Source organism: Gasterosteus aculeatus, chromosome 6, assembly GCF_964276395.1.
Source record: "Gasterosteus aculeatus chromosome 6, fGasAcu3.hap1.1, whole genome shotgun sequence".
Taxonomy (NCBI): Eukaryota; Metazoa; Chordata; class Actinopteri; order Perciformes; family Gasterosteidae; genus Gasterosteus; species Gasterosteus aculeatus.
The window spans coordinates 3,770,735-3,913,595 of NC_135693.1; the positions used below are offsets into that span (position 1 = coordinate 3,770,735).

At 46.0% G+C, this 142,861-nt stretch overlaps 5 protein-coding genes and 1 long non-coding RNA gene across 41 annotated transcripts; 4 read left to right on the forward strand and 2 right to left on the reverse strand.

Moving 5' to 3' along the window:
* Window positions 1-4,207: 4,207 nt before the first annotated feature.
* On the forward strand, window positions 4,208-22,748 carry LOC120820794 (serum response factor). 14 transcript variants are annotated; one of them, XM_040178951.2, is made up of 8 exons: window positions 4,208-6,195; window positions 9,516-9,782; window positions 17,151-17,391; window positions 18,808-18,966; window positions 19,208-19,318; window positions 19,842-20,039; window positions 20,123-20,248; window positions 20,748-22,748. In XM_040178951.2, exons 1-8 carry the CDS (start codon window positions 5,560-5,562, stop codon window positions 20,783-20,785), a joined length of 1,776 nt encoding a protein of 591 aa, XP_040034885.1. In that variant the 5' UTR covers window positions 4,208-5,559; the 3' UTR covers window positions 20,786-22,748. The 14 variants fall into 14 exon arrangements, with proteins under 14 accessions (XP_040034885.1, XP_040034881.1, XP_040034887.1 ...); XM_040178947.2 differs by having other exon boundaries at window positions 20,123-20,223; XM_040178953.2 differs by having other exon boundaries at window positions 20,147-20,248.
* A 5-nt stretch (window positions 22,749-22,753) lies between these two features.
* fhip2a (FHF complex subunit HOOK interacting protein 2) lies at window positions 22,754-33,724 on the reverse strand. Of its 2 annotated transcripts, XM_040179437.2 has the most exons (18): window positions 33,463-33,724; window positions 32,333-32,487; window positions 31,456-31,534; window positions 30,565-30,734; window positions 30,062-30,166; window positions 29,821-29,943; window positions 29,509-29,718; window positions 29,228-29,424; window positions 28,629-28,743; window positions 28,413-28,489; window positions 28,111-28,303; window positions 27,568-27,731; window positions 26,785-26,931; window positions 26,614-26,704; window positions 26,338-26,481; window positions 25,796-25,936; window positions 25,214-25,317; window positions 22,754-25,126 (listed from the first exon to the last, which is right to left on the reverse strand). In XM_040179437.2, exons 1-18 carry the CDS (start codon window positions 33,467-33,469, stop codon window positions 25,015-25,017), a joined length of 2,334 nt encoding a protein of 777 aa, XP_040035371.1. In that variant the 5' UTR covers window positions 33,470-33,724; the 3' UTR covers window positions 22,754-25,014. The 2 variants fall into 2 exon arrangements, with proteins under 2 accessions (XP_040035371.1, XP_040035372.1); XM_040179438.2 differs by lacking the exon at window positions 33,463-33,724 and having other exon boundaries at window positions 30,546-30,734; window positions 32,333-32,715.
* Window positions 32,681-77,239, forward strand: ablim1a (actin binding LIM protein 1a). 22 transcript variants are annotated; one of them, XM_040179425.2, is made up of 25 exons: window positions 47,450-47,745; window positions 56,407-56,544; window positions 59,300-59,483; window positions 59,601-59,710; window positions 61,218-61,344; window positions 61,441-61,534; window positions 63,374-63,461; window positions 64,004-64,068; window positions 64,998-65,075; window positions 65,242-65,400; window positions 65,547-65,591; window positions 65,746-65,781; window positions 65,899-66,028; window positions 66,520-66,639; window positions 67,365-67,469; window positions 70,736-70,783; window positions 71,924-72,064; window positions 73,224-73,309; window positions 73,405-73,528; window positions 73,679-73,740; window positions 73,963-74,023; window positions 74,276-74,283; window positions 74,807-74,881; window positions 75,895-75,975; window positions 76,194-77,239. In XM_040179425.2, the coding sequence occupies exons 1-25, from the start codon at window positions 47,724-47,726 to the stop codon at window positions 76,305-76,307; spliced, it is 2,301 nt and encodes a 766-aa protein (XP_040035359.1). In that variant the 5' UTR covers window positions 47,450-47,723; the 3' UTR covers window positions 76,308-77,239. The 22 variants fall into 22 exon arrangements, 5 of the variants coding, with proteins under 5 accessions (XP_077961063.1, XP_077961060.1, XP_077961062.1 ...); XR_013467990.1 differs by lacking the exons at window positions 47,450-47,745; window positions 74,276-74,283 and adding an exon at window positions 41,984-42,610; XR_013467997.1 differs by lacking the exons at window positions 47,450-47,745; window positions 71,924-72,064; window positions 74,276-74,283 and adding an exon at window positions 38,958-39,124.
* LOC144409515 (uncharacterized) lies at window positions 58,296-60,630 on the reverse strand. The gene is made up of 3 exons (XR_013468006.1): window positions 60,468-60,630; window positions 59,574-59,721; window positions 58,296-59,477 (listed from the first exon to the last, which is right to left on the reverse strand). It is a non-coding gene; the product is annotated as an uncharacterized LOC144409515 (long non-coding RNA).
* Window positions 77,240-80,778: 3,539 nt separating the features above from the next.
* On the forward strand, window positions 80,779-82,674 carry LOC120821058 (zinc-binding protein A33). The gene is made up of 4 exons (XM_040179440.2): window positions 80,779-81,041; window positions 81,193-81,212; window positions 81,292-81,434; window positions 81,532-82,674. The coding sequence occupies exons 1-4, from the start codon at window positions 80,907-80,909 to the stop codon at window positions 82,092-82,094; spliced, it is 861 nt and encodes a 286-aa protein (XP_040035374.1). The 5' UTR covers window positions 80,779-80,906; the 3' UTR covers window positions 82,095-82,674.
* Window positions 82,675-83,529: 855 nt separating this feature from the next.
* Window positions 83,530-87,475, forward strand: LOC120821057 (factor VII-activating protease). The gene is made up of 13 exons (XM_040179439.2): window positions 83,530-83,684; window positions 83,824-83,890; window positions 84,473-84,562; window positions 84,666-84,776; window positions 84,866-84,982; window positions 85,066-85,176; window positions 85,274-85,445; window positions 85,538-85,632; window positions 85,721-86,096; window positions 86,192-86,334; window positions 86,601-86,735; window positions 86,829-86,974; window positions 87,070-87,475. Exons 1-13 carry the CDS (start codon window positions 83,625-83,627, stop codon window positions 87,235-87,237), a joined length of 1,791 nt encoding a protein of 596 aa, XP_040035373.1. The 5' UTR covers window positions 83,530-83,624; the 3' UTR covers window positions 87,238-87,475.
* Window positions 87,476-142,861: the final 55,386 nt, after the last annotated feature.

Genomic DNA, 142,861 nt, shown 5'->3' on the forward strand with positions numbered 1-142,861 from the left:
ATGATGCTGAAGACAGGGAGGATGAGCCTCCATGTGAGCACCAGGCAGAAAAGCCTACCAGTCCCCCTCAGAACTGAGCCAAGCCGAACCTGGTCGGGATTTTGGTGGGGGTCGTTACTAGGAGGGGCAAGTCCAAGCTTAACCAGTTTGGCAATATCCTTACGAGGAGGGCAAGGGCAGGTTTGGCGAAGTCCCTAACAAGCAGAGAACTGCCCCAAGCGAAAAAGGAAAGCGAGAAGAGGAGATTGGCCAGCTGGTACAAAGACGAAGACAACTCCGTGGGAACTGAAGGAAAGCAACTCAGGCAGCAAAAGAGTGGCATAAGGCACTGTAGGAGGAGATTACGAGCTGTAAAAGAACTTCCCCAAGGTGGTAGGGCTGCTGTGGTACCCCATGAGAAGTGTTTGGAAAAAACAATGCAATAACGTCTGAGAGGCAACACATGGTAGCAGTTTTAATCCCCAAGGAAGAGAACTCAAAAAACATCAACCAATTCAGGAGCATCACCCTGTTAAACGTTGAAGGGAAGATCTTCTTCTCTGGACCGGCTGATGGATAACAGCTACATCAACACCAGCAGCCAGAAAGAAAGAGTCCCAGGCTGTGTAGAACACGCCATGATTGGGGAACAGATTCAGAAGGCCAATGCTAACAGTATTCACACTGTGGGTGTGAATATTATAGATATAGTTATATTATATAGATTATTATAAGTTAGATGTTCATGTGCATGAATACAGGTTTACTGAAAGCTGTAATGAAAAAGGATTCACATTGGTTTGGAAAATAAAGTGTGTTCATGGCAATTGGTGTGACTTTCAATTGCAGTGAAATGTTAGTTAGGAGTTGTATTTTGTTCTGGTGTAAATTCATAAAGCAGAGGAGTAGGAAAATTGAGTCTATGCAGGATGTAGTTTCATATTTCAACAGAAATGAAATATGTTGCACTAGCGGGAGCTCCTTGTCATTCTTGGCCCGGTAACATACGGTGTGTTGAAAACACTTATGAGTTGGAAAAAAACAACAGTTTGCTTAAAATTGTCATAACAAGTTAGTAGTATTTTGGAAGAAGTGTTAAAGAGCATATTCTTCTGCTCAGAAAATCCACCAACGTTGCTTGCTGAGCAGGTGGACGTAAACACCAGGCTCTCCTGGGTGCGGATGGCCCAACATCCGCTCCCTGCTTGTCCTGTAGTACCAACGAATCCCGGTAAGGATGATTACTGTCACGAGGGCGAAGGATTCAGATTCTGTGGAACCTGGAATGTAAATGTGTCAGAATCTTTCGTTTCCCTTTTTGATCAGTAGTTCCAGTGCTGCCTGGTTATTATGCAGCATGAAATCTATATCTTTTCTTATTCAGCATGCACCAAAGAGACCGTAGTCGATGTATTCTCTGTTGGAGTCTCTGCAAAATGGCAATGGGGAAATCCAACTGTTTGTGTAGTCTTTAATGAAGCCTTCTTCCATCTCCTGCAAGAACATCACGTCTTTAATAAATAACTGGTTGCCCCTGTCAATCTGGTAAAAGACAGTTTTTTGAAAATTGTGCTAGTAGATTACTCACGTCATGCATCTCTGCATTGACTTTGTATGTAAACGCAAATTCACATTGGGAATTACACATTGCACATGTGTTGGGACAAAACACACTTTTAGCACAAATACAAAAACATTTGTTTATTTGTGCAAGTTGAAGTTTTCCAACTGAAAAAAGATGTGAAACTTTGTTTGCGAAAGCCCACAAATGCCTGCAAATGTTCTTCCTGTGCACTGATGTCCTGCTGTATAGTCAATCCGAGCTCCATTGAGAAGACAAGTATAAGTGTCCAGGACTTAAAAGTGTAAAAAAATTAATTCTGTAGCAGGTTGGAAAATAATAGTATATCGAGAATAAAATGTAGAAAAGTCTAATATGTTGAATACTATTAGACTGTGTTGGTCAACAGTTTCCTGGTAGAATTGTTTGAAAGCAGGGCCTATAAAGACAAAAATAGAATTAGTTTGGCTATCTATGCTAAATCGATAATTGAGAGTATGAACTATTGATTGTTTGTATGGTCAAATAACATGTAGTAGTGCGTTGATACCACCAATGTGTCTCTTCTCTAGGGTGTTTGGCCTAAAGGTTACCTGAAAACCAACATACAGTTCTGGGGCCTCGTTTATAAAACCTTGCGTAGGATTTGCGCCAGAAGTGGCGTACGGATGAAACATAGGACGTGCGTACGCACAGAAATATTCAGACTTATAAAACCGTGCGCACACACGTCCTACACAATTTTCCCTTAATAAATCACAATCGATTCTAAATGCAGCGCAGCTTTTGCGGCTTCATGTCACACCCATAGTTGCCCTTATATAGTCTGTGGAACGCCCACAAATTTAATATCCATCGATTGCAAAATCATGACAAACACTGAAAGGAAAACAAAGAAACGTAACTTCACTCAGTGTGAAGTCGAAATGATCATTGGCGAGGTGGAAAAAGAGAAGTAAAATGCATTTTGGAGTGCACTGTATGGGCATTACTAATGCCAAAAAGGCACTTGAGTGGCAAAAGGTTGCAGAGGCCGCGAACGCTGCAGCCTCACAAAACTCGGACCGTGGCCAAAATAAAGAAAAAATGGTCTGACATCAAAGTGGATGGGGAAAGGGAAAAATCTTGATGAGAGACTGGCGGCAATGACTGGGGATTGGGGACAGGGTCTGGGCCAACATCGGCGTCAGGGGGGTCGAGGCACGTTTGGAAGCTGTGCCACATTATGTAGCACAGCACATGCCAGCACGATATTGCACACCTTTTCAGGAGTAGACAATAACCTCCCTCCAGTGCAGTCGAGGCAACACCATTCTGCCCTTAAACAGGCCGATGGTGCGCTGCACTACAGCGCGAATCCTTCCATGTGCCACATCTTCTAAGAGCGCAAGATCAGCCATTTCGCGTCATTACGCATTGTGATGGCATCATGGCATTTTATTACCGTCCATTTGATTGCATCTGACAAGCAACAGCTGTGTTTTGAGGATGAATTGCATAACATGCCAATATTATTGCAGAACATATTTCACTTGAAAACAGTCTAGTTTTACACACTTTCACACACGTTTGCGTGTTTCTTGCATTTGCCGACGGTTCTCATTTCACCCGTTTTTGTGCGTACGCATGGGTCCGAGCTTGCGTGAAAGACCGCACATTTTTCCCTCAAGTTTGCTTTTAATAAATACCAATTATTGCGTAGATGGCGGCGTACGCCTTCTTTTGTGCGTACGCAACGTTTATAAATGAGGCCCCTGGGCGGTACCATGTATGAAGGGTATTATAGAAGTTGAATTTGAGCTTGTTTTGCTCTACTGGGATAGAGATCATGCAGACAACAGGCATTAACGTGATAGGAATGTATTCCAATGGGTTTTGGGGTTGTAGGTAACTGTGCTGTCAGGTAAGGTGCAGAGTTACATATGCTGTGTTGAGGTCCTCGTTAGTGGCCGGCTGTAAAATACTGCCAGACTAAATAAAGTGCTGCTGCTGCCTGGACCACATGTGGCCAGTCCACTTTAGAATAAGATGACTGCCATGTTTTGTGATCATTATTGGTGAAGTAAACAGCTGCTTTGTTTGCACCTAACCTGTGTGGTCCTGCTTCTAAACATCCAGCTGCTGCGCCACTCTTTTACCAGTAAAAGGTCACACTGGGGTGTGTCAATGAGACCCTAGATGAGTTCAACGTGATAAACAAGCATATATTTAAAGAATACATGATCTAAACAGTAATCCGTAGCGGTATATCTAAAACAATCAATATATCAAATATCTACTACTGTCATAGCAGGCCGAAGAGGAGCGTGGTGACTGGGGACAGAGAGCCTGAGCGGCTGCTGTTTCCACGTGGTCCTAATGCGTGGGCCCTCATGATTTGTTTTTTTGTAATGTTTGGACCGCAAAAAAGGGAAGGGTCTAATGCCACTCAGTAAAATAAGTGTGTACGTGTCGTCCAAACTGACAAGGAGGTCTTAATGAGGTCCAACTTTTTTCAATGGCATTTACATCTAAAACAGCTGTCATGTCAGTGAAAGACCATACATATACTGTACATTTAAATAATATTCCCTTATCACCTCGCCAACAAATCTTGATTGAGAAATGATTTGAATATACCATGACAGGCTATGTGGCATTTGTTTTAACCTACTGCACGTGGGGTCTTTACAGCATCTTTTCAAATACTGTCAGAGGAACAACAAGGGCTGCTGACAGATTTCCTCTAAGGGCTCTTGACACGGAACACAAGGGTGCAACCATGGTTTAGACATTAGGGGGGTCCGCTGGACGCTATGGCCGATGGACCCCCCGTTGTGTTGTATTGGGGGGGACAGACCCCCCCCAAACGATGCGTAGTTACGCCCTTGACAGAACACATTTGGAAGAAAAACACCTGTGTAGGTCCTGGTAGCCTATTGTACATTCTGTCTCACATGTTTTACTCGGACCCATTAATAGCTATTGTTAACGTCAATAATTGCACCTAAGCTTTTCCTGATGTGACAAGTTGAAGCCAAATGTCTGCTGTGAAAAAGGCAAATTACTATACAGATTAAGTGGCCCTGCCACATGACTCAAACATTGCTTCTACATTTTGTAATCTTTATTTTCTAGAAATAATTATAACTTCTCCTACCATCAGTAGAAATAATCTAAACTCACTCAGACATTCATCAACATAGATAGATAGAGATAGACGACACAAAATAAAATAAGTCCGAAAAAATTCTTTGACAATTATAGAGATATGTGTGTGATATGGCTCTGTAAAAACATTGTTTGTGGTTTAACAGTACAATCTGTGGGGAATAAAAAGTTGGATGTTTTGTTATTGTGGTGCCTCTGTCGGTCCACGGTGACGTTGTCGGTAGCGCAACCATTTTGGTATTTATTCCAATGGGCGTTTTTCTTGACCAATGACAGCGCTACTCAGATAACCCTCAGCCAATCGACGGGAAGCACTGTGACTCACCAAATAAGGAGAGACAGCACCAAATAAGGACACGTTGTATCTCTTTATAAGGAGGAAAGTAGTTCCTGGATTGTAATATTCATACGCTGTCTCAAACGGTGTTTTAAAAAATGACGTTTTTATGCGTGACTTTACTAGGAAGACCGGAATAATACTTCAGTTTAGTGTCCCGGAAACCTGCATTTGGACGCCAACAGGCCAACAACGGCGTTGTCTTCTGCTCGCAATGCGGACTACGTAACATGGCGGATCGACATCGAGGGCGCTGTTCGCGTTTTCCTTTTTGAGAAAGTGCTCCGAGTTTTGGTAATAGAGGAGGGGGTGAACCAAACCGAGGCGGGTTGAAGGGTCTTGGCGTTAGCGTCACTTTCGAAAGTTTGTCGCGGTTCTCCAAACCGTAGTCTCTTATCTCCAAACGGGTCTGGTTTGCCTACGTGTTGTAGCCCGGGCGTGTAGCCTATGCGATTTATCAGCCATTTCCGACACAACGCGCTCCAGCTCCTTTAGCTGGCGTTCAGAGACTCGATTCAATTGCATAAATAGAATGTTACCGAGCCGGCTTGGATCGGCACCATCTGGAAACGGGTCCTCTTCGGGCAGAGGTAACACGGGACACGGGTTGGCGATTGTCGGCAGCGGGATCCGTCCCGTTTTAGTCAGAGCAGGGCAAGCTTTACCTGGGGTCTGCGAGAGTGACGGGCGACAGGGGGAGAGAGACGCCATCGGGATGCTGGGGGCTAACGGTCCAGGGTGTTCGAGAGGTGTGAGACCGGGGAACGGCATTGGGATGACCCCTCTACAGACCGCCGTCCAGAGCAACATGGTGCCCGCGGGAGTTGGGTTGGCGCACGGAGCCAGGTTCGACCCGGACAGGGAAAGCGCGCCTCTGTGCAGCGGCTCGGACAATGACTCTGACTCCGCAGAGGATGACGATCCGGTGGGTTCACTGGGGGACAGCCGGAGAGGGGTGAAACGAGAGAGGGGGGAGATGGAAGCAGCGGGGCCGGGACAAGAGGTGGGAATACCTCCCGGAGGTTACGGCATGGTCCCGGGGGGCGTCGCGGGGGCAAAGCCGGGGAAGAAAACACGTGGGCGCGTCAAGATAAAGATGGAATTTATTGACAACAAGTTGAGACGTTACACCACTTTCAGCAAGAGGAAGACTGGTATTATGAAAAAGGTGAGTCGGGTGATTTCCTTTGGATCTCATTCCACTGCAGTAACATTTTATTAGTGCAACGTCTTGATAAACTGAATTATGTAATTCATGAAATTGATGACCTCTTCATAAGCCGTCGAATCATAACAGTATCATAACATATCAGTGGGAAATATACTATGGGATTGAAACATGGAATAGTGGGCCCTCATTTTATGAAAAGGCATTTAACCTGCAGTAAATCTTGTACAGATTCCTTTCTTTATAAAAAGACAAAAACAAGCGGTGGGGGGGCAACAGTTGTGACATTCAATTGGCTTGAAATAGACTTCGGCAAATAAATTCTATTTAAGACCCACTCACTGCAACTATCTCTCTCACACACGTGGCCTGGCACACAAGATTTCCAAGATTTTATGTACACGTAAAGCTAGTTCTCAGCAGTAGGCCTGGGTGCACACAGGCTGTCCCTTCTGTCATTTGGAAGCAGGGCTTTGCTTGCAGACAGTGAGCAGCAGCAGGCCTGTAGTTGCCAACAGCTGACTAAACCCCAGGGAAAGCAGATCAGAGGACAGTCGGAGAGCACTGCAACAGGAGAGCGGAGCTGTGCACGCAGTATGGAACCCAACATTGTGACACAAGCGTCTGGCCTCATCCACCTCAATCACGACATGTCCAGGTTCCAGTTTTGTCAGATGGGTCTGGCACAGAAGTAGTTACATTACATGTCATTTAGCTGACGCTTTTATCCAAAGCGACTTACAATAAGTGCATTCAACCATAGGGATGCAAACTCAGAAAAACAAGAGCAATATCCTGAAATAAGCCAATTTGCTATAGATACGTGGCGTTACCAGTACAATTTAAGTGCTACAATTTGTTCTCTATTAGTATTACTAATTAGTCTTTTAGTCGAGGTAGAGTCTGAAGAGGTGTGTCTTTAGTTGATGTTAAGGACGACAGAACTCTCTTCTTGGTCATATTCATTTCCTGCATTGAATTTAGTACCAAAGCACTATTAAACAGGAAATCCACAACTGATAAGATATGCTATTTGGCAACAAGGAATCCAAAGTAAGTTATTTGGAGGCCAGATTGGCTGACCAGATGCACAGTAATGTTTTTTTTTTTTTTGCTGTTGACATGACCATTTTTTATTATGACTTTTAAATAAACCCAATTCTTTATTGTAGTGAGAGTCATGTTCTTTTCGAAGAGCATGTAGTGTGCATTCGGCTCTATTTCTCTTTTTTTATGTATTCATCTCAGACTGTTGTCGTGGAAACTGAGGTGTCGCTACGTAGGCTCTTGGCAACACGAACACTGTTTTGACAAACCGTGCGAATAAAGATCTTTGGAAATGTTGCCTTCACCGTGTCAGGCATCAGAGAAATGAAGAGGTGGGTGGAGTGGAACGATTCATCGTAAACTGGTCTCCAACTGGTTGCTAGGATGAGCATATAGTTTAATTTTGAAGGATGCGCCGAGTGACGCCTCAGCCTGTTGGTTCTCTTTTCAAAAGAGAGCCTGACTTCACATTTCCCTTTTTATTGTTTTACTTTGATCTTTTGGCTGAAAACCTAATTGTCGTACCAGGAAAAGTAGACATAAATGGTCCCTCCATTTACTTTTTAAGTGCACCAATACTCCACAGAAGTGAGTCAACGTGCATATTACCAGGGCCCACTGTAAATGGAATGCAGCTATTACATTGTTATTCTGTTCAGGCAAAGACAATACTAGACTAGGAACTGAAATCCTACTATATAACATTACTTAATGATTATCTTTGATTTAGGGCTTGGCAATATATATTGATTTATTGATCGTGTGAAATGAGACACAATTTCCTGGAGCTGAATGTCTCCAACAACAGAGATTATCTAAATAATTGTTTATTCACTTTCCGGCTATGAGCTAATCAAGCCATGTGGTAGTCCGGTGCCCGTCCGGGGCGTACATACCTTTGCCCGGTGTCGTCTGGGCTCAACTAGCAGCTGTATGTAGTCGCAACCATCCGTGAGTTTAGCTTATGCTTTGATACGTAGGCTTGCCCGGGACGTTTCTTGTGACAGAGGAAACAATTACAGCCACAGTAATAGGCACTTTGCAGACATGAATATTTATGAGAAAATGATTATGGCAAGAAAACATATTAATACATTCTGTGGGTCTAGTTTGTGCCACCACCTCGCACATTTAAGGTGACAAATGAGTCTTTCCTGCTGTGGATGTTAGTCAAACATCAGCCTCTGTTCGACTCCCCTGTCGCTGCTGCAGAGCGAATCAAGGGGAGATGGTGGTAGAAGAGGATGGCTGGGGCTGTATAGGTCATGACCTGCTTCTGTAATGCTGCATTAGCAGGTGGAGAGGTGAAGCATGCAGCTAGAGGTTAGATTTAACACTTCTGCCGTACACAGAAAAGCATACACGCATCAAAAATCCTCAGAGGAAACTAGCGTGTTGTAGCATTCAGCTGCTCATCTTTAGCCTTTCTGTGCTCTGTCATTCTACAACCATGTTCAGCATGCTCCCACATAGAGAGGATTGAACTGATAGTGGCCATAATGAACAGTGTTTGAGCGTGGAGTGGACCTGTATGAATGCATGGTTTCATAACCGCTTGATAAAAGCCTTTAATTTGAATGTGATTGGTCTCCTCCTGTTCCAGCTCTCAATGACACATTTATCAGCTGGCTGTGACTGTAGTGCGTTCACCAAGGTGACGGTAATGCCATTGCGCCCTCACCACAAGAAGCCTCCACATAACTTATGACTCATTTTGATGAAAAGGCTTGCTAAGGAGTTCAATCTGAGTGCAGCTTCTGCGTGTGTTTTCCTGTGTGTAATGGAGTTGAATGTAGTCGTTTTTTGCCTTTTTTTATATATATGTGTGTGTGGGAGAGACAATGAATAGCAGGGGAGCAGACTGTGATGGCCTTGCTTCCACAGTCTGCTCCCCTGGGTGTTGGGAATGATTCCTAGTGTCCTCCATCAGGACTGGGTTACTGCAGCTCCAGCTGCAATCAGCCTCTCTGCTATATCACTCTCCGTATTCTGGCAGCCTTATCTTGTTATTTTAGCTTCGTTTGTGCTATACGTCAGAGTTCACTACAGGGGTATTTTTAGTTTTGAGTTGTTTTCTTGGCTACGTTCATATCTTCCCAGTGATTAACCGTTTTGGATCCTTACTGCATATTCCCATTCCAGTAGAGTTTACATTCTCTACAAAAGAACCAACTTGATTTTTCTTTTCTTCTTTCTGATGTTTGAATTTTAGCCAGACTCTCGGCCCTGCCGTCTCTTTCATATTATTTACGTTTCGTCTGTCTCTTTCCCAGGCATATGAACTCTCCACCCTGACGGGGACCCAGGTCCTGCTACTTGTGGCCAGTGAGACGGGTCATGTCTACACGTTTGCCACGCGCAAACTCCAACCCATGATCACGAGTGAAACGGGCAAAGCTCTGATCCAGACGTGCCTTAACTCGCCGGACTCACCGCCACGCTCCGACCCCTCCACGGACCAGCGCATGAGCGCCACGGGCTTCGAGGAGACGGACCTCACCTATCAGGTGTCTGAGTCGGAGAGCATGGGCGACACAAAGGTTAGAGTCCAAAAGTGGAAAGGAGACAACAATTAAGAACAGCTGTGAAGCCCCATTAAATGCACACATTTATAGCCCCCCCCCGCCCCCCCCCCCCCTTCACACAGCGTATTTTCCCATCTTTCAGAAACAATCCTACTTGTTGAAAGACTTTATGACTCACTGTCTGCATTCTACTGGAGACATGACTTGGATAGCAAATAAGCTAAACAAACACCGTAGAGAGTCACTGATGGATATAGTGGAGAGCAAAGAAAAGCAGCCGTGGTTAATAATCTTTATCGTATTGTAAGCAGTTGTGAACTTTTGCCTTTAATTTGTACGGCCTTTGTCTTGGACTCACTGCTTGCACCATGTCATTTTTTAATTAAACCGAAAACTCTGAACCCAAGGCAGAGCCAGATAAGAAGTAGAGTGTTATCCCGCTCACTAAAGGGAGCTGTCTACACTCTACCTCTCTGACCTCTGCGCCTCGTAGCGCGCAGAGATAAATCACAGTAGGTCTGGGTTGTGTTAGGACGAGAAACACGCCAGCGGCTGAATGCACCACTTTGCCGTTTGTCTCTCATTTTGTCTCGCCTTCATGGATGAAACCCTGAGATTGTGAACAGAACTCGCACCTCCGAAAATATTTGAGCAGAACCGCATTCAGACCATCTAAAAGGGACAGAAATAAGTTGAATTTAGTGTAAAAAGATTTCTCCTCGATTTGTCCTCATGATTGCTATTACTCTGCCGTTTGGCCTCCTCATCCCCAACAAAAAAAAGCTGTTGGGTCTCTGATTCTCTACTCCATCACTGCAAAGGTTGTTGAACCTCAGGTCTTTGAGATCTTGAAGCCAGGCGATAAATTCATAGCAGGACACTCTTCACTGTCCACACCTTCGGGTACTCAGGTACTGGAAGCCTCCCCTCTCCCGCTCGTTGTTTACACGGCTTAACGACGCCCCTTTGAAGACGCTTCAGGCCTGGTTGCATGCCTGCTGTTTTAATAAGGCACTACCTAACACCTACCATACGTCGTCGTGGATGAGAGATCAGCGCTGGCATGGTAAGCCCCTCTCATGCCCGCTCTGCTCATTGATAAAAATTAGATTTGGCCTCTGCTGCCATATATGGTATGGTTTCCCTGCCTGCTCTCTTGGCTGAGGCCCCTCGCATTCCTTATAAGCTGCAGCTGTCTTTGGAGCCCTGTGATCCGCCCCCCCACCCCCACCCATTTAGTGATGTGGAGGAGAGGTAAGGATGTAGATATGAGCGGCCTGAACGGAAACATTGGCGCTATATTTTACACCCCTGTTTTGTGTGACCTCTATTTACGTGGCTGTCGGTGACGCTGTACCCTTTGCGCCCCCCTCCCCCTGCTGCAATTACGAGTGTGGGAGAGCAGTGAGCTCCCCATGAAGCTTGATCACTGAGGGACACTCAAAGTTGTGGTAATGTGATCCGGGTCGGGATCAGCGACGTTGTGATTAGGACAGGGCGATTGGAGTTTGCTTTCGGAGGATTCATTTCTCCTCTGCAGCGTCTGGACACTATTCATCAAGAGAGGAGTATGTCATACATACAGTGCACGCTAGTCTAAACAGTTCGGCGCGGTGGGGGGGGGGGGTTGAAGGACTTTTTGGAGAAGCAGAGGACAAAGGGTTAAATGATAAGTGTGTTTTGTTCTTATTGCCATTAATAACTGGCCTCAGCTCGTATTCGAGATTTGCAGTGACTCCGATCTACGTCCCTTCCAGGATAAAAGACCAACAAAGCCATCCTCCAATTTTCAACATGTAACACCATATGTTTATTACTAAAGGATCAACCGTTTCCTGTTGGGTTTCAACTTAAATTATAAATCTCCACGCTATTCCCCAAAATGAGTTTCTTCCTAAATGCACTTGCATTGGTGGAATGGATCTTGCAGTGTCCGAGTTATGCTTTGTCACCCTCCAACTTCCATAGCTGATTGCTGTGTTTGATTGTTTGTTAAAGTTTGAGCCTGAAAAGGATGCAAGTTACATTATTAGGGCTGACCCCTCTCTGTTTGGTCTTGCAGTAAGTGACTAAAATGTCTCCGTTTGGTAATTCCTTTTTTTTTTTTAGATGAATAACTGACTTTCAAGAAATCTGAACAGAGATTCAAAGCTATGGTTGGTAATCTTGAGAAACTAGCGAGAGTGCTTTGTAGGAAGGATCCAGTGTTGAAGGCCGGCCTAGTGTCGCTCTCTCTCCTCCTTTGGAAGAGCTGGCCTTTCCTCCCAAATGATTACGATGAATTTTCAAACCCTTTCTTTCTGGAGGAAGTCCCTTTTTTAGATCTGTCAGTTAAATCAACTAATCTTCTTAGCCAAAACAAGTATGACTGTAGAAGGACTTCTAAGGATATCTTTGGTCATGGACAGCCTGACACCACCATGCAGAGTTTCTGATTCCTATCTAGCTGGTGCGAATTGACTCCGAGGCCAATGTCACTAGGCTTAAATTGGGTACTGAAAACTAAGCTTGTGAAATGTCATCTAGCTGTGAAAGGTATCGGTATGAAGACCCTGGTCTCTTTCCAGAAACTTGGTTTGGCATCGACTTAATCTATGTATTAACCCATTCCCAGTGTTTTTATTATATATCTGAATGCCACATTAAAGTAAAAAGACGATACGTTTCAAGTTCCATAACTGGAGAACCGCCCCTCTTCTGTTCTTGCTCTTGTAGCGAACATTAAGCACTCAAAACCAACAGCTGAAGAGACAACAAGTTCAATACTGCCCTTGGATAACAATCCAAGGGCAGTACAAATGCATTCTGGGAAACGTTATGTCTAATACAGAGGTGAAATGAGGAAGGTCAAGGGAGAAGGAGTAGCACCCAAAATGAATACCAACACTTCACGATGAGGGTACATTTGTAACTATTGAGGCGTCCCCCGGCAGGTCTTTAGGTGGTTTTTGCTTCTGCGGCTGTCTTGATATTAAATGAGCCTACAGTGCAGATGTTTTTATGGTTATTTTTGGAAGTGGGGGGATGGCAAATCCCACAACTGATGTTTGCTTAGAGGATCTAGCATAGGACAGGATTCTCAGCATCTCGGTCTCCTCTTCCTTCTCTCACTTTCTCTCCTTCCCTCCCTATCTCCATCTCTCTCTTCCATGCTGCTCAGACTTGCTGTTGTAGTCTTGGTGAAGCCTTTGTTTCCTTCCTGCTCATTACCCAGGATTGCGTTGTCTTTATTGCGGTAATGTTGCAAGCAAAATGTCCGTACCAACAGCTGCCATGCTTGTTTTCCTTTCATTGTGTCTGTTTGGAGGCCCTGCGGCAGATCTGACAGCCTCTTTATTGAACAAATTGCATGCAATTTCTCCCTGGGGAAGTGATTTGATGAGTAATTCACACACTTAAATGGCGAAATATCCTTGAAAAGAAAGTATTTCACAGTTTTTCAATCTTTCTTTCTTCCTGTCTGAACTGCTGCTGTGGAGCACAGCAGTGCCTTGAAGTAGGTGACAAGAGAATCCCATAATGGAAAGTTAATGTACTTCTCAGATATGCGCTCTTGGCACCAGGGTGCTCCTAAACGGCCTGTATCTAGAGGGGTTGCGTTCTCTGAGGGATTCTGGCGTTGTCTGCAGGGAGAGCAGCATGCTGGCTGTGTTAGAGGGGAGGAAAGCGCCCCCCTCCCTTTCAACCCCCTTATTTTACAGCAAGCAACTGCACAGGTCAGCCGCCATTGGCTGCACCTCCTCCACTTGGGCTGCCTTGCCTTTTTTAGCAGTCCCAAATGGAGCTGCAAATTCCATGTTGCTGGCAGGGTGACAGCCGGGGAGACGGGAGCCAGCAAATGGGAGATTAGACGAGGGCCAGCAAACTGCACAATGGGCTCTGCAGCCAACGCTGGACCAGCCCGCCAGTTGTCACCTTCAGTTGGGAATGACTAATCCCTCGGGAAGAGGGAATCATTTGTGTCCTGCTCTTTTTAATTCCTCTCATTTATGCTTGCTTTAAAACAGGGTTCATCGGGTGCTGTCTGTGAATGTAAGGAGGTCCCTTCACCATGTTTTGAAAGCACTTTTACAGAGATATAAGGAAGCCTCTCTTCACTTTTGGTGTTTTTGTTGCACAACTACAAAAATGAAAGAACCCGTAGAATTATTGATTGTGTAAATGAGATTTCTATTGCTGGATCCTTCTGATTTTAGGATTTCCCGTATGTTCAGAGGAGGGGATAGGAAATGTCATGGCACGTTACGAATTTTTAGTGATGAAGGTGAAGAGCAGGAGTTGACCGGGCTTAGGCTCCTCTGGAGCAATGCATTAGCTTTAGCCGATGTTTGCTATGCACTGCCTTGACTCTGAACTAACAGCCACCACTGTTTAGAGACCGGCCAGTTAGACGCAAGACGCGTGGAGCTGGTCAAACAAGTAGTAGGTCAGTGGAAGCTCGCTATGTAGGTCACAGAGATAGAGGTAGTTAGTAGACCTTTTAGACCCTGCAGGATCAATCGGTGAAGCAGAACCTTTGGTGCATGTGTTGGATCCGAGTGGAAACACAGGAGGAAGGCCATCTCTTGGGATGGTGTAAGATTTGAAAACTCATTTGGAAAAAATAAAATTACCAAAGAAAACACCCAAAAATCAATGTGGTAAATGTTCATACATTGCATTATAAGCATAATCGTAAATATTGTTGCATGACTGATGTTTCATGTCTTTTAATGGAATTATACGTTTATATTTTGATAATACGGTGAAGCACTTCACGGAGACTTACGCTGTCCCATGACTAGCCAAATTTGTCATTTTTGCGATGGTATCTGGCAAAGCGCATCGGTGAATTCAGTCGGTCTTCTATGAACCCAATGCTGAGAGCGGCTGCTGTCGTTTTACTCACGCGGTGCTGCCTCAGCTGGCCTGAAAAGGGTTAATTTCCCTCTCAGAGCTGCTCAGGTTTCCCGCCAGCTGTCTGTCCCCTCAGCTGTTTGTATCCTGTCCCTGACCCTCACCCAGGTCTGCGTCTGTGGCTACAAAGTTCTGCTTGCTATGACCCCGCTGTGATGATCCAGTCCCTGCTCCCTTCTTCTCTTATCTGGACTCCCTGCACCGACTTCCTGTGAACATTAATGTAACACATGTCGCATCATTTGAATACAGAGAAGTCTCCTGGGAGAATGAAGAGGTGGGGACAGCTGTGACTGGCGTTGTCCGCTCTGTGGTGAGCGACGGGCCTGAACATATTGTTCTTATGGGAGTTTATTCAGCTTCCCCCTCGTGGTTGAAAGGGCAGAACAACTGTGACTCCTGTGTGTGGCCCTCCCTCTTTGACTTTCCAGCTGGTGTTTAACTAAAGAGGTGGAGGACCTTGGACCGTCGAGCCCCTCGGATCTGCGCTGCAGACGAGCTGATAACCCAACCGTTCCTTCCTGTTGATTTTGAGTGGTTTGTGTAAAACAACCCCGTTCCCCCATGCTTTGAGCCATACTAGCAGCTAATCCAGCAGCTGGGAGCTAATCCTTACAGTAGTCAGCGTCTTAGTACGTGTTTGGAAGGTCTTATCATTCTGGATGATCCACCCCTCACCTATGTAATCAGTCACATATAAAAACCAATAGTGCTCCAAACCAATAGAAGGGGCTGCTTCTACGCCTCCGTTCTGTTGTTCATTACAAATCAACTTTTCAGAATTTCCATTTTATAGGACACAACACACCCCGTTCCCTCGCGTGCTCATCTGTTGTGACACATGGCTGTGGTTTCGTGTAATAAGCGTAATCTGTTACCGCACCGCACCGTGTCGATCTGTGACACAACATCTGTATCTCAGTCCTGCAAAGGACAAGGCGTTGAATGGCATGTCCTTCAGAGGCTTTCATTTACACCACAATTAATATTCTCTATCCTCAGTAATGGGGACACAAATTTCACAAATACATACATGAATTACTTGCCATTTAGCTGACTTGTATCCAAAGCAACTTACAATGAGTATAAATACATGGGTTGTGAAGTTGTACTGCAATACATGATAACCCTGAGGAAATCATCAATGCATTATGGGATACAGCGGACTGTAAAGAATGCTGGTTGTATCCTATAAATTCAGCCCTAACCCAAAGAGAGCTGCATGTCCTCGGCCATATATATATTTTTTTAAATGTCCTCTGCCCCCCCTCCCCTGCGCAGTGGTGTTGGATCTGTGATTTTCTGCCTGTTTCCACTGATCCCAGAGCAACAGGAAAACGTTTACATGCCTGTATATGGTTGTTCCCATTCTGCTATTGGGTATCATTGGTTTACCGGCTCCTCCCTGTCTCCCCCCTGTCCCTCCCCCTCTCTCATCCAGCAGCCCAATCCCCAACATGTTCACATTGGCTTTACTCGCTACGGCTCACCCCCAGTGATCAGAAGTTTCTACACATCTTCTGGGCGATGTCACATGGTCAGATAGTTGTGCTCAACAAAGTGTGCAGAAGTTGTGACTTGCCATGGTTGGCTCTTAACTGACATAGGTTTGCGTGATGAGTGATGAGTGATGTGTGTGTGTGTGTGTGTGTGTGTGTGTGTGTGTGTGTGTGTGTGTGTGTCACTTGTAGGGGTTTTGTTAAGTGTTTGCTGATTAGTGTTTAATCGCCTTCTTTGCTGAACACTCAAGAATTGTACCCTTTTTTTTCAATTTAAATGCAGCTTTTGGCCCATCTGGACCTGAAAACAGAAAACGCTCCCGGCACTGCACACAATATCACATGTGGCAACAATTAGAGGGGTCCCAGGACTTGTGTATGTCATTTGCTTTTCCTCTATTAAAGCCCACTGTGGGGTCTGCCCCCCCCCTCCCATCCAGTATGCAAGTACTCCAGCCTCCTCGGGTCAAAGAGGAAAAGCCCTAATTAATGGTGTTGTTCGAGGTGTCCTTATGTGAAACCTTTTCACTGGCATAAGCTGGAAACACAAGCAACTGATGACGTCATTAGGGATATCATATAAAATGAAGACGTGGGGGTTATTCATAAGCTACGTGGTTTATATTTGGTTTATATGCACTCTTCATATTTGCATTCCTTAGTACCTTGTAATGCAACTGCTGCGCAACAGTTTGCCTCTGGTTGAATAAGGTTTTTTTTCTTTCTAAAAGGTGTTTGCATTGACCAGTCACTGAAGGCACTATTGAGTTGCATTATAGGAATTGGAGGAGCAAGTGCTTTTTGAGTTGATACCATGGTTCCTTTTTTAGACGGCCTGTCAAGTTCTTCAAATTTATGGAAACAGAAAACCAAAAGTCCCCTCGACGTTGTCGTCTCCCTTTGACAGAATCCAGTACTGATTTTGAATTTCCACCAAAGATCTGCCCTTATCTTGATCTAATGATAGTGTGTGTGTGTTCTCACACAGGATACCCTGAAGCCCACCTTCACGGTAGCCAGCCTACCGGGCAGTACTAGCAGCGCCCAGTGCACCGTGCCCACCACCTCCACCACCATGCAGGTGAGCAGCGGCTCTTCGTTTCCCATCACCAACTACCTGGCCCCCGTCTCGGCGAGCGGCAACATCAGCGCCAACGGCACCGTCCTCAAAACTGCCGCAGGCTCTGCAGGGGTCATGCAGCTGCCCAGCGGCTTCACGTTCATGCCTGGTATGTAGCAGCGCTCTTTTTAAGTGTCCAACTCTTTTCCTTAAGAGTTGAAGTGATGCCTTCATGTCTTGTGACCATCACTGTTGTGGAGCCTTATTAGAATTAGAATTGTAGTGTGCCTTGACCTCCGCTGTCTTGAAGTGGTCGTGCCCCGCTCTCTCTTCAAGCTGTTAACATCACACAACAGCCCTTCATAGCCAGTCGTCACCACTCGGCAGCCTTGGGTTTTACAAAGCCTTCGGTGTCCAGGAGGGCCTAGTCTACTGGCGCCCGGCTCTGCCTTTGATTGTCAATCGGGGTCCGGAATAATTAGGTGAGAGCGAGACAATAGGCAAGGCAATGAGGGATGACGAGCACGGCCCTTAATTAGTTATGAATATTCAATGAAGGATCAGTGGCTGAAATTCTAATTGCTAACTCACTGGAGCGGGAGCACGATGACCCAGCGGTCCTGAACTAGAGATGGGCCTCCATTGGGGGGAGGGGAAGGGGACTTCCATAGATGCACTCTTAAGCACATGGGCTCTCTACTGCACCAACGCAACGAGGACACGGGCCGGCGTGACGGATCCTTGGGTGTCTCTAAATTGGCTTTTCCCAGTATTATACTTCCTTTTCATGGTTTCAATACTGCCTCCCACTCCCTCAAATGTGGACATGCAAAGAATTCATGATTCCCCCAAAGACGTAGAATATTTATAATAATAATAATATAATCGTATCTTATCTGTGTCTTATACAGTATACGTTGTTGTTGTTGTTAACAAGAGTCTTTGTGGCAGACATGATGCCCACTAATTGCCACTCTGTTATTATGAGTGAGTCAGTGCCCGCCTCCCTCTTTTTTCTTTCTCCTCCTCCTGCAACCTTGTCTCCCACCCACCCTTCCTCCCCCTCTGTCGCTCCGTCCCCATCTCCTCCTCACCACCTGTCGAGCACGTAGGGGTGATGCCAGGTGGAACAACACACCCTCCCACACTAAACCCCCTCAGCTGACAGCTTGAAAGGGTCCGCCCTCCTGCAGCAACTATTTATGGATGCATGTGACCAAGTACGATGGTGCAACTCCAAGTCATGTTCTCAATTTAAATTAACTGCAATGTGGTGAGAGACCACACTTTGGTAATAGAATATGAAACGAATCATGCAAAAGTATTCACAATCTAAATGTCATGTAACAAGTCCCCTCTGTGTAAGCGTTTTTTCAAGTGGCTTCGTGTTTTGTTTGAAATGTGTCACTTTCAAAAATGAAAATCCCTCCATGCTGCTTGCTTTGCTGCACAGCGGTCACCGTACTTACCTGAGGATGTGGAACAAGCTGCAAACATGCACTTTTGTGTCGAGCTAAACAGGAATACGCTGTATTGTATACTGTTCTTTGGTATTTAGTCTCACCCCCTCTGTGTGCCCCTCCAGCAGGCACTACTCTACCCCCTGGCACTCCCACCATTCCTCTGAGCCAGCTGCAGCACTCCCTGGCCCTCCAGGGGCAGCATGGTCAGGCCCTTGCTGCCCAGCAGCCTCCGCAGGGACAGCAGGCTGTCTTCCGCTTCCCTGCTGCTGTCTCCCTCGCAGGTGACCCGCTTTGCCACGATGGCTGCTTATGCTAATCACGATCACATCAGTGAAAGCTGCTGCTGCTACTAGTACTTTTAATGCGACCTCTTCTGCTCACTACTAATCGTGCACCTAATGGTGGGACTACTAATTCTACTTTCACGACGACTTCCTCTGTCCATCGTGCTGCAAAGACTTCCACTGAGGGGGCTACTTGTGACTGACTGTAGTTGGCTGTTGCCCCTCTGTGTGTCTTCAGGACCAGGGGTTCCCCAGCAGCTCCAGGCGATCCAGGTACACCACAACGCCCAGTCCGGCTCCAACAGTGACGGCAGCCTGGACATCTCCCACACCTCCACAAACTCCACCGGTTAGTCCCATTTAGTTTTCTTCTCTCTGCTGGAAGACCCTGTCGTCTTGTCTCGGGGATGTGTAGTTCTATTTAAAAACTGATCTGAACTGATTGGTGCTCCAGTTGGTGGAAATAGTTTAACATAAATGTCATTAAAAAAAAGGTGCGATAATGAATATTTATTTGATATAAGCATGACATGCAGTAGCATTTTTGACGTTTTACCGAGGAATTTTCACATCCTAATTTTAGTTTGGTCAACTCAATGGGTGGGAATGATGCCCTGTGGAGCAGGGGTGTCAAACATACGGCCCGCTGGGGGGTCCAGCTCGGCCCGCCGGACGACTTTACAGGACAGGAATTACAGGACAACATAAATTGGATTTTTTCAAAAGGTGGCGTCTCCACACAGCCTGAGTAGGAGTAGCCTTTGGATCCATGTTCCAAGTGCCATCTGCTGGCCAACACGTGTACACACCTCCTGTACTCAGTGTGGCGTTTGCTCCCTCTCCCCTTCTCCTCCCTCCTCTGCTCTCTCTAGCAACGGTGAGTCTCCCGGCAACCATTGTCACCTCATCAATGCCAACGTCTGTTGCGGGTCACATGATGTACCCCAGCCAGCACACAGTAATGTACGCCTCCACCCCGACGCTGACTGACGGGGGGCTGGCAGTGCTCAACGCCTTCTCCCAGGGCACCTCGGCCATGCAGGTGTCCCACGCACAGGGCCAAGACTCAGGTGAGACACCAGATGGAGAAACCAGATTTTTTTTTAAATGGTCCATTTCCAAGAAACATATTGCTGACTTTTGGCAATGAAAGAACGTTCTTTGTTTCCTACCTTAGGTGGTGTCCCTCAGGTGTTCCTCACAGCACCTCAAGGCACGGTGCAGATCCCTGTTTCAGCGGTGCAGCTTCACCCAGTACGGCAAGATCTGCATTTTACAAGTGAAACTCTCATATTCCCTATGCAACCAGCATGCCACGTGAGCGCACTGATGCATCCTAACAGAGCACCGGCACACAGAGGCCGCAGGGTTGTCCGCTGTTGCCCTTTTTTGGGGATGAATGAATGATCGAGTGGCAGCTTGTTTCACCTGTGACTTTCAGCACAAACTTAACAAAACACAACTTTAGCGTGCATGTTGTTTTAGTTAGCTTTATAAAGTACTGTGTTATGAAGAAAGCAATTGGTTTCATATATGCTGGTATTTAGACTGAATTTAAAAAGAAATACCATAGAATTAAAAAATGTTGTTTAAAAAAAAAAAGAAACTAACCTAATGCTCTACATTGCACTGTATAGAATATTACTGGGAAGAAACTCATTGGAATCTTGATAAACATGCAGCATGTAGCCAAGCAGTACCTCCATCTGTGCTGGGAGTGGGGGTGACTTGTGTCGGGCCCTTGTACCGCCTCCTGATGCAGCCATGTTGTGTTCCAGATGGTGATTGGCCCGCAGTCGGGCGGGAGCAGCAGTAACCTGACGGAGCTCCAGGTGGTCAACTTGGACGCAGCACAGAACTCAAAGAGCGAATGACGGACGGAGCTGTCCGATGCAGACGGACTTGCGTACATCTCTATTTATTGATGCCTTCCTGCAGTGTCACACATCACACTTGGCAACCTGACTTTAAAGTACATCTTCACACACAATCAAGGGCCCTGTGGCTGACCCTTGTATGTTTTTTGGTATATAAATATATATATATATATATATATATATATTTGCAAATGCATAGGAAATATATCACAACATCCATCAAAAGAACCCATTTTCTATGCCCTTTGATTTTTTTTTTTGTGTGTGCGTGTTTTATTTTTTTGTTGAATTTTGTAATTACATGTGTACGCACACACACACACACGCGCGCTGCAAGGTGCCACAGCTTCACACCAGCCAAAGAGACATGTGTTTGTCTGAATGTTCCAGTGTGAGCAACTTGTGCACAACCGCGTGTGTGTGTGTGTGGGGGGGGGGGGGTGTGCGTGCGTGCGTGTGTGTGTGTGCCCACGCATATCTAGGGGTTGTAAATGATAGGAGGGGAGGCGCTTATTGACTTTTGGAAATGTATATAGTTGTTTTTTTTGATAACTCTATTTTTAGCCTTGTTTAGTTGGTGCATCGGCATGTAGTTGTTTTTTTACGTAGTGGTTTTGTATGTACTTGGAAATGACTTGCCTGAAAAAAAAAGATTAATATACGATCATATGTTTGTGTGCTGGTGGGAGTTTTAACTACAAGATGAAGGCGGGGAGCTGGATTTGATTTTCTTTTCTACATGTTTTGTGAGTGAGATTTGTAGGACTGTCCCTCAAACAGGATCAAGTACCTTGGTCACAACATGTAAAGCAAAACATTTGAATTTGGATTTACTTAAAGATGACATCATTTTTCCCTCCCTGATCTGGCACTTTCTCGGCGTGAAATACGTTAACTATGACAATCAGATTGAAATCTCACCTTTTGACCCATTGCTATCTATGTTTTCATTTGTGCGCGCACACACACACACACACACACACACACACAAAGGCAGCACAAGTGTGACATAAACACACATCTTCACATTGATTACTATGTTCACTCTTTATGTAACAACTTTTGACGTCCCTTCTATGGGAAACAAACTTAACAGCTTTTCATCACTATATTTGTTTATGGTCATGAAAACCACATACACTTTGTTTTAAAAAAGCAAACCATTGCCACCACTTGACTGCATAACTTTAACCTTGATTACTGACTTGAGTCATTGGACACAAATGTCTTGCTCAACGCGACACTGTATAGACCTGCCAGTTCCCCTTCAGTACTGCTATTAAAGCATTGTTTCCATGTATGGATGCACTCTTGTTTGGGGCATAGTCAATGCTGTAGTATTACAAAAGTCAGTATGACTTATTTAGGAGAAGTGACTTCAGGTGCTTTGAATTATTGATGTACTGCTTTAAGGCAGGACATACCTCTGCTATCACCGACATGGCGTTCTGAGACAGAGCCTTCTTTCTGCACCACAGTGCCTCTCTAGGGTTACGGTCTAAATCACTTCTAGGCATGGGACATGCAGGATGTACTTATTTCAAAACCACCGTACAAAACTTAACATGTGAGAGTTTGGGACGAATTTGTACAGAATTAGCCGGATGCCTGAGCATGCGGGCGTGAAGCCAAAGAGAGGTAGAGGATGAGGTACCCATTTTGACGCTCGCTCAATGTCCTCTGGTCGGCGTCATGTCAACCTCAAGGATTGTCTGTGTAGGAAATGTACAGGCGCAAGACATTTGATTCCCCCTCTTCTGGCAATTTTTAAAACATACTATTTTAAAAGGGGATTATTGGACACCTTGTCATTGAGAGAAATGGTTATATGTATTTTAGTTTTATTGTACAGACATTTTGTAATAAAGAGATGAACCATGACCCGTTCAAATAATGACCACATATTCTGCTTGAGATCATTTATTTTTATTGGGGACGGAGAATGTTAAGGAACCCATATTGTCCTGAATAAAATTGTGTTGCACAACTGTGAAATTGAAATGAAGACAGCTGATAAGGAATAAATGTGCCGGTGACTCAGATGAGTGGGCATGCACCGTAACATATTTCACGCAAAACTGGCCGTAAGATAGAAATATGACGACACTAGTCCCCATCACACACACTAAGAAATGCAACACGATACAGTGATTGGTCCGATCTGTCAAGAAAATGTATCAGTTGGCATCCGATTTGTGCCACAATTAACACCTGCAAGTCCCGCACAACTTCAACCAAACCAAGAGGGTTTAACACAACGAACAGCAGTGATGCAGAGAACCTTTTCACGATCGAGTCCTCAGAGACTCAACACATCGCCCAACAACAAAGTGCTGACAGCTCAGAAATCATCAGATGCCCCGGCCCCCTTTCTTCTTCCTTTTGACAATGAGAAATAATGTAGAAGCATGCATTTACACCAGGTAGTATATCGTTATTGTACACATACAATATACAAATTCAACGGTTGGAAATAGTTGATTAAAAATAAAATGTGCGTGATTTGATCATTTAAAAAAATGTGTTCCTATAAAATAGAAATGTTAGTGATTTTTGGGTTGATGGAAACATTTGGGAAAAAAGAAGACATATTTTGTTATGAGCAAGGATGAAGAAAGGCAATGTGCAAATCCAATTCAATCCAAGCAGTTGCATAATGTAGCTTGGGGTGCTTGAGGGCCGGGGGTAAGAAGGGACGAGGGAGGCAGGAAATGAAAAAAAGGCTCACGATGGGGAACTAAAGGCCCAAATCAACAACGCGGCTCGTCTCCCACCACAAAAATCAATCAAGGAAACATACCCACGGGAAACAAGACACAGCAACCAAACACACATTGAGCAGCAGCTTGAGAAGTCTGGTCAATGAACGGCCAACAGAGACCAAACAATAGGAAGCGATAAAAGGTAACACTGCTAGGAGAGGGAACAGCACACAGGAAGTGCAGGTATGGAGGAACTCACCCTCAAAAAGTGTTTTGGAGAGGAGATGATTAACAATATCTGCTGGCAACGTTTTCCACTTACACAAGGTTTTTAAATCAGACTCTCCTCTAATCTAGTTTTCTTTTGAATTACTTGGAAGCAAAAAAACAACTTAGAAACACCATCAAGTAGACAAGTTCTGTTTCAGCGATCAAAAGCCAATACAGATTGGGACGCTGCAGTATCTCCAAATAAAGATCAGCTACATCCTATCAATACAAAGAATGAACAGCTGAGAACTACAAATAGCACAGTCTCTTGGATACTTTGATGAAAGGAACACTGTTGTGGGAGAAAACAAAAAGTAATGCAGAATCTAAATCCTGTCTCTTCCCACTAAAAGCATTAACATGAATAATGTGACAAGTGCGATGAGGTCTGTGTGCAAATTGACATTACTTGCTAAATTCACCAGATCATTTCAAAGGCATGTGATGGCTGCGGATGTCTTTGGGTGATGGTGATAAGCTTTGGGAGCACAAGCATTTAGAGACAAGGAAAAACCAGGGACACATATGAAGTAAAGCATTGATTTGATCTCAATGTGACAGTTAAAAAGGCAACATGAAAGCAAACAAATAAATAAAGAGGCTGCATTTAAAATATGCAGTGCAGTATCGTAAATACTGCAGTTTGATATGTATGCAACTACAGGTACATGTAGGGGCTGAAGGTATTGGGCTTCCCCCCCCTCTGTTCTTTAAACAGACAACACATGAGGATTTCAGATAAAAATGTTTCAAAAGGGAACAGTCTTCTGTAACTGAAAGGTGCGGCTCCACACTAAGGCAATGATGTTTACAAATGGGTTATGATGGAACAAAAATAAATACACAAACATATTTTTCTCATTGGTATAATAATTACAGGGCTGTCTTTCTGCTGGTAGAGAAACAAATGAGAGAGAGACAAAAAACACAGAGGCGGGATATGTCCAGTGACCGTCTCTCTGCAGCTTGTCCTGTGTTCTCCTCTTGGTGCTCCGCTGGCCGGGCAGTGTCTTTGCTCCACACCCAAGATTGTTTACAGTGGAGCCCCAGAGGCCAGAGAAGGGGTGATGAATTTACAGTCTTGCAGGGGTGAGCATTTAGTGGTAAACCTTTGACAACCCTGTGGCACCTGGGCCACCAACCACAGAGACATACCCAGAGTCCTGACCCGTCTGCCTGGCCGAGGCAGATGGGGTTTACGGTGAGGAGGCGGCCGCTGCGTGGTATTTCACAAAGGCAATGGCTGCAAGCTCTTTGCAGAACTCCTCAAGCACGATCACCCCCTCTAGAAGAGTCATATGGTCGATGCTACAGGACGAGGAGACAGAAAGGTCAGCGGCGCTGGACAAAAGTCAGCTCAGAGGACACAAGCTGAAATGGCGTGAAAGTACGTACTTGATGCCCTCGGGCTCCAGGCCGAGTAATCTCTTCCTCACGAGCAGCAGTTTGGGAGTGAAGTCTGGGATGCGCTGGATCCTCAACATGAGATCTCCTACCACCTAGCGCACACGCACACACACACACGCACACGCACACACACACACACAATTAACAACATATCACAGCTTCCATCTCTTCGGGGTGAAGATGCAACACTTGTAATTTGTTTCTCCGATCATTGGAGCTGCTCTTTACACTAATTCAAAACCCAATTCAAAACTATATTTTAAAGATGTATAGTATGCAGCACATGGTGTGTTTCTTTACAAAGGATGTAGCTAGTGATTGTAAACCACATTTTCTTTTTTTTCAACCCGATGTTGATACAAATGGATTAGGTCAAAAATGTAATTTTAAAAATGTGTATTAGAATGTTTGCATGCATATCTGCTAATGACCAAACAACGTTTTGCATTTCAGTTAAATTACCCCAAAATTTCCAGTTTGTTCCTGTTAATTCCCATGGAAAGTTTCGAATTTAGATTTTGCAACCCTAAATGGATCAGATGGCGACTAGAATGTAGACGGGAGTCTTACCCTGACAATGACAGAGAACAGAGACCTGCAGCCAGGGGCCAGGTTGATGTAAGGGTCCAGCTGGTACTCGTGCAAGTGGGGGTGGGGAAACAATGACAGCTTGGACAGAACAGCGGTCACCTGCAGGTTGACCTCGTAGGGCTGGAGGACAGAGGAGGGGGGAGCGTCAGATACAAAATGACACAGATGATTAACTGGTGACGAGAAGGAACTAAAGAAGAAATGCGTGTAGAAGAAAATGTCCCAATAGCCCCGAGCTTTTAATGTACTCATGAATGAAGAATCCTTTCACAATAGATTTTCTAAATGCAGAAACCCCTTAATGTCCATCTTCACAATTCCCATCAAACATCATCCGTCAAATGACTCTATGGCAAGGGATTATTTTAGTAGTTTTATGTTAAAAAAATGTAATACTCTGCATAATTAACAGCTGATTTGCGTAATCGCCCCTCATTTACCCTCAGTAGCAGTGCACTTTGTTTACCAGCAGCAGAGTTCATCTTTGGGGGTCTGGGAACATAAGCTGTGTTCAAACTGACCTGATCGAGGATGCGACCCATCCTGTCGAAGAGCACCTTGAGGAAGTGGCCCTCGAAGAACGGGCTGTCCAGGTTACACTTCTCAAAAGGCTTTGGACTGCCCCTCCAGTCCCACCGCTGGCACACCCCACAATAGTCCCTGAACTAAGGAAGCACAAGCACTTAGAATCTATTGAAATAGCAACACATACTATACAGGCTGCACTAAGGGGATGGGGGGACCAGTTACCCAGAATGCTTTCCTCCCCACTTCAAACCTCATAGAACAAGCCGTACCTGTCTGTGTGCATCTCTGAGGTAGGTGTCGTAGCCTGTGCCCTCCACGTGATACGATGACTTGGCCTCATCGGGCACCAAACAAAGGAAACTGCAGGGAACACCGATTGAGTTGAGCTTCTCCCGAGGTCAGAAATAGACTGCAGATGTTGCATGAGGAGCAGACTGTACCTGTTGACGATCTTGTGCACCTCCGTCTTCCCGTCGGACTTTGAGTGGTCCGGGCTCTGTGGTGGGGAGGAGCTGAGCCAATCCGAACCGGACAACCTGCTCTCTGGAGAGGTGTCCTCACCAAACAGTGGATCCTCCTCGAGGTCTCTGTAGAACAACACCTTCATTTAAAAGTATTCCGATTTGCAAGAACAGTATCCCACCTGGATCAGTTCTACTGAGGCAAAGGCAAACGATGTTCACTTTTAATTAGTTTTTTGTCTCTCAACAAAGAGTAAAGACACCTGTTGACACTTTGGCAACTCCTCTGTCAGTGTTTGAGTTCAAAGGAACGAATATGGGGTCTCTAATGGAATGGCAGCATGTCTTTTGGGTTGCTTCCCACATGGCGACCGTCTTTGAAATGTTCTCCCCATGTGGTGACCTCATGACCCCCCCCAACATGATTGTATCATATCATGTGAAGTCTGTATAATCATGCCGCCCGACTTTATTCATTCGTTAGAAAACTAGGAAGCTTTGTGAAGAAACTTCTCATGGTATAATGGTATATCAATTAAAATATTATTAGTTTGAGTGGCTGATATTTGTGCCTGACTAACCATAGCTTAAAAAGATTACCCCAATAAGAAAGTATTCAAGTGAATTGATTGTGCGTTGGTAAAAACACAGCTAGTTGATGCATTCACTTTATTTCCACCGGTGTATGTGTTTTTCAGATTCTTCTCAAATAAGGATTGTAAGGCAGCCCAGGAAGCTTTATGGTCAGAGGCAGGTCCTTACACAGCATCGTGGGGCTGCCCGTTCTCCAGGGGCTCCCGCTCATCCTGCGGCTTGTTCTCCAGGTAGTTCCTCTCCTCAAGGCTGCGCAGCAGCAAGCTGTGGAGGATGTGCTGGTTGGGCTTCTGAATCAGCTGCTCGAATAGCCGCAGGGTCATGATGCTGATCTGAGGACACAGGAGGAGGACTGAGGATACGCTCCGACCAGAAACCCACAGCTACATGTCACTGACGTAGGCAGCGGCTGTTTCAAACATCAGAGAAAGACGATTCATCTGTCTTCTGTGTGATGACAATATGTGGCAAAATCCATGAGCTTTGGAAATCATCTGTATCACTGGCGTCTGGAACTCAGAAACCTCAAAGGGGAGATGGTCATTTGTACATTAGAATGTCAAACTAATGAATAGTGTTTGAATAGTGTGAATGAATAATAGTGTTTGTGTTTTCATAATTTTAGGCCAGTTAGATGCAATCTTGAAAGGGGAAAATACAAGAACAAGTCGGCTGAACAAGACATGACATGAATAATCACGTGATAAGAACCTCGTCTGACAGATGGTCGCAGTGCTCGATCAGTCGGTGACGGAGTGGATTTTGAGTCACGGACGCTGGAGTCTCCGGCTCGCTCTCCTCCCCGAGCAGGAAATAAATCATCTCCTGCAGCAGAGCCTCTGAAGTCACTTGCCTGATGATCCGGTTCAGCAGGGCTGTGGAGGTCAGGATGCCTACCTCGGACCTACGTGTACCCACATGCCCGCCATGCGTCAATGAGCGGGTCACAACACATAACACACAGACAAGACCAAAAATAACATAATTGATTGATGATTCGACGCCAGACTTACGTCTGCATGAGCTGAGGCTCCATCACAGACACAAAGAATCTCTCTCGCACTGCTTTTGCCATGACTGCAGCTGCTGACTGGAAGAGAGAGAAAGACTCAAATGTACTTCTGCCCTTTCTTGCTTTCAGATACAAAAACGCTTTCATGTTTTTTTATTCAGCAGATTGTGAAGACAACGTGACAGATTAAAGCACAGTGTCAGCATTGGTTATGGACCTTCTGAGCCTCTTTGATGAGCTGGTCACAGTAATCCAGCCAAGACAGGAAGGAGATGAGAGCTCTCTTCCCTGTAAAGACAGCAGCATCCTCCTTCAGGTTATACACATCCAGACTGAAAGAAAGGGGGAAAGATTTATTAAAGGTTTGATAACAATCCACGAGTCCATGTAGTGTTTCATAGAGTGCCTGCACCAATCTCGTCTAAATCAAGCAGCTGTGCAGGGCAGGTCCTGCTAAAAACTGCAGTGGCAATAATCCCACTAATGATATGTTCTCCCCCTGCGGTTAGTGGCTTTTTTCAGATCTGACGACGGTAGATTCAGAATCCATGGCCCGAGTAGTAGTATTGAAATGCTGCCAACTTTCGGAGCATGATTGTACAGATTACAGGGCACAAGAAGGCAGATTGGGAAATGCTGACATGGAGTCACGACGGCCTATGTATTGTGCTATTAATAATAATGCCAGTATTCCCGAACCGCAAGAAGTGCGTGTCTTGTCTGCCTTTTTAACCCCACAAGAACCCATCGTAACCAGACTTGTTAGTGTGGGCAAGTGGTGTTTGCCACTCTTATAGAAAGTAAAGAGAAATTTACCCCCAATTCACTGACTCCACTGTTTCAATGTCTACAGGGTCCATGGACTGAGGGAGGGCTTTGTAGAAGGTGACCAGCCTGTCGGTTAGGAGCTCACACAGCTCAGTGTTTTCCGTTAAACACTTAGCAGCTGCAGGCTCTGGTAAACTGACAAGCAGCATCAGGCCCTCACATGCCTTCACCACTATCCTGCCATCCTGAGGAGGGAACAAAGGGATACAGCTCCTGACCACACGTTTAACCCAAATTACCTACATTAAAGTCCTTTGAGAATAACTTACAGGGCTTTTTGTGAGGTTGAGCAGCGAGGTGACAAGATTGTAGTTGTTGCTGCTGCTTGTTGCACTGGAGGAGGAGGCAGCACCCTGAAGCTCCTCTGGTCGGTCAACCGTCTCCTCTGCCAGAGACTGTCCCGTGTCTGGAGCAAACACATTTTCCTCCACCACCTCTGTCCCCACGCGACTCTTTGTCTCAGGTCTCTTTGACTTATTCTGCAGATATTGTAAATAAACAAATATTCTAGTTATACGAACAGACAAATGAGTATGACTTGTGTCACATGTATTCACCCCATGGTGCCATAACTAACTTACCTCAAGGAAGAAGTCAACGAGATATGGGTCCTGCTTCAGTTTGGCACAGACTATACAGAGGAACTGAATCTCTTCATTTTCAGTAGGAGCCGTCAGCACCTCCCCACACAGACGTATCAGTTTCTGAAAGAGGGATGTCAGTCACAGTGGCAAGGGAAAACGTTACGAATGACTTACATAACCACTCAGCTAGGAGCATTTTGAGGAGGATGACTCCAATCTACACTGCATCACTTCTCACCTGTACAGGTCTGTGGACATTGATGTGTGGAAGGAGAGGTTGCCGAATGTGTGCTAGCAGCTTTGTGTAAAAGGTGAGCACCTGCTGCTTCATCCCTGGAGGACACTGATGGAAAATCATGGAAACAGAATATGTTAGAATGTGATATATACCTATATAGAGTGTCCCCTCCCTGGGTGGAAATATTGCAATTAGGGGGGGAACTCGAATAGCCGACAATTTCACCCAAGGAGGAGGTGCAGTGACAAAAGAAAGTGGTAATGAAAACTAATAATTGATCCTTCCTAAATAACAACATGGCTAATTCAGGCACATACAACAGCGGTTTGCGTTTCTCTTTTAAAAAGCACTCAGTGTCAGTACTAACCCAATTCCCCGTACAACTATTAGTGAAGTCACCGCATTAAATTTCATCCAATATCAAATACACAGGTGTCCTACGGAGATCTGCATCTATTCCTTGAGGTATAGTTCATGTAGTTACCAAAGCATGACTGCCTTACATCTGCCTTTCCCAAGGTGTAGAGAGTCTCCAGGATCTTGTGGTGTAATAGATACTCCATGCAGGGTCCTGTCTCTCCAGACTCCCTTTCCCTTTCCTCCTGGGTAAGGATGTCCAGCATCTGTTCCAGGTGGGATGGAATGTTGGTGTCTGTGACCGGAGCTTTGTCATCTAACAAGGGGAAACAGACAAGTTACAATTGTTGGTCTTTCCAACTGATGTGAACATACGGGAGAATGGCATGTAGGGCTGTTAGGTGCCAAAGGAACCTCGTTAATGACGAGCATTAAGAATAGCCATTTAAAAAAAGACCTATCTTCCAATACTCATGTTTCATACCACGTTCAACTTTCTTCAAGGTAACTTTCAATTAGTTATTGTGTAGACTTTGAAGAAAAAGAGATCAGCTGCAAAAATACTCAAAATAATCAATTGCTGCCAATTGATTATTTTGAGTATGTTTGCAGCTGACATTTTGTTGGACTGACATCTGACTGACCTAATAAGAAGAACTGCTACAAAGAAACTTTTTATTGAAGAATAAGGAAACTTTGCTGGCCCAAAAGGACGACATAACAACAGTTCACATTGATGTTGTCTTTACAAGACTGTCTGTGTACAGTACCAGTCAAATGTTTAGACCCATTTTCTAACTGCCCTGCATTTGATACATTTGTCCTGTATTAAACCTGGATGCTGGAGCACATCCCCAAGCAAACATGAAGGACGCACTCATAGTTGGACAGAAATTGAGTCTATTGCAAACACATGCTAAAACACTAGCATGTGTGTATTTTTCAGTTGGCTTGGAACTAAAGACACCAATGACAGCCAAAAAGCCACCTGCAGTCAACCCGAAAAGTTGTTTAACATATTTATTCACTTTTCTTACCAGAGGTCTCAATGTAATAATGTGTAATGGCCTTCCAGTGATAAACAAAGTCCTCCTGTAAGGGCAGCGATGGGGCGAGCTGAAAGACAAATGCAAACATAACCATTAAATGAATGTTTACACAGGGAGCCAACATAAACATCGTAGGACTGTATGTATGTTGGTGTTGTAAATATCACAATTTATTAACGTTATATCATCTCTGTGGTTCATGGTTATAATGTGCTGCTGCAAGCTGGCTTTGATCACAATGCATTGATCAAGACACCGCCCAGAAGCTTTCCAAATGTGAAATGTTGGGGATTAACGTTTGCGCAACCTTAAACAAGTCAGCCTGTCAAAGCTAACAATGCTATGTCGTTACCTAGCAGTTAACGCTAAGTAACGTCATAGCTAGCAATGCTATGTCGTTACCAAGCGGCTAACCTTAAGTAACGACCATAGCATTGCTAGCTATGCCGCTAGCAGCTAACGTTTAGCTTACGGGGGCTCTAACGTTAAAAGTTGGTAGTTAACATTAGCGGCTAACTAGCTTAGCCTGCTAAACTGCCTTATCGGCAAAGACTTTCAGCAATTACAAAAAGTCAAGGCGAAATATGTAGATTAACGTCTTAATATTATTATTATTAATATAATCGGACAGAGAAATAAACACACCGACTGATATATTATCAATAAATAAAATTGACAGCACAAACACAAAACGCTAGTATTAGCTTGTGCTAATCAGTTCAGCTCTCAGGTTAGCGATATAACGTCAACCCAAATGCTGACGTTATATGTGATGTAAGGGCGACCAAGGGCCCCTTTCAACAAAAACGGACGATACACAAAGGCAGGAGATCGGACAAATACATGATATTGCTAATAAACTCACCGCTTCCACGGCATGTTGAAGAATGGACGTGAATTTGGAGAACATTTTGTTCTTCGACTGGACAAGTTTCTCCCGAGAAGACCTAGAGAATTCCTCTATCTTCTTCTTCCTGTTGTTGCCGCCTCGATCCAGATTGGAGCTTTCATACAACGACCCTTTTAACGAAAGAATATAGTCAAGCAACACAGCCGTAACACGATGGTGTCCTCAGGTATTCATAGGCCTGGCTCAACCACTGTAAACAAGACGTCTACAGACTCAAGTCACGTATTTCTTCTTTGGACACGGTGGCACTTCTTCAGCCAAACGCTACCGTTTGAATCCACCAGAGGGCGCAGCACACAAAGCACCGGCGCGTAATTACTAACCACGATCAATGCATCGAATGAAGAGTACATTCATGAGCGACGGTTGATCTGTAATTTCAGCTTGGAGACGTCAATCAATACGCCCATGTAAAATATTCAAGCAAGTATGGGATTCCGTTTACCAAGCAATGCATGTTGTATATAAATCATCCGATGAGCTATAAAATCAATTGATTAAGCTGCCACATGATGCACGGATGTGGGCTATTTCTATTGCGGTGTTTTTCCGACATAAAGCTGAGAATATACGGAGCGGCAGGCTTTAAGATGTAGTTGAGGAGTCCACGCGATGATTGGCAAATATGTTCCTTTAAGTAGCCGGATTCATGGAAAAAATGCCAGAGCGCCTGTCAACTTTGTGATTTATCCCAACTACCTCGCCAAGAACAGCACTGTCACCCCGGACAAAAAAGAACCAGGCGACCTGGCAGCAGCTGCAGACGATACATTTCTCCAATTAATGAATTTAGTCTCCGCGTTTGTGTGATAACATGTTGAAATGTGCACATGAAGTTGTTGCGAAATAAGGATGCTGTCTGCTTCAGGACACGCCCTGTCGCTGGAAAGGGCTCCCTTCCATCGCGCGCTGTGGTCTAGCCTATATAAAAAGGCTGTATGCTTCCGTGCGTTTAAGCCCAAAACATGAACGTCGAAAAACTTAACGTACAGATAACATCAGGCTGCCAAACACCGTAGCCCTTCGAAAGTGTCACTGGGGCATCTCCTCCCGGTTATCTCGGCAAAGAAAGAGGCACTACCTACCGGGCATGTCTGCTAGAGGTGAGTATCTTTTGCCGCAGAAGCCTTCATTACCCAACACATACACGAAACAAGTCTCTTAATTGCTATTTTCTGGAGAGGGGTCTTGGCTCAAAAACGGATGCAATGTAGAGGAGAGACCGTTTTTGCGTCGTCTTCAGGCTGCGATAATGACAGTGGCGGTAAGGAGGTGACACGGGGAGTAGCTGAGACTGCTGCAGCCTTTCTAGACCGCATAAGTTATTGTGTTCAGATGATCACTCTGTTGTAACCTATACCTATACCTTCTGGACAGTCCCAGCTGTGATAAGGGATCCCCTTTAATGGAGGATTTTTTTTTAGCATATTTCTAATGGGTTGGTTGCAGTGGTGGCTGTTTGAATATGTTCAAGGTATTCTATACGTATATGGTGAGGTATATATACATTGTAACAAATTGCTGTAAATTTACAGTGCATTTCTAACGGCATCTTACAGTATGTCATAATAACTAATATACCGTTAAATTTCCATCCCTTGCTTGTAAATTAACAGCCAAGTCATCAATAAACAGTTAAAACTGTCAATTTACGATAATGGCAGACTACCGCAATTCAACTGCATGTAACATATAATTTATGAAGGGGTGGAAATACACATACAAGTGCAGTGAATCACAATCCATCTACATCTGTTGTAGATTAATGTATGGAAGCCCATGTCAGCCACTGAAAAACAGGTCCTGTAAGTCATCATAATATCTCATGAGATACGATGATGACTTTGACTTACAAAGTCATCATCGTATCGTACATTACTATACATGCAGCTGTCACTTTTATCCAAAACGCCCATGGTTTGACATAATTTTATGTGGAGTATTTGGGGGTTAGGTGTCTTGCTCAGGGACACTTCAACTTGGCACAGGGAGCAGCCAGGATTCGAACCACCAACCGTGTGCACACCCTCCCTATCCCATGCGCCGCCTTTGCCATTGTTTCAGTGGCCGGAATGTAAAGATTATAAATATTTGTATTATTCAAAGTGTTCATTGCCTAAAAGTCATTTGAGTGTCAATCGTGACCGACTGCTCCTGAACGTGACGTCAGATGCGTAGTCTCAGTTCATCCAGAACACCTGCCAGTGCATCGGAGGAGTTTCTCATTGCCTCGTCTGCGTTCCCTTGGCCTGTTCACACATTTCATCATCGCCCGAAAGTTATTATTACTCTCATTGAAGAAACTTCCCTGTAGTAATTATTCATGTAAATGTTTATATATTTGCATGGCATTTGACATGTATGAATTGACATTAATGTTACGACGGCGATCACCAGAAAATAACACCGGAAACAGCGTATAAACGTTATATTTGTATCCTAGAACACAAGAGCAACACCCTCCAAACCACATGAAACACACAATGTTGCCCCAGTGTTGGCACATCCTAGTAACCACCACCTTGAAGATTGCAGTGTACAATGCTGGTAGCTGAGGTGTCTGAAGTAGTTGAAGTATCAGCTTAAACATTTGAATCTGTGATGAACTTTTTTGAGCTTAAGCGAGCAGAAAAATTGTCTACTTGAAGGTGTTGAGTACGGAATTTAGAGTAATGCTATTACCTCTGCAGCGCTCTAAAATCATGACATATGCCAAAAGCATGTAAGAGAGACCCAGCTATGCAAACAAACCACTGAAAAGCTCTATCTCTCTGTGAACAATACACAAAAAAAGAAAGGGATTTCTTTCTCTGATAGACATTACTCCACTATAGCTGTATATAGAAAGTGGTTGTGAGCCGTGGTCTGCTAGGCTGTGAACTTTTTACTTTCAAACCAACAATCTACTGACTTAGTTTGGTTGTCTTTCTTTAATTTGTGGGGAATTACATGCAAAAGTATACGGTTATAAGTAAACGGTAACATTCTGGTATTTATAACACAAAAACAGTAATCCTATCGTAATAAACTGTAATCTAATATACGGCAACATACCGTATATTACGGTAGGGCACTGTAAATAAAACAGTAAGTTACTAGCGTCGACTGCCAGTAAATTGCAGTTAATTCACAGTAAAATTGGGTAAAGTTTATGGTAACATACTGTATTCTACGGCAGTGTACCATAAAAAACAGTCAATTACTGGCATCCGCTGCCAGTATTTTACCGTTAATTGACTGTAAAGTTTACGCCAATTTACTTTAATCCATTTTACGGTAACATAGTGTAAAACAATTTATGGTAATATACCATAAAATAAATGGTAAATTCCTGGCGTCCTTGCTGCCTGTAAGTATTGTTAATTTACGATGAAATTTGTATAATGTGTATATTAGCACATCTTGATTTCTGTGTATTTGAAGAATAGAACAAGAAGAATTTTGTTCTTCTGTCCTTTTGAGTGGCAAACCTCTAAAGTTCCTTCTTATTTAAGTCAGGAATGTCCCTAGCAAGAGAACACACAAGCTTGGGGCAAAACCAAAGTGGCCCCAGGTTGACTCTATTTATGGCGCTGATTGGCTAAATTGTGTGTCACGCATATTTGAATTGAATCAGCAATTGGCTAAAGGGCTTATTAGAACCGCCTTCTGCAGGCAATGGTTGGTTGTGAAACGATGTTGGGTGGTGAAATATGAGGGTTATTGTAAGGGTATTTAGCCAGTGACGTGACAAGTGACAAGTCCTTATTTACAAAAGGAGCACAAATGATAACCATCAGTTATCATTAGCAACAATATCAGATTTTCTCAGTGGAGGAGACTTTTCTATTTCTTTTTGAGCGTAGATCGGCTTATACCCGATAACAGCCCAGGAGGAGCATGTTTGCGTACCAATCAGAGGTCCTTTGGTGGATTTGCTTCAGGTGACCGTCTTCTCGAAGAAGAGATAAAGAGCCTCCAGCTGTTCCTGCTATATTGCCTTCAGGTGGTCAGAAATATTGCATTAGATCTGTAAATATGGGTCTGAGCCCGTTATTTCGTATAAAACATGTGTAAAGCAGCTCAAGCTGTACAATCCATCACTCACCATCAGACTCTGTAGGATTGTGCCTGTGTAGAATGAGGCTTCAACCCCCCCATCACTGATGTGGCCTATCTATCCTCCATGGCTGCTGGTGGATATCGATGGAGCTGTGAGCCGGATGTCCCCCCTGTGGTCAATAAATCTGATTATCACGCTTAGCACCTGCAAGCCGCCAGTCATTACGTATGATAAGTAACTGCACCCTACAGTGGTGGCACTTTACCTCTGTGTTGGCTCATATGTGATGTTATTCTTATTCTAAGGTGCACTAGCTAGTACTTCCATCTGTCATGTACTGGACATCTCCATTCACAATATTTACTCAATGAACATAAAGGGTTTTAGTGTCAATAATATTTTATTGTATGTATTTTCTTTGTGCCATGCAGAGAACCTGAAACTACACTCCATAATGTTTTTGTCACTCAGAATGTGTTTTAGATTTTTATCACCTTTAGAAATATAATTGATTCATCAATTAAGTAATTTCTTTGAGCTATATGACATATCATTTCTTCCAGCTTCCCGACAGTAAGCATTTGCGGCGTTTTCTTTTTTCAAATGTGATAGCAAACATAGTATCTTTTATTGCTAGGCCAAAACCAACAGCTTAAGATATCCCATTGTATTTCATCAAAACATGTTTGTGGTGACTACAATCCGGTAGAGTCACGTGAGGCTAAGTACGGGAGATTGGTGTGTGGACTCGTTCCAAACAGACGCAGATTCCTCCTGTGAAGTTCATTGATTTTATTGTCCGAAAGTCAAAAAAGTTAAAAAACATCCAAGCAGGCGAAGCGATACATGATGTGCGACGATGCAATAAAGTGCGCTGTAGAATACGGTCAACAAAAAGTATCGTCTCCCGACTCACCCCCATGTCCATACAACCATTCCTTCGCCTAGATGCCTACACTCATTCATAAACCACTGCACACCTGCCCACGTGACTCTGATGCTAATTACATTTCAAAATAAAAGTACCAACCAATCACACACAGAAAGACGGCCGCTACAATGTTGTTATCAAAAATTAGCTGCATAATAAGGATTACTTATTTTAGCATCTATAAATCTATTGGCAGGATCCAAAACATGTCAGCCGATGGAAACATTTTCATTCCTGACAACAGGAAGACAAAAAAGACCTCACAGGACTTTTTTCCCTGTAGTAAGCATTTATGATGACCAACATTCCTCGTTGGTCTATCCATTTGCTATTACTTTACTCTCAGTCTTACAGTCGCCCTGACCCTCACCCCCCCCACCCCTATCAGCATACGGCCATGAGCTGCTACCTTGGTAGTGATGCTCTTCCATTAGTGCCCCCACCTTACAATACTCTCTTGAGGCCGTACCGCTGTCATGCTGATCTGGACCTTTCAGCGGCATCATATTTCCTTTGCTGTTATTCTGTTGTCTAGAACCCCATCACATGGTTTCTTTAAAAAAAAAACATTTCTTTTCATAAGTACAACTCTTTTCCAGTGGATGTTGTTGTCAGAGCAGATAAGCAGTGCTTCTGTCTCCTTTCCAACCAGTGAGCTGTTGCTAACAGTTAGTGGTTTATGGTCGGAGAGCGATTACTGACTGGGAGTGAAGTGCTTTGTTCAAGGTCACTTGGGTATCGATTAAGTCCCTCCATCTCCTCTTGGTTGAGGAAATCAACCTAAAACCTTTAGTCCACCAGCACAGTCTCTGCATTTATTATTTTGATAATTTGTTGTTCTGCTGTTTACGTTGACCAATCAATTGGTTGATGAATTTACTGTTCCTCTTTCCCTTATCTTCGCTCCGCTGCAGGATCCTAAAACAACATGTGGCCTGTCAGAGTTCTCCATGTGGGTTGATGTGGTTCACCCAGGCTTATAATAGTCCTGGGATGTTTCTAAATGTTACTGTGTCACATTTCATAGATGTTTTTGATGGCATTGTTGGACTGTACAATGCTTTTCTAGTTTTCCAACCACTTGTCATCATTCACACACTGATGACAAGAACTACCATACACAGTGCCCTTCAGTAACTAGCATTCACATGAATGCCAGGCATACTTTTTATTTCAGCCTAACGAGATTGCACACAGTTTATTTCAGGAGACATTACTGCTTCCCAGTGGTCAGATCTGACAGGTTGGCTTTAAGTGTCCAGCTACGCAGAGAAAACCCATCTTCAGTAGAGCCCTGCTCTGACCTCCTTGCCAGCTTCGCCCCGCCCTTTCTCCGGGCACGGTCAGCACATCAGGCACACCGAACTGTTACACTGCAGTGTGGTCCAGATGATCAATGCTGGAGGAGAGAAAAGGGAGGCATTCTGCAGTAACTCATCGCCTCATCCGTTAGCCCAGCGTTGAAGAGGGCTGCTCATGCTCCGACAGCACAACCCTCTGCATCAGCACTTTTGTCTGCCTCTGCGTGCGCGAGCGTGTGTGTGTTTGTATACTGTATGTGCGAACATGAGGGTTGGTCTGCGCGCGCATCCATGTGTCCTGGCAAAAGCATGAATAATTGATGAGCAGGGGAAGGAGTGAAAGCGCTACCGGACGGGACAGTGTGTGCGGCAGTGTGTAGTGATGGGGGAGAAGGATGCTGCGTGGCAGGAGCCTGGCTACGACGGGCTGTGCAACTACGCCCAAAGAATCACCTCCTGCTTCGGACTGGATGGTAAGACAGGCTGGGGGGGCACATGAGGAGGAGGGGGACTTCTTGTGTGCAGAGGCTACCAGCATATCTGGGATCTGTCCTTTGTGTGCGGGGGGCTGCTCTTCTTTCTGAGCGTGTGTATTTGTGTCAGAGCCACCACGCGGGGGGTGTCAGTTGGAGGGCAGCGCCTCACTGCAGCAGAATAGCATGTCCTTAGCCACCCCGTGGTCCATGTGTCTGCCTGCGTGTGTATGAGTGGACGTGCTCTTGCTAGTGCCTCACTAACACTCCTTTCTTACCTCCGGCTGTCCGAATGGGGAGTGGGTTGGTTCGGTACTGCGTGGCCAGCCATCACCAAGTTGTCCTGTTTGCGACGAGGAGGAAGATTGTACAATTCAAAGTGCAGGCCAAGCACAATATATCTATTGGTATTTTGTGATGTGTCACATCTTTTCATTATTCCTGCTACCTGAATGATTTATTCCATCTCCTTGGAGCGTGTAGATAGGTGTGTTCAGCCCTATCTGTCTGATGAATATTACACGTCTCGGAATGTTTCTGTTGTTGTGAGTCCTGGTTTGGAGTTATTTTTCTGGAGTTGGCTCAGTATCTCCCTCTGCATCTATTTATCTATTCAACCCTCTATGATTCAAAGAAGTGCAAAAAAGTGCTCGTAAAGCCTAGTTTATGCTTCTGCGTTTTCAGAGCGCAAGACCCCCTTGCGTGTCCCTTGCGTGCCTTTTCACACCTCCTTGCGTCCTTGCGTGTGTCATTTTTCTAGGCTTGCGTCGCTTTCGACCGCAAGCCTCCCGCAGCGCACCAGGCTGCGATTGGTCCGCTAACTACATCCTTTACGTAGTCTCACATTTCCGTTTTCATAGCCCGATACCGCCATTATTAAAACGAAGAATGTTTAACGAGAGAACGGATCAGATTTAAGAACTTTTTTAGAAGAAATGCGTAAATATGACCGCTTATACAACCCGTCATTGGTGGGTTGGATTCATGGAGGGAGATCGCCGCAAACATTCCACTACATTACATTACATTACATGTCATTTAGCTGTCGCTTTTATACAAAGCGACTTACAATAAGTGCATTCAACCATAGGGTACAAACTCAGAAGAACAAGAAACAAGAAAGTGCCATTTCCTCAAATAAGCCAATTTACAATTTGCTATAGATGAGTGGCGTTATAAGTACAATTTAAGTGCTACAATTTGTTAGTCTTTTAGTCGAGGTAGAGTCTGAAGAGGTGTCTTTAGTTTGCGGCGGAAGATATGAAGGCTCTCTGTGGTCCTGGTGTCTTCAGAGAGTTCGTTCCACCATTTCGAAGCAAGGACAGCAAAGAGTTGTGATCTAGTCGAGTGTTTTGCTCTCAGTGAGGGAGGGACGAGCAGTTTTGCAGATGCAGAGCGGAGAGTGCGGGTCGGGATGTAGGGTTTCACCATGTCCTGGATGTAAGCTGGACCCGATCCATTCACAGCATGGTAGGTGAGCACCAATGTTTTGAACTGGATGCGGGCGGCCACCGGTAGCCAGTGAAGAGAGCGGAGGAGTGGAGTAGTGTGGGAGAATTTCGGAAGGTTAAAGACCAGTCGAGCTGCTGCATTCTGGATGAGCTGCAGGGGTCGAATGGCGGTAGCGGAGAGACCTGCCAGGAGCGAGTTGCAGTAGTCCAGGCATGAGATGACAAGAGCCTGAATCAGTACCTGGGCAGTGTTCTGAGTGAGAAGGGGACGTATTCTCCTGTTGTTGTAGAGAGTGTATCTACAGGATCGTGTTGTCGCAGTAATGTTGGGAGTCAAGGAGAGTTGGCTGTTGATTGTGACGCCGAGGTTACTAGCGGTTAAAGTGGGCGTTAACACGGAGTTGCCAAAGTTGACAGTAAAGTCCTGGGTCAGAGAGTCTTTTCCTGGAAAGAGAAGTAGTTCAGTCTTGTCGGGGTTGATTTTCAGATGGTGGGCGGCAAACGCCGGTTTGCCGGTCGAGAGGTGCACAAAGTTGTGGAGGAAAATACGGGACAAATGTGCCCGCGATGAAAAGCAGCAGTGGCGATGCACGGGGCAATAAAGTCTATGATAAATAAATAAACAAATAAATAAATAGACGTGACTCTCTAGGTCGTCTTCAACAAAACACGTTACTCCGGCTGTTGTTCTGGCGGTGAATTGCTCTGCAACACACGCAATACTTTTAGAACCATGAATTGAAACAAGCTCGTCGACCCAACGACGCAGACGCGGAAGCATGCGCCAGCCTTAAGACACTCAGTAGCCTGAAATGTTGGTCCTATGTTGGTTGTACATCTCAAGAAAATCCTCTACAAGTCTTTTGTTCCCACATTTGAAGATTAAGTTAGATTGTCCAAAATCGGATACCCAATGATTTCAGCGGATCATGCTGGGCCACTGCAGCACTGATATAGTACCAGCAGTATCTTTTATTGTGAAGGATCCTGCTGACGATTAACAGTGGATTTGTGCATCGTTGGCTGGGGGAATAACCTTCATGATTTTTGTCCTTGTAAAGAACCGGCAGTCTTCCAAGCCAATCTACCCTGAAAGCAAGTCTTGAATCACTGTGAGGCTGCCCGCTGATATGCAGCATTTAGGTTGATGCAAACTAAGCATAACAACATAACAACCCTGACCGTCTTAATACATACAAGAGTGCTCACACCTAATTTAAAGGTATCCCAGATCCTCTCAGCTCGTCATTGGACGGATGTGAACGAGCCGAGCGGTGGTTGGGAAGCTCATGAGTCATATAACAAGCACGCGCGGGGACGACATGATGTAGCGCCACCTAACCCCACCCAGAAGATAATCACGTCAGCCCTAAGCTGCTTAAGGCCTCGAGCTGTTAGAGCTGAAGACACTCATAGTGTAAGCTTCTTTTCCTGCTCCCCACTCTACTCCACCTGCAGCAGTCATTCATGCCGCGTGCTGTTTGCCGTCGCCACCTCAATGTTGATGACAGGGCTCCACGTCTTACATCTGCTGCCGATCTGAAGCAACAGGTGGAAGGGATCCTCACTGGGCAATTTGCCACCGAAGACCTGCCAGATATTGCCGTGATTTTACAATGAGCTGGTTGGAAGTAGCCCACCGCCCTCTGGCTTCTTTGTTTCCTGTTTGTACCTCCACGAACAACGCTGCGTTCCTAATATCAAAAGGTGACTGGCTTTTAGAGCAGGTGTGAGCCTGCCGACGTCGACCAACAGTACTCCACCCTACTCCGTGGGACGTTGGAAAGGGAGCAAGGCGCCATGCCCACCCTGCCCAATCTGAACAGCCTTGGGAAGCTGTGCAGCTCCAACCGCAGCCACAGTGTTGACCGTGTCCGGGTGAAGCGCAAGAGCTCGGTGAAGCGCATGTCCATCATCGAGGACGGACACGTAGCTGAGGTCCTGTACCTCATCCCTAAACAATACATGGAGCAGTTGCCCTTCCTCAACCCGAACGAGTATTACCTGAGTGAGAGGCTGAACGAGGTGGCTACAGGTAGGACAGGAGCAAAAACACATCTGCGTGAAGAATGTCTTCACACACCTGTTACAGCCATCCATCCCAGCTGTGACTGCCTACAACACCACAACACCAGTCAGCTTGAAGTTTCATTTCATTCTATGTTGCCCCTTTTCCTCATCTCTGCTTGCCCCTTTTCAGCAGCTGTTAATACTCCAAATGGATGTTGTTTTGTTCTCATTTTGCTGTTTTGGTCTTAAAATGAATTGATTAGTCATTGCTCAGGGATTACTTCACTTTAATTGGATGTCAGTGAATGATTATGCCTCTTAATGCTTGCTGGATCTGGCCCGTACGTATGTGTGAGTGTCCCTGTCCACAAGTTATGCAACAATAACAACCTGACGCCAAAACAGTGTTGCTGCTGGAGAAGGTGCGATTGTTATCAGCTTTGGCTGTAGCTCAACACAAGCCCTACTTCCTTGCAGGATGCTAAGGTCCAAAGGTTGATTGGCCATATAGTTAAGCCCTGTTTTATAGCTTTCTTGATTCTGTATATTGTGAATATGTGTTACGTCCCTAATTCTTCTGGCCTTGGGAAAGGTTAGGGACTAACACAAAACAACCCAAACAATAAACATACTTAAATACAGAGGATAAGCATAAACAATATTTAATTCCCTCCCCCCCTGTTGCTGCAAATGTTGAAAAAGAATCTGGAAATGAATCACTGGCCCCTCCGTAGTTACATAACAGAATGCAAACCCATAGGCAAGGGCTGACCTGCTCCTTTTTGCCAAGCAACAGTACACGGGGAAGCTACATGGTGGCTTATATCAGGATTACAACATGGGCAAAAGGACAAATTGAGATTTTTAGACCTTATGTATTCTCTGACTGCATGCCAGGCACTGTAGTAAAATCATCATTGCTTGGAAATGGTTGGTAAACACTGTCTGTAGAGCAGACCTTCTGGTTTTGGGGAGGAACTTTGATTTGACTAATTGCTCAGGTTCAGGGGAGCTACTATGTGTCTGCAAAATGACCCACGATCAGAAGGTCACAGAGGTCAAGGCTTATGTCATCCATTTTACAATACCTTACCGGTACATGTAATTTAGCTGACACTTTTATCCAAAGCGACTTACAATAAGTGCTTTTCAACCATAAGGATACAAACTCAAAAGAACAAGAAACAAGAAAGCGAATTTTATTAAATAAGCCGATTTACAACCTGCTATAGATAAGAGCCATTATAAGTATAATGTGAGTGTTACAATTTGTTGGTTCTGGATGTAGACTGGACCCGATCCATTCACAGCATGGTACGTGAGTACCAATACCAGTGAAGAGAGCGGAGTAGTGTGGGAGAATTTCAGAAAGTTGCAGAGGTGCAGAGGTTGAATGGCGGTGGCAGGGAGACCTGCCAGAAGAGAGTTACAATAGTCAAAGCGGGAGATGACTAGAACCTGAATCAGTACCTGCGCCGCCTTCTGAGTGAGAAGGGGACGTATTCTCCTGATGTTGTAGAGCGTGTTGTAGAGCGTGTAGATCTACAGGATCGTATTTTCGCTGTCATGTTAGGAGTCAAGGAGAGTTTGCTGTCACACCGAGGTTGTCAAAAGTCCAAGTCAGGTCCTGGGTAGGAGAATCTTTTCCCGGGAAGAGAAGTAGTCTTGTCGGTTTGATTTTCAGATGGTGAGCGGACATTCAAAGAGAGAGAGGTCTGTGCCGCCACCTGAGTGTCCAAGTGAGGGAAAGAGAGAATTAGTTGGGTGTCATCGGCCTAGCTGTGGTAGGAGAAGCTATGCGAGCGAATGACAGAGCCGAGAGAGTTAGTGTAGAGAGAGAAGAGGAGGGGACCCAGGACCGAACCCTGAGGAACTCCAGTAGTAAGAGGACAAGGTTCCCACACAAGATCCTCTGCGGGTTACCCAGTAGGTGCAGTCGTCAAGGTAGGATGAGAGAAGGGAGAGAGCAGAGCCTGAGGCACCAAGTTCCTGAAGGGAGGAAATAAGGATCTAGTGGTTTACTGTGACAAATGCAGCAGAAAGGTCCAGAAGGATGAGGACAGAGGAGAGAGCGGCGGCTCCAGCAGTGTGGAGTTGCTCTTAGACAGTGAAGAGAGCAGTCTCTGTGGAATGGCCTGCCTTGAAGACTGGTGGGTGTCAAGGAGGTTGTTACGGTGGAGATAGGAGGAGAGTGTTAATTTCATTCTTACAGTGACAACTAAAATCAACCACAGCGACAGGGAATGTCAATAGCAACTTATATTCTCCGGAGGCCAAGACCGGGTAACAGCACTGCTGCTTTAAATGTTTTTGGAACATAAAAAGTCTATAAAAAAATCATTGTTAGAAAAAAAAATAGTCCTAATTTGATTGAATCTTTTCTTAAAACTGTTTAGGGGGCCTGTGTCGTGATCATACTTTCCACCCCACAAGCATCGCTGCATTATTTCACATCCTTTTGGACATAAGTCGCAGTGTTTGACAATTCCTCAAAAAAAAAAAAAAATCAAATATGGAACAAATGTTGTAGTGTATTTTTATCATTATAGCTGCAACACAGCAATGTTATTGTATTATGGCTGAAATAGACTTTGAAAAAGGTTTTACTGTATTGCTGCTCAAAAGGTTCTCACTGTGTCTTTTAAAATAGAAACAAGATGGTGAAGTGTTTCTTATCCAGAGATTGACAGGCAGGCCTGCCACTGCTGCAAAAGAGTTGAGTGGTTCCTCCATGTCTCACTCTACGTGTCTGGTGGATTTGCAAAAAATTGGCAAATCATCATTTAGTGCAAAGGGTCTCTAGATTAGAGTATTTACATGCTCATGCATTTGGTGTTTGTGTGTGTGCGTAGTTCCATTAATCCTTATTTTAATCCACGGGATAACCATGCACTATATCCACACAAACCCCTGTTGTTTACTGTAAATGTGACCTTAGTCTAGCTTCATGCCTCACAGACAATAATCTATAACTGTAAATCACATTATAGCATCTTGAGTGCTGCATGCAAACGGTGCTTAGTCTTCACCAATATGAGGGCTGTGGATGGTTAATAATGGGCAGTGACACGTGTATCATCCTTAGGTGAGCCAAATACAGTAGAAACCTTTCATCCATTGATAATAGACTGTGCTGCTCTGGAGTTTCTCCTGGCAAGCCTTGTGTAGCACCAGCTCCTAGATCATTGAATAGGTTTATTACTGTGTAATGAGAGGAGATACTACACTCTAAAAAAGTCACTGTAAATTAACAGTAAATTACTGACAGCAAGGATGCCAGGAATTTACTGCTATTTTACTGTATAATACCGTAAATTGTTTTTACACTATGTTACCGTAAAATGGATTGCAAAAAAATGAAACTTCACAGTCAAAACGGTAAAATACTGGCACCGGATGTCAGTAATTGACTGCGGTTGGACCCCCGGCTGCTCCATGTCCCATGTCGAAGTGTTCTTGAGCAAGACACCTTACCCCTAATTGCTCCCCCGGCAAAAATGTAAAAAGCCATGGGTTAAAAATGCAATGTAAGTCGCTTTGGATAAAAGCGTCAGCTAAATGACCTGTAATGTAATAATGTAATTCCTCTCACTATAGAAAATAATGGGTAGAGTGCTGAAACAATTCTGCTATCTATTTGTACCCTTGGCGTGTGTGACTCCACTTCTCGGTGAGAAAAAAACGCCCCTGCAGGCTCGGTGTCCAGCAGGTGGCACAGTTGACACTGCAGCATATGAATGCATTTTGAATGAATAACAGGCTGCCAGCATCAACAATTACTATAGGGTTGTTGCTGACACAAAAATATTCCTCCCCCTCAACCGTCTGAGGCTGAGGGTTCTGAGTTACTTCTGAAATCCCATTTGCTGTAGCTTACACACTCAAGTGTCTGCAGATATTAGATTGGTCCCCTGCTATGTTGCAGTAGATGCTGTGTGCTCCCTAGTTGAGACTTTATTAATATGTTATACTGTGGAACACTGGACTGTGTTTTTGTTTTTATAAACATTTCCATAGATTTGTATTTGTGAAGACAATTTTAGCCCATAAACAGCTGCAGTGAAGAAAAGGTTGTATATTTATCTTCTACAAAAACAGCGCGACAGTCCAGGGGCCATCTTAGACAAAGAAACAATTCTACGTACAAAGAGTATGCCATTTTTGAGACAACTTTCTGAAGTTGTGAAAAGAGATGTCCACGTGGTCATTTCAGTGGCAGATGACATAAGAGCTGGTTTCTTCACCACGCTCTGCGGGAACCTGCACTCCTGTACTCTTTGTAATTGGATTTCAGAGGATTGAGGATTTAAACAACCCCCAAACCCTGGTCTGCTCAGACAGTCTTCATGGAGCACATGGCCTGCTGGAGTAGGTGCGATTATTATCAGCTTTGGCTGTAGCTCAACACAAACCCTGCTTCCTTGCAGGATGCTAATGTCCAAAAGTTGATTGGCCATATCGATAAGCCCTGTTTTATAGCTTTCTTGATTCTGTATATTGTGGGTATGTGTTACGTGCCTAATTCTTCTGTCTGTGGGAAAGGTTAGGGACTAACACGAAACAACCCAAACAATAAACATACTTAAATACAGAGGATAACCATAAACAATATTTAATTCCCTCACATGCATTCTTTTAGAGAATCGTTCTCAATAAGCACTGATCATAGGCACTGTTTGTGCTGTGAATAAGGTGTGTAATGCCTCTTTCATTGAATGCTAGTTATGAAAGTTAAGTGCATCAACCACCTTCGGCTTCCTTCACTAAGACCAACATTTCCAGAAGAAGTCAGTCTTCCATTCTGCTGGCTACAGAAGCAGCAGCAGCCACCTGGTTGCTGCAATGAGGAGGAGGCTGACACAACAGAGGTGATTGGAGAGGGAGCAGAACAGGGAGGAAGGGGGGGGTGGTAGGAAAACAGGCAGTCAGGAGGCAAACCCCACGCTATAGCAGCGTTTTTCGGGAGGAGAGCTTAGCAGCGCATACACCTCTTTCCCTCTCTCTCTCTCTCTCTCTCTCTCCCTCTCTCATCGAATTCTCGGCTCGTTCTTTTTTTTGCTCTTCGGTCGTGACTAAGAAAGGAACTAGCAGCTCATGTGACACTGGGGATCAATACTCGGAGCTTCACCTCAATTCCAATGGTCATGGTCAAAGAAAAAGGTATTCCAGGGGTGGCGGGCAGAGAGTGTGTGTCTTTATGGGATTTGTTTGTCTTATTGTGCTGTTCACTGTGTGCAGTGTGTGTATATCTGTGCTGCAGGTCCGGTTGGATTTGTACTGCCATGGCAGACGGTTTTAATTAGATCCATTCTGAAATAATTCTCTGTAAGTCTCTGATTTGAGTATTTCTATGTGTGGAGTCACAGTAATCTGGACATGTTTCTTCTTTATGTGGGTGTGTGTTGCTTGCAGGAAGCATGACTAATGATATATCCACTTCTGGTTTAAAGACTTGAACGTGCTACGCCCTTCTCACTACTCCCTTGTAGCTAGTGCTCAAGGTGGAGTCTGCTTCATTTGGCAGTGTCAGTCTTTATGTAAATGTATGTTGCATGAAAGCCTGTGGCTCGTTGTGTTCGGGGGAAGAACGTGTCCCTACTGCTCCATCCATGAAGGTAACGTGCACGGATCCACACTGCGCTATGGACCTGCACACTCCGCCGCTCTGTCTGCGGCCGTTGCCATGGCGACCATCTAAAAGGCACTCCATTGTTGTCAACTGTGGCCTCATTTATACCGTCCTGTGAAAAAGAAGAAGATTATTGTTTTCACCTTTAACTGAGGTCGCCCAGCTGTGGGGGATGAATTAGGGAATGTCACGGGTCATGTTGCAGAGATATTAACGTTCCCTGCAATTTCCCAGAGCATGTGGTAGTGAGGTTGAACATTGTTTGTCAGTATGACACACAGAAAGCAGCTACACGTGCACAATTTTCTATTAGAAAATGTCTGGTTTGAAATGAAATGTGGCAACAATTTCCTTTGTTTCCGTTTGACCACTGAATACATAAATATTACTACTATATTAAATGTTTCCACATTAAAGTCAGCCAAAGTTGATCTAAATATTGAAAAAGTGAATTATAGTAATAAGTGATACTAATGAATCATTATGCGTCATTCTACTCTCTTAATACTGTCTCAATTTAACCAGCTTGATGTATTACTCCTGTGGATTCTTTATGAGCTAATCCAGCAGCTTCTTTTGACAAACAGCGTTCTATGTGTGGGCAAAGTGATCATTTTAAGTTTTTAACCAACATTTAGTTTTGACCTACACACTGGTGTGTACTAGTGTGTGTAGGTTTGTTTATGCATCGGACAGAGCACTAAATGGTGGAGGCGGCATCCGGCTCTGCATCTTGTTCCCTTGATGTGGCTTCGACTGGCCACAGATCAGAAGGCCCTTGCCCCTGTGCTGTCAGGACACCCATAACCTCTGCTTGCCACATGTTCATCTCCAACAATCCCTCTGAAGGTTTTCCGTAGGAATTAAATTGGGATCTGTTCGTGGCAGGAGGCTCTTCTAGATTCACGTCCACATTCAGAGACCTCAAGTTTTTAATTCCTCTAAACAAAATGCGAATGCCAATTCTTGTATGCTGCAGGGATCCCATCATGCAACTTTTCTGAGGCCAGGTGGGCGATGTGACAGCAGGACACAAAGCGGACCAGATGCTGGATTATGCTGTATGCTCTCAATGATGAATAACAATAAGGGGATTGCTGCGTTAGCGTTCCGCTTACTTGCAGGTGGTTGTTCTATTTTCAGAGCCAAGAATACATTTTTGACAGTCTGCTATTTATCAAGGCCGTGTGGAGTCAAGGCAGTCTGATCTTAGTCTACACATGCTTTTGAGATTTGCACCCATATGTCCGACAAATTCATTAATCTTGGCTTGGAGAGGCGTTCTCTGCGAAGTTAGACAATCGTTGACGTGAAAGTCTAACATCATGTGCCTGTGGTGCAATGGTGCCTCATTTTTGAAGCTTGCCGGCATCTGTCCTTGAAAAAAAGCCTCCTGTCTGTCTGGTCATCTGGGCGAATGTGCCACAGGAGTGTGGGCTTTGTAATGGGCCAGTTGTTCAGAGGGAAGGGGCCAAGGCATTCAGAGGCCCCACTTCTAGAAAGCACAAAGGCTCCAGCAGTTCATGGGGCTGCCATTGTCTCCCCTCAGACGAGTGGATAACTGGAAGTCCCCCTCGTGGTATTATTACTGGGTACCTGGCCAACAACAAGCGCTCCGCACCGTGCTGCTCAACAGATTAATTCAGAACAGATCATTAATCCACACTCAGTTCCCCAAAGATTAGTTTTTCAAGGTTGTGGGGGGGTTGGGGTGAAGGACGATAGGGTCCCCCCCCTCAACACCAAATGTGTGCCTGTGTTTGAAGTGCTTTGTCTGGGACACTGGTGGTGGGGCAGAGGGGCGGGTACGCAGTGAATACAGCCATACATATTCATGGAGGGGAGTGTTAAGACCTCCTTGTTATGTCTGAGTGATGAAGAGCTCTGGATACCCTCCCCCATCTGATCACACTTTGAGGCTTCAAGGCTGGTACATTTTGTGCCCTTTCATTATAGATCAGAATATTCAATCCTAAAATGTATTACATCTTTTGTAAACTGGAGTAAAAGAAAAATTCTATCAGGCAGACACACCCTTGGGCCAAAAGGGTTGAGATGGATGCCAAAAGTCCTCTCTTCATCTGTGCCTCTATCTCTCTTTGTTAAAACACACACACACACACACACACACACACACACACACACACACACACACACACACACACACACACACACACACACACACACACACACACTAAGACACACACCAACCACTCTTCAGTGGGGCTGGCTGTCCTAACTATTCTGTCTGTGTCTCTTATGGTAACAATGGCGGGCAGTGACTGAATATTTCATTAGACCTTTTCGTCTCTCATCTATTGTTTAATTGAATTCTCCTTTCCGCAGTGCAATCGCAGGCCACAACTGTAAGCCTTTGCGTTCCTCTGGGTTCACACAAAGGCCACAAAGTCTAAAGCTTTGACAGCAAATCTCGCCCTCTCCGTCAGTAACCTGGCTTTTTGTTTACCAGTGACACTGCAGCTTATGCTACGGGGTAAATCAGTCCTTGGGGGATTCGGGATGGCCTTCATCGCTTATCTCTAGAGAATCATCTGCAGCCTTTATTATTGCCAACGCAGCTCGGCTCTGCTTAAATGGTTGCGGGCAGGAGGTGTTGGGTGGGAGCATAGTAGTGAAGGGGTGTCGAGAGAAGTCCTTTTCCTCCGTGCCTGGCTTTGGGACGCTTTGCTGGTTATTAATCCCTAATTTCCATGGCTGTGTATGTGTGTGTGTCGGGCTCATATCAGTCACTTCATCCCATGGTGGTGAGGCAGCACAGCCAACACAATCAGCCCGGCATGAGGAATGTGGGCAGCGGTTACAAACTTGTACTAGTGTATATTTTTGCACAGCAAGTTGCTCCGTGCTGAGGTTGCTTCGTGTACTGCTTACTTACTTGTTATTATATGTTATTGTGCATTATATAATGTACATTCTAGTGCCATTTTGCTGCCACAAGAACCCCTAAAGACTCACTAATGGATTTATTTTATATCCATATCCATTATTGCAGTAAATTGTCATGTTTTTGTATACATAGAGGCATGATTGTCGAGGCCTATTAAATGTTTGTCAGAGACATCACTATTGGGTTTATGTCCAAACAAGTCCCACAAAGGGTTAACTATGGGCAAATCTAACATCCCTTTCAATATTAGCTTCCTTGTTTTCAAACACCATGTTGAGAAACCATCTCGGCATGGCCCTGCCACAGTTTGTCTCCCTCTGTGCAGCTACTGGTGAGGAAAACCCTTTACAGGGGAGGAGGTTAAGCTGGGAAAACCCACAGCGCTCATAGATTCCCATCCAAAAGTTGCCCTTTTTCGATCCTCTGTGCATGGAAAACAAACATCTGTCTTGGATTTTTGTCAACCTGTTGTGACGTCAGCAGCGTTGACTTTTCCATGCTGGACTTTCCCTCCTGATGATGCAATACTCGATGAAATGCTACAAATAGTAAGTGAGCAATACAAACCAGCTTGAAGAGAGATTTTTAGCTTCACATTCCAGCCTGATCTCCAAAACCTGTTTGTAAAAATGTATACGAAAACAGGTTTTGGAGATCACGTTGCACATTCATGTAAAATATATTACTGAAAAACAGCTCTAACTAATAATTTTGTATGACTTTTGGAAAAGAAAACCTTTTTCTATTGTAAGAAGGTTTAGTGTCTCGTTACAAACCCACAGACAGTTAACAGGACCGCTCTCCCCTCACATCTATAGAGCCTTTATTGATGTATTTAACCAACTGTGTTGGTTCCACTGACTGAGGCATTGGCATTGCAGGCAGCCGTTTCAAGCAAAAAAGCTCTAAAACCCCACTTTATAGTAGCATATCTGCACCAAGTGGCAGAATATTGGACTTAGCTGTCCAAATCCAGGGCATCAATGCATAACTTTATTTGCATCAAGTTGTGGGACAGTTACTAATCCAGTAGAGATGCAGTCAGACATAGCTCCACAACACTTTGCACACTTTCCACAACACGTTGCTAATAAAATGTCATATTACTGGTTGAATATGCAGGACGGGTATTTCTGGACCGACACAGATGCCCTGTGTTGTCTATGGAGGGTGCAATGTCACACACAGAGCTGGTGTGACTGAGTTAATTGTCACAGTGGTTTGATTCACCAGGAGACAACACATTGTCCTGCTGAATATACCAGCATCAGAGACTCTCGGGGGAGAGCTTCTCCACCCTCTCAAACCCACATTCCTTCCAGCATTCCTTTACACCCTCTTCTTCCCTCAATGTTTTTCCACCTTCCCTTCCTTTTCAACACAAATTATGTATAGACTGATGCTGTGCAAATTGTATTTCTAAGAATTTGTCAGATAATAGACTTTGGGACCAAGACTAAATGTCTAAGCGTCGAACTAAGAAAATCTGGACTCTCTTGCGGATTGGATTTTAGTACAATTAATCTCAATCTCAACTCTCAATGTCAGACTGCAGCTACTCTGGAAGTGAGATGCAGTAAAGGCCGAGTTATCAATAATCCAGAGTAATGTCTCTCTTTGGTCCACCATCGATTGCTCATGATGCTATTTCTATGCCCTTGCTGGTGTCTTATTTTAGCTTCGCAGACTAATGATTGAGTGCCGAACTGACAGAGCCTTTCATGTGTGTGGGTGTGTGCATGTTTTTGTGTGCGTGTATTTGTATCTCTATTTGAATAAAATATTGTGTGAGAGAGAGAGGGGAAGAGAGGGAGACTCTGTCTCATCCTGTCCATCCTCACCCTCTTGCTATACTTAACCTGTCCCCTGCTGTCCTTCCTGACCATCCTGAAGGTCCCCCCTGACCTCCTTAGGATCCTATAGGCCTCGTTGCTCCACTTCCTGGCCTTCAGCAGCTGTCTCAGAAGACCTCTGCTTAGAGAACATGTCCAGGAAGGGTCCTGGACATGTTCTGGCGAGATCTGCTTCTCTCCCACACCTACAACAAAAACACATCAACAAAATCTTCCACCCTTCTGTCGTTGAGGATCATGAGAAGTTGTCTTTTGTGAGACACCATGTGTCTCAGCAGCGGGGACTTACACCACGAGGAGACACCATTTTACTTGGAGAACTCTCTGGCCAGAGCCTCGTCTCCAATAAAAGGGAGGAACGGTGGACAGAGCGAGAGAGAAAGAGTGCGAGAAAGAGAGCTGCTTTACTAGTAAATGTCCCTGAATGTGAAATAATCGGTTGGTTTCAGATCAGCTGATAAGACGTGTGCGGTGCGGCACTGCAGCAGTATTTACAACGTGTACAGTAGTCTGTGTCAGCCTGACGTGTCATTGATGTAAAGATAATGTTGGATGCTGCACATAGAAGATGATAATAACTTAATTGTCTTATTGAATTAGTATGGATGTCAAATACCATTAAGTAAGTGATGTTTACATCTTTAATAAGATTAAGATTAAGTTATTAAGTCATTTGAACACAATTGAACAATTTGCCGTTATATTTCATATTGTCATGTTGGTGGCTCTTGTGTTTTTAGGAATAGAGGTATATCTGTCACGGGTGCGGGTGGGAGGCAGGACTCAAAATGCAGACTTGCAGGAACAAAAGGACTTTAATAGTCGAAGGTCAAAAATCCAAAAGGCCAAGGGGCAAAAACACACAGGCATGCAACTTACAGATACCCACAACAAGGGACACGGACATGCGTGGCGAAAGACAATGACGCGACACAGGAGACACACGGCTTAAATACACAAGGGAGGTGCAGGTGATTGGACACAGGTGGAAACTATTAAGACGATCACAGGGGATGACGGGACAAGGCAGGAAGTGAAGTTACCCGGGGACACGAGTGGCAGAAAACTACAAAATACAACAGGAAGTGAACCACACCGTGACAATATCGGCCCATGTATGTTTGCACTGGAGTAACATAACCACCATTCTCTTGATTGCAATGTTCCTCAGAGAATAACGCTCCTCTGACTTTAGAGATTGACTTTTCGTCTAGCGCCACCAGCAGGTAAATATTTTCATTTATCTAAATAAAATATTTATCTTACTTGATGGATTGGTATAATCTGAGGTGGAATTTTGTACTAATGTAATCAAAAGGTCAACATTTTACCTGCTTTCTTGGGACTAAACTAGTGATTATGCAATCAAGCTCAAGTACATTATGTGTACTGGTCATTTTAGAAATAAGCCTTCTAACAAAACTAGGATTGCTAACATTGTAAGAAATAATATCTGCTAAAATCTTCTTTAAATCCTACCAGATTGCCACATCACCTGCTGCCATTATACCTGACTCCCCGGGCAACTTTGTTAGGATCTTTCTTGTGGACTTTACAAGCCAAAGCGGTTACAAATACATCAGAGGGACATGACAATAGACACAGCATCACCCGCCTCAACAACAACATCCAGAACAAGCAGCCACCGTAGACCATCAGTCTGTCAGTGCCATGCTCTGCTTACTGTCAGAAACCATTAGATCCAAAGGCGACAACAGTTAACCAGGCACAAAAAGCATGTGACAGGAGGTTATACAAGCTGATACTAAAGACTTATAAACATGCATAATGCATATACATATGTATGTATGTATATATATATATATATATATATATATATATATATATATATATATATATATATGTATCGACATACACATATATGTATCGACATACACATACACATGTACACATACAGTGGGGAGACGTACATACTTTAATCAGGAAAGGATCTTTGCCCCGTGGAGTAGACGGAGACCAAGAGCCTAAAGTTGGCCTAAGCTCCCTTTTCCCGGACGTCGTTATTAATGGACACTTTTTGTTGTATAAATACTCTCAGAGACACCTCTTTTATGCATGATTCGGGCCTCAACGTCCCTTGGGTTGGCACAATAAGAATGTAGATGTGTATATACAGTGGGGAGAACACGTATTTGATACACTGCTTATTTTGCAGGTTTACCCACTTACAAAGCATGTAGGAGTCTGGAATTTGTATCATAGATACTTTTCAAGTGACGGAATCTAAAAAAAAATCCAGAAAATCACATGATTTAAAAAATATATATTTTGCAGTATTTATTGCTTGGCATAAGTATTTGATACATCAGAAAAGCCAAACTTAATATTTGGTACAGAAACCTTTGTTTGCAATTACATACATCATATGTTTCCTGTAGTTTGCACAGACTGCAGCAGAGATTTTGGCCCACTCCTCCATACAGACCTTCTCCAGATCCTTCAGGTTTTGGGGCTGTCGCTGGGCAACACAGACTTTCAGCCCCCTCCAGAGATTTTCTATTGGGTTCAGGTCTGGAGACTGGCTAGTGCACTAGGCCTTCTGAAGGGTTGCAAAAGCTTCCTCTGCTGCAGTACTCCAGAGGACCTGTTGTGGGTGGCTATTTTTTGTCATCTCATGCAAGATTTTTACTTGCCGTCTTGTTGCTGGCTTAGGCCAGGTGTGGTTGGCTCACCCAATGGTGTAGCTGAAGTATTCCGACTCCTCTTGTCCAAAACGGCACTTTTTGGGATTGGCAGTCAGGCCAGCTTTCCGTAGGCTTCCCCAGACAGCTTTCAGGCGGCAAACATGGGAGGTCCAGTCAGCACGGTGTATGATCACATCATCTAAGTAGGCCGCTGCATATCCACGATGAGGTCAGAGCACTTGATCCATCATTCTTTGGAAAATGGCTCGTGTACTCCGAAGCATAGGACTCGATTAGCATCAGCATTAGGAAAATAATAAAGGTATGACAAATGGCCCGTGATATTTTCCTTTGAGGATGAAACTACAGCAAACATTTTTTTATCAATAGCCTTTTAGTGTGCCAATTACCAGGCCCTGCTCCCTCAGCATCTTCCTCTCCGGCCTCCGCTGATCAAAACAGACTATATTTAGGTTGTTGCTCTCTCTCTCTCTCTCTCTCTCTCTCTCTCTCTCTCTCTCTCTCTCTCTCTCTCTCTCTCTCTCTCTCTCTCTCGAGCCTATCTGGTCCAGAATCCCAAGTTGTGCTGTCCAGCTCGATGTTTTTGTTTTTTTACCCCGACAGGCGTCTGTGTGATGTTGCAGATTCAGAGCTGTCCTCAGAAAAAGACAACTTTAAAGGAAACCCCCCCCAAAATGAAAAGTGATGTTACAAGAACTGTATGCAACCACAGTGACTCATCCGCATTACAGCCCAATAGTTATGTTAATGTCTCCTCTCTTGCAGTGGCTCATGCGCAGGACACACACCACCACTCCACGGAGAAGCCCCTGATTCAGTGCTACAAGTGTGGCGAGCCATGTAAGGGAGAGGTGCTGCGGGTACAGAACAAGCACTTCCACCTCAAGTGCTTCACCTGTAAAGGTACTTTTATTTTATGTAATTATAATTGAATAGGTTTTAATAGTGTTTGTTGCTCGTGAGCTGTAGTCCATGTAAGACAACCCTAATATTATCAGAAAACCTGGTGTCCAATAATAAAATGAGTCCACAGACACAGACTCTCAATGGGAGATAATACATGTGGGCGAGTGTGAATGTTGGCAGCTCAAGTATAAAGTTTTTTGATTTATTGCTAATTTCCTACTTTCACAATAACAGGACATTGTCTTCTTTTCGTTCAGACCATGCAGCCTACTACTGACTGTTTTACCCTATGATGTAGAGTTACAGTTACAAATATAGAGGAGTCCAAAGTTTGGTGATCTGGTACGTGAAACAACAAGTATAGCTGATCCAGACTGACTTGTCCTCTCTTCTCAGACCTTTAATCTGAGTATCATTCAGACGGCTGTTACATGTGATGGGATCAATCCTAATGCATTTGTCATTATTACTGATGGTTTTTCTGGCCTTCTGGCGTGTTTACAATGTAGCTTTCCACATCTGCCCAAGCAGTCTCGCTCTTGCAGGCTGATCCTGTCCCGCTGAAGCCCTTGTAGTTAATCTGTAACTAGAGCACTGTTACATTTTCGCTTAGTTTACCGAGGGCTCAGAATAACACAAGCAAACATTGAGATTAGCACCAAATTTCAATTCTGTCCTTTACACTGAATATGCACACTTTTGGAGGTGGTTCTAAAAGTGTTTGTACACACAACAGTGGTTGCCAAAGAATACATGATTACTGCACTATTAGCCAAAAGAAGCACTGTCTTGGTCCAGAATCAGTCTGGCCGTTTTAAGTCTCTGACCTGTATGGCTGGTAATACCATGATTGTCAGGTTGACTGAGTCTATACACTCAGTTAACCATGTCATACAAATCCAAAAACAGACGTGTTTTGCATGTGTTTATCTCACCCCTTAAAATGCACAATGATTTTCCCAAAATACTCTTTTGATAAAAATTAGGTCAGGTTAAAAACAGATGTGTCATGAATAACCAACCAAAAAGGAAAAACCAAAGAGTTTGCATCTTTGCTTAAAATCAGAGAGATGAAAGACTGAAAGATGAAAGAAGTCCTCATTCAAAAGATTGAATACGATCCAATTTCATAAGGTGACCCTCTAAAAAGTAATTTAATGTAATCCATGCATCTATTGCAAAGCTGAGGTATCTGGACATCACAGTCAAAGGCCACCAAATATCAACTGCCGGTGTTCTCTTGACTTGGATAGTTTACAAGCTAATCCCATCACCCATGAACCCTAATGCAATTGAATCTGAGTCTCTGCCCTGCTCGCTCCCATTTATCCCCAGGATTTAGCGTGCCTTCTTGCATAAGAATGATTCGGTGAAGTCATCTCTAACAGAAAATATTTCCCCCTTAGCTGAGTTATTTCCAACTCTTAGCTTTTATATTCTCAGACTCACTCTGTGGTGTTGGAATGGAGCTTCGGCATTGAGGAAATCTTTAGAAGTCTTTAGATATGAATTGTGCTCATGTGCAGTCTGTGTGAGTCTTGATGAATGGGAAGATGATGTGACATGTTAAGTGAGTTATTTTTTCCAGCCTTGAGTTCTTCAATTAGCCAGGACTCCCTAAAACGTACCCCCAAATCAGCCCATGAAAGCAGCATTGGAATTATGTTGAAGTATGGGACAACATTGATGGTCCACCACATTTGTTGGGACTGAAATCAACAACAGCTATCACATGGACTGCTACGACATTTGGTTCAGACATTTATGTTTCCCAGAATATGAATCCTATTGACTGCAACACCCCGTTGAGGTTGACATTTATGTTTTTGAGTGAAGACTCTCAACAACTGTAAACTGGATTGAAAATGAAATGTTGTCCAGACATTAATGCCCCTTCCTCCTGCAACTTTTTCATCATCATTAGTTAAATTGGTCAGATAGAGCAAAATGTAAAAAATAATGACATACTCATCAGCCTTAGTTGTGTGTATTTAGCGCCAATGATCAAATGTTCATGAATACTAACACCCTCAACCACCAAAAAAATGAAAAGCCATGAGTTTGTGTCTCTGCTGGAAATCAGAGATGTGAAAGTGATAATTGAATTTCTCATTCAAAAGTCTGAATTTAATCTTAACTCCAATATACTAACTCTTTCATTTCGTCAGTAAGACCTGTCAACAGCCTCTCGCCGACATAAAATACCCCAAACTCTCAATTCTTCCCCCATTACTATTTCTGCCTTATCCAGTCCTTCATGTTTCTCTAGATGACAAGGTTGTATTTGTTTGTTGGAGACTGACAGTGTAGTACAGAGAATTCAGAGAGAGCTATCGTTAGAAACAGATCAAGGCCATTTCCTGAGACACACAATTACAGAATTGTTGGCATTGAATGCTCTACTTCCACACCGACAATGAAAAGACCTTTCTATGGTAGTGCTGAATTTGCACCGTGAACCTCTGATGCAGTTCCTTCAGAGGGACATGGTCCGGAAGTTTTTATTTTCTATTCCAACTGTGAAACGCTGATCAAACAATTTTACGCTACGCTTCACATTGTAACGCACACAGCTGTTAAAATGAATTTCTCAGCATCCATTTCACAAAGTCAGCGAGCCACTCGGGATTACAAGGGCTAGCCAGGCTTAACAAAGCCGGCGATGCGTGGACGAGATGGGTGGCTCGCGTGTTGTGTGGGAAAACTGAATGACCTGACTTACAGAAGGTCAAATGTTTGCGTCCCCATGCAGTTTGCGGCTGTGACCTCGCCCAGGGGGGCTTCTTCATGAAGAATGGAGAGTATCTCTGCACGCTGGACTACCAACGCATGCACGGCACTCGCTGCAATGGCTGCGGGGACTTTGTGGAGGGGGAGGTGGTCACCGCGCTGGGCAAAACCTACCACCCCGCCTGCTTCGTCTGCACCATCTGCAAGTAAGGCACACACAGGTTTCACTAGATGACAGAGGGTTAAATAGATGTATTTAAGTGCAGCTTTCCACAAAATGTTCTTTTTCATTTCACCCAATATTTATGTCACTCTTCTTCCAGACGACCGTTCCCCGCCGGGGACAGGGTGACCTTCAACGGGAAGGACTGCCTGTGCCAGTACTGCGTCGAACCCATGTCTCCGGGACCAAAGGACATCCTGGGTTCCAGCAGTACGTCCTGTCTAATAAACACATAAAGACATGTTTGAAGGGAAGGCATTCACTTTCATGCAATACAATTTGGGCTTCCACGGGATTCATTGCGGAGGGAAAGTGGATTAGTTGAGGGATTCAAAACGTTTCATTACAATACATGTCATGTCATTTAGCTGACGCTTTTATCCAAAGCGACTTACAATAAGTGCATTCAACCATAGGGATACAAACTCAAATAAGAAAGTGCAATTTCCTCAAATAAGCCAATTTACAATTTGCTATAGATGAGTGGCGTTACAAGTACAATTTAAGTGCTACAATTTGTTAGTCTTTTAGTCGAGGTAGAGTGAAGAGGTGTGTCTTTAGTTTGCGGTGGAAGATGTGAAGGCTCTCTGTGGTCCTGGTGTCTTCAGAGAGCTTGTTCCACCATTTCAGAGCAAGGACAGCAAAGAGTCGTGATCTAGTCGAGTGTTTTGCTCTCAGTGAGGGAGGGACGAGCAGTTTTGCAGATGCAGAGCGGAGAGTGCGGGTCGGGATGCAGGGTAGTTGCAGATTGCTGCATGACATTTAGCGGCCAGTCATTTCTAACTAAAGTTTGTCCTTTGAAAAAGTAAACCAAACATTTCTCTAATACAAAACTACCTTCAATGCTAGTGGAGATCCAGAGGTTTCCAGACTAAAAATGTGTGTAATGGTGTGAAGTGTGTAAAACAGTTGGTACTACTGAACAGTTGAGTAGTACCAACTGTTCACATCTCAGTAAATGAAATACCTTGTAAGGACCTTTCCTGCGCCCCAGTTAGGCTTGACAACAGAATGATGTCGGGTCTCTCCTCTCCTCTACACGCAGCTGGGTGGTAGGCCAGCCAATGTTTGTGAATAAAACCAAGACAGGCCTTGCTCAATAATGCATGGCCATGCATTTCCTTTCCTCTGGCACAGAGAATGTGCAGCCCTGTAACCCCTCCCTTTTCTCTTCTTCCTCTTCCTTCTCTCTTCCTGTTCTTTCTCTCCCCCCTCCCTCTTTCTCCTCCCAGTGGTCTTTGAGTTGGTGTTTGAAAAGCTTTTAGACAAGGTCACCTATAAATAAGGCATGCTGATTCTCCTCATGTCATCATCGCAGCCTGGTTATGCCTTACATAGTATACCGTCCCCTGTGGCTGCAGTGGGCTCTGTGTTGCTTTCCTCCCCTATTCATTAAAGAAGATCTGACTGTTTGTCTGGAAATCAACTCCTTGCACTTTTTAAGCCTTGTGGTCCCACTTGGATTTGGATGGAGCTTTTAGAGCTCTGGTAAGAGGGGGGTGGATGATAGAAGGAGGCAGCTGTCAGAATGCTGCTTGTTACACTCTGTCACCATCTAGTGTCTTTGGTGACGAAAGGTCTCATTTCTTTGCATGCAATAATTTCTCCTCCAGTTGATAGTGTGATCCCATTAAAGACTGTATCTTCACTCATCTTCACTAGTTTAACTACTATAGTTTTAGCACATAACTCGATGCCGCTTAATGCTCTCTTTCAGATTGTGCAGGATGCGGTCGAGACATTAAGAACGGACAAGCTCTCCTAGCTTTGGACAGACAGTGGCATCTGGGCTGCTTTAAGTGTAAGGCCTGCAACAAAGTCTTGACTGGGGAGTACATCAGCAAGTAAGCAGCTCAAATTCAGGCCTGCAGGAGGTTCACACATGATAGGATATTTTACTGTCAAGTCCCTCCTGCTAGGATTTGTCTGTCTCCACTCAGGGACGGCGCCCCCTACTGTGAGAAGGACTACCAGATCCATTTTGGAGTTCAGTGTGAGGCGTGTCATCAGTTCATCACAGGGAAGGTGCTTGAGGTAAGACACACACACGGGACATAGAATTGTTCAGTGGCTTGTATTGTAGGTAGATGTCTCTCTGTGCAGCCAGATGTGGAATGTACAACATGCAGTTGTAAACAGATTTTGCAATATTGCACCGGGATATCCCAACAATCCTGTTTACGGGACGTTTAAAAGAGTGAACAAATATTTTCACTTATGGTGAATTGTAGGACTACCATTACGGAAAGGGCCTTTGTGAACAACAGCTAACGTGTCAAGTTGAATTTTGCGTGACGTGGACTCACAGAGAGGTAGTTCTAATGTCTAAATTCTTCTCATCTCATCTTGGAATGGAATTGCGAAATGTAGTTTGATAATCTTTGGTGTAATCTCTCCGTCACAGAATTCATGCCATGTCCAACTATGCCTAAATACACTTCCTTGCACACAGTCATACAAATTACATACATTTACATAAAATCCTTAATATTATCTGATGTTTATGAAGTGCTTGGTATTCATCAATATTGTGCGTCATGCTGCTGTTATGAAACTCTTGTTTAAACGTTTGTGATGTTGTCTGAGTCGAGTTTGTGTTAACGTTACCAATGTTCGTTTTGATTACTGGTCTCTTAAACGAGTGCTGGTTTGTTCTGCAGACAGCGATTCACTCAGACGCTAAGTTATGTGTAATTTATGGTTTGATTATGTCAAATTGCCAGCCAGCCAGGTTTCCAGTAATCCAGAGCTAAGGCAGGCCTTCGTGGCAATAGGAAACACCCCCGGCGTCTCGCCCTGACTCACTGCCAACTGCCGTGGGGCCAGAGCCACAGCGCTCTCTCTGATAGTCCAATCCCTGACCCAAGACCCTGGTCAAATACCATGTAGCAATCGGCTGCTCCTCTGGGTGTGCACTGTGAATGGCTTATTAATCCACGGGTAATTAATGCAGCTATTAAAATCATAGAGAAATACCGAGAGTATTTAATGGGATCTACACATAATGCACCTTTATTATCTGTGAGAGACGGGGAAAGAGAGGAGAGAATTGTGTGGGAGGTGCTGTAAAGTGCTATAGGTCGGTAAAATGTGAAAATGCAAATGTTAGTCAATGGCCTCATAGCTCTAAGGCCTCAACGAGTGGCCACTTGCCAGCTCAAACTTTACTGAGGGTTGTTATACAGCCGGCACAATTTAGTTTGGGTATTATATCAACCCCTGTCAAAGTCACATTGGCTTTTTAGTAGTGCTCTCTGCATGCAAAGTGCCGTGTCGATGTATATGGAAATTCAGGCGCTCTAGCCATTATGCAGGTTATCACAGAGCGCTTAGGTAAAGAAGGAAGTTTGACCTTGTCAAAAAAGCAGGTGACCCATTACATAATAATTGAACATCTTTTCATATTGCATCACTGTGGTGTGGTGGTTAGCACTATCGCATCACGGCAAGAAGGTCCTGGTCTCTGATCAACTGGTGACCAGTTCAGGGTGGACTCTGTCTCTTGCCCGATGTTGGCTGGGATTGACTCCAGCCCCCAACCCCCACCCCGTGACCCTGTATGTAGGATAAGAGATTGACAATCTTTCCATCTTTTAATTACTGAAAGAAATAGCACTGGACTTTATACAGCCCAAAATGCTAATTCACAATTTTGCCGCAGAGGGTATTAATGGATATTTTATCGTCAGTCATTCTTGATGGAAGAGAGAGCAGTAATTATAATGTGACGATACTATTCCCCGCACCAGCACGGTTTGGATGCTGGAGGAGGGAGATGCAGCTGGGAGCAGGTAGACCCTAGGTTTATTTCTTGGGAGTCGCAGCCCCTCGCTTCAATGCAGACTTCGCTGATCTGTGCACCCTGTTTCCCAGGCAGGAGATAAGCACTACCACCCGAGCTGTGCCAGATGCAGCAGGTGCAATCAGATGTTCACAGAAGGAGAAGAGATGTATCTGCAAGGTGAGCGGACATGTCTGCATCATCAGCGCTCCACTTTGGAGAGTGGCATACTTCCCTGTTGTTGTATGTATGACTCAGGGGTATGAAACCCTTCAGGGATTAAACAGCACTTTTTATTTCTTTATTATTGTTTGCTGTTTTGTCGGCTTATAAATGACACACAGGTTACTGAGTGTGCATTCCATGCTATACTGAAAACACTTGCTCTTTAGCACAATCCATTTTTTTCTACCAGGTGTGTATTATACCTTTAATCAGGTCTTTTAATAAGCCATTGAATAATATTCATAATAATGTGTCTCCTTTGAAACTCTTGTAAGCCATTCCACTGTATTTTAGCTATATCTTACATCCTATCCGAGTTTTCTGTTTAAGATGAGTTTGATTGAAGTTTTCAAGAAGTGTCAAAGTGACACTACGAAAGAATGCGCGTTGATTCACTGACCGCTCCTACACCTTTTGATCAGATTTAGGCATATTGACAAAATACATGTTGATGATCTATTTCCATATGTTGTTCTGAATGCATTTTCCCTCCTCAGGATCAACGGTGTGGCATCCTGGCTGCAAGAACACCACCAGAACAGAAGAGAGACACAGGGAGCGGGTAGGAATTTGGGCGTCACTCCGTTGTCCTTTCTTTTCCCGTCTCATGACAATAATCTCCCGGAAAAGACCGAATTTGGAGTGTGTAACGGGGGATTTTGCATGAGCTGTTCCCTCTCTCTTGATGTCAAACTGTTAAACATTAACCTGCCCGGGTTCACATATTTTGCTTATTGAGGGGGTGTTGTGAGCTTGTGTGTGTGCGGGCCATTGCATGTTTGTATTATTTTACGAGTTGGCCATAATGTGTGTATGTGTGTGAACTTTGAGGCGGGCTGGAGAGGCACAACGTTGAGGCGGGCTGGAGATGGCCTGTGAACCCCCCTTTCCCTTCCTTCACAGCTATTGTCTCCGTCCCTCTTATTCTAACAAAAAAAAGAAAGGCAGGTACTGTGTTCGCTAATGGCTATGAGATGGCATCATCCCGTGTTCCACCACGTGAATAGGACACAATGCGCTGTTTACTGCCATCTGCTGGATATGGCCTGCAGTTCTGAGTGTGTCATTTGGAGGCATTCAGTCTTGTCCTTTTTGAGGCCTTATTATGGGCTCATATCAAAGGTGCATGAGAATAAGATATGTGCACATTTGGCGGAGCACCCATTAGGTGAAAAGCCTATTTAATACCTGATGCTATCCAAACATTCCATTTCCCATTAAAAAGCATGAGGTTCTTAAGAACATACAACCACACAGTGACTCATTCACTTGAAAGAATGACGTAATCATGAAATAATGTTAGCATTTCGGGTTATTAATGTAAAACAAAAAATAAATACAGGGGGAAAATCCCCTCTCATGGTTCATACAGTACAAAAGCCAAACACTGTCATTGTTAGGGTAATAACCACGGTGATGTGCAAATGGCAGACAAATTGCCTGACAGACGTTGTCTTGACTAACAGCCTCTTGTATGTGTTTTTTTCACAGCCTACGAGGTCGTCGTCCGAGAGTATTTGTTCCAGACCTGGTTCAAGCATACCCGGCTCACCGGGTCACACGATCTATGTAAGAACGGTTATGGACTTACATTTTGCCTAAATAGATTATTCTGGTTCTGTCTTACTAGTCACATGTTTCCCTTTTTATAAAGGCGTATTTTGACAGGTGAACCCTTGTAAATCCTATTGATCCCTGCGTCTGTGTGTATGCATCTTTGTGTTTGTCTCCCTAGGCAAAAGTAGACAATGAGATCCTTGATTACCGAGACCTAGCTGCCATTCCAAAAGTCAAAGCCATTTATGACATTGAGCGTCCTGATCTTATTACATATGAACCTTTGTACACCACTTCCCTGGATGAGAGAGAGGAGAGCAGACAGAGTGTGGGAGAGGTAAATGCACAGACCGCATGCATCTGTTCCTGCACGTTTGTCATCTTAATACGCTGTGCGTTAGGGAGGTCTATTCCTCAAATTACCCTCTGTTAAATTGTGTTTAAAGCCTTTGTGCAGCACTGAACTCCTTGTGTCATTCACAGCTCCACACTGCCAGGAGGGAGCGTTCCCCCTTACCCGATGACAAGGTACGTCACCATGTGTTGATGATGATAAATGATCCTGAGTTACCAATGATATTCATGTCTGGTTTTGTTGAGCAGGCTGCCTTGTTAGGAAGAAAAAACTTTTAACAACACGTTATAATTATATCTGTTATCTGAGTTTTTTCATTTTTTTTAGTGCTCAAGAAACATGTCGCCGACTCCATCTGTTGAGGTGAAGAAATTATTTTATCTCATTAACTGACTCCTGTGTATGATTTAAATGATGAATATAACATCCCATTAATTGCTTCAGCTTGTGTAATAACCTGTGTGTATTTGTGTGTGTCAGTGCTCTTACGACAGGAGAGAACGAGTCCTCCAAAGGTCCACCAGTCAGGGCTCCATAGGATCACCAGTTTATAATCGCCATGGTTACACCCCCACCCTGTCACGGTCACCACAGCATTTTCACAGACCAGGTGAGCGTAGGTGGGGGCACATGTATATTGATCTATGGTTTCTGATAAACCTGATGTTTTAAATAAGGTGGATAGGAGAGTTAAAACAGTGTGGATGAGTTCACTGACCCTCCTTTTGATCATTTTACGTGTTTAAAGGGGAACTTTTCCAAAATTCACTTTTGATTGTTGTGTATTTGTGTTTTCTTTGATTGCCATCCCTCTTGCACAGTAACAATCTTAAAGTCAAATTGCACCTCTAACAGCACAGTTTTTTCTATTTATTTTCTATTGTATCCTTTAACCCTTCCTCGTTTTGGACTGTTCATCTTAAATCCTCCTTACCTCTCACTTCGGGTACCTTTTAAATTTCCTTTTTTAAGACTTTTGAATCCTGTAGATCCTCCTTTTGTTTTGTCCCTCACCTTCTCACCTTCTATCTCCTCCTCACATTGACCACCTCTGCTGCCCGGTGCTGGGGTTTTGTCCCCCGTCCCACACCCTCCCTGCAGAGGCTCTGACAGGCATGCAGAAGCTCTGCTCCTCTTTGTGCAGTAACAGTGTGGGCTCCAGAAATAGTGACTCCCGCCCCACTTCCCCTTTCAGACACCACTTCATACCCAATAGCCAAGGTAAGGGCCCCACTCCTCTCCCCCACCCCCCGAAGGCCATACATCATCTCCATCGTCACCGCTAAAGCCACCTCCCTGTCAGTGCCTTCATCTGTCATTCTGAATCTGCCCCTATTCTCATTAGTGTTGTGGCAGCCATCCTGAATGGTAAAACCCATGAAGCCAAGGCATTGATTCCTCACACTACTAGCACGCTAGTAACTCTTTACCATTGCAGTTTCAAACACTTGTCAAAGTAGCTGACAGGCTCTTTGTGTTTGTGTTTTTGCAGCTTTGCATGCACTTGAGATAGTGTAGTAAAACAAATAAAATATCCATATCCCCAATATCCCAGAACTTTTTGGCCTGGTCAGAATGAGTCTCCAGACTCCCGTAAACTGTAAGTCTGAGATAAAAAGAAAGGTTTAACCGTTCCATGCCAGGGATAACATTTTAACCATGAGCTCTTATTTCAACCGTGAATTAGCTATTATTCAACAGACTGACATTATAGTTTTTAAATATTTTCATCTCTCACTTTTTTAAACTCTGTTAGTTTGATCCACTTTTGCATCTTCATCATCCACATGCTGCTCCATCAACTGCGTTTCTAAAAAGAACCCAGAAAGTCTCCTATTCGCCAACTTCAGCTGGTCCCGTTGGTCCCGCGTGTGCTGCACCGTTCAGACTGTGGTTCCCTGTTAGTATCCCTGCTTATGTTCTGTTCTTGGTTCTTCTCACTGGAGGCACTGACCCGCCGAGTGGCCGAAGCTCCCCCCTCCCGCTCAGGCCCGACAGCCGGTCGGTCACCCCGCCTCTATCTCAGACCCCTAAACATTTCCACCTCCCAGGTAGGAGCTGGAGCGCACCCTGTCACTGCTCATCCCCATTTAGTACCACTTTCTATCTCTCCGTCTGTTCGCCTGCCTGTCTGTATGTATAGGCTACCTATGTCAGTCTCTATCTATACCTATGTATTTCTGTCTGTCTATATCACATATGTCAAACTCAAGGCACTCAGGGAATTATCTTTATCCCGCAGAATAATATTTAATTACTATTACAGCTGGCCCACCGCTATATTGTATACTATAAATAGCTAATCTAATCAGTCCACTTGGGGTCGCACAGTGTGAGTGAGCTACTGTGTGAGTAAAACGCCTAAAAAAACGGCACCACATTGGTCAACACACAGACAGAGAGCGAACCCTTGCCCTTCTAGCTGTGTGTGGACCACAGAAGTGGCCCAGCCAGCAACAATCCTGTCCCCCATGGGGGCTCTTTAGGTCTCCATCTCTCTATGATGAAGGGTGGTGGTCAGTTGAGCAGTTGTGGATGTGAGGCAGGACTAGAGCTAACTAAAGTAAAAATATTTTGGCTTGTTCCAGGGCTGAGTGGACCTTGGAGCCCCGGGAGCTGTTGTCTGATGGTGGCATCATATGCTAAGACGCTAAGATGCTAAGTTGTCGACAAACTCGTACTTAGACCTCAAAGCCTGCTGAACCATTGCCTTGTTCACCATCTTCTCTAACAAATAGTTGAACATGGTCTTGTCGATGAACGTTTTTCTTGACACTTCGAAGTCCATGCGCTCAATTTTGGCCCACGTCTTATCGACTAAGCGCTGAACGATGACCACGGTTTCGTGGTCGGTTGAGTTCCCTCTGTGCCTCTTGAATGCCCGACAAACCAGCCTCTTCACGGTGCTGCCGGCGTAGGCTTTCCTTGCATTGTCCTGCGTCGGCATCACATGCTGTTTGATGGGGAACACAATGTCCCATCTTCTCAGACACATAGTTGAACATGGTCTTGTTGATGAACGTTTTTCTGGAAACTGCCCTCAAGTTTGAGCCACGTCTTATCGACCAGGCGCTGAACGATGACCTTGGTTTCCTCGTTGTTTGAGTTCCCTCTGTGCCTCTTGAATGCCCGACTAGCCTCTTCATGGTACTTTCGACGTAGGCTTTCCTTGGATTTTCCCCCATTGCCATGAATTTCTTTATCATCTTTAATCCGCGGTGAACCATTCGGTGAAGTGTACTGGGAGGAGTGATGTGCTGTCTGATCCCAGCCCCTGCAGCGTTTAAGGGGGCAGAATTGACACTGACTAAAACCTCTCTGGTGATTTGGGGCTGAGCTGTCACTCTTGACTCTGCCTCTGATATTCAGAACCTGTTTATAACTGTCATTGTGTCGCACAGGGTGGCCAAGATGTCTTGATGAGACAGCAACCAATAGATCTCCAAAATTATCAGGAGCTCTTTGGACACAGCTCTGATTATGTCCAATATGAGTTCTTCCATCAGGTGCTGCCCGCATTGCAGGATTTTATCAGGTCCCACTGTTCTTGAGTCATCCTGTTGAAAAAATATTTAACTGGGAGGTAGATATTCAATTGTACCTCCTCCTCTTCCTCCTCTTTTTGTGTATATATGGTGTTAATATTGCATAATTTTGTTTAGACTGTGACAATGTTTTCTGCGACTTAATTCAAACAAGGCTGGCTTCGAACAGACCAGTCAAAGAACTGATGGCTATTTGAAAAAGCTTCAGGCAGAGTCACACATCAGAAGATCAAAACCGGTGTTGGGGATTTGCCCGATCTGTGGGTGAGTGGGGAGCACGGTTGTTCTCCAATGAGAAGGTTGGCGGTTCGATCCCAGGCCTGGCTAACCCGCATGTCGATGTGTCCTTGGGAAAGGCACTTAACCGAACATTGCTGCGACTGCATTGTGTGAATGTTAGTTACTGATGGGCAGGTGGCTCTGTGTATGGTAGCTCCTGTCATTAGTGTATGCATGGGTGTGAATGGGTGAATGATGTCATGTAGTGTTAAAGCGCTTTGAGTGGTGGGAAGACTAGAATAGCGCTGTACAGTCCATTTGCCATTTACTATTTATCTCAAGTAACGTAGCAATACCCCCCCCGGTTACTATATATTTCAAGCTGGCGCCTGACGTAGAACGCAGATAACCAATCAGCTTCATGGAAATATATATATAGCTTTTTATAAATATATATATATATATATATATATATATATATACCTTTAGATGTGAATAAATGTAGTATGTACTGGTGTTTGTGGTGAATCAAGAAATTAGCAACTTATGACAACGTTGGTTGTCTGCTGCAGAGAAAACGTGTATCTTCATCTCTCTTCTTATGCTTTTCCCAGTATAGACATGTTGTTAATGTAAAATAGATAGAAAGAAATTAAAGGATTTTGGTTTACATAACTTGCCTGTTTGCTTCAAGCTAAATCACCTAATTCCCCTTATACCCAAGTCCAGTTCACATCCACAGATCTAACCCCCAACAAGTTAGCTAAATACTAACTTAGTGATATCACAGCATTGCTCATACAGCCAGAAATACAACTTGTTTATTTTAATAAGTCGTCGGAAGTAATGCTTTACATGCTATAATCATTTTCCTCAAATTGTGATCCACGTCATTAAAAAATAAATTAAATTAAGTATTAAGTATGTTTGTCGGGTTTTTTTTAATTCCGGTCCGGCAAACATCATTTACCCGGACCATCCGCACCCCTCACCTCGTTGGAAAAATAAAATAAGGGTGCAGCCCCCAATCTCTCCCCTCCCCTACAACCCCTCTCCAGTCCTATGATTACTGGTCTGGCCCACTTGAGGTCAACGTGGGAAGTATGTGGCCCCTTACCTAAAATGATTTTGACACGCCTGGTCTACATTTATATCTGTCTGTCTGTATCCATATCAATATCTATACCTATTCCTGTATGTTTGTCTGTCTGTATCCATATCAATATCTATACCTATTCCTGTATGTTTGTTTGTCTGCATACATATCTGACTGTCTGTTTGTTTCCATATCTGTTTCCCGAGTATACGTATCAACATCTATTCCTGTATGTCAGGATCAATATCTATACCTATATCTGTCTGACTGTCTGTCATTATACTCCATTGGGGATTATCTTTTGCTTTTTCCCCTCTTTCAAATTGCAGGAAAAACAGCGAAATTCAACATTTGATTGTTTGGGGGGGAGATATGTCTACAATAGTTTTATTTTGTTATAATATAGGCAATGTATATTTGGTAAATGTCTTTTCTGTCTGTATTTGGATGTTTTCAGATCAGGGGAGCAACATCTACAGAAAACCACCCATCTACAAACTACACGGTACCTTCCTGTAGTACAGCCTGCTTTAATGTTAAAAAAAGAGGACTTTTTTTTGTCCTAATTCAAGTCCAGAAAAATACTTGTATCATTGAGCCAAGCTCTTTCCTGGAAAAAGCTTCTGCCAATCAGCTGAGATTGTGTACGCATCTAACCACGTAGTCACCCCCAGTGCCAGTGTGTGACCACTGTTTGAAGTCTGTCTCCAATCCTCTTCATTTTGATCTCAAGCTTTTAAACACTGCACTTTGTCTCTGAATGAGTCACAGGAGTTATGTTATGTTATGTTAGTATCTGTAAGCGAGATTATGTAACTTTTGTGACCAATACAAATGACACAATCCCACGACAAGGAAAATTATTTTCAAGAGTAATTTCTGTTCGAGGCAATCTGACTGGCAAAAACCATGTCTTCTGGTCAGCAGAGACTTTTGATTTAATGTCTAACATTTGTGATAAAACCATTTAAATGCCTATCTGCGACAGGCTTTGATGCAATGTAACAGTAGCACAACAAGAACAGAGAAACAAAGTCGGCAGACTTTAATGTAATGTCAGTGTCAGTTAAACTGTAATACCAACCTATCGTTGGCTAACATTAGCTAACCTTAGCCACTGCTAAGTAAGACAGTAGCAAGAAAAACCTTGAGTGTATTGAATTGAACAATGGGGCTTATTGTTGCTTATGAACTGAAGTTTTGATTCGTAAGTTGAATAATTAGTGTATTCTTTTTTCAAAAGTTACATACTTTGGCTTTAAAGTTATTCCAAAAGAATATATATGTTAATGGTCCCAAGTAAACCTCACTTGTGCATTCCAGCTGGTTTTGAGCCAGCTGGTTTTGAACTAAATGGTGTTTCACCCAACAGGTATATCTTGCTTATAAAAGATGACACTAATATCATTCTTGAAACATCCTCAAAATCACATTGACTTATATCTACTGGCAGTTCCTCAAATCAATCCAATACTCAGTGGCTTGTCGGAAAATAGATTTTGTAGAAAGCGTACATTTTAAACCTGGACTACCCAGGTTTGAATTAACCTGTAGCCTGACCATAAAATGGTGCTTAGAATGTTTACCTGTGGTTGAGGCCGTGACTCCGACACTGATAGATCAGTTCCCATGGTTACCAACCTAGATACAGATGCCATAGCCCGTCAAAGCAAGTCTGCTGATGAGATCATCAGATCCGCCACCTTCCCTGCTGCCCATGCTCCCGCTCCGGATGACAGCTCGTGGAGTGAGGGCGACCTTTGGCCCTGCTCGCTCACTGTGTTAGGTACAGTAGGCTCCGGACGGGCATGCTTGCACTGCAACCTTCTGGCGATACAAAAAAAACCTCACCAGAACCTAACTCTCTTTGTTTTTCCCTCGCAGCTGCCCTAAAAGCTTTAACTGCATCCCCGCTTCACTCCGAGCTCACGTTTTTGTTCAGGCATTTCCACATTTGCCTTTAAGTTTTGCTTGCGCAAAGCAGAAGCATTACTGGGTTTCTGTTGCTGCCTTGTTATTTTCTGCTTGAGGTAACGTCAGTTTCACAATTTTATTGCACAATATGGGTGCACTGGCTATACACAATAGTGCCACAAATAACTTGGACAGAGATCACTGAGACTGACTTCAAACTGTTTTTGACATTGTGCTGTTCTGTGTATTCAACACCCAGTTAATTCTTGACATGAATGATGAAGCGTGACCATCTGTCATGTCAGTGTAGCCAAATATTCCAATAAATCCCCCTGTTCAACGTGATCTCCAAAACCTGTTCGTAAAAATGTATACGAAAATCTTGAACATACAAATTCGTAACAATACATACGAACTGGTGGTGGTTAACCACGCCCCTTGAGTAAACAACATGGCGGACCATGTTGGATTCTTGAGTGAACGTCTCTCCGCCATGTTGGATTTTTTGAGGGGGTTAGGGTTAGTATTGTATTCTTACAATTTAACATTGATTTCTCGTTAAAAATGCAATCATAACAAGTTTATTTTACATCATTAGACTTCACGAAGTGTGTTTATGGGGTGCAGGTCCCCATTCACTTTGAATAGGGTGACGTCATCAGTTGCAGTCCGTATTTATTTAGTGTGTATCACTACGAATTTGTATGTTCAAGATTTTTGTATACATCTTTACAAACAGGTTTTGGAGATCAGGCTGCCCTGTTTGTCTGTCTCGTCAACTCTGTCTCACATTTGTGTTCTTCCGTCCACCCATTGCTCATTGACTGTGTGTAAATCTTACTGCTCCACAGCCAAAAGAAGCTGCCACATCTTTATGTCCTTGTCTAAATTTTAACTGTGGATAGAGCCTTTCATCTTATTGTACTCCACATTAAAGTACATGTGTAGCATGGTTTTCCTCCATAGAAACGCGTCTTTATGTGTGCACGTATATGTGTTTTTTGTAACTTTTGGTGGTATGGCACCCATAGGTTCGGAAGGGAGGAGAAGATCCAGAGAAGAGGAGGAGGAAGAGGCCTTGAAAAGAAAGCAGCTCCATGAGGAACATCTGAGCAAGGTCTAATCCTCATTTATCACCTGAATCTTTGACCATGTAACTGCTTTGTGTCCTTAATATTTGTCTCATATTGATTGAATTATTTGAATGTGTAGATTCAGTCGGGTCTTGGAAAGCTCATCCTGAAGGAGGAGATGGAGAAAGAGCAGATCAGAGAGCGTCATGGACGTAGCCTCTCTGCCCAGCGTTACGACCCCAAACAAACCAACTGTGACGCAGGTACAGGGTGGCTAAATCATCTAATTCGCTCTTGAATTGTTAGAAGTGTACAGTAGCAGACGGTCAGGGCTTTATTAGACGTGTAGCTCACTGCATTTTTTTAAACATTTCCGGCTCTGTAAGTCAATTGGAACATAATTTATATTTCAGATCCAACTTCTCCGACCAAAACCAACTCTCTGCCCAGCTACGGGAGGAATGGGCTGCACCGGGTGAGAGCTCACTCATAATCCCAATACTGCTGTTATTAGACAAGACAGACATTTAAGTGCAAAGAAATACCCATCAGAAACACTATAAATCCCAAGAAGCAGAAATTGCTTGGGAAGTGCATTTCATTCAGTCTGCATGTCCAATACTTACAATTTATAATTTAAGCCTAATCTGGTCCTCAATCAGTAACGAAATCTCCACTGTTATTTGGGTCCCCGCAGCCCCAGTCGACAGATTTCACCCAGTACAACAGCTATGGCGACATGTGCGGAGGAGGCAGAGGTGAGAGCTGCTACAAGAATGTAGCCACCAAGTAAATCTCTTGAAAGCACATTTCAACCGAGCTTTCCAGGATCATTATTCAGAAATGGCTTGCTACGGGTACATGAATGGACCAGCTTTTTGAAATATATGCATAAGGATTCACAAAATGTGTCATCAGGAACAACAGTGTTGTACATAGTAGCTTGGCAGGGGATTTGACAGCAAAACCATTAACTGTGAGTCTCATTTTTGTCCCATGTTGTCCTGCAGAGTTTCAGGTATGTCCCTCATCTGCTTTCCCTCATGGCATGCTTACTCACCTTGCATTATGTATTTGCTGCTTCATGGGTTGCAAGAGGCAGCCTGCCCTGAATGCACACTGTCCACTCCTGCCACTTGCTTGCATCACTGTCGGTTTTAAAGTCCACTACAGGGCTTGTAGTGCAGTGATTTCATGTGGCCAAACATGCACTGCCCAGTAGCTGAACGTGTGTGCTGTGAATGCAATGATCACCGCTTCATGTCTTGTTTTGTGTGTTGTTAACCAATGTAACGACTCAAGCTAATATAACATTTAATTATATGATTTTCAAATTCACTAAAGAAAAAATGAAAAAAGATACAGAGACATTCAGAAAACTGCACTGCCCATCTCAAATAGTATTAAAGATAGTGAACAATATCCAATCTACTTGCTCCAGCTAGTGATAACTATGCCCACAGTCATTAACGGACATACTTGTGTCATTCATCCTGCTGCCCCTTCCACACTATTACATTTGTGTATGTTCTATTCTTTAGCACATTAAGGATGGCCGTGCAGCACTTGCAAGGATGGACAGGGGAGTATCTATGCCTAATATGTTGGAACCAAAAGCAAGTATCCTATTCTCTTTGTACCAATGACACAAATGTAATTTACACTGAAATATGTTTTTAACATTTATACACTACATTGCACACTTAATTTGGTTTATATTGCAGCTAATTTAGATATTGTCAAACTTCTACATTCTACAACAAAGACAAAAAATGCATAGCCAATAAGAGAAGGATGAAATAAACAAATGATCATGTTGTATTTGGCCTCATAGTACGGGACGTTAGTGGAAGAAATAGGGAACTAAACAAGATTTTACTGGAGATGAAAGACTCATTAAATTGCTGCTTCAGGAGCTGCCGTATCACCCTTAGCATGCTGGCTTCTCCATGCTGCCTTCTCCATGCTCACCTGCACATAGCTTTTACTCAAAGTGGCTGGATACTGTATGCAGCATACAGTGGAGATTCCAACAGCCAGATCATCCAAACAACTCATATCACTATATACTGTGTGGTATATAAGACATTGTACATTACTGTGTGGATACGAGTTGATCAGAGGCTTCAAAGAATTATTGATGAGCACTTCCATCAAAAATAATAACGATCGTGTGAAGAAAAGTAGGAGCACATCAGTTTTCCAGGACAATCATTCTCATGTTAGTATCCCTGGCGTACATTACTGCTGTAAGTTAATTTGTTCAGTTTGCATTGTATTTAATTGAAAACAAAACCTGTTACATAACTGTGTCGTCATGTTTTTGCCCTTACTTAATCCTTTGCATGTTTTCTACATGCACGAAAAAAGTCACTAAAAAGTGCACACTACGATGGCACCTGCCCAACAACCTAAAAGCCAGCTCTCACGGCGTCAGCCTGCTGTCACATACCTCTTCTCCCACCAAGTGTTCCATCTTTCACAGTCGAAAGATTACGCAGTCACATTACGCAAATATCCAAATTAAATCCAATAGCTTTGTTTGATGACAAAGGGTTTGCAGTATTGTGAAGCTTAGGCCTAGCTGGTAGGTTTGACGTGTTTCACTGATAAGTGTCTCTTTCTGAAGGTGTATCCCTATGAAATGCTCATGATAACCAGTAGAGGGAGAGCTAAACTGCCCAGGGATGTGGACAGAACCAGACTGGAGGTATCAGATTTCGACCTGACTGCCCACAATTGATACTGGATTTCTCTACTTTGTGTAAATAACATGTTACACAAACACAGTAATAGCCAGGAATGTGCAGTATCCATTGCTTCTTGTCATTTTTGCAGAGACCCTTTTTGTGGCTTTGGTGCTAACAACAACCCCCCCACCCCCCCCCTTCCCTCCTTTGTTTTCTCCACCTGTGTTCTCAACTCTAGCGCCACTTAGCACCCGAAATGTTCTTTGACATCTTTGGAATGGAGATGAAGGAGTTTGACAGGCTTCCCCTGTGGAAACGCAACGACATGAAAAAGAAGGCCAAGCTCTTCTAGCACTCAGAGCAGCATGCACATACTGTACATTTATTTACATAGCACATAACAACTGTAATCTAGATGTAGGCTTTTTGTTTATTTCCTTTTCTTCTGTTCTTTCTTCTTACCCTGCCATAATCAAGGAAGCCATGAAATAGACTGTTTTTTTGTTGCTCTGATACATCCTGAGACTGTCAGCTGAATGATTTGTCCAGATGGACATGCATAGAAAACCAGGAATGGTAATCACTTATATCACCATATTCAAAAATGACAAAGAATGAGAATGAATGATAAATATGGTCTTTTATGTGTTTAGACGGCACTTGTTTTACTTGTTGCTTTGCTGTGAGTGGAACTGCTTTCTTTTCTTTCTTGCTTGTTTCTTTTTACTATTTGTTGCTGTTGATTCCTGTGGAACTTTGTAAGTACAGTAGAACCTCATGCGCCATTACAAAATGTCCATGCTTGTAGCTTGAACATGTGTCAGCTTTCCTTTGCTTGGGCTGAAACTGTTTTCGTCCAAAGTTTGAAAGAATCGGCTCAGTGAGTCTTTGAATACATTTTTTGTAACTGCTGGGAAAGCATTCTGCAGACCCACTAACTATTTTACCGGATCTACATGGAAATTAATCATCAGAGCACCTACACATCGCCAGTCTGCTTCCCTTGGCTACTGTACACGCCAAACATTCACCTGACCCCCACAAAAAGAACGTCTCTTCTCAGGCTCTCATAAACATAGCCAGACACTTTCCCTTTACGTTCCCTTTATCTATTGGAAGTACAAATTGATTTTCATGCCATATTCAACATACAGTAGCCAACAAATAGATATAACACTTCATGTCAGAAACAACTGTATTTGAAAGTAATGTTTTATAAATGAAAACCCACACTGCCATTTGTTGTATTGAAATCAAGCCAATAAAGCTTTAAACCACCATAAACCATATGATCCTCAGCCATACCAAAGGTACCCACTGCCTCTTTCCTGTTCTGTTTTCGTCTATGGATTTCACCAATACACATAGCTGGTGTGATGTTACACAGGGTCGGAGGTTGTCCGTGGACCGGTTGACCAATCAGACGATGAATTCCATCGTCTTTCAACACAGACTCTAATATCTTTTTCCATGAGTATAACCTTTTACACTTATGGAAATATATAGTTTTTAAATGCATCCCAGTTAACTGTAAAATATTCCACCACTGCCAATTCACTAGTAAACGACCGCCACCACGTTATGATTTCCTCACTATTCACTATTCTGAATAAAATGTTAGCTTCTTTACAGATTGTGCTTTGAAAGCCCACTTGCAACACATCATCCACTATGTTTGTCAGTGTTCATTTCCAAAGCATGTCCTATTTTTCTCTTAATTAAATGATTCGGTTTTATTTAATCTAAACAGCTATTTATGTTCATATTTTAATATTGATTTGGTTCAAAGTTTCAATCTTTGAAACTAACTCAATTTAACTTAATTTTCTTCTCTTAGGCAGCACCTATGGTAATAAGTGGTAACCGGGGTTAATCTTTTTTTGGATCCCTCTTACCAAAGATCCAAACAGAAAAGTTGACTCTTGTAATACAAGTGTAAGCTAATTGGTAGAGTCAAAGCACTCTTTGCTTAGCAGCCTTTTTACATGTGAATGCCTTGATGCACCTAAGACCTTGAGGCCACAACTCACTGCCGCGGCTTCAGCAATGGAGGTTTTGAACATACACCACTCTGGTTCAATGTCCCCTACCTCCCCAGGAATGTGAGAGAAGCTCCGCCGGCCTCCTCCAGACGTTCTTAGTTCACCCTCACTACACGCTTGGGTTTACCGGGTCTGTCCCGAGTCTTCCCCCATCCTCTGACCCAGCTAACAACCAGATAGTGATCAGTTGACAGCTCTGCCCCTCTCTTTACCCGAGTGTCCAGAACATGCGGCCTCAGATCAGACAATACGATTACAAAATCGATCATTGATCTTTGGGCTAGGGTGCTCTGGTACCACGTACACTTATGAACATCCTTATGGTCGAACATGGTGTTTTTTATGGACAATCCGTGACTGGCACAGAAGTCCAGCAACAAACAACCGCTCGGGTTCAGATCAGGGAGGCCATTCCTCCCAATCACGCCTCTCCAGTTATCTCCATCGTCGCCCACGTGCGCATTGAAGTCTCCCAGTAGGACTATGGAGTCCCCTACTGGAGCCCCATGCAGTACTCCTCTCAGGGTCTCCAAAAAGGCAGAATACTCTGAGCTGCTGTTTGCTGCATATGCACAGACAACAGTCAGAGTTTTCCCCCCCACCACCCGAAGGCGTAGGGAGGCGACCCTTTTGTCCACCGGGGTAAACTCCAATGTAGCAGCACTCAGCCGGGGACTTACGAGTATCCCCATACCCGCCTGGCGCCTCACACCATGGGCCACTTCGGAGTAGAATAGAGTCCAACCCCTATCCAGGAGTGTGGTTCCAGAGCCGAGGCTGTGCGTAGAGGTAATCCCCACCAGATAACTGATAACACTCCACCTCCACAAGCTCCGTCTCCTTCCCCCCTAGAGAGGTTAGGTTCCACGTCCCCAGAGCCAGCATCTGCCGCCCAGGTCTGTTCCGTCTAGTCCCCCCCACTGTCACTGCCACCCTTGTAGCAGCGCACCTGACCCCATCGGTTTCCGGAACAGGTGTTGAGCCCCTGGGGAGTAGAGATTTGGGGTGCCGCGTCACTCCTTCGGGCTATGCAAGCCCGGCCACCAGACGCTTGCTGTGGGCCTGGCTCCAAATGGGGGGCCCAGGGCTTCCTCCGGGCCGGGTAACTCCTTTCCTCTTCTGTTTTTACACAGGTGCCATTCACGATTATTGTAATGTTCCATTTAGTGGGCCAGTGTCTTGGTATGAAGCTTGCTGGTTCACTGGAATGGCTGTGACTAATTAGATTCAATGTTAATATAATTTATTATATTAAATTATATATTATATTATATTTATATTATATTTATTAATATAATTTATTATATTAACTGCACCTGTGTTTACTCTGCCGTGATATGTCAAAATGGCTGCCAATGAGATATTGGGTTACCTCATTTGGAAATAGATTGTTACTTCACAGAACTTTATAGAAAGGAAAAACCCAATACGCTCATGTGAACTTTAAACTAGTATTCTGTTGTGTGTTAATACAGTTGCTTTGAACGCTCTCAGATTGATGCATTCAAGTGGAATTGGGAAAAAAAGACAGCTGCCGCCACCTCTTTTATGCAAGAAACAACTCTATTGTTTTGATTTGACTTAATCACCGCACAATTCTAAAACATATAATGTTCTTAAAATTCAAATGAATGACTACAAACAACATTTTTTACGTTATAGGACAACTGATGGAGAAACACAGTAGTTCCAGCCCGGACACATTTGAAAATACAAAACTATTGTATTGTGTATATATATATATATTTGAAAAACAAAAAATAACTTCCATGAATCAGTTCGTTGGTTATTTCCGGTATTGCTGTTTTTATACTGCTGACAGAGGATATATCCTTAACTAGAAAATATAATTCCCCCTGTATGTAAGGTGGAGGTTTCAAGTTGTTTCATCATACTTGTGTAGATTGACTTTTGTACCTCACCTGGCCTCCAAACCAGCTGTGTCATACAATCCTACATAGTACTCCACATGAAAATCTTAAAGTGAGATTTAAGGTCATCTGAGAAACTTCAGCAGATTAGTAGAAAAACAGCCTTCTGCTCCTACGTGTGGTAACATTCAACTAAATGTATGTTTTGGGTGGAGGGGAGGCTTCTTAAAAGAAGAGAACCATGGTGTATTTTCTGTAAATGTTGTTGGTGGGATAACACTTATCTAGTACAAATATGTACTTTAGTTTAGTTCCCATAGTACGGTCTGCAACTGCTCTGCTTGTGAGAGCTTCACTGTGGCCTCATTCCACCGCCGAGGGACACACGTGGGACGTTGTGGACACAATGAACATAATGATCCTCTGGAAGAAGGCAGCACTGACAATAGACATAAGTGTCAGCTTGATTAGGAGGCAGCAACAAGGGGAATGTCTCTTCTTGACGAGGGGAAGAGAAAGCCTGAGACGAGGTGGTGGTTAAAGTAAACATGCTCCTGTCAGTCAATCTCTACTTTATTGCTGTCCAAATCAAATCTCCCAGTAAATTGCTTCTGCATTTGTACTTTACCACTAAGAATCTGTCTGACTGCAGATGATATGAGCTGTGCTGAATATGTGCGCAACTCTCTCTACAGGAGACATTACAAAACCACCAAGAGTGTCTAAAGAGGCAAAGGGAAGCAGTGAAATACAGACTGAAAAAACTGGCAGCACGACAATCAGAAATCACAGTAAGTTGTATTTAGATTAGTTGTTGTTGAGATGATGCTCCATCATGTAATCCTTCTGTCTTTCCATTGTGATATTACATTAAAAAAATTAGATTAGACCCGCATTCTGGAGGTATAATAAACTCATAGCTGCTTATGCTGGACTCAGAAAAAGTCCTCAGTGATAAGGGAGAGCATCATACAGAAATATCAGGAGATCCAGGCCGTCCTAGGCGAGGACCTGAGGAGGACCCTGTCCCACCTGGAGATGGAAGAGCGCGCTGCTGTCTCTGCCCTGGATGGGCTGATGGAAAAGAACTGCTCTCTGATCCAGGAGATAGAGCAGGACCTGGCCAGACTCACCATGTCAATGGACGAGACCTACATCGAGCCAGATACTATGGTGATTCAACTTATTAATTAAGTTTATGGACCAAATATTGTTTGAAATATCATTTGTATATGGGTAATAAAAATGATATACTATGCTTTTCCTTTAATCTAGCTCTGTGCTTTTCTTTTCTCACTCTTCTTTTTCATATCCCGAGCGGCAGGACATGGGAACACTGAAAGGGTAGGAATCAAATCAAAATCGATAATAATAACTGTGCAGCGGCAGCACCTGATGTTTCTCTATCGTCTGCCTCCTCCAGAGTGATGGATGTCCTAAACAGGATGGACCCCAGCAGTGTGAGCCTGGACGATGTTAAATCCGACCAAATCCTCAGCCTCACCAAAAACATGCTTCTGCTTATCAGCTCACAGACCCCGATTATCAAGAACATTACCCAGAGTTGTCAGTACACACAATACTTTGATAGTGTTGCTAAACCACAACTTCCCTTCTCTTTTTGTAGCTTCCTGTGCTAAGGTTGTTAAATATGTGTCTCCAGATTCCAGCGAGGTGCATCTGGACCCAAAGACGGCCCACCCAAAGCTGGTCATCTCCCCCCAAGGTGACAGTGCCACTTACGCAGACACCTGGCAGCAGCTTCCTGATCTCCCTGAGCGCTTTGACACCACCCTCAATGTCATGAGCTCGCAAGGATTCAGCTTCGGTCGTCATTACTGGGAGATTGACGTGACCGGGAAGACTTACTGGGAGCTGGGTGTCACATATCCAAACATCCCCCGGAAGGGCCCCACCGAGGACTGCTGGCTCGGCCGAGGGGACGAGTCCTGGTGTGTGGAGTTGTTTGATGGAGAGTATACAGCCTGGCATGGAGGCGTGCCCCATAAGCTGCCTTTAACGAAACGCTTCTGTCGGATCGGAGTGTTGTGTAGTTTCCCCGCAGGGTCGGTGACATTTCTTGAGGCAGACAACATGACACCACTGTTCTCCTTCTGTGTAGGGACCTTCTCGGACCGCCTGCACCTGGCCCTGTGTCCCGGTCATGACCACTGTGGCACCAATGCTGAGCCTGTAGTGATCTGTAATGCTCCATCTCTTCTGTGATCTCTGATTATTGACTCGACAAAAAAAAGTCATTCCTTTCTGAGGCATCATTTTCTAATAATGCACCAAATGTAAAGGTTTGTAATTAAACAATACGAAGACTCTACAGCTGTGCTAGCAGCTCTACGAGGCTAAACACTAACATCAGGATGTTCACGCTAACGCGCTAACGTTTAGAAGGTACAGTGGCAAACATTGTTCAGCATACTACCGATTAGTACAAACAGAGCTGCTAAAATTTTGTTATCCAGGTATTTGATCATAAATAAAAAGTACAGGACAAATTGAAAGTCTGATTTGATGATAGTGCTACAAGCAGTGGAGCAGGCAAGCTGTAGAAATGTATCTTTACAGGTACATGAACGTCATGGCAAGCTTTTAACTGAATCTCACAAATGGTGGTGTCACAATAACAGGATAGTTCCATCCTCTGGGGACCATGAATATTCATAAAAATATGTGAGCTTTTGAAATAATTGACTGTCTATTGTCTCTTCGTACTTGGTAATAACACGTTAATCTATCAAGACTAACACTGAAAATATTTACAAGATGTTAATAAATGGGATTTTTAACAGTCCAGGAGGTTCTTTGCTACTTATTTATAATAATCAATTATATTATTAAGACCTCACTAAAGACACAGAGTTGGATGCTGGAGGAGGATAAACATAATCTATGGTACATCACTTCAATCTTTGATCAATGAACCGATAACTTTAATAAACCCTTTATAAATGGTGCCTCACAAGAAAATGGTACCCTAATTATAAAGCCATGTACTTATTAGCTCTTTTAAATGATGGAATGCATTTCAGGAGACATGGAGGCAGAATTTGATGAAAATTGAAAACAGGGTACCTCTCAGTAGAAAGCTTATAGATGTGTAGTGAACTTTCAGATGAATGTACGGAAAGATAAGTGTTCCCCAGCATTAAGCTAAATAAACTAAGAAAAGAGCACCATGGAAACAGTGTTTGATGTTTACATGAGTTAACACATTTAAAAATAATTTAGAAAATGTACTTAAAGGTAATAACAGTCACTAACAATATTACACATGTACTGTTACTATTTATTTGATTGAGCATTCTATCAATTTGATTGATTTTGTAAATGAACAAAAAATCACTCAATACTACATGATGAAATAAACCTGGTGTGTTTGGATCCAAAGTCTACACAAACAATTTTGCTTTGCAAATATGCTCCCTGGGCTGTTGTGTTGGATCCGTGTACAGCGCTATTTCAATTAAATCAAAACTCATTCTGTTGAATATGAAAACTGTTTCACCGGCGGCACAAAGAGAGTAATCCCGTTTTTGCAGATTATATTTTTCCATCTAAATTCTTACCTAATATGAACTATTATTATGTATGAAAAACTAACCAAGGTCACAGTTAAAATCAATGAAGGTAAATCAACTACAGGGAGCAGAAAAGCCGGCTTAATCAAAGGTTAGAGTACTTACACAAATGTTTTTTGCCAGAATGTTCACCCATCTGGACGTCCTCTGATCCACTGCCGTCATGAACCTAAAGCTCCTCTTCTTTTGCCTTTTTTTTGTGGTGCTCCTCGTACCCACTGAAGTATGTATTTATTGTCTTTATTATTGTCTAGCAATAAGAAAATGTATTGGCCCTTCGGTGGGGCTTCTTGTTGTGGTCTCTGTTTTAAAATAATAATCTACTTACTGTACATTGTTATTATAACTTATTATATTATCAGCTGAAACGTAAAAAGGACAAACACCACCACGGCAAAAAGAGAGGACGGTATGAGGACATAATAAGAGGTAAGTATTTATTTATATTATTTATGAAATTTCTTTGATTGAATCACACACTCATTACCGAAATGCAAGTTGAAAAGGTCAAAAGGTAAAAGGTCACATCAAATGCAAAAATAATGAACATAATGTACAAACATTTTGCCTTTGCTGCCAGATGTTCTGTAAACATAAAATAAGTTGCGCTCTTGATATGATACAATAAATATTCCCAAATGATTCTTTAGTTTCATGCGTTGTGCGATGTGTAGTGCAATGTTCATCAGGGTAGTTATTTTATATTTTCTTACATGTACATGTATATATATTGTGGGAGCCGGGTCTTGCAAGGGTCAACAGTGGGTATACTAAATGGAAAAAATAGAGCAGTCAGAGAAAGGAGTCGCAGTGGATATAACTTTTTTAGTTTTTTAGTTTATTTTATAAACTGATAGGGAAAAGGGAGGGGGCAAAAAAGGTAACTCAACAGCTTCACCGGGATGGGTGTTGGCGTCAAGGGCTTCGTCGGGCTCTTGCTGAGGCAAGAAAAACGACAGCGATTAATCCTCCTCAAGAATACAGAAGGCTTATTTGTGATTATTATTTCAGATTTTTTGATTGTGGAGGGAGCTAGTGATGGGGATGATGATGACGATGACCATAATTCAGACTGGGTGTTTGAAATGCAAGAGCCAGAAGGTGAGCGTTAGTTAACACAAAAATGTGTGCATTATCACCTGTTTTCTCCATAGCGGCTTTATTCCATAGAAAACTTCTGTTACCGTCTTTTCTAATTTCTTAGGCCAGTGCAACCCGAACCCTTGCCTCAACAATGGAGTGTGTGAGGAGAAAGGCAAGAGGAAGTTCAAATGTGATTGTCCCAAACCTTTCAAGGGAAAGAAATGCCAGAAAGGTTTGAATAAAAAACTCTTGTTGTTGACAAACTGGTCAAATATGGACAATACACAAAATTAAATTAAAACTATCGAGTTGTCCTCTCAGGTCCCAAATATTGTAGAAAAGGCCGATGTGGGCGTGGTGAATGTGTGTTGACTTCCACTCCCCCGTTCTATGAGTGCAAATGCAAGGAGCCCTTTCAGCCGCCACACTGCACAAGCGGTAAGGAGTTTTCTCTTTGTTCCAAAGAACATTTCTACAGATCCCAAAAGCAAGCTTTCACTGTTAATTGTTTTCCCCCAAAGTGTCCCTGTGTGAGCCCAATCCATGTAAGAATGGTGGACAATGCATCAGGGATGGCAATGACTTTGACTGCCTATGCCCTACAGGGCACAGAGGACGTTTCTGCCATGTTGGTAAATTCTACTCCCGACATTGTTGTTTACCTTTTCCCTGTCCATCATATGCAACCATAACTACTCATATAATGACTGATTGAGGTACATTTCCAAGGCCCCAGCGACTGCTATGTGGATAACGGAGAGTCATACCGCGGCAATGTGAGTGAAACTGATGACGGCCATGAATGCCTCTACTGGAACTCTCACTTCATCCTGGAGAGCGGAGCTGATCCATTCAACTCTTTCGAGGACAGTGATGGACTTGGCCCTCACAACTTCTGCAGGTCAGCAGAAAATAAACGTGCATTCACTTATCATCAGACAGGTGTCCACTGCTATTTGAATGCACTTATTTATTTTCAAATGTGTGACACAGAAACCCGGACGGAGACAAGATGCCCTGGTGTTTCTTCAGACAAGGCCGCAGGTTGTCGTGGGACTACTGTGATGTCACAAAGTGTCTTCAACCAGGTGAGCTGCACAGCATCTGGCAACTTTATGATGAGTCAAGAAAGACAGCTATGAAAGTAAGTGTGTCTTCCTTTGCATGTTTTTTCAGGTGTGGTGACAACTGAAACTGCTCTCTCTGTTGGCACTAGTTTCGATGCTACACCTTCCCCCCCAGTGTCCCCAGAACCGTCAGCTTTGACCCCCCCTGCGAATGTGTTTCCAAGCCAGGCTCCACAACCTTCTCTTTCACCCGCTGAAGTAACACCTAGTGCCGCAGCTCCACTGCAACAGTTCACCACCTGTGGTCAGCCTCAGCCAAAGAAGAATGTTGCCCGAATTTTTGGCGGTCTGAAAGTCCCTCCCGGTGCTGCACCCTGGCAGGTGTCCCTGCAAGTGAGACCAAAGTCCTCCAACAAGCCCTTCTCACACACCTGTGGAGGAACCCTCATCGCAAGCTGCTGGGTGCTGACAGCTGGACACTGCATGTAAGCACTACTGGGTATCTAGTGTCATTGGCTGTTTAATAGATAGCTTTCACATGATGTTTTATTATTTGTGGAATCCTGTGTTGTTTGCATAGTGCCGGAACAAAGGACATGCAGGTGGTTGTGGGAGCTCTGTCGACTAATATAGAGGAAGCCACAGCGCAAACCATACAAGTTGAAGAGGCTATCGTACATGAGAACTACAGGGAGACTCCTGCAGCGGTTTACAATGACATAGGTGATCCATTCCTTTCTCACTTAATATGAAATAGATATTACCCACAATATTAGAATCCTTTTGAGACTATTTAGTTAATTCATTTATAATGGTATGTGACACTCCAATACCACAATTTGTATTGATTGGAACATGAGATATACAGTATTCATAGGCCATGAATTAAATGAAAATTAGATTAAAAAAAATACTAACGGTAAAAATAGTATTTTTATCAGTGTCATTTTTTCTTTTTTTTAACTTTCATCCAAACTGTATTCCCGAAGCCTTGGTGAGGCTGAAAGGCACTGGTGGAGTTTGTGCCAATGAAACCCAGTTTGTGAAGACAGCCTGTCTGCCTGATGGCCAACTGCCTGATGGGATGGAGTGTAAAATATCTGGATGGGGTGCCACTGAGGACTGTAAGGCCACATATATATTGAGCCACAACAAAAGTCAACTTTTGTTGCAGAATTTTTGGTTAAGTGTGATTTTTTTCCAACTTCTCTCTGCAGCTCCAAATGGTTCCGCCCACTTGCTAGATGCCAATGTGATGCTCATCAACCAGGAAAAGTGCTCCGAACCCAAAATTTATGGCACAGTCTTGGATAATAGTATGCTGTGTGCTGGCCATCTGCTGGGAGGGGTGGATTCCTGCCAGGTTAATAGTAGTATTGAAGTGATCTCATTCAAAATACCTGCATGTCTTATATTATGCGTATTGGCTATCTAGTGAGCTATTGGCTCTTGTTTCAGGGTGACTCCGGGGGACCACTAATTTGTGACCAGAACAATGCCAAAGTTGTTTATGGTGTGGTGAGTTGGGGAGACCAATGTGGAAAGAAGAACAAGCCTGGGGTCTACGCACGAGTTACTCGGTTCTTGGACTGGATCAAGTTTAAGACTCAAGCAGCATCTCCATAAGCAGCTAGGAGCAAGTCTTACTCATCATGATTAAGCTTTTGGGTTTTGTGCAGTTGTACCTGGTATTTTTTCAGCTCTACAACATGCTACTTAATGCAACCTTCCTTAATAATTGAAAAATGTGCATCTTATTTTAAGTATACATATAACTCAAACTGGAATCGCAATCCAAAAGTTTCAAATGTTTTGCGTGTGAGGAAATAAAAATGTGACTTCTCTGAGTCTTTGAAGGGGAAAAGTGTCATATTCAGAAGGGTCCGTTCTCTGCTTCCTGCTATAAGGCCCTTCCCTTTCCGTAAGAAGTGAATGTCGTTGTGTTTTCCTATTTGCTGTTGTGCGTTCCTATTTGCCGTTGTGTTTTGCACTTCAGGGCCACCGTACATTTCCGCCACAAAAAAAGGGTTAGAAAGTCGAGATTTTGACTTAAAAAGACAAAATGATGAGATAAAAAGTCAAAATTATGACTTTAAAAGTCCAAATTATGACTTAAGAAAGTCGAAATTATGAGATATAACGTTGTCAAAACACAAACGATACCTCTCTGTAACCGCAGTGGACCGTAGATGACAACCAGCTACAACCATAATTTACCATCATGTGTTCTGGCCATCATCTGTTGCTGCTTTGTCGAGAATTGCTACCGCCGCATAAATCGATGGCTCTGTCTATCATGCTACCCTATCAAATAATTCTACTTTGCTACAGTGCTTTATTATAATAATGTGAACAAAATCATGTTTACAATAATGTGTTGACACAAAAGAAATAGCATGTCAGACGGGCCGGAGCCGGGGAGGAGGACAAGGACGCAGAGAGGCTTGACTGCAGGAGATTTATTAAAATAATATCATATATCTAATAACACCAAAATACAACTATCCCTTTCACATCACAATACTAACGCGGGTGAACATGCAAAACTACAAGACACACTGGCACAGGACAAAGGGAGACGCAGACAATAAGTATCCATGGGGGAGGTGAGGGAACAGGTGGAGACAATTAGGAATCAGGGGAGACCATCGACAGGAGACACCTGAGGAAGGGCAAGACACCTGAAACGAGAGGGGGTTTAGACGCCACAATAAAACAGGAAGTCTCAAAATCAGACGTAAGACGGGACACAAACACAAACTTCACCAACATGTATGACATAGCAACTGCTTACCACTCATTAATCTACATGTTTATTACTATCTGAAAAAAAAACTGGGCAGTATGTTTGCGCGCTGTGAGCCCCTGCCCCTCTAGAATCAAGTGCATGTCCCTGCGACACAGTAAGCTACATGCAACTATTTCAAATTTAACTTCAAGAGCTAAACCAGTGTGCAATCTAAGCTATATGCTAGTTAGGGGTGTAACGATTCATCCACTGAATCGATAATTCGATTTATATTCCTGCGATCCAACTGAATCGATCTGTGCTCCGCAAATCGGCATTCCGGGCGACATATATCGATTACAAATCGATTGAAATGGTACATAATCGATTGTATCGAAACTGCACATTGGATTTAAGTACAAAAACTGTGTGGATGTGTGTTTGTTTGTTTGTTTTTAGCACTTTAGACACGTTAAACGTTACTCGATTCAGTCTGCCTGTCTGTGACGTCATCAGTACGCAGAGGCAGCCGCGCGAAACTCGGAACAACAAAACACAGCGTGGAGGAGACAACTGCGAGCAAGACATTTACAAACCAACTTATTGATCCAGCGTGTGGAAACATTTTGGCTTTTGCAAACACGGAGGTGTTCTAAATAAGTCGGTCGCTGTTTGTAGAATATGTAGAAGCCAAATAAAAAACCACGGCAACACGACAAATCTTTCTAGCCTTCTACTAAGGCGCCATGGGATTAAACAACGACGACAGTCAGGCGCCTCTAGTAGCGTTACCGCTGCAGCAGCAGCAGAAGGTAACTCCAGCTCTGCAGACACCTCAGGCCTCGCCAGCACCAAACTCAACATCACAGTAACGATTGCCAAGTTTATCTGTAAAGACATGCGACCCTACAATGAGGTTGAAAATCCGGGGTTCTGTAAATTGATCCAAACATTGTGTAATTATTGTGTAATGTTTACATTGAAAATGGCACTTGATTCAAATAGAGGCTTAATACATTTGCCATTGTTTGCTTGTTTATAATATCCATAATTAATTTAAACCTTATTTCCTTACAGGAAACAACAGGGATCTCGGAAACTTTGCCTGCACTGTCCAGGAAAGTTACTGAATCAATTTCAAGTCACTGAATCGAATTGAATCGTTCTGAATTAACCCAGATCGTCAATGAATCGAATCGCCAACCATGAATCGCGATTCGAATCGAATCGTTGTTAAAATTAATCGTTAAACTCCTAATGCTATTTGTGATGTTCATGACATAACCACGTCACCTGCAGATATAGACGCGCAAGACACGTGAGCAGAAAGTACGCAAACGGTAACGTGTAAGCCAGAGCCGGAGAATAAACGCCCGTGGATATATATCAAACTGTGTTAGGTCTGGTGTATAAACGCACACAACGCAAACACTACATTGGCGACGAGGAGTAACCAGAAAGTCACTCGAAGAATCGACCCGGACACCGCGATTTTCTTTCTTAGTTTCGCGAGCGGACAAAGAAGAGGGAGGAGGAAAACGGACACGAGGGTGAGAAGCTAGTTAAGCTAACGCGGACGAACGTGAATGGCAGTCGGCGCGCCGCAGCAAGCATGGCAGGAAACACCGCTACGCTCCCACCTTTCGACACGGAAACTGACCCTGGCTCTGTTGGACCTCGCTGGAATAAATGGGTGCAAAGGTTTGAAAATTACACCACTGCAATGAACATTACTGGAGATGCTAGGCTCAAAGCATTATTGCTACATATAGCAGGAGAACGAGTGCATGATATCTACGACACATTATTAGCAGAAGATGACAAGTATGCAGAGACGAAGCAGAAGTTATCTGGATATTTTTCTCCTAAGAAAAACGTGCAGTATCAAGTATACATCTTCAGAAAAATGGTACAGGAACTAGGAGAAAATGTGGACAGTTATCATGCGAGGCTAAGGATGCTAGCTAGGAACTGTGAGTTTGCAGATGTCAACGCAGAGATTAAAACGCAAATCATACAAAGCTGTGCATCATCCAGGCTGCGCAGGAAAGCGCTAAGGAGACTGAATTTGGCCTAGAAGAGCTTCTTGATCATGGAAGAACACTTGAGCTGTCTGAAATGCAAGCAACCGGCATAGAAAGAGGCACAACAGCTGCAGTCAATGTGCTGGATCGAAAGACCGTGCAGAAGCATCCAAACAGCAGACTATGGTCAGAAAAACAATGTTCAGACAACAGCTGCAGGAACTGTGGAGGTAAATATCCTCATGAAGGAGAATGTCCTGCTAGAAGCAAACAATGCAGAAACTGTGGTAAGCTGAATCACTTTGCAAAACAATGTCGCTCTAAAATCAGGGACATTAGCGCAAAACAACCACAGTACAAGGCAAACCATAAAAAAGTCCATCACATAACAAAGACACCAGGTGAAGAACAGGAACGCAACTCTTCCAGCAGTGATGACGCTTATGTGTTTGTAGTAGATGCTGAAAAGGTCTCAGAGCTGCCACAGACACACATCAAGTTAAATGGCAGTAGCATGGTAATTTTAATTGATTCAGGAGCCTCTGCAAACTGTGTTAGCGAAACAAGCTTCGAGAAACTGATGCCACGTCCTCAACTGAACGACACCAGCACCAAGATTTACCCGTTTCGCTCCAAAGTTCCATTACCTCTCAAAGGTAGTTTCAAGTGCAGTGTGGAGAAAGGACAGGAAAACACAACGTGCACATTCTTTGTAGTTGAAGGGGATGGATTTAATGTGCTCAGCTACAAAACATCCAAAGCACTGGGACTGATTAAAATAGTCACAGCAGTGTCGTCCACACAACAGCGTCGCACAGTCGCAGATGAGCTGGTGGAAAATAATCCGGAACTGTTTCAGGGGATCGGAAAACTGAAGGACTTTCAGGTAAAGCTTCACATAAATCCTGACATCAAGCCTTCATGCCAACCACATCGACGTGTACCGTTCCACATTCGCCAAAAGGTTGAAGATGAGCTTCTGAAACTCGAGGCAGATGACATCATTGAGGAGGTCAATGGCCCGACACTGTGGGTCTCACCTATCGTTGCACCTCCCAAGCCTAAAGACCCTGACAAAGTCAGACTTTGTGTTGATATGCGCCAAGCTAACACAGCTATAGAGAGAGAACGGCACATAACTCCCACCATGGACGACGTGATACACAAGCTAAACGGAGCAACAGTGTTTTCAAAACTGGATTTGAGAGCTGGATACCACCAGCTAGAGCTTCATCCAGACAGCAGGTACATCACTACCTTCACCACACACATTGGGTTGAGGCGCTACAAGAGACTGAGTTTTGGTATATCCTCTGCTGCGGAAGTATTTAAAAATGCTATATGCCAGACACTGCAAGGTCTCTCTGGTGTGAAGAACCTCAGCGACGACATCATTGTCTACGGAGCCTCCCAGACTGACCATGACAACAACCTCCGAGCACTGTTCCAGAGACTCAGGGAAAGCGGTCTCACACTCAATCGGGAAAAATGTGAGTTCAATAAGTCACGGCTTGAGTTTTTTGGTTTCATCTTCTCAGCAGGAGGTGTTTCAGCAGATCCCAAGAAGGTGATTGCAGTTCAGCAGGCTGCAGACCCCCAAAATCCAGGAGAAATCAGGAGTCTTTATCAAAGATTTCTCCTCAATCTCAGAACCGCTGCGCAAGCTGACCAGACAAGACACACCCTGGGTATGGGGCCCAGAACAGAAAGTTGCATTACAGACACTGAAAGACAGTCTAACCAGCGACACTACGATGTCATATTTCTACCCAGGCAGAGAAACGGAACTGATAGTAGATGCTAGCCCTGTTGGACTGGGTGCTATCCTCTGTCAAAGAGACGTGCAAGGGGCTAAGTACATGATTGCATATGCCAGTCGGTCCCTGAGCGATGTAGAGAGGAGATACTCTCAAACAGAAAAAGAAGCACTGGCCATAGTGTGGGGCTGTGAACATTTCCACCTGTACATTTATGGTCATCCTTTAACTCTAGTGACGGATCACAAGGCGCTGGAAATTGTATGGAACAATCCCAAGTCCAAACCACCTGCCAGGATCGAGAGATGGGGACTGAGGCTTCAGCCTTACGACTTCAAGGTTGAATACAGGAAGGGGGCTGACAACCCAGCTGACTACATGTCTCGGCATCCCATGTTGTCTGAGACAGGTGACAGCACTCGTGCAGCAAAAGTGGCAGAGGAGTATGTGAACTTCATTGCGAGTCATGCTACACCTAAAGCAATGACACTCACAGAGATCAAGGCAGAGACACTTGCAGACCCAATGCTTCAAGAGGTTGGTGCTCACATCAGACACAACACATGGCATAAAACTGACAAGTCACAACATGCTGACATACTAAAGCAGTTTAGACAAGTTAGCAGTGAACTAACAACATCACATGCATCTGACATTATACTGCGGGGCACTAGAATAGTGATTCCCAAAGCCCTACAAGACAGAGTGTTACAACTAGCCCATGAGGGACACCAGGGCATTGTCAAAACAAAATCACTACTCCGAACCAAGGTGTGGTTTCCAGACATCGATCGCAAAGCAGAAGTCGCAGTACGCAGTTGTCTCGCATGTCACGCCAACACACCAGTCACACACAAGGAGCCGCTAAAAATGTCAATTCTGCCAGAAGTTCCTTGGCATAGTGTAAGTACAGACTTCTATGGACCGCTTCCGACTGGAGAGTACTTGCTTGTCATTGTGGATGAGTATACACGCTACCCAGTTGTAGAGAGCGTGCGGTCGACATCGGCAAACACAGTCATTCCGGTCATGGACAAAGTCTTCTCCATGTTTGGAATCCCCAGAGTTGTAAAAACTGACAATGGTCCCCCATTCACCAGTGACCAGTTCTCCCAGTTTGCAGATCATCTAGGATTCCATCACCGCCGGATAACACCGCTGTGGCCTCAAGCTAATGCAATAGCTGAACGGTTCATGCGGACACTTGGCAAAGCTGTTCGTGTGGCTGAAACACAGGGACTTCCTTGGAAACAACAGCTGAACATCTTTCTACGTGAGTATCGAGCTACACCCCACCACAGTACAACAGAAAGCTTGCCTGCAGAGCTGTTATTCCAACGCAAGGTGTACACGAAGATTCCTTCATTCACTCACACTGTCAGTAACAGTTCAGACTCTGAAGTGAGGGCAAAGGACAGCAAGGCCAAAGCCAAAATGAAATCTCATGCAGACTCTCATTGTCGTGCTACACCACACACTCTCACTCCAGGTGACACTGTGCTTCATCGTCAACCCAAGCACAATAAGCTCACCACACCATATAACAGTAAGCCATACACCGTGACCAAAGCCAAAGGATCCATGATCACAGCAGCCAGAAAAGGACACTCCATCGTCAGAAACGCTTCATTCTTCAAGAAGATCTCACCAGAAATATTGGACATCCCACCGGACACTGATGATGATGATGATGATTGTGATTACAGTGATGCCTCCACGAGCACAACAACGCCAAGATATCCCTCAAGGCACAACAGATGTCCTCCAGCCTACTTACAGGATTATACTTAGTTTAGGGACTGTAAGCAGAAGAAATGTTCTGATTTGAAAGGGACTGTATTAGCCAAGGTTAAGAAGTTTGGTGATTTCCCCTTTTAGCAGTCTAAAATAGAATTGTATTTCTATTTCTAGAAATAGAAATACGCTATAAATATGAGTACAACGTTCAGTACAGCAGGTACGATTGCTGAAGTTTGTTTGATTTTATGTAATAGCAAGCCCAGTTTTCAGAATGTTAAGATGACAGGTTTGTATTTGTTCAATTAAAAAAAAAAAATGGCAATGTGATGTTCATGACATAACCACGTCACCTGCAGATATAGACGCGCAAGACACGTGAGCAGAAAGTACGCAAACGGTAACGTGTAAGCCAGAGCCGGAGAATAAACGCCCGTGGATATGAATCAAACTGTGTTAGGTCTGGTGTATGAACGCACACAACGCAAACACTACACTATTTATCTTAAATAAGCCAAAAGCGCGAAGAAAGGGGTTTTGGTGGATGTTTCTCACCATGTTTCTGCAAAACGGACTACGGATAATACGACACAGTAGACGGAGGCAAGGATACACAGTCCATGCAATTATTTAATTCTTTTATTATTTAATTTCAAGAGAACGGCAATTGTACAATCTACATGCTCAATGTACTTTTTACCTCCCTCCCAATCAATTCCTTCCTCGCCGGGTGCAGTGGCGCTCGCCTGTGATCCAAGTTACCGGGAGGCTGAGGCTGGTGGATCGCTTGAGCTCAGGAGCTCTGGGCTGCAGCGCGCTATGCCGATCGGGTGTCCGCACTAAGTTCGGTATGGACATGGTGCTCCTGGGGGAGCCCGGGATCACCAGGTCGTCTAAGGAAGGGTGCACCGATCCAGGTCGGAAACGGAGCAGGTCAAAGCCCCCGTGCCGCTCAGTAGTGGGATCGTGCCTGTGAATAGATGTTGTAGTGCAGCCTGAGTAACACAGCGGGACCCAGCCTTTTTACCCCTCTTGTAGTGCCCAGACGCCAACAACAACCTTTTTACACGTTACAGCAGCTTCATCACTGCTCCTTTATCTTCCACTTGCCGTTAAAAACGTCCACAAACAGCTTGTGTTTTCCTTGTCCTCCAGCGCCTCCACCTGGAGGAGAGGAGTATTCATTGCAGCAGTCGGTGCACAGGTGAAAAGTCACAAACAACCACACTCACACTGAAACATTTGGCCTCCATCCCTGTGAGACCTCTCGCATTTCAATCATCTACTTCTATCAGTTCATTAGGGATCACATATCAGGATCATTGATTGCCAAAGTATGTTGGATATTCAAGGAATTTGACAGGGCCGGTGGTGCTTAACATTTGACAATGAGACAATAAGACATTGGGCAACGAGACCAAACAAAGTACAGAAAAATTACTTTTAATGTACTGCTGTTTTCCATTGCTAAGTCATAGTAGAATGCTACATCACTGAGAAAGGTTTGGGAAAAAACTACAGATCCTATTAGCCTTCATCATGTCAGGTGCGATCCGTGTCTTTGTCATGCCAACTGGCAGTAGTGTGGGGGTGGTGCCTGGATGACGTCACCTTTAAAAAAGACCAAATTCCCTCCCAATCAATTCCTTCCTTGCCGGGTGCAGTGGCGCTCGCCTGTGATCCAATTACCGGGAGGCTGAGGCTGGTGGATCGCTTGAGCTCAAGAGCTCTGGGCTGCAGCGCGCTATGCCGATCGGGTGTCCGCACTAAGTTCGGTATGGACATGGTGCTCCTGGGGGAGCCCGGGGTCACCAGGTCGTCTAAGGAGGGGTGCACCGATCCAGGTCGGAAACGGAGCAGGTCAAAGCCCCCGTGCCGCTCAGTAGTGGGATCGTGCCTGTGAATAGACGTTGTAGTGCAGCCTGAGTAACACAGCGGGACCCAGCCTTTTTACCCCTCTTGTAGTGCCCAGACGCCAACAACAACCTTTTTACACGTTACAGCAGCTTCATCACTGCTCCTTTATCTTCCACTTGCCATTAAAAACGTCCACAAACAGCTTGTGTTTTCCTTGTCCTCCAGCGCCTCCACCTGGAGGAGAGGAGAATTCATTGCAGCAGTCGGTGCGCAGGTGAAAAGTCACAAACAACTACACTCGCATTGTTTGGCCTCCATCCCTGTGAGACCTCTCGCATTTCAATCATCTACGTCTATCAGTTCATTAGGGATCACATATCAGGATCATTGATCGCCAAAGTATGTTGGATATTCAAGGAAATTGACAGGGCCGGTGGTGCTTAACGTTTGACAATGAGACAATAAGACATTGGGCAACGAGTCCAAACAAAGTGCAGGAAAATTACTTTTAATCTACTGCTGTTTTCCATTGCTAAGTCAGAGTAGAATGCTACATCACTGAGGAAGGTTTGGGAAAAAACTACAGATCCTATTAGCCTTCATCATGTCAGGTGCGATCCTTGTCTTTGTCATGCCAACTGTCAGTAGTGGGGGGGTGGTGCCTGGATGACGTCACCTTTAAAAAAGACCAAATTCCCTCCCAATCAATTCCTTCCTCGCCGGGTGCAGTGGCGCTCGCCTGTGATCCAAGTTACCGGGAGGCTGAGGCTGGTGGATCGCTTGAGCTCAGGAGCTCTGGGCTGCAGCGCGCTATGCCGATCGGGTGTCCGCAAGTTCGGTATGGACATGGTGCTCCTGGGGGAGCCCGGGATCACCAGGTCGTCTAAGGAGGGGTGCACCGATCCAGGTCGGAAACGGAGCAGGTCAAAACCCCCGTGCCGCTCAGTAGTGGGATCGTGCCTGTGAATAGATGTTGTAGTGCAGCCTGAGTAACACAGCGGGACCCAGCCTTTTTACCCCTCCTGTAGTGCCCAGACGCCAACAACAACCTTTTTACACGTTACAGCAGCTTCATCACTGCTCCTTTATCTTCCACTTGCCGTTAAAAACGTCCACAAACAGCTTGTGTTTTCCTTGTCCTCCAGCGCCTCCACCTGGAGTAGAGGAGAATTCATTGCAGCAGTCGGTGAGCAGGTGAAAAGTCACAAACAACTACACTCACATTGTTTGCCCTCCATCCCTGTGAGACCTCTCGCATTTCAATCATCTACTTTTTTTAGTTCATCAGGGATCACATATCCAGGATCATTGATCGCCAAAGTATGTTGGATACTCAAGGAAATTGACAGGGCCGGTGGTCCTTAACATTTGACAATGAGACAATAAGACATTGGGCAACGAGTCCAAACAAAGTGCAGGAAAATTACTTTTAATCTACTCCTGTTTTCCATTGCTAAGTCAGAGTAGAATGCTACATCACTGAGGAAGGTTTGGGAAAAAACTACAGATCCTATTAGCCTTCATCATGTCAGGTGCGATCCTTGTCTTTGTCATGCCAACTAGCAGTAGTGTGGGGGTGGTGCCTGGATGACGTCACCTTTAAAAAAGACCAAATTCCCTCCCAATCAATTCCTTCCTCGCCGGGTGCAGTGGCGCTCGCCTGTGATCCAAGTTACCGGGAGGCTGAGGCTGGTGGATCGCTTGAGCTCAGGAGCTCTGGGCTGCAGCGCGCTATGCCGATCGGGTGTCCGCACTAAGTTCGGTATGGACATGGTGCTCCTGGGGGAGCCCGGGGTCACCAGGTCGTCTAAGGAGGGGTGCACCGATCCAGGTCGGAAACGGAGCAGGTCAAAGCCCCCGTGCCGCTCAGTAGTGGGATCGTGCCTGTGAATAGATGTTGTAGTGCAGCCTGAGTAACACAGCGGGACCCAGCCTTTTTACCCCTCTTGTAGTGCCCAGACGCCAACAACAACCTTTTTACACGTTACAGCAGCTTCATCACTGCTCCTTTATCTTCCACTTGCCGTTAAAAACGTCCACAAACAGCTTGTGTTTTCCTTGTCCTCCAGCGCCTCCACCTGGAGTAGAGGAGAATTCATTGCAGCAGTCGGTGCGCAGGTGAAAAGTCACAAACAACTACACTCCCATTGTTTGGCCTCCATCCCTGTGAGACCTCTCGCATTTCAATCATCTACTTTTTTCAGTTCATTAGGGATCACATATCAGGATCATTGATCGCCAAAGTATGTTGGATATTCAAGGAAATTGACAGGGCCGGTGGTGCTTAACGTTTGACAATGAGACAATAAGACATTGGGCAACGAGTCCAAACAAAGTGCAGGAAAATTACTTTTAATCTACTGCTGTTTTCCATTGCTAAGTCAGAGTAGAATGCTACATCACTGAGGAAGGTTTGGGAAAAAACTACAGATCCTATTAGCCTTCATCATGTCAGGTACGATCCTTGTCTTTGTCATGCCAACTGTCAGTAGTGGGGGGGTGGTGCCTGGATGACGTCACCTTTAAAAAAGACCAAATTCCCTCCCAATCAATTACTTCCTCGCCGGGTGCAGTGGCGCTCGCCTGTGATCCAAGTTACCGGGAGGCTGAGGCTGGTGGATCGCTTGAGCTCAGGAGCTCTGGGCTGCAGCGCGCTATGCCGATCGGGTGTCTGCACTAAGTTCGGTATGGACATGGTGCTCCTGGGGGAGCCCGGGATCACCAGGTCGTCTAAGGAGGGGTGCACCGATCCAGGTCGGAAACGGAGCAGGTCAAAGCCCCCGTGCCGCTCAGTAGTGGGATCGTGCCTGTGAATAGATGTTGTAGTGCAGCCTGAGTAACACAGCGGGACCCACCCTTTTTACCCCTCTTGTAGTGCCCAGACGCCAACAACAACCTTTTTACACGTTACAGCAGCTTCATTACTGCTCCTTTATCTTCCACTTGCCGTTAAAAACGTCCACAAACAGCTTGTGTTTTCCTTGTCCTCCAGCGCCTCCACCTGGAGTAGAGGAGAATTCATTGCAGCAGTCGGTGCGCAGGTGAAAAGTCACAAACAACTACACTCCCATTGTTTGGCCTCCATCCCTGTGAGACCTCTCGCATTTCAATCATCTACGTCTATCAGTTCATTAGGGATCACATATCAGGATCATTGATCGCCAAAGTATGTTGGATATTCAAGGAAATTGACAGGGCCGGTGGTGCTTAACGTTTGACAATGAGACAATAAGACATTGGGCAACGAGTCCAAACAAAGTGCAGGAAAATTACTTTTAATCTACTGCTGTTTTCCATTGCTAAGTCAGAGTAGAATGCTACATCACTGAGGAAGGTTTGGGAAAAAACTACAGATCCTATTAGCCTTCATCATGTCAGGTACGATCCTTGTCTTTGTCATGCCAACTGTCAGTAGTGGGGGGGTGGTGCCTGGATGACGTCACCTTTAAAAAAGACCAAATTCCCTCCCAATCAATTACTTCCTCGCCGGGTGCAGTGGCGCTCGCCTGTGATCCAAGTTACCGGGAGGCTGAGGCTGGTGGATCGCTTGAGCTCAGGAGCTCTGGGCTGCAGCGCGCTATGCCGATCGGGTGTCTGCACTAAGTTCGGTATGGACATGGTGCTCCTGGGGGAGCCCGGGATCACCAGGTCGTCTAAGGAGGGGTGCACCGATCCAGGTCGGAAACGGAGCAGGTCAAAGCCCCCGTGCCGCTCAGTAGTGGGATCGTGCCTGTGAATAGACGTTGTAGTGCAGCCTGAGTAACACAGCGGGACCCAGCCTTTTTACCCCTCTTGTAGTGCCCAGACGCCAACAACAACCTTTTTACACGTTACAGCAGCTTCATCACTGCTCCTTTATCTTCCACTTGCCGTTAAAAACGTCCACAAACAGCTTGTGTTTTCCTTGTCCTCCAGCGCCTCCACCTGGAGTAGAGGAGAATTCATTGCAGCAGTCGGTGCGCAGGTGAAAAGTCACAAACAACTACACTCACGTTGTTTGGCCTCCATCCCTGTGAGACCTCCCGCATTTCAATCATCTACTTTTTTCAGTTCATTAGGGATCACATATCAGGATCATTGATTGCCAAAGTATGTTGGATATTCAAGGAAATTGACAGGGCCAGTGGTGCTTAACGTTTGACAATGAGACAATAAGACATTGGGCAACGAGTCCAAACAAAGTGCAGGAAAATTACTTTTAATCTACTGCTGTTTTCCATTGCTAAGTCAGAGTAGAATGCTACATCACTGAGGAAGGTTTGGGAAAAAACTACAGATCCTATTAGCCTTCATCATGTCAGGTGCGATCCTTGTCTTTCTCATGCCAACTGGCAGTAGTGTGGGGGTGGTGCCTGGATGACGTCACCTTTAAAAAAGACCAAATTCCCTCCCAATCAATTCCTTCCTCGCCGGGTGCAGTGGCGCCCGCCTGTGATCCAAGTTACCGGGAGGCTGAGGCTGGTGGATCGCTTGAGCTCAGGAGCTCTGGGCTGCAGCGCGCTATGCCGATCGGGTGTCCGCACTAAGTTCGGTATGGAAATGGTGCTCCTGGGGGAGCCCGGGGTCACCAGGTCGTCTAAGGAGGGGTGCACTGATCCAGGTCGGAAACGGAGCAGGTCAAAGCCCCCGTGCCGCTCAGTAGTGGGATCGTGCCTGTGAATAGACGTTGTAGTGCAGCCTGAGTAACACAGCGGGACCCAGCCTTTTTACCCCTCTTGTAGTGCCCAGACGCCAACAACAACCTTTTTACACATTACAGCAGCTTCATCACTGCTCCTTTATCTTCCACTTGCCATTAAAAACGTCCACAAACAGCTTGTGTTTTCCTTGTCCTCCAGCGCCTCCACCTGGAGGAGAGGAGAATTCATTGCAGCAGTCGGTGCGCAGGTGAAAAGTCACAAACAACTACACTCACGTTGTTTGGCCTCCATCCCTGTGAGACCTCCCGCATTTCAATCATCTACTTTTTTCAGTTTATTAGGGATCACATATCAGGATCATTGATTGCCAAAGTATGTTGGATATTCAAGGAAATTGACAGGGCCGGTGGTGCTTAACGTTTGACAATGAGACAATAAGACATTGGGCAACGAGTCCAAACAAAGTGCAGGAAAATTACTTTTAATCTACTGCTGTTTTCCATTGCTAAGTCAGAGTAGAATGCTACATCACTGAGGAAGGTTTGGGAAAAAACTACAGATCCTATTAGCCTTCATCATGTCAGGTGCGATCCTTGTCTTTGTCATGCCAACTGTCAGTAGTGGGGGGGTGGTGCCTGGATGACGTCACCTTTAAAAAAGACCAAATTCCCTCCCAATCAATTCCTTCCTCGCCGTGTGCAGTGGCGCTCGCCTGTGATCCAAGTTACCGGGAGGCTGAGGCTGGTGGATCGCTTGAGCTCAGGAGCTCTGGGCTGCAGCGCGCTATGCCGATCGGGTGTCCGCACTAAGTTCGGTATGGACATGGTGCTCCTGGGGGAGCCCGGGGTCACCAGGTCGTCTAAGGAGGGGTGCACCGATCCAGGTCGGAAACGGAGCAGGTCAAAGCCCCCGTGCCGCTCAGTAGTGGGATCGTGCCTGTGAATAGATGTTGTAGTGCAGCCTGAGTAACACAGCGGGACCCAGCCTTTTTACCCCTCTTGTAGTGCCCAGACGCCAACAACAACCTTTTTACACGTTACAGCAGCTTCATCACTGCTCCTTTATCTTCCACTTGCCGTTAAAAACGTCCACAAACAGCTTGTGTTTTCCTTGTCCTCCAGCGCCTCCACCTGGAGGAGAGGAGAATTCATTGCAGCAGTCGGTGCGCAGGTGAAAAGTCACAAACAACTACACTCGCATTGTTTGGCCTCCATCCCTGTGAGACCTCTCGCATTTCAATCATCTACTTTTTTCAGTTCATTAGGGATCACATATCAGGATCATTGATCGCCAAAGTATGTTGGATATTCAAGGAAATTGACAGGGCCGGTGGTGCTTAACGTTTGACAATGAGACAATAAGACATTGGGCAACGAGTCCAAACAAAGTGCAGGAAAATTACTTTTAATCTACTGCTGTTTTCCATGGCTAAGTCAGAGTAGAATGCTACATCACTGAGGAAGGTTTGGGAAAAAACTACAGATCCTATTAGCCTTCATCATGTCAGGTACGATCCTTGTCTTTGTCATGCCAACTGTCAGTAGTGGGGGGGTGGTGCCTGGATGACGTCACCTTTAAAAAAGACCAAATTCCCTCCCAATCAATTACTTCCTCGCCGGGTGCGGTGGCGCTCGCCTGTGATCCAAGTTACCGGGAGGCTGAGGCTGGTGGATCGCTTGAGCTCAGGAGCTCTGGGCTGCAGCGCGCTATGCCGATCGGGTGTCTGCACTAAGTTCGGTATGGACATGGTGCTCCTGGGGGAGCCCGGGATCACCAGGTCGTCTAAGGAGGGGTGCACCGATCCAGGTCGGAAACGGAGCAGGTCAAAGCCCCCGTGCCGCTCAGTAGTGGGATCGTGCCTGTGAATAGATGTTGTAGTGCAGCCTGAGTAACACAGCGGGACCCAGCCTTTTTACCCCTCTTGTAGTGCCCAGACGCCAACAACAACCTTTTTACACGTTACAGCAGCTTCATCACTGCTCCTTTATCTTCCACTTGCCGTTAAAAACGTCCACAAACAGCTTGTGTTTTCCTTGTCCTCCAGCGCCTCCACCTGGAGTAGAGGAGAATTCATTGCAGCAGTCGGTGCGCAGGTGAAAAGTCACAAACAACTACACTCACATTGTTTGGCCTCCATCCCTGTGAGACCTCTCGCATTTCAATCATCTACGTCTATCAGTTCATTAGGGATCACATATCAGGATCATTGATCGCCAAAGTATGTTGGATACTCAAGAAAATTGACAGGGCCGGTGGTCCTTAACATTTGACAATGAGACAATAAGACATTGGGCAACGAGTCCAAACAAAGTGCAGGAAAATTACTTTTAATCTACTGCTGTTTTCCATTGCTAAGTCAGAGTAGAATGCTACATCACTGAGGAAGGTTTGGGAAAAAACTACAGATCCTATTAGCCTTCATCATGTCAGGTGCGATCCTTGTCTTTCTCATGCCAACTGGCAGTAGTGTGGGGGTGGTGCCTGGATGATGTCACCTTTAAAAAAGACCAAATTCCCTCCCAATCAATTCCTTCCTCGCCGGGTGCAGTGGCGCTCGCCTGTGATCCAAGTTACCGGGAGGCTGAGGCTGGTGGATCGCTTGAGCTCAGGAGCTCTGGGCTGCAGCGCGCTATGCCGATCGGGTGTCCGCACTAAGTTCGGTATGGACATGGTGCTCCTGGGGGAGCCCGGGGTCACCAGGTCGTCTAAGGAGGGGTGCACCGATCCAGGTCGGAAACGGAGCAGGTCAAAGCCCCCGTGCCGCTCAGTAGTGGGATCGTGCCTGTGAATAGATGTTGTAGTGCAGCCTGAGTAACACAGCGGGACCCAGCCTTTTTACCCCTCTTGTAGTGCCCAGACGCCAACAACAACCTTTTTGCACGTTACAGCAGCTTCATCACTGCTCCTTTATCTTCCACTTGCCGTTAAAAACGTCCACAAACAGCTTGTGTTTTCCTTGTCCTCCAGCGCCTCCACCTGGAGGAGAGGAGAATTCATTGCAGCAGTCGGTGCGCAGGTGAAAAGTCACAAACAACTACACTCACATTGTTTGGCCTCCATCCCTGTGAGACCTCTCGCATTTCAATCATCTACGTCTATCAGTTCATTAGGGATCACATATCAGGATCATTGATCGCCAAAGTATGTTGGATATTCAAGGAAATTGACAGGGCCGGTGGTGCTTAACGTTTGACAATGAGACAATAAGACATTGGGCAACGAGTCCAAACAAAGTGCAGGAAAATTACTTTTAATCTACTGCTGTTTTCCATTGCTAAGTAAGAGTAGAATGCTACATCACTGAGGAAGGTTTGGGAAAAAACTACAGATCCTATTAGCCTTCATCATGTCAGGTGCGATCCTTGTCTTTGTCATGCCAACTGCCAGTAGTGGGGGGGTGGTGCCTGGATGACGTCACCTTTAAAAAAGACCAAATTCCCTCCCAATCAATTACTTCCTCGCCGGGTGCGGTGGCGCTCGCCTGTGATCCAAGTTACCGGGAGGCTGAGGCTGGTGGATCGCTTGAGCTCAGGAGCTCTGGGCTGCAGCGCGCTATGCCGATCGGGTGTCTGCACTAAGTTCGGTATGGACATGGTGCTCCTGGGGGAGCCCGGGATCACCAGGTCGTCTAAGGAGGGGTGCACCGATCCAGGTCGGAAACGGAGCAGGTCAAAGCCCCCGTGCCGCTCAGTAGTGGGATCGTGCCTGTGAATAGATGTTGTAGTGCAGCCTGAGTAACACAGCGGGACCCAGCCTTTTTACCCCTCTTGTAGTGCCCAGACGCCAACAACAACCTTTTTACACGTTACAGCAGCTTCATCACTGCTCCTTTATCTTCCACTTGCCGTTAAAAACGTCCACAAACAGCTTGTGTTTTCCTTATCCTCCAGCGCCTCCACCTGGAGTAGAGGAGAATTCATTGCAGCAGTCGGTGCGCAGGTGAAAAGTCACAAACAACTACACTCCCATTGTTTGGCCTCCATCCCTGTGAGACCTCTCGCATTTCAATCATCTACGTCTATCAGTTCATTAGGGATCACATATCAGGATCATTGATCGCCAAAGTATGTTGGATATTCAAGGAAATTGACAGGGCCGGTGGTGCTTAACGTTTGACAATGAGACAATAAGACATTGGGCAACGAGTCCAAACAAAGTGCAGGAAAATTACTTTTAATCTACTGCTGTTTTCCATTGCTAAGTCAGAGTAGAATGCTACATCACTGAGGAAGGTTTGGGAAAAAACTACAGATCCTATTAGCCTTCATCATGTCAGGTGCGATCCTTGTCTTTCTCATGCCAACTGGCAGTAGTGTGGGGGTGGTGCCTGGATGATGTCACCTTTAAAAAAGACCAAATTCCCTCCCAATCAATTCCTTCCTCGCCGGGTGCAGTGGCGCTCGCCTGTGATCCAAGTTACCGGGAGGCTGAGGCTGGTGGATTGCTTGAGCTCAGGAGCTCTGGGCTGCAGCGCGCTATGCCGATCGGGTGTCTGCGCTAAGTTCGGTATGGACATGGTGCTCCTGGGGGAGCCCGGGATCACCAGGTCGTCTAAGGAGGGGTGCACCGATCCAGGTCGGAAACGGAGCAGGTCAAAGCCCCCGTGCCGCTCAGTAGTGGGATCGTGCCTGTGAATAGACGTTGTAGTGCAGAATGAGTAACACAGCGGGACCCAGCCTTTTTACCCCTCTTGTAGTGCCCAGACGCCAACAACAACCTTTTTACACATTACAGCAGCTTCATCACTGCTCCTTTATCTTCCACTTGCCATTAAAAACGTCCACAAACAGCTTGTGTTTTCCTTGTCCTCCAGCGCCTCCACCTGGAGGAGAGGAGAATTCATTGCAGCAGTCGGTGCGCAGGTGAAAAGTCACAAACAACTACACTCACGTTGTTTGGCCTCCATCCCTGTGAGACCTCCCGCATTTCAATCATCTACTTTTTTCAGTTTATTAGGGATCACATATCAGGATCATTGATCGCCAAAGTATGTTGGATATTCAAGGAAATTGACAGGGCCGGTGGTGCTTAACGTTTGACAATGAGACAATAAGACATTGGGCAACGAGTCCAAACAAAGTGCAGGAAAATTACTTTTAATCTACTGCTGTTTTCCATTGCTAAGTCAGAGTAGAATGCTACATCACTGAGGAAGGTTTGGGAAAAAACTACAGATCCTATTAGCCTTCATCATGTCAGGTACGATCCTTGTCTTTGTCATGCCAACTGTCAGTAGTGGGGGGGTGGTGCCTGGATGACGTCACCTTTAAAAAAGACCAAATTCCCTCCCAATCAATTACTTCCTCGCTGGGTGCAGTGGCGCTCGCCTGTGATCCAAGTTACCGGGAGGCTGAGGCTGGTGGATCGCTTGAGCTCAGGAGCTCTGGGCTGCAGCGCGCTATGCCGATCGGGTGTCTGCACTAAGTTCGGTATGGACATGGTGCTCCTGGGGGAGCCCGGGATCACCAGGTCGTCTAAGGAGGGGTGCACCGATCCAGGTCGGAAACGGAGCAGGTCAAAGCCCCCGTGCCGCTCAGTAGTGGGATCGTGCCTGTGAATAGATGTTGTAGTGCAGCCTGAGTAACACAGCGGGACCCAGCCTTTTTACCCCTCTTGTAGTGCCCAGACGCCAACAACAACCTTTTTACACGTTACAGCAGCTTCATCACTGCTCCTTTATCTTCCACTTGCCGTTAAAAACGTCCACAAACAGCTTGTGTTTTCCTTGTCCTCCAGCGCCTCCACCTGGAGTAGAGGAGAATTCATTGCAGCAGTCGGTGCGCAGGTGAAAAGTCACAAACAACTACACTCACATTGTTTGGCCTCCATCCCTGTGAGACCTCTCGCATTTCAATCATCTACGTCTATCAGTTCATTAGGGATCACATATCAGGATCATTGATCGCCAAAGTATGTTGGATACTCAAGAAAATTGACAGGGCCGGTGGTCCTTAACATTTGACAATGAGACAATAAGACATTGGGCAACGAGTCCAAACAAAGTGCAGGAAAATTACTTTTAATCTACTGCTGTTTTCCATTGCTAAGTCAGAGTAGAATGCTACATCACTGAGGAAGGTTTGGGAAAAAACTACAGATCCTATTAGCCTTCATCATGTCAGATGCGATCCTTGTCTTTCTCATGCCAACTGGCAGTAGTGTGGGGGTGGTGCCTGGATGATGTCACCTTTAAAAAAGACCAAATTCCCTCCCAATCAATTCCTTCCTCGCCGGGTGCGGTGGCGCTCGCCTGTGATCCAAGTTACCGGGAGGCTGAGGCTGGTGGATCGCTTGAGCTCAGGAGCTCTGGGCTGCAGCGCGCTATGCTGATCGGGTGTCCGCACTAAGTTCGGTATGGACATGGTGCTCCTGGGGGAGCCCGGGGTCACCAGGTCGTCTAAGGAGGGGTGCACCGATCCAGGTCGGAAACGGAGCAGGTCAAAGCCCCCGTGCCGCTCAGTAGTGGGATCGTGCCTGTGAATAGACGTTGTAGTGCAGCCTGAGTAACACAGCGAGACCCAGCCTTTTTACCCCTCTTGTAGTGCCCAGACGCCAACAACAACCTTTTTACACGTTACAGCAGCTTCATCACTGCTCCTTCATCTTCCACTTGCCGTTAAAAACGTCCACAAACAGCTTGTGTTTTCCTTGTCCTCCAGCGCCTCCACCTGGAGGAGAGGAGAATTCATTGCAGTAGTCGGTGCGCAGGTGAAAAGTCACAAACAACTACACTCACATTGTTTGGCCTCCATCCCTGTGAGACCTCTCGCATTTCAATCATCTACTTTTTTCAGTTCATTAGGGATCACATATCAGGATCATTGATCGCCAAAGTATGTTGGATATTCAAGGAAATTGACAGGGCCGGTGGTGCTTAACGTTTGACAATGAGACAATAAGACATTGGGCAACGAGTCCAAACAAAGTGCAGGAAAATTACTTTTAATCTACTGCTGTTTTCCATTGCTAAGTCAGAGTAGAATGCTACATCACTGAGGAAGGTTTGGGAAAAAACTACAGATCCTATTAGCCTTCATCATGTCAGGTACGATCCTTGTCTTTGTCATGCCAACTGTCAGTAGTGGGGGGGTGGTGCCTGGATGACGTCACCTTTAAAAAAGACCAAATTCCCTCCCAATCAATTACTTCCTCGCCGGGTGCAGTGGCGCTCGCCTGTGATCAAAGTTACCGGGAGGCTGAGGCTGGTGGATCGCTTCAGCTCAGGAGCTCTGGGCTGCAGCGCGCTATGCCGATCGGGTGTCCGCACTAAGTTTGGTATGGACATGGTGCTCCTGGGGGAGCCTGGGATCACCAGGTCGTCTAAGGAGGGGTGCACCGATCCAGGTCGGAAACGGAGCAGGTCAAAGCCCCCGTGCCGCTCAGTAGTGGGATCGTGCCTGTGAATAGATGTTGTAGTGCAGCCTGAGTAACACAGCGGGACCCAGCCTTTTTACCCCTCTTGTAGTGCCCAGACGCCAACAACAACCTTTTTACACGTTACAGCAGCTTCATCACTGCTCCTTTATCTTCCACTTGCCGTTAAAAACGTCCACAAACAGCTTGTGTTTTCCTTGTCCTCCAGCGCCTCCACCTGGAGTAGAGGAGAATTCATTGCAGCAGTCGGTGCGCAGGTGAAAAGTCACAAACAACTACACTCACATTGTTTGGCCTCCATCCCTGTGAGACCTCTCGCATTTCAATCATCTACGTCTATCAGTTCATTAGGGATCACATATCAGGATCATTGATCGCCAAAGTATGTTGGATATTCAAGGAAATTGACAGGGCCGGTGGTGCTTAACGTTTGACAATGAGACAATAAGACATTGGGCAACGAGTCCAAACAAAGTGCAGGAAAATTACTTTTAATCTACTGCTGTTTTCCATTGCTAAGTAAGAGTAGAATGCTACATCACTGAGGAAGGTTTGGGAAAAAACTACAGATCCTATTAGCCTTCATCATGTCAGGTGCGATCCTTGTCTTTGTCATGCCAACTGGCAGTAGTGGGGGGGTGGTGCCTGGATGACGTCACCTTTAAAAAAGACCAAATTCCCTCCCAATCAATTACTTCCTCGCCGGGTGCGGTGGCGCTCGCCTGTGATCCAAGTTACCGGGAGGCTGAGGCTGGTGGATCGCTTGAGCTCAGGAGCTCTGGGCTGCAGCGCGCTATGCCGATCGGGTGTCCGCACTAAGTTCGGTATGGACATGGTGCTCCTGGGGGAGCCCGGGATCACCAGGTCGTCTAAGGAGGGGTGCCCCGATCCAGGTCGGAAACGGAGCAGGTCAAAGCCCCCGTGCCGCTCAGTAGTGGGATCGTGCCTGTGAATAGATGTTGTAGTGCAGCCTGAGTAACACAGCGGGACCCAGCCTTTTTACCCCTCTTGTAGTGCCCAGACGCCAACAACAACCTTTTTACACGTTACAGCAGCTTCATCACTGCTCCTTTATCTTCCACTTGCCATTAAAAACGTCCACAAACAGCTTGTGTTTTCCTTGTCCTCCAGCGCCTCCACCTGGAGGAGAGGAGAATTCATTGCAGCAGTCGGTGTGCAGGTGAAAAGTCACAAACAACTACACTCCCATTGTTTGGCCTCCATCCCTGTGAGACCTCTCGCATTTCAATCATCTACTTTTTTCAGTTCATTAGGGATCACATATCAGGATCATTGATCGCCAAAGTATGTTGGATATTCAAGGAAATTGACAGGGCCGGTGGTGCTTAACGTTTGACAATGAGACAATAAGACATTGGGCAACGAGTCCAAACAAAGTGCAGGAAAATTACTTTTAATCTACTGCTGTTTTCCATTGCTAAGTAAGAGTAGAATGCTACATCACTGAGGAAGGTTTGGGAAAAAACTACAGATCCTATTAGCCTTCATCATGTCAGGTGCGATCCTTGTCTTTGTCATGCCAACTGGCAGTAGTGGGGGGGTGGTGCCTGGATGACGTCACCTTTAAAAAAGACCAAATTCCCTCCCAATCAATTACTTCCTCGCCGGGTGCGGTGGCGCTCGCCTGTGATCCAAGTTACCGGGAGGCTGAGGCTGGTGGATCGCTTGAGCTCAGGAGCTCTGGGCTGCAGCGCGCTATGCCGATCGGGTGTCCGCACTAAGTTCGGTATGGACATGGTGCTCCTGGGGGAGCCCGGGATCACCAGGTCGTCTAAGGAGGGGTGCCCCGATCCAGGTCGGAAACGGAGCAGGTCAAAGCCCCCGTGCCGCTCAGTAGTGGGATCGTGCCTGTGAATAGATGTTGTAGTGCAGCCTGAGTAACACAGCGGGACCCAGCCTTTTTACCCCTCTTGTAGTGCCCAGACGCCAACAACAACCTTTTTACACGTTACAGCAGCTTCATCACTGCTCCTTTATCTTCCACTTGCCATTAAAAACGTCCACAAACAGCTTGTGTTTTCCTTGTCCTCCAGCGCCTCCACCTGGAGGAGAGGAGAAATCATTGCAGCAGTCGGTGTGCAGGTGAAAAGTCACAAACAACTACACTCCCATTGTTTGGCCTCCATCCCTGTGAGACCTCTCGCATTTCAATCATCTACTTTTTTCAGTTCATTAGGGATCACATATCAGGATCATTGATCGCCAAAGTATGTTGGATATTCAAGGAAATTGACAGGGCCGGTGGTGCTTAACGTTTGACAATGAGACAATAAGACATTGGGCAACGAGTCCAAACAAAGTGCAGGAAAATTACTTTTAATCTACTGCTGTTTTCCATTGCTAAGTCAGAGTAGAATGCTACATCACTGAGGAAGGTTTGGGAAAAAACTACAGATCCTATTAGCCTTCATCATGTCAGGTACGATCCTTGTCTTTGTCATGCCAACTGTCAGTAGTGGGGGGGTGGTGCCTGGATGACGTCACTTTTAAAAAAGACCAAATTCCCTCCCAATCAATTACTTCCTCGCCGGGTGCGGTGGCGCTCGCCTGTGATCCAAGTTACCGGGAGGCTGAGGCTGGTGGATCGCTTGAGCTCAGGAGCTCTGGGCTGCAGCGCGCTATGCCGATCGGGTGTCCGCACTAAGTTCGGTATGGACATGGTGCTCCTGGGGGAGCCCGGGATCACCAGGTCGTCTAAGGAGGGGTGCCCCGATCCAGGTCGGAAACGGAGCAGGTCAAAGCCCCCTTGCCGCTCAGTAGTGGGATCGTGCCTGTGAATAGATGTTGTAGTGCAGCCTGAGTAACACAGCGGGACCCAGCCTTTTTACCCCTCTTGTAGTGCCCAGACGCCAACAACAACCTTTTTACACGTTACAGCAGCTTCATCACTGCTCCTTTATCTTCCACTTGCCATTAAAAACGTCCACAAACAGCTTGTGTTTTCCTTGTCCTCCAGCGCCTCCACCTGGAGGAGAGGAGAATTCATTGCAGCAGTCGGTGTGCAGGTGAAAAGTCACAAACAACTACACTCCCATTGTTTGGCCTCCATCCCTGTGAGACCTCTCGCATTTCAATCATCTACTTTTTTCAGTTCATTAGGGATCACATATCAGGATCATTGATCGCCAAAGTATGTTGGATATTCAAGGAAATTGACTGGGCCGGTGGTGCTTAACGTTTGACAATGAGACAATAAGACATTGGGCAACGAGTCCAAACAAAGTGCAGGAAAATTACTTTTAATCTACTGCTGTTTTCCATTGCTAAGTCAGAGTAGAATGCTACATCACTGAGGAAGGTTTGGGAAAAAACTACAGATCCTATTAGCCTTCATCATGTCAGGTACGATCCTTGTCTTTGTCATGCCAACTGTCAGTAGTGGGGGGGTGGTGCCTGGATGACGTCACCTTTAAAAAAGACCAAATTCCCTCCCAATCAATTACTTCCTCGCCGGGTGCAATGGCGCTCGCCTGTGATCCAAGTTACCGGGAGGCTGAGGCTGGTGGATCGCTTGAGCTCAGGAGCTCTGGGCTGCAGCGCGCTATGCCGATCGGGTGTCCGCACTAAGTTCGGTATGGACATGGTGCTCCTGGGGGAGCCCGGGATCACCAGGTCGTCTAAGGAGGGGTGCCCCGATCCAGGTCGGAAACGGAGCAGGTCAAAGCCCCCGTGCCGCTCAGTAGTGGGATCGTGCCTGTGAATAGATGTTGTAGTGCAGCCTGAGTAACACAGCGGGACCCAGCCTTTTTACCCCTCTTGTAGTGCCCAGACGCCAACAACAACCTTTTTACACGTTACAGCAGCTTCATCACTGCTCCTTTATCTTCCACTTGCCATTAAAAACGTCCACAAACAGCTTGTGTTTTCCTTGTCCTCCAGCGCCTCCACCTGGAGGAGAGGAGAATTCATTGCAGCAGTCGGTGCACAGGTGAAAAGTCACAAATAACTACACTCACATTGTTTGGCCTCCATCCCTGTGAGACCTCTCGCATTTCAATCATCTACTTTTTTCAGTTCATTAGGGATCACATATCAGGATCATTGATCGCCAAAGTATGTTGGATATTCAAGGAAATTGACAGGGCCGGTGGTGCTTAACGTTTGACAATGAGACAATAAGACATTGGGCAACGAGTCCAAACAAAGTGCAGGAAAATTACTTTTAATCTACTGCTGTTTTCCATTGCTAAGTCAGAGTAGAATGCTACATCACTGAGGAAGGTTTGGGAAAAAACTACAGATCCTATTAGCCTTCATCATGTCAGGTACGATCCTTGTCTTTGTCATGCCAACTGTCAGTAGTGGGGGGGTGGTGCCTGGATGACGTCACCTTTAAAAAAGACCAAATTCCCTCCCAATCAATTACTTCCTCGCCGGGTGCAGTGGTGCTCGCCTGTGATCCAAGTTACCGGGAGGCTGAGGCTGGTGGATCGCTTGAGCTCAGGAGCTCTGGGCTGCAGCGCGCTATGCCGATCGGGTGTCCGCACTAAGTTTGGTATGGACATGGTGCTCCTGGGGGAGCCTGGGATCACCAGGTCGTCTAAGGAGGGGTGCACCGATCCAGGTCGGAAACGGAGCAGGTCAAAGCCCCCGTGCCGCTCAGTAGTGGGATCGTGCCTGTGAATAGATGTTGTAGTGCAGCCTGAGTAACACAGCGGGACCCAGCCTTTTTACCCCTCTTGTAGTGCCCAGACGCCAACAACAACCTTTTTACACGTTACAGCAGCTTCATCACTGCTCCTTTATCTTCCACTTGCCGTTAAAAACGTCCACAAACAGCTTGTGTTTTCCTTGTCCTCCAGCGCCTCCACCTGGAGTAGAGGAGAATTCATTGCAGCAGTCGGTGCGCAGGTGAAAAGTCACAAACAACTACACTCACATTGTTTGGCCTCCATCCCTGTGAGACCTCTCGCATTTCAATCATCTACGTCTATCAGTTCATTAGGGATCACATATCAGGATCATTGATCGCCAAAGTATGTTGGATATTCAAGGAAATTGACAGGGCCGGTGGTGCTTAACGTTTGACAATGAGACAATAAGACATTGGGCAACGAGTCCAAACAAAGTGCAGGAAAATTACTTTTAATCTACTGCTGTTTTCCATTGCTAAGTCAGAGTAGAATGCTACATCACTGAGGAAGGTTTGGGAAAAAACTACAGATCCTATTAGCCTTCATCATGTCAGGTGCGATCCTTGTCTTTCTCATGCCAACTGGCAGTAGTGTGGGGGTGGTGCCTGGATGATGTCACCTTTAAAAAAGACCAAATTCCCTCCCAATCAATTCCTTCCTCGCCGGGTGCAGTGGCGCTCGCCTGTGATCCAAGTTACCGGGAGGCTGAGGCTGGTGGATCGCTTGAGCTCAGGAGCTCTGGGCTGCAGCGCGCTATGCCGATCGGGTGTCCGCACTAAGTTCGGTATGGACATGGTGCTCCTGGGGGAGCCCGGGGTCACCAGGTCGTCTAAGGAGGGGTGCACCGATCCAGGTCGGAAACGGAGCAGGTCAAAGCCCCCGTGCCGCTCAGTAGTGGGATCGTGCCTGTGAATAGACGTTGTAGTGCAGCCTGAGTAACACAGCGAGACCCAGCCTTTTTACCCCTCTTGTAGTGCCCAGACGCCAACAACAACCTTTTTACACGTTACAGCAGCTTTATCACTGCTCCTTCATCTTCCACTTGCCGTTAAAAACGTCCACAAACAGCTTGTGTTTTCCTTGTCCTCCAGCGCCTCCACCTGGAGGAGAGGAGAATTCATTGCAGTAGTCGGTGCGCAGGTGAAAAGTCACAAACAACTACACTCACATTGTTTGGCCTCCATCCCTGTGAGACCTCTCGCATTTCAATCATCTACTTTTTTCAGTTCATTAGGGATCACATATCAGGATCATTGATCGCCAAAGTATGTTGGATATTCAAGGAAATTGACAGGGCCGGTGGTGCTTAACGTTTGACAATGAGACAATAAGACATTGGGCAACGAGTCCAAACAAAGTGCAGGAAAATTACTTTTAATCTACTGCTGTTTTCCATTGCTAAGTCAGAGTAGAATGCTACATCACTGAGGAAGGTTTGGGAAAAAACTACAGATCCTATTAGCCTTCATCATGTCAGGTACGATCCTTGTCTTTGTCATGCCAACTGTCAGTAGTGGGGGGGTGGTGCCTGGATGACGTCACCTTTAAAAAAGACCAAATTCCCTCCCAATCAATTACTTCCTCGCCGGGTGCAGTGGTGCTCGCCTGTGATCCAAGTTACCGGGAGGCTGAGGCTGGTGGATCGCTTGAGCTCAGGAGCTCTGGGCTGCAGCGCGCTATGCCGATCGGGTGTCCGCACTAAGTTTGGTATGGACATGGTGCTCCTGGGGGAGCCTGGGATCACCAGGTCGTCTAAGGAGGGGTGCACCGATCCAGGTCGGAAACGGAGCAGGTCAAAGCCCCCGTGCCGCTCAGTAGTGGGATCGTGCCTGTGAATAGATGTTGTAGTGCAGCCTGAGTAACACAGCGGGACCCAGCCTTTTTACCCCTCTTGTAGTGCCCAGACGCCAACAACAACCTTTTTACACGTTACAGCAGCTTCATCACTGCTCCTTTATCTTCCACTTGCCGTTAAAAACGTCCACAAACAGCTTGTGTTTTCCTTGTCCTCCAGCGCCTCCACCTGGAGTAGAGGAGAATTCATTGCAGCAGTCGGTGCGCAGGTGAAAAGTCACAAACAACTACACTCACATTGTTTGGCCTCCATCCCTGTGAGACCTCTCGCATTTCAATCATCTACGTCTATCAGTTCATTAGGGATCACATATCAGGATCATTGATCGCCAAAGTATGTTGGATATTCAAGGAAATTGACAGGGCCGGTGGTGCTTAACGTTTGACAATGAGACAATAAGACATTGGGCAACGAGTCCAAACAAAGTGCAGGAAAATTACTTTTAATCTACTGCTGTTTTCCATTGCTAAGTCAGAGTAGAATGCTACATCACTGAGGAAGGTTTGGGAAAAAACTACAGATCCTATTAGCCTTCATCATGTCAGGTGCGATCCTTGTCTTTCTCATGCCAACTGGCAGTAGTGTGGGGGTGGTGCCTGGATGATGTCACCTTTAAAAAAGACCAAATTCCCTCCCAATCAATTCCTTCCTCGCCGGGTGCAGTGGCGCTCGCCTGTGATCCAAGTTACCGGGAGGCTGAGGCTGGTGGATCGCTTGAGCTCAGGAGCTCTGGGCTGCAGCGCGCTATGCCGATCGGGTGTCCGCACTAAGTTCGGTATGGACATGGTGCTCCTGGGGGAGCCCGGGGTCACCAGGTCGTCTAAGGAGGGGTGCACCGATCCAGGTCGGAAACGGAGCAGGTCAAAGCCCCCGTGCCGCTCAGTAGTGGGATCGTGCCTGTGAATAGACGTTGTAGTGCAGCCTGAGTAACACAGCGAGACCCAGCCTTTTTACCCCTCTTGTAGTGCCCAGACGCCAACAACAACCTTTTTACACGTTACAGCAGCTTTATCACTGCTCCTTCATCTTCCACTTGCCGTTAAAAACGTCCACAAACAGCTTGTGTTTTCCTTGTCCTCCAGCGCCTCCACCTGGAGGAGAGGAGAATTCATTGCAGTAGTCGGTGCGCAGGTGAAAAGTCACAAACAACTACACTCACATTGTTTGGCCTCCATCCCTGTGAGACCTCTCGCATTTCAATCATCTACTTTTTTCAGTTCATTAGGGATCACATATCAGGATCATTGATCGCCAAAGTATGTTGGATATTCAAGGAAATTGACAGGGCCGGTGGTGCTTAACGTTTGACAATGAGACAATAAGACATTGGGCAACGAGTCCAAACAAAGTGCAGGAAAATTACTTTTAATCTACTGCTGTTTTCCATTGCTAAGTCAGAGTAGAATGCTACATCACTGAGGAAGGTTTGGGAAAAAACTACAGATCCTATTAGCCTTCATCATGTCAGGTACGATCCTTGTCTTTGTCATGCCAACTGTCAGTAGTGGGGGGGTGGTGCCTGGATGACGTCACCTTTAAAAAAGACCAAATTCCCTCCCAATCAATTACTTCCTCGCCGGGTGCAGTGGTGCTCGCCTGTGATCCAAGTTACCGGGAGGCTGAGGCTGGTGGATCGCTTGAGCTCAGGAGCTCTGGGCTGCAGCGCGCTATGCCGATCGGGTGTCCGCACTAAGTTCGGTATGGACATGGTGCTCCTGGGGGAGCCCGGGATCACCAGGTCGTCTAAGGAGGGGTGCCCCGATCCAGGTCGGAAACGGAGCAGGTCAAAGCCCCCGTGCCGCTCAGTAGTGGGATCGTGCCTGTGAATAGATGTTGTAGTGCAGCCTGAGTAACACAGCGGGACCCAGCCTTTTTACCCCTCTTGTAGTGCCCAGACGCCAACAACAACCTTTTTACACGTTACAGCAGCTTCATCACTGCTCCTTTATCTTCCACTTGCCATTAAAAACGTCCACAAACAGCTTGTGTTTTCCTTGTCCTCCAGCGCCTCCACCTGGAGGAGAGGAGAATTCATTGCAGCAGTCGGTGTGCAGGTGAAAAGTCACAAACAACTACACTCCCATTGTTTGGCCTCCATCCCTGTGAGACCTCTCGCATTTCAATCATCTACTTTTTTCAGTTCATTAGGGATCACATATCAGGATCATTGATCGCCAAAGTATGTTGGATATTCAAGGAAATTGACAGGGCCGGTGGTGCTTAACGTTTGACAATGAGACAATAAGACATTGGGCAACGAGTCCAAACAAAGTGCAGGAAAATTACTTTTAATCTACTGCTGTTTTCCATTGCTAAGTCAGAGTAGAATGCTACATCACTGAGGAAGGTTTGGGAAAAAACTACAGATCCTATTAGCCTTCATCATGTCAGGTACGATCCTTGTCTTTGTCATGCCAACTGTCAGTAGTGGGGGGGTGGTGCCTGGATGACGTCACTTTTAAAAAAGACCAAATTCCCTCCCAATCAATTACTTCCTCGCCGGGTGCGGTGGCGCTCGCCTGTGATCCAAGTTACCGGGAGGCTGAGGCTGGTGGATCGCTTGAGCTCAGGAGCTCTGGGCTGCAGCGCGCTATGCCGATCGGGTGTCCGCACTAAGTTCGGTATGGACATGGTGCTCCTGGGGGAGCCCGGGATCACCAGGTCGTCTAAGGAGGGGTGCCCCGATCCAGGTCGGAAACGGAGCAGGTCAAAGCCCCCTTGCCGCTCAGTAGTGGGATCGTGCCTGTGAATAGATGTTGTAGTGCAGCCTGAGTAACACAGCGGGACCCAGCCTTTTTACCCCTCTTGTAGTGCCCAGACGCCAACAACAACCTTTTTACACGTTACAGCAGCTTCATCACTGCTCCTTTATCTTCCACTTGCCATTAAAAACGTCCACAAACAGCTTGTGTTTTCCTTGTCCTCCAGCGCCTCCACCTGGAGGAGAGGAGAATTCATTGCAGCAGTCGGTGTGCAGGTGAAAAGTCACAAACAACTACACTCCCATTGTTTGGCCTCCATCCCTGTGAGACCTCTCGCATTTCAATCATCTACTTTTTTCAGTTCATTAGGGATCACATATCAGGATCATTGATCGCCAAAGTATGTTGGATATTCAAGGAAATTGACTGGGCCGGTGGTGCTTAACGTTTGACAATGAGACAATAAGACATTGGGCAACGAGTCCAAACAAAGTGCAGGAAAATTACTTTTAATCTACTGCTGTTTTCCATTGCTAAGTCAGAGTAGAATGCTACATCACTGAGGAAGGTTTGGGAAAAAACTACAGATCCTATTAGCCTTCATCATGTCAGGTACGATCCTTGTCTTTGTCATGCCAACTGTCAGTAGTGGGGGGGTGGTGCCTGGATGACGTCACCTTTAAAAAAGACCAAATTCCCTCCCAATCAATTACTTCCTCGCCGGGTGCAATGGCGCTCGCCTGTGATCCAAGTTACCGGGAGGCTGAGGCTGGTGGATCGCTTGAGCTCAGGAGCTCTGGGCTGCAGCGCGCTATGCCGATCGGGTGTCCGCACTAAGTTCGGTATGGACATGGTGCTCCTGGGGGAGCCCGGGATCACCAGGTCGTCTAAGGAGGGGTGCCCCGATCCAGGTCGGAAACGGAGCAGGTCAAAGCCCCTGTGCCGCTCAGTAGTGGGATCGTGCCTGTGAATAGATGTTGTAGTGCAGCCTGAGTAACACAGCGGGACCCAGCCTTTTTACCCCTCTTGTAGTGCCCAGACGCCAACAACAACCTTTTTACACGTTACAGCAGCTTCATCACTGCTCCTTTATCTTCCACTTGCCATTAAAAACGTCCACAAACAGCTTGTGTTTTCCTTGTCCTCCAGCGCCTCCACCTGGAGGAGAGGAGAATTCATTGCAGCAGTCGGTGCACAGGTGAAAAGTCACAAATAACTACACTCACATTGTTTGGCCTCCATCCCTGTGAGACCTCTCGCATTTCAATCATCTACTTTTTTCAGTTCATTAGGGATCACATATCAGGATCATTGATCGCCAAAGTATGTTGGATATTCAAGGAAATTGACAGGGCCGGTGGTGCTTAACGTTTGACAATGAGACAATAAGACATTGGGCAACGAGTCCAAACAAAGTGCAGGAAAATTACTTTTAATCTACTGCTGTTTTCCATTGCTAAGTCAGAGTAGAATGCTACATCACTGAGGAAGGTTTGGGAAAAAACTACAGATCCTATTAGCCTTCATCATGTCAGGTACGATCCTTGTCTTTGTCATGCCAACTGTCAGTAGTGGGGGGGTGGTGCCTGGATGACGTCACCTTTAAAAAAGACCAAATTCCCTCCCAATCAATTACTTCCTCGCCGGGTGCAGTGGTGCTCGCCTGTGATCCAAGTTACCGGGAGGCTGAGGCTGGTGGATCGCTTGAGCTCAGGAGCTCTGGGCTGCAGCGCGCTATGCCGATCGGGTGTCCGCACTAAGTTTGGTATGGACATGGTGCTCCTGGGGGAGCCTGGGATCACCAGGTCGTCTAAGGAGGGGTGCACCGATCCAGGTCGGAAACGGAGCAGGTCAAAGCCCCCGTGCCGCTCAGTAGTGGGATCGTGCCTGTGAATAGATGTTGTAGTGCAGCCTGAGTAACACAGCGGGACCCAGCCTTTTTACCCCTCTTGTAGTGCCCAGACGCCAACAACAACCTTTTTACACGTTACAGCAGCTTCATCACTGCTCCTTTATCTTCCACTTGCCATTAAAAACGTCCACAAACAGCTTGTGTTTTCCTTGTCCTCCAGCGCCTCCACCTGGAGGAGAGGAGAATTCATTGCAGCAGTCGGTGCACAGGTGAAAAGTCACAAATAACTACACTCACATTGTTTGGCCTCCATCCCTGTGAGACCTCTCGCATTTCAATCATCTACTTTTTTCAGTTCATTAGGGATCACATATCAGGATCATTGATCGCCAAAGTATGTTGGATATTCAAGGAAATTGACAGGGCCGGTGGTGCTTAACGTTTGACAATGAGACAATAAGACATTGGGCAACGAGTCCAAACAAAGTGCAGGAAAATTACTTTTAATCTACTGCTGTTTTCCATTGCTAAGTCAGAGTAGAATGCTACATCACTGAGGAAGGTTTGGGAAAAAACTACAGATCCTATTAGCCTTCATCATGTCAGGTACGATCCTTGTCTTTGTCATGCCAACTGTCAGTAGTGGGGGGGTGGTGCCTGGATGACGTCACCTTTAAAAAAGACCAAATTCCCTCCCAATCAATTACTTCCTCGCCGGGTGCAGTGGTGCTCGCCTGTGATCCAAGTTACCGGGAGGCTGAGGCTGGTGGATCGCTTGAGCTCAGGAGCTCTGGGCTGCAGCGCGCTATGCCGATCGGGTGTCCGCACTAAGTTTGGTATGGACATGGTGCTCCTGGGGGAGCCTGGGATCACCAGGTCGTCTAAGGAGGGGTGCACCGATCCAGGTCGGAAACGGAGCAGGTCAAAGCCCCCGTGCCGCTCAGTAGTGGGATCGTGCCTGTGAATAGATGTTGTAGTGCAGCCTGAGTAACACAGCGGGACCCAGCCTTTTTACCCCTCTTGTAGTGCCCAGACGCCAACAACAACCTTTTTACACGTTACAGCAGCTTCATCACTGCTCCTTTATCTTCCACTTGCCGTTAAAAACGTCCACAAACAGCTTGTGTTTTCCTTGTCCTCCAGCGCCTCCACCTGGAGTAGAGGAGAATTCATTGCAGCAGTCGGTGCGCAGGTGAAAAGTCACAAACAACTACACTCACATTGTTTGGCCTCCATCCCTGTGAGACCTCTCGCATTTCAATCATCTACGTCTATCAGTTCATTAGGGATCACATATCAGGATCATTGATCGCCAAAGTATGTTGGATATTCAAGGAAATTGACAGGGCCGGTGGTGCTTAACGTTTGACAATGAGACAATAAGACATTGGGCAACGAGTCCAAACAAAGTGCAGGAAAATTACTTTTAATCTACTGCTGTTTTCCATTGCTAAGTCAGAGTAGAATGCTACATCACTGAGGAAGGTTTGGGAAAAAACTACAGATCCTATTAGCCTTCATCATGTCAGGTGCGATCCTTGTCTTTCTCATGCCAACTGGCAGTAGTGTGGGGGTGGTGCCTGGATGATGTCACCTTTAAAAAAGACCAAATTCCCTCCCAATCAATTCCTTCCTCGCCGGGTGCAGTGGCGCTCGCCTGTGATCCAAGTTACCGGGAGGCTGAGGCTGGTGGATCGCTTGAGCTCAGGAGCTCTGGGCTGCAGCGCGCTATGCCGATCGGGTGTCCGCACTAAGTTCGGTATGGACATGGTGCTCCTGGGGGAGCCCGGGGTCACCAGGTCGTCTAAGGAGGGGTGCACCGATCCAGGTCGGAAACGGAGCAGGTCAAAGCCCCCGTGCCGCTCAGTAGTGGGATCGTGCCTGTGAATAGACGTTGTAGTGCAGCCTGAGTAACACAGCGAGACCCAGCCTTTTTACCCCTCTTGTAGTGCCCAGACGCCAACAACAACCTTTTTACACGTTACAGCAGCTTTATCACTGCTCCTTCATCTTCCACTTGCCGTTAAAAACGTCCACAAACAGCTTGTGTTTTCCTTGTCCTCCAGCGCCTCCACCTGGAGGAGAGGAGAATTCATTGCAGTAGTCGGTGCGCAGGTGAAAAGTCACAAACAACTACACTCACATTGTTTGGCCTCCATCCCTGTGAGACCTCTCGCATTTCAATCATCTACTTTTTTCAGTTCATTAGGGATCACATATCAGGATCATTGATCGCCAAAGTATGTTGGATATTCAAGGAAATTGACAGGGCCGGTGGTGCTTAACGTTTGACAATGAGACAATAAGACATTGGGCAACGAGTCCAAACAAAGTGCAGGAAAATTACTTTTAATCTACTGCTGTTTTCCATTGCTAAGTCAGAGTAGAATGCTACATCACTGAGGAAGGTTTGGGAAAAAACTACAGATCCTATTAGCCTTCATCATGTCAGGTACGATCCTTGTCTTTGTCATGCCAACTGTCAGTAGTGGGGGGGTGGTGCCTGGATGACGTCACCTTTAAAAAAGACCAAATTCCCTCCCAATCAATTACTTCCTCGCCGGGTGCAGTGGTGCTCGCCTGTGATCCAAGTTACCGGGAGGCTGAGGCTGGTGGATCGCTTGAGCTCAGGAGCTCTGGGCTGCAGCGCGCTATGCCGATCGGGTGTCCGCACTAAGTTTGGTATGGACATGGTGCTCCTGGGGGAGCCTGGGATCACCAGGTCGTCTAAGGAGGGGTGCACCGATCCAGGTCGGAAACGGAGCAGGTCAAAGCCCCCGTGCCGCTCAGTAGTGGGATCGTGCCTGTGAATAGACGTTGTAGTGCAGCCTGAGTAACACAGCGGGACCCAGCCTTTGTACCCCTCTTGTAGTGCCCAGACGCCAACAACAACCTTTTTACACATTACAGCAGCTTCATCACTGCTCCTTTATCTTCCACTTGCCATTAAAAACGTCCACAAACAGCTTGTGTTTTCCTTGTCCTCCAGCGCCTCCACCTGGAGGAGAGGAGAATTCATTGCAGCAGTCGGTGCGCAGGTGAAAAGTCACAAACAACTACACTCACGTTGTTTGGCCTCCATCCCTGTGAGACCTCCCGCATTTCAATCATCTACTTTTTTCAGTTTATTAGGGATCACATATCAGGATCATTGATTGCCAAAGTATGTTGGATATTCAAGGAAATTGACAGGGCCGGTGGTGCTTAACGTTTGACAATGAGACAATAAGACATTGGGCAACGAGTCCAAACAAAGTGCAGGAAAATTACTTTTAATCTACTGCTGTTTTCCATTGCTAAGTCAGAGTAGAATGCTACATCACTGAGGAAGGTTTGGGAAAAAACTACAGATCCTATTAGCCTTCATCATGTCAGGTACGATCCTTGTCTTTGTCATGCCAACTGTCAGTAGTGGGGGGGTGGTGCCTGGATGACGTCACCTTTAAAAAAGACCAAATTCCCTCCCAATCAATTACTTCCTCGCCGGGTGCAGTGGTGCTCGCCTGTGATCCAAGTTCCCGGGAGGCTGAGGCTGGTGGATCGCTTGAGCTCAGGAGCTCTGGGCTGCAGCGCGCTATGCCGATCGGGTGTCCCCACTAAGTTCGGTATGGACATGGTGCTCCTGGGGGAGCCCGGGATCACCAGGTCGTCTAAGGAGGGGTGCACCGATCCAGGTCGGAAACGGAGCAGGTCAAAGCCCCCGTGCCGCTCAGTAGTGGGATCGTGCCTGTGAATAGATGTTGTAGTGCAGCCTGAGTAACACAGCGGGACCCAGCCTTTTTACCCCTCTTGTAGTGCCCAGACGCCAACAACAACCTTTTTACACGTTACAGCAGCTTCATCACTGCTCCTTTATCTTCCACTTGCCGTTAAAAACGTCCACAAACAGCTTGTGTTTTCCTTGTCCTCCAGCGCCTCCACCTGGAGTAGAGGAGAATTCATTGCAGCAGTCGGTGCGCAGGTGAAAAGTCACAAACAACTACACTCACATTGTTTGGCCTCCATCCCTGTGAGACCTCTCGCATTTCAATCATCTACGTCTATCAGTTCATTAGGGATCACATATCAGGATCATTGATCGCCAAAGTATGTTGGATATTCAAGGAAATTGACAGGGCCGGTGGTGCTTAACGTTTGACAATGAGACAATAAGACATTGGGCAACGAGTCCAAACAAAGTGCAGGAGAATTACTTTTAATCTACTGCGGTTTTCCATTGCTAAGTAAGAGTAGAATGCTACATCACTGAGGAAGGTTTGGGAAAAAACTACAGATCCTATTAGCCTTCATCATGTCAGGTACGATCCTTGTCTTTGTCATGCCAACTGTCAGTAGTGGGGGGGTGGTGCCTGGATGACGTCACCTTTAAAAAAGACCAAATTCCCTCCCAATCAATTCCTTCCTCGCCGGGTGCAGTGGCGCTCGCCTGTGATCCAAGTTACCGGGAGGCTGAGGCTGGTGGATCGCTTGAGCTCAGGAGCTCTGGGCTGCAGCGCGCTATGCCGATCGGGTGTCCGCACTAAGTTCGGTATGAACATGGTGCTCCTGGGGGAGCCCGGGATCACCAGGTCGTCTAAGGAGGGGTGCACCGATCCAGGTCGGAAACGGAGCAGGTCAAAGCCCCCGTGCCGCATAGTAGTGGGATCGTGCCTGTGAATAGATGTTGTAGTGCAGCCTGAGTAACACAGCGGGACCCAGCCTTTTTACCCCTCTTGTAGTGCCCAGACGCCAACAACAACCTTTTTACATGTTACAGCAGCTTCACCACTGCTCCTTTATCTTCCACTTGCCGTTAAAAACGTCCACAAACAGCTTTTGTTTTCCTTGTCCTCCAGCGCCTCCACCTGGAGGAGAGGAGAATACAATGCAGCAGTCGGTGCGCAGGTGAAAAGTCACAAACAACTACACTCGCATTGTTTGGCCTCCATCCCTGTGAGACCTCTCGCATTTCAATCATCTACTTTTTTCAGTTCATTAGGGATCACATATCAGGATCATTGATCGCCAAAGTATGTTGGATATTCAAGGAAATTGACAGGGCCGGTGGTGCTTAACGTTTGACAATGAGACAATAAGACATTGGGCAACGAGTCCAAACAAAGTGCAGGAAAATTACTTTTAATCTACTGCTGTTTTCCATTGCTAAGTCAGAGTAGAATGCTACATCACTGAGGAAGGTTTGGGAAAAAACTACAGATCCTATTAGCCTTCATCATGTCAGGTACGATCCTTGTCTTTGTCATGCCAACTGTCAGTAGTGGGGGGGTGGTGCCTGGATGACGTCACCTTTAAAAAAGACCAAATTCCCTCCCAATCAATTACTTCCTCGCCGGGTGCGGTGGCGCTCGCCTGTGATCCAAGTTACCGGGAGGCTGAGGCTGGTGGATCGCTTGAGCTCAGGAGCTCTGGGCTGCAGCGCGCTATGCCGATCGGGTGTCTGCACTAAGTTCGGTATGGACATGGTGCTCCTGGGGGAGCCCGGGATCACCAGGTCGTCTAAGGAGGGGTGCACCGATCCAGGTCGGAAACGGAGCAGGTCAAAGCCCCCGTGCTGCTCAGTAGTGGGATTGTGCCTGTGAATAGACGTTGTAGTGCAGCCTGAGTAACACAGCGGGACCCAGCCTTTTTACCCCTCTTGTAGTGCCCAGACGCCAACAACAACCTTTTTACATGTTACAGCAGCTTCACCACTGCTCTTTTATCTTCCACTTGCCGTTAAAAACGTCCACAAACAGCTTTTGTTTTCCTTGTCCTCCAGCGCCTCCACCTGGAGGAGAGGAGAATTCATTGCAGCAGTCGGTGCGCAGGTGAAAAGTCACAAACAACTACACTCACATTGTTTGGCCTCCATCCCTGTGAGACCTCTCGCATTTCAATCATCTACTTCTATCAGTTCATTAGGGATCACATATCAGGATCATTGATCGCCAAAGTATGTTGGATATTCAAAGAATTTGACAGGGCCGGTGGTCCTTAACATTTGACAATGAGACAATATGACATTGGGCAACGAGTCCAAACAAAGTGCAGGAAAATTACTTTTAATCTACTGCTGTTTTCCATTGCTAAGTCAGAGTAGAATGCTACATCACTGAGGAAGGTTTGGGAAAAAACTACAGATCCTATTAGCCTTCATCATGTCAGGTGCGATCCTTGTCTTTCTCATGCCAACTGTCAGTAGTGGGGGGGTGGTGCCTGGATGACGTCACCTTTAAAAAAGACCAAATTCCCTCCCAATAAATTGCTTCCTCGACGGGTGCAGTGGCGCTCGCCTGTGATCCAAGTTACCGGGAGGCTGAGGCTGGTGGATCGCTTGAGCTCAGGAGCTCTGGGCTGCAGCGCGCTATGCCGATCGGGTGTCCGCACTAAGTTCGGTATGGACATGGTGCTCCTGGGGGAGCCCAGGATCACCAGGTCGTCTAAGGAGGGGTGCACCGATCCAGGTCGGAAACGGAGCAGGTCAAAGCCCCCGTGCCGCTCAGTAGTGGGATCGTGCCTGTGAATAGATGTTGTAGTGCAGCCTGAGTAACACAGCGAGTCCCAGCCTTTTTACCCCTCTTGTAGTGCCCAGACGCCAACAACAACCTTTTTACACGTTACAGCAGCTTCATAACTGCTCCTTTATCTTCCACTTGCCGTTAAAAACGTCCACAAACAGCTTGTGTTTTCCTTGTCCTCCAGCGCCTCCACCTGGAGTAGAGGAGAATTCATTGCAGCAGTCGGTGCGCAGGTGAAAAGTCACAAACAACTACACTCACATTGAAACGTTTGGCCTCCATCCATGTGAGACCTCTCGCATTTCAATCATCTACTTTTTTCAGTTCATTAGGGATCACATATCAGGATCATTGATCGCCAAAGTATGTTGGATATTCAAGGAAATTGACAGGGCCGGTGGTGCTTAACGTTTGACAATGAGACAATTAGACATTGGGCAACGAGTCCAAACAAAGTGCAGGAAAATTACTTTTAATCTACTGCTGTTTTCCATTGCTAAGTCAGAGTAGAATGCTACATCACTGAGGAAGGTTTGGGAAAAAACTACAGATCCTATTAGCCTTCATCATGTCAGGTACGATCCTTGTCTTTGTCATGCCAACTGTCAGTAGTGGGGGGGTGGTGCCTGGATGACGTCACCTTTAAAAAAGACCAAATTCCCTCCCAATCAATTCCTTTCTCGCCGGGTGCAGTGGCGCTCGCCTGTGATCCAAGTTACCGGGAGGCTGAGGCTGGTGGATCGCTTGAGCTCAGGAGCTCTGGGCTGCAGCGCGCTATGCCGATCGGGTGTCCGCACTAAGTTCGGTATGGACATGGTGCTCCTGGGGGAGCCCGGGATCACCAGGTCGTCTAAGGAGGGGTGCCCCGATCCAGGTCGGAAACGGAGCAGGTCAAAGCCCCCGTGCCGCTCAGTAGTGGGATCGTGCCTGTGAATAGATGTTGTAGTGCAGCCTGAGTAACACAGCGGGACCCAGCCTTTTTACCCCTCTTGTAGTGCCCAGACGCCAACAACAACCTTTTTACACGTTACAGCAGCTTCATCACTGCTCCTTTATCTTCCACTTGCCATTAAAAACGTCCACAAACAGCTTGTGTTTTCCTTGTCCTCCAGCGCCTCCACCTGGAGTAGAGGAGAATTCATTGCAGCAGTCGGTGCGCAGGTGAAAAGTCACAAACAACTACACTCACGTTGTTTGGCCTCCATCCCTGTGAGACCTCCCGCATTTCAATCATCTACTTTTTTCAGTTTATTAGGGATCACATATCAGGATCATTGATTGCCAAAGTATGTTGGATATTCAAGGAAATTGACAGGGCCGGTGGTGCTTAACGTTTGACAATGAGACAATAAGACATTGGGCAACGAGTCCAAACAAAGTGCAGGAAAATTACTTTTAATCTACTGCTGTTTTCCATTGCTAAGTCAGAGTAGAATGCTACATCACTGAGGAAGGTTTGGGAAAAAACTACAGATCCTATTAGCCTTCATCATGTCAGGTGCGATCCTTGTCTTTGTCATGCCAACTGTCAGTAGTGGGGGGGTGGTGCCTGGATGACGTCACCTTTAAAAAAGACCAAATTCCCTCCCAATCAATTCCTTCCTCGCCGGGTGCAGTGGCGCTCGCATGTGATCCAAGTTACCGGGAGGCTGAGGCTGGTGGATCGCTTGAGCTCAGGAGCTCTGGGCTGCAGCGCGCTATGCCGATCGGGTGTCCGCACTAAGTTCGGTATGGACATGGTGCTCCTGGGGGAGCCCGGGGTCACCAGGTCGTCTAAGGAGGGGTGCACCGATCCAGGTCGGAAACGGAGCAGGTCAAAGCCCCCGTGCCGCTCAGTAGTGGGATCGTGCCTGTGAATAGATGTTGTAGTGCAGCCTGAGTAACACAGCGGGACCCAGCCTTTTTACCCCTCTTGTAGTGCCCAGACGCCAACAACAACCTTTTTACACGTTACAGCAGCTTCATCACTGCTCCTTTATCTTCCACTTGCCGTTAAAAACGTCCACAAACAGCTTGTGTTTTCCTTGTCCTCCAGCGCCTCCACCTGGAGGAGAGGAGAATTCATTGCAGCAGTCGGTGCGCAGGTGAAAAGTCACAAACAACTACACTCGCATTGTTTGGCCTCCATCCCTGTGAGACCTCTCGCATTTCAATCATCTACTTTTTTCAGTTCATTAGGGATCACATATCAGGATCATTGATCGCCAAAGTATGTTGGATATTCAAGGAAATTGACAGGGCCGGTGCTGCTTAACGTTTGACAATGAGACAATAAGACATTGGGCAACGAGTCCAAACAAAGTGCAGGAAAATTACTTTTAATCTACTGCTGTTTTCCATTGCTAAGTCAGAGTAGAATGCTACATCACTGAGGAAGGTTTGGGAAAAAACTACAGATCCTATTAGCCTTCATCATGTCAGGTACGATCCTTGTCTTTGTCATGCCAACTGTCAGTAGTGGGGGGGTGGTGCCTGGATGACGTCACCTTTAAAAAAGACCAAATTCCCTCCCAATCAATTACTTCCTCGCCGGGTGCGGTGGCGCTCGCCTGTGATCCAAGTTACCGGGAGGCTGAGGCTGGTGGATCGCTTGAGCTCAGGAGCTCTGGGCTGCAGCGCGCTATGCCGATCGGGTGTCTGCACTAAGTTCGGTATGGACATGGTGCTCCTGGGGGAGCCCGGGATCACCAGGTCGTCTAAGGAGGGGTGCACCGATCCAGGTCGGAAACGGAGCAGGTCAAAGCCCCCGTGCCGCTCAGTAGTGGGATCGTGCCTGTGAATAGATGTTGTAGTGCAGCCTGAGTAACACAGCGGGACCCAGCCTTTTTACCCCTCTTGTAGTGCCCAGACGCCAACAACAACCTTTTTACACGTTACAGCAGCTTCATCACTGCTCCTTTATCTTCCACTTGCCATTAAAAACGTCCACAAACAGCTTGTGTTTTCCTTGTCCTCCAGCGCCTCCACCTGGAGTAGAGGAGAATTCATTGCAGCAGTCGGTGCGCAGGTGAAAAGTCACAAACAACTACACTCACGTTGTTTGGCCTCCATCCCTGTGAGACCTCCCGCATTTCAATCATCTACTTTTTTCAGTTTATTAGGGATCACATATCAGGATCATTGATTGCCAAAGTATGTTGGATATTCAAGGAAATTGACAGGGCCGGTGGTGCTTAACGTTTGACAATGAGACAATAAGACATTGGGCAACGAGTCCAAACAAAGTGCAGGAAAATTACTTTTAATCTACTGCTGTTTTCCATTGCTAAGTCAGAGTAGAATGCTACATCACTGAGGAAGGTTTGGGAAAAAACTACAGATCCTATTAGCCTTCATCATGTCAGGTGCGATCCTTGTCTTTGTCATGCCAACTGTCAGTAGTGGGGGGGTGGTGCCTGGATGACGTCACCTTTAAAAAAGACCAAATTCCCTCCCAATCAATTCCTTCCTCGCCGGGTGCAGTGGCGCTCGCCTGTGATCCAAGTTACCGGGAGGCTGAGGCTGGTGGATCGCTTGAGCTCAGGAGCTCTGGGCTGCAGCGCGCTATGCCGATCGGGTGTCCGCACTAAGTTCGGTATGGACATGGTGCTCCTGGGGGAGCCCGGGGTCACCAGGTCGTCTAAGGAGGGGTGCACCGATCCAGGTCGGAAACGGAGCAGGTCAAAGCCCCCGTGCCGCTCAGTAGTGGGATCGTGCCTGTGAATAGATGTTGTAGTGCAGCCTGAGTAACACAGCGGGACCCAGCCTTTTTACCCCTCTTGTAGTGCCCAGACGCCAACAACAACCTTTTTACACGTTACAGCAGCTTCATCACTGCTCCTTTATCTTCCACTTGCCGTTAAAAACGTCCACAAACAGCTTGTGTTTTCCTTGTCCTCCAGCGCCTCCACCTGGAGGAGAGGAGAATTCATTGCAGCAGTCGGTGCGCAGGTGAAAAGTCACAAACAACTACACTCGCATTGTTTGGCCTCCATCCCTGTGAGACCTCTCGCATTTCAATCATCTACTTTTTTCAGTTCATTAGGGATCACATATCAGGATCATTGATCGCCAAAGTATGTTGGATATTCAAGGAAATTGACAGGGCCGGTGGTGCTTAACGTTTGACAATGAGACAATAAGACATTGGGCAACGAGTCCAAACAAAGTGCAGGAAAATTACTTTTAATCTACTGCTGTTTTCCATTGCTAAGTCAGAGTAGAATGCTACATCACTGAGGAAGGTTTGGGAAAAAACTACAGATCCTATTAGCCTTCATCATGTCAGGTACGATCCTTGTCTTTGTCATGCCAACTGTCAGTAGTGGGGGGGTGGTGCCTGGATGACGTCACCTTTAAAAAAGACCAAATTCCCTCCCAATCAATTACTTCCTCGCCGGGTGCGGTGGCGCTCGCCTGTGATCCAAGTTACCGGGAGGCTGAGGCTGGTGGATCGCTTGAGCTCAGGAGCTCTGGGCTGCAGCGCGCTATGCCGATTGGGTGTCTGCACTAAGTTCGGTATGGACATGGTGCTCCTGGGGGAGCCCGGGATCACCAGGTCGTCTAAGGAGGGGTGCACCGATCCAGGTCGGAAACGGAGCAGGTCAAAGCCCCCGTGCCGCTCAGTAGTGGGATCGTGCCTGTGAATAGATGTTGTAGTGCAGCCTGAGTAACACAGCGGGACCCAGCCTTTTTACCCCTCTTGTAGTGCCCAGACGCCAACAACAACCTTTTTACACGTTACAGCAGCTTCATCACTGCTCCTTTATCTTCCACTTGCCGTTAAAAACGTCCACAAACAGCTTGTGTTTTCCTTGTCCTCCAGCGCCTCCACCTGGAGTAGAGGAGAATTCATTGCAGCAGTCGGTGCGCAGGTGAAAAGTCACAAACAACTACACTCACATTGTTTGGCCTCCATCCCTGTGAGACCTCTCGCATTTCAATCATCTACGTCTATCAGTTCATTAGGGATCACATATCAGGATCATTGATCGCCAAAGTATGTTGGATACTCAAGAAAATTGACAGGGCCGGTGGTCCTTAACATTTGACAATGAGACAATAAGACATTGGGCAACGAGTCCAAACAAAGTGCAGGAAAATTACTTTTAATCTACTGCTGTTTTCCATTGCTAAGTCAGAGTAGAATGCTACATCACTGAGGAAGGTTTGGGAAAAAACTACAGATCCTATTAGCCTTCATCATGTCAGGTGCGATCCTTGTCTTTCTCATGCCAACTGGCAGTAGTGTGGGGGTGGTGCCTGGATGATGTCACCTTTAAAAAAGACCAAATTCCCTCCCAATCAATTCCTTCCTCGCCGGGTGCAGTGGCGCTCGCCTGTGATCCAAGTTACCGGGAGGCTGAGGCTGGTGGATCGCTTGAGCTCAGGAGCTCTGGGCTGCAGCGCGCTATGCCGATCGGGTGTCCGCACTAAGTTCGGTATGGACATGGTGCTCCTGGGGGAGCCCGGGGTCACCAGGTCGTCTAAGGAGGGGTGCACCGATCCAGGTCGGAAACGGAGCAGGTCAAAGCCCCCGTGCCGCTCAGTAGTGGGATCGTGCCTGTGAATAGATGTTGTAGTGCAGCCTGAGTAACACAGCGGGACCCAGCCTTTTTACCCCTCTTGTAGTGCCCAGACGCCAACAACAACCTTTTTGCACGTTACAGCAGCTTCATCACTGCTCCTTTATCTTCCACTTGCCGTTAAAAACGTCCACAAACAGCTTGTGTTTTCCTTGTCCTCCAGCGCCTCCACCTGGAGGAGAGGAGAATTCATTGCAGCAGTCGGTGCGCAGGTGAAAAGTCACAAACAACTACACTCACATTGTTTGGCCTCCATCCCTGTGAGACCTCTCGCATTTCAATCATCTACGTCTATCAGTTCATTAGGGATCACATATCAGGATCATTGATCGCCAAAGTATGTTGGATATTCAAGGAAATTGACAGGGCCGGTGGTGCTTAACGTTTGACAATGAGACAATAAGACATTGGGCAACGAGTCCAAACAAAGTGCAGGAAAATTACTTTTAATCTACTGCTGTTTTCCATTGCTAAGTAAGAGTAGAATGCTACATCACTGAGGAAGGTTTGGGAAAAAACTACAGATCCTATTAGCCTTCATCATGTCAGGTGCGATCCTTGTCTTTGTCATGCCAACTGCCAGTAGTGGGGGGGTGGTGCCTGGATGACGTCACCTTTAAAAAAGACCAAATTCCCTCCCAATCAATTACTTCCTCGCCGGGTGCGGTGGCGCTCGCCTGTGATCCAAGTTACCGGGAGGCTGAGGCTGGTGGATCGCTTGAGCTCAGGAGCTCTGGGCTGCAGCGCGCTATGCCGATCGGGTGTCTGCACTAAGTTCGGTATGGACATGGTGCTCCTGGGGGAGCCCGGGATCACCAGGTCGTCTAAGGAGGGGTGCACCGATCCAGGTCGGAAACGGAGCAGGTCAAAGCCCCCGTGCCGCTCAGTAGTGGGATCGTGCCTGTGAATAGATGTTGTAGTGCAGCCTGAGTAACACAGCGGGACCCAGCCTTTTTACCCCTCTTGTAGTGCCCAGACGCCAACAACAACCTTTTTACACGTTACAGCAGCTTCATCACTGCTCCTTTATCTTCCACTTGCCGTTAAAAACGTCCACAAACAGCTTGTGTTTTCCTTATCCTCCAGCGCCTCCACCTGGAGTAGAGGAGAATTCATTGCAGCAGTCGGTGCGCAGGTGAAAAGTCACAAACAACTACACTCACATTGTTTGGCCTCCATCCCTGTGAGACCTCTCGCATTTCAATCATCTACGTCTATCAGTTCATTAGGGATCACATATCAGGATCATTGATCGCCAAAGTATGTTGGATATTCAAGGAAATTGACAGGGCCGGTGGTGCTTAACGTTTGACAATGAGACAATAAGACATTGGGCAACGAGTCCAAACAAAGTGCAGGAAAATTACTTTTAATCTACTGCTGTTTTCCATTGCTAAGTCAGAGTAGAATGCTACATCACTGAGGAAGGTTTGGGAAAAAACTACAGATCCTATTAGCCTTCATCATGTCAGGTGCGATCCTTGTCTTTCTCATGCCAACTGGCAGTAGTGTGGGGGTGGTGCCTGGATGATGTCACCTTTAAAAAAGACCAAATTCCCTCCCAATCAATTCCTTCCTCGCCGGGTGCAGTGGCGCTCGCCTGTGATCCAAGTTACCGGGAGGCTGAGGCTGGTGGATCGCTTGAGCTCAGGAGCTCTGGGCTGCAGCGCGCTATGCCGATCGGGTGTCTGCACTAAGTTCGGTATGGACATGGTGCTCCTGGGGGAGCCCGGGGTCACCAGGTCGTCTAAGGAGGGGTGCACCGATCCAGGTCGGAAACGGAGCAGGTCAAAGCCCCCGTGCCGCTCAGTAGTGGGATCGTGCCTGTGAATAGATGTTGTAGTGCAGCCTGAGTAACACAGCGGGACCCAGCCTTTTTACCCCTCTTGTAGTGCCCAGACGCCAACAACAACCTTTTTGCACGTTACAGCAGCTTCATCACTGCTCCTTTATCTTCCACTTGCCGTTAAAAACGTCCACAAACAGCTTGTGTTTTCCTTGTCCTCCAGCGCCTCCACCTGGAGGAGAGGAGAATTCATTGCAGCAGTCGGTGCGCAGGTGAAAAGTCACAAACAACTACACTCACATTGTTTGGCCTCCATCCCTGTGAGACCTCTCGCATTTCAATCATCTACGTCTATCAGTTCATTAGGGATCACATATCAGGATCATTGATCGCCAAAGTATGTTGGATATTCAAGGAAATTGACAGGGCCGGTGGTGCTTAACGTTTGACAATGAGACAATAAGACATTGGGCAACGAGTCCAAACAAAGTGCAGGAAAATTACTTTTAATCTACTGCTGTTTTCCATTGCTAAGTAAGAGTAGAATGCTACATCACTGAGGAAGGTTTGGGAAAAAACTACAGATCCTATTAGCCTTCATCATGTCAGGTGCGATCCTTGTCTTTGTCATGCCAACTGCCAGTAGTGGGGGGGTGGTGCCTGGATGACGTCACCTTTAAAAAAGACCAAATTCCCTCCCAATCAATTACTTCCTCGCCGGGTGCGGTGGCGCTCGCCTGTGATCCAAGTTACCGGGAGGCTGAGGCTGGTGGATCGCTTGAGCTCAGGAGCTCTGGGCTGCAGCGCGCTATGCCGATCGGGTGTCTGCACTAAGTTCGGTATGGACATGGTGCTCCTGGGGGAGCCCGGGATCACCAGGTCGTCTAAGGAGGGGTGCACCGATCCAGGTCGGAAACGGAGCAGGTCAAAGCCCCCGTGCCGCTCAGTAGTGGGATCGTGCCTGTGAATAGATGTTGTAGTGCAGCCTGAGTAACACAGCGGGACCCAGCCTTTTTACCCCTCTTGTAGTGCCCAGACGCCAACAACAACCTTTTTAAACGTTACAGCAGCTTCATCACTGCTCCTTTATCTTCCACTTGCCGTTAAAAACGTCCACAAACAGCTTGTGTTTTCCTTATCCTCCAGCGCCTCCACCTGGAGTAGAGGAGAATTCATTGCAGCAGTCGGTGCGCAGGTGAAAAGTCACAAACAACTACACTCACATTGTTTGGCCTCCATCCCTGTGAGACCTCTCGCATTTCAATCATCTACGTCTATCAGTTCATTAGGGATCACATATCAGGATCATTGATCGCCAAAGTATGTTGGATATTCAAGGAAATTGACAGGGCCGGTGGTGCTTAACGTTTGACAATGAGACAATAAGACATTGGGCAACGAGTCCAAACAAAGTGCAGGAAAATTACTTTTAATCTACTGCTGTTTTCCATTGCTAAGTAAGAGTAGAATGCTACATCACTGAGAAAGGTTTGGGAAAAAACTACAGATCCTATTAGCCTTCATCATGTCAGGTACGATCCTTGTCTTTGTCATGCCAACTGCCAGTAGTGGGGGGGTGGTGCCTGGATGACGTCACCTTTAAAAAAGACCAAATTCCCTCCCAATCAATTACTTCCTCGCCGGGTGCGGTGGCGCTCGCCTGTGATCCAAGTTACCGGGAGGCTGAGGCTGGTGGATCGCTTGAGCTCAGGAGCTCTGGGCTGCAGCGCGCTATGCCGATCGGGTGTCCGCACTAAGTTCGGTATGGACATGGTGCTCCTGGGGGAGCCCGGGATCACCAGGTCGTCTAAGGAGGGGTGCCCCGATCCAGGTCGGAAACGGAGCAGGTCAAAGCCCCCGTGCCGCTCAGTAGTGGGATCGTGCCTGTGAATAGATGTTGTAGTGCAGCCTGAGCAACACAGCGGGACCCAGCCTTTTTACCCCTCTTGTAGTGCTTAGACGCCAACAACAACCTTTTTACACGTTACAGCAGCTTCATCACTGCTCCTTTATCTTCGACTTGCCATTAAAAACGTCCACAAACAGCTTGTGTTTTCCTTGTCCTCCAGCGCCTCCACCTGGAGGAGAGGAGAATTCATTGCAGCAGTCGGTGTGCAGGTGAAAAGTCACAAACAACTACACTCCCATTGTTTGGCCTCCATCCCTGTGAGACCTCTCGCATTTCAATCATCTACTTTTTTCAGTTCATTAGGGATCACATATCAGGATCATTGATCGCCAAAGTATGTTGGATATTCAAGGAAATTGACTGGGCCGGTGGTGCTTAACGTTTGACAATGAGACAATAAGACATTGGGCAACGAGTCCAAACAAAGTGCAGGAAAATTACTTTTAATCTACTGCTGTTTTCCATTGCTAAGTCAGAGTAGAATGCTACATCACTGAGGAAGGTTTGGGAAAAAACTACAGATCCTATTAGCCTTCATCATGTCAGGTACGATCCTTGTCTTTGTCATGCCAACTGTCAGTAGTGGGGGGGTGGTGCCTGGATGACGTCACCTTTAAAAAAGACCAAATTCCCTCCCAATCAATTACTTCCTCGCCGGGTGCGGTGGCGCTCGCCTGTGATCCAAGTTACCGGGAGGCTGAGGCTGGTGGATCGCTTGAGCTCAGGAGCTCTGGGCTGCAGCGCGCTATGCCGATCGGGTGTCTGCACTAAGTTCGGTATGGACATGGTGCTCCTGGGGGAGCCCGGGATCACCAGGTCGTCTAAGGAGGGGTGCACCGATCCAGGTCGGAAACGGAGCAGGTCAAAGCCCCCGTGCCGCTCAGTAGTGGGATCGTGCCTGTGAATAGATGTTGTAGTGCAGCCTGAGTAACACAGCGGGACCCAGCCTTTTTACCCCTCTTGTAGTGCCCAGACGCCAACAACAACCTTTTTACACGTTACAGCAGCTTCATCACTGCTCCTTTATCTTCCACTTGCCGTTAAAAACGTCCACAAACAGCTTGTGTTTTCCTTATCCTCCAGAGCCTCCACCTGGAGTAGAGGAGAATTCATTGCAGCAGTCGGTGCGCAGGTGAAAAGTCACAAACAACTACACTCACATTGTTTGGCCTCCATCCCTGTGAGACCTCTCGCATTTCAATCATCTACGTCTATCAGTTCATTAGGGATCACATATCAGGATCATTGATCGCCAAAGTATGTTGGATATTCAAGGAAATTGACAGGGCCGGTGGTGCTTAACGTTTGACAATGAGACAATAAGACATTGGGCAACGAGTCCAAACAAAGTGCAGGAAAATTACTTTTAATCTACTGCTGTTTTCCATTGCTAAGTAAGAGTAGAATGCTACATCACTGAGAAAGGTTTGGGAAAAAACTACAGATCCTATTAGCCTTCATCATGTCAGGTGCGATCCTTGTCTTTGTCATGCCAACTGCCAGTAGTGGGGGGGTGGTGCCTGGATGACGTCACCTTTAAAAAAGACCAAATTCCCTCCCAATCAATTACTTCCTCGCCGGGTGCGGTGGCGCTCGCCTGTGATCCAAGTTACCGGGAGGCTGAGGCTGGTGGATCGCTTGAGCTCAGGAGCTCTGGGCTGCAGCGCGCTATGCCGATCGGGTGTCCGCACTAAGTTCGGTATGGACATGGTGCTCCTGGGGGAGCCCGGGATCACCAGGTCGTCTAAGGAGGGGTGCCCCGATCCAGGTCGGAAACGGAGCAGGTCAAAGCCCCCGTGCCGCTCAGTAGTGGGATCGTGCCTGTGAATAGATGTTGTAGTGCAGCCTGAGCAACACAGCGGGACCCAGCCTTTTTACCCCTCTTGTAGTGCTTAGACGCCAACAACAACCTTTTTACACGTTACAGCAGCTTCATCACTGCTCCTTTATCTTCCACTTGCCATTAAAAACGTCCACAAACAGCTTGTGTTTTCCTTGTCCTCCAGCGCCTCCACCTGGAGGAGAGGAGAATTCATTGCAGCAGTCGGTGTGCAGGTGAAAAGTCACAAACAACTACACTCCCATTGTTTGGCCTCCATCCCTGTGAGACCTCTCGCATTTCAATCATCTACTTTTTTCAGTTCATTAGGGATCACATATCAGGATCATTGATCGCCAAAGTATGTTGGATATTCAAGGAAATTGACTGGGCCGGTGGTGCTTAACGTTTGACAATGAGACAATAAGACATTGGGCAACGAGTCCAAACAAAGTGCAGGAAAATTACTTTTAATCTACTGCTGTTTTCCATTGCTAAGTCAGAGTAGAATGCTACATCACTGAGGAAGGTTTGGGAAAAAACTACAGATCCTATTAGCCTTCATCATGTCAGGTACGATCCTTGTCTTTGTCATGCCAACTGTCAGTAGTGGGGGGGTGGTGCCTGGATGACGTCACCTTTAAAAAAGACCAAATTCCCTCCCAATCAATTACTTCCTCGCCGGGTGCAATGGCGCTCGCCTGTGATCCAAGTTACCGGGAGGCTGAGGCTGGTGGATCGCTTGAGCTCAGGAGCTCTGGGCTGCAGCGCGCTATGCCGATCGGGTGTCCGCACTAAGTTCGGTATGGACATTGTGCTCCTGGGGGAGCCCGGGATCACCAGGTCGTCTAAGGAGGGGTGCCCCGATCCAGGTCGGAAACGGAGCAGGTCAAAGCCCCCGTGCCGCTCAGTAGTGAGATCGTGCCTGTGAATAGATGTTGTAGTGCAGCCTGAGTAACACAGCGGGACCCAGCCTTTTTACCCCTCTTGTAGTGCCCAGACGCCAACAACAACCTTTTTACACGTTACAGCAGCTTCATCACTGCTCCTTTATCTTCCACTTGCCATTAAAAACGTCCACAAACAGCTTGTGTTTTCCTTGTCCTCCAGCGCCTCCACCTGGAGGAGAGGAGAATTCATTGCAGCAGTCGGTGCGCAGGTGAAAAGTCACAAACAACTACACTCACATTGTTTGGCCTCCATCCCTGTGAGACCTCTCGCATTTCAATCATCTACTTTTTTCAGTTCATTAGGGATCACATATCAGGATCATTGATCGCCAAAGTATGTTGGATATTCAAGGAAATTGACAGGGCCGGTGGTGCTTAACGTTTGACAATGAGACAATAAGACATTGGGCAACGAGTCCAAACAAAGTGCAGGAAAATTACTTTTAATCTACTGCTGTTTTCCATTGCTAAGTCAGAGTAGAATGCTACATCACTGAGGAAGGTTTGGGAAAAAACTACAGATCCTATTAGCCTTCATCATGTCAGGTACGATCCTTGTCTTTGTCATGCCAACTGTCAGTAGTGGGGGGGTGGTGCCTGGATGACGTCACCTTTAAAAAAGACCAAATTCCCTCCCAATCAATTCCTTCCTCGCCGGGTGCAGTGGCGCTCGCCTGTGATCCAAGTTACCGGGAGGCTGAGGCTGGTGGATCGCTTGAGCTCAGGAGCTCTGGCCTGCAGCGCGCTATGCCGATCGGGTGTCTGCACTAAGTTCGGTATGGACATGGTGCTCCTGGGGGAGCCCGGGATCACCAGGTCGTCTAAGGAGGGGTGCACCGATCCAGGTCGGAAACGGAGCAGGTCAAAGCCCCCGTGCCGCTCAGTAGTGGGATCGTGCCTGTGAATAGATGTTGTAGTGCAGCCTGAGTAACACAGCGGGACCCACCCTTTTTACCCCTCTTGTAGTGCCCAGACGCCAACAACAACCTTTTTACACGTTACAGCAGCTTCATCACTGCTCCTTTATCTTCCACTTGCCGTTAAAAACGTCCACAAACAGCTTGTGTTTTCCTTGTCCTCCAGCGCCTCCACCTGGAGTAGAGGAGAATTCATTGCAGCAGTCGGTGCGCAGGTGAAAAGTCACAAACAACTACACTCCCATTGTTTGGCCTCCATCCCTGTGAGACCTCTCGCATTTCAATCATCTACGTCTATCAGTTCATTAGGGATCACATATCAGGATCATTGATCGCCAAAGTATGTTGGATATTCAAGGAAATTGACAGGGCCGGTGGTGCTTAACGTTTGACAATGAGACAATAAGACATTGGGCAACGAGTCCAAACAAAGTGCAGGAAAATTACTTTTAATCTACTGCTGTTTTCCATTGCTAAGTCAGAGTAGAATGCTACATCACTGAGGAAGGTTTGGGAAAAAACTACAGATCCTATTAGCCTTCATCATGTCAGGTACGATCCTTGTCTTTGTCATGCCAACTGTCAGTAGTGGGGGGGTGGTGCCTGGATGACGTCACCTTTAAAAAAGACCAAATTCCCTCCCAATCAATTCCTTCCTCGCCGGGTGCAGTGGCGCTCGCCTGTGATCCAAGTTACCGGGAGGCTGAGGCTGGTGGATCGCTTGAGCTCAGGAGCTCTGGGCTGCAGCGCGCTATGCCGATCGGGTGTCTGCGCTAAGTTCGGTATGGACATGGTGCTCCTGGGGGAGCCCGGGATCACCAGGTCGTCTAAGGAGGGGTGCACCGATCCAGGTTGGAAACGGAGCAGGTCAAAGCCCCCGTGCCGCTCAGTAGTGGGATCGTGCCTGTGAATAGACGTTGTAGTGCAGCCTGAGTAACACAGCGGGACCCAGCCTTTTTACCCCTCTTGTAGTGCCCAGACGCCAACAACAACCTTTTTACACATTACAGCAGCTTCATCACTGCTCCTTTATCTTCCACTTGCCATTAAAAACGTCCACAAACAGCTTGTGTTTTCCTTGTCCTCCAGCGCCTCCACCTGGAGGAGAGGAGAATTCATTGCAGCAGTCGGTGCGCAGGTGAAAAGTCACAAACAACTACACTCCCATTGTTTGGCCTCCATCCCTGTGAGACCTCTCGCATTTCAATCATCTACTTTTTTCAGTTCATTAGGGATCACATATCAGGATCATTGATCGCCAAAGTATGTTGGATATTCAAGGAAATTGACAGGGCCGGTGGTGCTTAACGTTTGACAATGAGACAATAAGACATTGGGCAACGAGTCCAAACAAAGTGCAGGAAAATTACTTTTAATCTACTGCTGTTTTCCATTGCTAAGTCAGAGTAGAATGCTACATCACTGAGGAAGGTTTGGGAAAAAACTACAGATCCTATTAGCCTTCATCATGTCAGGTACGATCCTTGTCTTTGTCATGCCAACTGTCAGTAGTGGGGGGGTGGTGCCTGGATGACGTCACCTTTAAAAAAGACCAAATTCCCTCCCAATCAATTACTTCCTCGCCGGGTGCAGTGGCGCTCGCCTGTGATCCAAGTTACCGGGAGGCTGAGGCTGGTGGATCGCTTGAGCTCAGGAGCTCTGGGCTGCAGCGCGCTATGCCGATCGGGTGTCTGCGCTAAGTTCGGTATGGACATGGTGCTCCTGGGGGAGCCCGGGATCACCAGGTCGTCTAAGGAGGGGTGCACCGATCCAGGTCGGAAACGGAGCAGGTCAAAGCCCCCGTGCCGCTCAGTAGTGGGATCGTGCCTGTGAATAGATGTTGTAGTGCAGCCTGAGTAACACAGCGGGACCCACCCTTTTTACCCCTCTTGTAGTGCCCAGACGCCAACAACAACCTTTTTACACGTTACAGCAGCTTCATCACTGCTCCTTTATCTTCCACTTGCCGTTAAAAACGTCCACAAACAGCTTGTGTTTTCCTTGTCCTCCAGCGCCTCCACCTGGAGTAGAGGAGAATTCATTGCAGCAGTCGGTGCGCAGGTGAAAAGTCACAAACAACTACACTCCCATTGTTTGGCCTCCATCCCTGTGAGACCTCTCGCATTTCAATCATCTACGTCTATCAGTTCATTAGGGATCACATATCAGGATCATTGATCGCCAAAGTATGTTGGATATTCAAGGAAATTGACAGGGCCGGTGGTGCTTAACGTTTGACAATGAGACAATAAGACATTGGGCAACGAGTCCAAACAAAGTGCAGGAAAATTACTTTTAATCTACTGCTGTTTTCCATTGCTAAGTCAGAGTAGAATGCTACATCACTGAGGAAGGTTTGGGAAAAAACTACAGATCCTATTAGCCTTCATCATGTCAGGTACGATCCTTGTCTTTGTCATGCCAACTGTCAGTAGTGGGGGGGTGGTGCCTGGATGACGTCACCTTTAAAAAAGACCAAATTCCCTCCCAATCAATTCCTTCCTCGCCGGGTGCAGTGGCGCTCGCCTGTGATCCAAGTTACCGGGAGGCTGAGGCTGGTGGATCGCTTGAGCTCAGGAGCTCTGGGCTGCAGCGCGCTATGCCGATCGGGTGTCTGCACTAAGTTCGGTATGGACATGGTGCTCCTGGGGGAGCCCGGGATCACCAGGTCGTCTAAGGAGGGGTGCACCGATCCAGGTCGGAAACGGAGCAGGTCAAAGCCCCCGTGCCGCTCAGTAGTGGGATCGTGCCTGTGAATAGATGTTGTAGTGCAGCCTGAGTAACACAGCGGGACCCACCCTTTTTACCCCTCTTGTAGTGCCCAGACGCCAACAACAACCTTTTTACACGTTACAGCAGCTTCATCACTGCTCCTTTATCTTCCACTTGCCGTTAAAAACGTCCACAAACAGCTTGTGTTTTCCTTGTCCTCCAGCGCCTCCACCTGGAGTAGAGGAGAATTCATTGCAGCAGTCGGTGCGCAGGTGAAAAGTCACAAACAACTACACTCCCATTGTTTGGCCTCCATCCCTGTGAGACCTCTCGCATTTCAATCATCTACGTCTATCAGTTCATTAGGGATCACATATCAGGATCATTGATCGCCAAAGTATGTTGGATATTCAAGGAAATTGACAGGGCCGGTGGTGCTTAACGTTTGACAATGAGACAATAAGACATTGGGCAACGAGTCCAAACAAAGTGCAGGAAAATTACTTTTAATCTACTGCTGTTTTCCATTGCTAAGTCAGAGTAGAATGCTACATCACTGAGGAAGGTTTGGGAAAAAACTACAGATCCTATTAGCCTTCATCATGTCAGGTACGATCCTTGTCTTTGTCATGCCAACTGTCAGTAGTGGGGGGGTGGTGCCTGGATGACGTCACCTTTAAAAAAGACCAAATTCCCTCCCAATCAATTACTTCCTCGCCGGGTGCAGTGGCGCTCGCCTGTGATCCAAGTTACCGGGAGGCTGAGGCTGGTGGATCGCTTGAGCTCAGGAGCTCTGGGCTGCAGCGCGCTATGCCGATCGGGTGTCTGCGCTAAGTTCGGTATGGACATGGTGCTCCTGGGGGAGCCCGGGATCACCAGGTCGTCTAAGGAGGGGTGCACCGATCCAGGTTGGAAACGGAGCAGGTCAAAGCCCCCGTGCCGCTCAGTAGTGGGATCGTGCCTGTGAATAGACGTTGTAGTGCAGCCTGAGTAACACAGCGGGACCCAGCCTTTTTACCCCTCTTGTAGTGCCCAGACGCCAACAACAACCTTTTTACACATTACAGCAGCTTCATCACTGCTCCTTTATCTTCCACTTGCCATTAAAAACGTCCACAAACAGCTTGTGTTTTCCTTGTCCTCCAGCGCCTCCACCTGGAGGAGAGGAGAATTCATTGCAGCAGTCGGTGCGCAGGTGAAAAGTCACAAACAACTACACTCCCATTGTTTGGCCTCCATCCCTGTGAGACCTCTCGCATTTCAATCATCTACTTTTTTCAGTTCATTAGGGATCACATATCAGGATCATTGATCGCCAAAGTATGTTGGATATTCAAGGAAATTGACAGGGCCGGTGGTGCTTAACGTTTGACAATGAGACAATAAGACATTGGGCAACGAGTCCAAACAAAGTGCAGGAAAATTACTTTTAATCTACTGCTGTTTTCCATTGCTAAGTCAGAGTAGAATGCTACATCACTGAGGAAGGTTTGGGAAAAAACTACAGATCCTATTAGCCTTCATCATGTCAGGTGCGATCCTTGTCTTTCTCATGCCAACTGGCAGTAGTGTGGGGGTGGTGCCTGGATGACGTCACCTTTAAAAAAGACCAAATTCCCTCCCAATCAATTCCTTCCTCGCCGGGTGCGGTGGCGCTCGCCTGTGATCCAAGTTACCGGGAGGCTGAGGCTGGTGGATCGCTTGAGCTCAGGAGCTCTGGGCTGCAGCGCGCTATGCCGATCGGGTGTCCGCACTAAGTTCGGTATGGACATGGTGCTCCTGGGGGAGCCCGGGATCACCAGGTCGTCTAAGGAGGGGTGCCCCGATCCAGGTCGGAAACGGAGCAGGTCAAAACCCCCGTGCCGCTCAGTAGTGGGATCGTGCCTGTGAATAGATGTTGTAGTGCAGCCTGAGT

What these genes read in the sequence shown, in the direction of transcription:
- LOC120820794 (XM_040178947.2), top strand. Translation starts at nt 5,560, where the DNA reads ATGTTACCGAGCCGGCTTGGATCGGCACCATCTGGAAACGGGTCCTCT. An exon ending in AGAGCATGGGCGACACAAAG is followed by an intron (nt 9,783 to 17,150) that starts GTTAGAGTCCAA and finishes GTTCTCACACAG; the next exon opens with GATACCCTGAAGCCCACCTT. An exon ending in CACCTCCACAAACTCCACCG is followed by an intron (nt 19,319 to 19,841) that starts GTTAGTCCCATT and finishes TGCTCTCTCTAG; the next exon opens with CAACGGTGAGTCTCCCGGCA.
- fhip2a (XM_040179437.2), bottom strand. An exon ending in GTGGAGTCAGTGAATTGGGG is followed by an intron (nt 28,744 to 29,227) that starts GTAAATTTCTCT and finishes CCTTTCTTTCAG; the next exon opens with TCTGGATGTGTATAACCTGA. An exon ending in TCATCAAAGAGGCTCAGAAG is followed by an intron (nt 28,490 to 28,628) that starts GTCCATAACCAA and finishes TCTCTCTTCCAG; the next exon opens with TCAGCAGCTGCAGTCATGGC.
- LOC120821057 (XM_040179439.2), top strand. Translation starts at nt 83,625, where the DNA reads ATGAACCTAAAGCTCCTCTTCTTTTGCCTTTTTTTTGTGGTGCTCCTC. An exon ending in GGGAAAGAAATGCCAGAAAG is followed by an intron (nt 84,777 to 84,865) that starts GTTTGAATAAAA and finishes TTGTCCTCTCAG; the next exon opens with GTCCCAAATATTGTAGAAAA. An exon ending in CACAAAGTGTCTTCAACCAG is followed by an intron (nt 85,633 to 85,720) that starts GTGAGCTGCACA and finishes ATGTTTTTTCAG; the next exon opens with GTGTGGTGACAACTGAAACT.
- ablim1a (XM_078104934.1), top strand. Translation starts at nt 42,376, where the DNA reads ATGCCCACCCTGCCCAATCTGAACAGCCTTGGGAAGCTGTGCAGCTCC. An exon ending in AGAAGAGATGTATCTGCAAG is followed by an intron (nt 63,462 to 64,003) that starts GTGAGCGGACAT and finishes TTCCCTCCTCAG; the next exon opens with GATCAACGGTGTGGCATCCT. An exon ending in CATGTGCGGAGGAGGCAGAG is followed by an intron (nt 74,024 to 74,275) that starts GTGAGAGCTGCT and finishes GTTGTCCTGCAG; the next exon opens with AGTTTCAGGTATGTCCCTCA.
- LOC120821058 (XM_040179440.2), top strand. Translation starts at nt 80,907, where the DNA reads ATGGAAGAGCGCGCTGCTGTCTCTGCCCTGGATGGGCTGATGGAAAAG. An exon ending in GACATGGGAACACTGAAAGG is followed by an intron (nt 81,213 to 81,291) that starts GTAGGAATCAAA and finishes TGCCTCCTCCAG; the next exon opens with AGTGATGGATGTCCTAAACA. An exon ending in CAAGAACATTACCCAGAGTT is followed by an intron (nt 81,435 to 81,531) that starts GTCAGTACACAC and finishes ATGTGTCTCCAG; the next exon opens with ATTCCAGCGAGGTGCATCTG.